The following is a 135241-nucleotide window of genomic DNA, read 5'->3' as shown; positions in this document are numbered from 1 at the left end:
AAATTTGCATTTAAAACCCTGCTAACAAGGCGTCTATAGCTAGCAGTTCTCTACTAAGGGTCTGCAATAAGCAAGCAGAAAATTGGCCTAAATGCTATCTATGTAAATAAAGTAGAACAGAGACTGATGTGGATATCAGTGTATGTAGGCTAAAAGGTTTAATTCCAAGAGTAAGATGAGTAGACTGATGCCACTCTCTTGTGTGTGTGAGATACAGCAACCAGCCAAGTTACAACCAGCAGTTAGCTTAGCTTAGCATCGTGGCTGGAAACATGTTGAGCCTTGCTTTATTCAAAATCAATAAAATCTCACAAAAGGCAAAGACGAATATGACAAATGTAAAAGTAATAGTACGAAAACATTGTTCCTGCTCTCAATCTATATGCTAAGCTAAGCTGAACATTACCTGAGTGTACGCTGCTGCCTTCAAATAGAGTCATGTTAACTGGGTTCACTACAAAGGTCCATATGAATGATGGCATTCTCAGTCTCAAATGGCGGAGGTGGGTGGTCAGTTATTAGACTGTAGTTTAGTTGTACACAATTTATATTATGAATTAGTAAAATGTTGATATTTCCATCGACCTCATGTTTTGGTTATGCCTTTACATTTCCTGACTTCGCACATCATAACCATGAGCTCACAATCTCAACTTAAAAGCACGCATTTAATATGTACAATAATGTAGACGAAAGACATTGTGAGAACACCCCTGCTAAGCGACCGTTTTTTGTCTCAACGTCACCAAGCATGACAATTGTATATTCACCTAGAATGTAATGTAGGAAATGCTGAGATATAATGTAATACAACACTTACAGTGGAACCATAACCTCTGGCATTTCTGAACATGTCAGTAAACACATCACAACTCAGGAACAGAAAATTTTCACTTTTGTGATGCTTCAAGGTGGAGCTGTTCATGTGGACATGTAAACTCACCCTATCTGATGGCACTATAAGCCAAAGAGTGGTATTGCATTTGCATTTGCTGGGATCCCACTACAGGAGGTCGATGTCCAAGCTAGGATTGGAAAGGCAAGGACAACATTCAACATGCTAAGCAATATCTGGAAGGCAAAAAAATTGTCACTTAGGACAAAGCTACAAATCTTCAACTCTAACGCAAAAAGCACTCTACTTTATGGCTCAGAAACCTGGAAAACCACCAGACCTTCATCAACCAGTGCCTCAGACGCCTCCTGAGAATATACTGGCCCAACACCATCTCCGACGCCAAGCTGTTGGCACTCACCAAACAGCACACCAAACAACACACAATAGAAATTCAAATCCGGAGGAGGAAATGGGAGCGGATAGGCCGCACACTCAGAAGAAAGAAATCATAAAACAGGCGCTGACGTGAAACCCACAGAGAAAGAGGAAGAGAGGCAGACCAAGAACCACCTGGAGAAGAATCGCAAAACAGGAGAAGAAGAAAGAAGGGCTGTCCTGGCAACATCTGGAGCAGAGGGCCCAAGACCAGAGTGAATGGAGAAGCTTCGTCGATGGCCTGTGTCTGGGTATTTAAAGGCCTAAGTAAGTGCATTGCATTGCATCCCTTATTTAATTCTACTGAAACAAATTAAAAGATCCATTTAAAAATAATCACAGCCTTTCAATTCTAATCAATATTAATGATACATAATAGCTCTTATGTGTTTAGGGCAAAACTGTCAGTCCATATCATAGTAGCCTAATGAAGAACAAACCATATTAACAATAGAATGGTATCCAAGACCTTTATCAGAGGTTTGTGTGTGTTTTAATTTTTACATTTATCATTTGTCTTCAATCAATTATTTATTTTCACTGTCTGGAAAAGGAGGATAACAATCTTTAACCCATCATCCCCGATCCCTTATTAATCATCAACACACTATGGGCATACATACATAAATACACGCATATATGTGTATTCAAAATGGTAGAATACCAAAACTGTAAATCACTGATGATGCTGCCAACTCCGCTGTAATGGGAAATGAGGAAATGTGTCCTAATACTAGATAAATGAGCTGTCATTTCAATTCCGGCAGCTCTTCCCTTTCACGGATGTGAGACGTTGAGAACTAATAAGAATCTGACACCCACACAGATGATGGCTTGTTGAATATGCATGAAGTACACATTTGGTTGGTGAGTTAAAATTTGATGAAATGTCTGTATTTCAAGTTTGTACAGAGATGTTTCTATATACATTCTTCAGATACACATGAGGAAAATCACTTTACTCACACTGTTGGCTTATTTACTAACTCAATTTGGCACAATTCTGATAGCACTAGTAGCACTCCCTCCTGTATTTTAAGGATATCAAGCATTTATTTATTTATTTATTTTGTATTTTTATAATACTTTAGTTTGGAAGCTTTGTGAGTTGAGTAGTTTTTGTCCAGTTACTTATATTTTACTGGAGTTAGTCAACATACACATAGACAACATCACTATTTTTTGTTTGTTTATGTATATATAATTAGACTAACGCACCCTTTGGGCACAGAAACCTGTTACCATTACCCTCCCATGACACCTTTACCCCAGCTCTCTCCACTGCGCTGACACCCAAATTTGGAAAGGACACATACCTGAAAATGGCAACACATATAAAATGAACAAATGTAAGGGGATTACGTTATTAGATATTTAAGTCTAATAATGGCACTTGTCGATAGGGGGCACCACTTACAGGTGAACCGGAGTTGCTCTCAGTGTTGTACGGGCAGAATATGGAAAGACTTGACGAAGAGTCTGATGAGGTGTGGTAAAACAAGGCCAGGACTAATAATAAAATTGGACATATTCTCAATGGCCGGTGAAGATTTCTACAAAAATATCATAGCCTAATGTGTGACTGTCTTGACAGTAAAAACAGGAGAAAAAATCAGCTTGAACATGAAAAAAGTTGTGTGTTCAATGTGGTGAAGAAAGATTCAAGAATAAAACTTTAAACAGACAAAAACATTGAGAGTACACTGTTAAATCTTTCACTGTAAATTTACAGTAAATTACTGGCTAATAATTGCAGTACTTTCACAGTAATTCACTGTCAATACAACGCGGTAAATTACTGGGACCTATTTACAATACATTACTGTGATATATTTACAGTAAATAACTTCAGAATTACTGTGAAAGTAATGCAACAGTGCACTCAGTCACAGAGAGGTCCTGCAGCTATTGCTTAATTTAAGATCAGCTTATCTCCAGATGGTCCAGTGTCTTGTGGCAGCAGCACGTGCTTAAGAGCTTGTTTTATGGCCTCAGAACCTGCAGGCCTGAAACAAACACTGATGAAGTGTCCTCCCCTCCTCCTCTTGGATCAGAGAAGAAATCAGAGGTTCTCCTAAACAAATATAAACGGTATCTAACAGGTATTTTGGGGAAAAACTAAATTATAAAGTAACAATTACTGTCATTAATACCCAAAAGACTGAGTAAAAGTGTGACAGGCCTTGAAATTGTGTAAATTAAATCGAAGAGAGAGTGCATTTTACATGTGTGTCTGTCCAGCCTTATAATGCACATAGTATATGTACTGAAGACTGTGTGGACACTGTGACCTTTGACCTTTAAGAAATTCCATTATCACATTACTGAAATACAGTATGATATTCATGAGAATGAGGCGGATGCGAACGGCAAATTGTAATATGTTTAATCTTGAGTCCAAGTGAACATTTGTATCAAAACTGACGACATTCTCTTAAAGCCCACCTGAGATATTGCACAAGTTGAATTCTGTCCAAAAATGTGTTTTATGAGATCACAGTGACCAGCAAAGTCTAATCCGTTTATCACCAAGCCCAAATGAATGTGTGCGCCAGACAAAGAAATGGATTTTAGGTCATGCAAGGGGAATCCAGCTCTGACTAAATCAAACCAGCATAGAAAAAGAAACTGTATCAGTGGGGTTGTGCAGAGTAACAATTTCATTTTTGCTTTTCTTTTTCTTTCTTTCTTTCTTTTTTACACGTTCAAGCACCAGGGAGATGACTTGGGCTGCATTGTCATAAAAAAGAGATGACTGATAATAAATATTACATGATAGTAAATATTTTGGTATTTCTGTTGTCGTAACATCCAATTGCTGGGCAGAACTCTTGCATTGTGTGTCTATGTAAGTGGGTAACACCTCTGCAAGATGATGTTGCCAGAGTCCACATCAGCTTCACAGATTTTTGAGTGTGTATGAAGTAGTTGCTTCTAAAACATAACAGACAACAACAATGTAAGTATTCATTTAAAGAGCATGTGGACAGCATCAAGTGGAAAAAGAAAAAAAAGTTAATACCGAGCTAGCTAGGGAATATTAGCATGCTAATATCAAAACAAACAATGTGCAGTGATCAGGCTTGACGTTATGTGGGTGCCCTGTGGTTTCTAGCAACATTATGTTGTTAGTGTGGGTTCTTTGTGGTCTTTTGTTCCAGTGTATCCCACAGATACTTGATCAATTTGGAATCTTGCAGGGGTTTCAATGTTGTGGCTGATCGGTGTAAGTCGTAATTCACATTTGCCTGTTCTGGTGATTGCAAGCACACGCCAGCAGTCTCTAGCATTATGCCCCGTGATTTGCTGACAGTGATGAGCACTTCTTGCATGAAAATGTGGTCAAAACGTGGATTAACTCATCTGTGTCTTAAGCCTCTCGCTTTTTTTTTGGTGGAAAAAAGGAGACTTTTGAAATGAAGCATTTTGGTACGTGACATAAAAATATGAAACGATAAATCGCAGCAATGAAAAAACTCCTTACGCAAAGCTTGAACCATGTTTGGGCCAAGTTTAGAGGGAATTGGAGGAATATTGAGTGTGAATTAGACACACGAACACACACACTGCTCTGCAATTAAGGATATGTATATCCAGCTTACACATTACACATTAAGATAAGATACGATAAGATATACAAAATTAAACAAAAGTCTTTGCAAAAGGCAAAGAAATTAAACGTATACTACCTTTTTCTAAACTGATTAATATGCTCAGAGTATCTAGATCACAGAGCTGTCTATTCTGCATGGGTAACACATCTTCTGGGCTGTTAGTAGTGCACAAATAATATTAATGAAAATGATCGTGGCCAACTTGTGAATGTGAATTTTAACAGTTTGAACTGCTTTAAGCTGTAGTTTGCACCACTTTTGCACCTTCATGAGGTATGCGGTGTCAAGTCAAGTGTGATGTGTTCTCCTGATTCCAGCTGGGGGCACACAGTGCAGCCTTAGAGTTCTATCAAATCATTTACTGTAATGTCTCCATGGGCAACATAACATCTGTTAATGTATTGCACACAAAATCTGTTTCCTGAAATACAAAACTGCATTGTATATGTCTATTTGTGTTTGAACTTCGTAATTAGCCAAATATGAACAGCAAAGATCCCAAAATAGAATCAAGGGGAATTCCCCTTAGCATGACTGTGTGGCCTTTGGCAGTTTTAAAACAAATGTGTTGTTTCTCTCACTTTTCAATGCTTTTCCACCCTTCTTTGCAAGCATATTAACTAACTCTTCTTGATTTCTAAACGGTGAATGGTGAATTTATCTTTTCATTTGCCATTAAAGCTATGGCAATCAAGAGCTGAAACATCAGACAGTCTTCAGGGGGAGGGAAATGTTCGTTCTTTTCCAACAAGGACTGCACATGGAAAGTAAAAAATAAATCTGGTACAAAGCAGATCTAGTCTTTGTGTGAGATTAGCGTAGTTAGTGCATGGTCCTTGAAAAACTACTCTAATTAAAGTTAGAATACAAAAAAAAGAAAAAGAAGAAGAAGTACTTAAGATAAGGTCCCTAAATAGGAAACAACCTTTCAAGCACGTTGCGGTAAAATGGTGCTTTGGGTCTCTTATTATTATACAGTTGTTGTCTTTTTCTATCAGTAATTCCAAGGGGATTTAATGTATGATAAAATGAAAGCTTACAAAGTCTAGGAAGTTCAGTGTTTCTGCTCCACTGAGAGCAGAGACACAAAATGACACATCCAGTCATGACTGGCTCTGGGGAGAAGCGACAGTTTGTAATCATGCATCATTTGTTGGTCACCTGGTGAAGGCATTTGCGTTAAAGCTTTAGTGGAGGAACCTATTTTGTTGTCAGCGGCACTTTCAAAGACCTGGGCAGTAACCTGCGGTGATGCTGTCATTTCTTGGCTGTATACAGTGCTCGCCTGCTGAAACAATTTAGTTCTCACCAGAAGAAAAATGAAAACTTGTTCATTTCCCGCTGTGTTGGTGCTGGTGGGTGGACCTACAACATAGAATTCATTCTCTGAATAATGCACCGGCATGTGTATGTTGTTTTTGTGTGGAGTAGCTACACACTATTACGGGGGTGTAGCTACTCTTCAATGCAAGGAATGCAATGCAAGTAAAGGCCAATATGTGCATGAAGAGAACTGTGGTGCAATGATTTGCTGCTATACTTTTCTAGTTTATATTGTTAATAACAGGCTTTTATAACTCTGTAAAGGTATCACAGTTAGCAACAGTTGCTTAAAATGTGTCAAAGTAGCTAAGAAGCTTGTATCAAATGTAGTTACTATCAATAAGAATGCTAACAAAAAAACAAAAAACGAAAAAAAGAACAATTGACGAGTTAATTTCTACACCCATACAATGAACACTGAACAAATTGTGGCATTCTGGTATGCAGACGCGTAGGTAAAGGAGACAGGGTGTCATGTGCCCTGGAGCGTGGTGAGAAAGCTGGGTTGTTCCTCTTTCATGCTTGTCTTTGGGTCCATCTTGGAAGGTCATGTGGGCTGTTCTTTCCCTGAATGCACTTTGTGGAGTCTTGCATATTTCAGGCCCTCAAAGCTGTTTTTTTCTGTAGTGTGACAGAACAGGGCTCAGGCAGTTGAAGGGATGAGGAGGACAGACCATGAACATATCACAGTGAGTCTGCTCAGACAGTGGTTCATAGTAAAAACCATACATGCAGTCTTCAGTCAGCAGAGGTTCTTTCACACAGCGCTTTGTAATATCGTAGAACAGCCTTCATGTATTTTTCTTCTTTTACTTCTTCGAAATGTAACAAGGATCAGTAAAGTTTTTTCCTCTATCTGCTGTGGCAAATTTAACCCTTATCTGGATGCTCCATTGCAGCTATGTGCTCTCGCATACATCTTAATATTATCTGATAAATGTTTCATGCCCCCAACAGTCCCTGTCTTTCCCTGCAGTTTGAAAAAAGGCACAACAGAGAGAAAACTAAGGCACTAGCATCACATGCAGCTAGAATGTCTGCTGCATCAAGCGGCATCAGAAACTTTAGTGTGGGTCGTAATGTTGTATTAGATTGGGAAAATATATGTGGCTGTGTGCATATCTTCAGTCAGCAGTTGACTGCATCCCAGCACTGACTGGGTTTCTTTTCGCCCCCAGAGCGGCGGTTTATATACATGAAAGCGACAGAAGGATTTCCTTCCCACCACAGTCAGGATTTATTCTTCACAGAACATACATTTTATTTAGTATACCAAATACTTAAATGACAAAAAATATTTGCTTAAAAAAGAAAGCCTGCCATAAGCAGTAACAGGCTACCAACAGGCTACTCTGTTGCAGCCGCAGCAACCAGGAGCGACCATTTCCTTAATGGCCGGAAAAAAGCTCACATTTCAAACTCCAGGTGTGATTTATAGCACAGTCAGGACGCAGATGAATCATTTTGACAGTGAGGCAGCATCATAGCCATGTAGGAGGGAATCCCAGACACCTGTTGCCTTGCTATATTGCATTGCTCTGCGTGCTTTCATGTTTCTTCAGAAGCCGGCACGCTCCAAGTTTGACAGCGCTGTTTGTCACATGGGTGTGGCTGACAGCCAGATGGAGAAGAATGGATAACAGGCATGAAACTGACCACCACGCTTGCTGAAAACTGGCAGCTGCGTTATCAGTATTAATAGGTGAAGAACAAAATGTTCGAACAAGAACCTGCCGATCACAGATGTAACAGTCACACAGATCATGAGACTATGGCTGTCCAGTACTACTTACGTAGAAGCAAAGCACACAAAAAGAACATTGTTGTGGTTGTTCTGCATATCTTTGTTGTCTTTTGTTTACTGTCACTTCAAGCTTGGAAGAGGCTGTGGACAATATTAAATTAAATTCAGATTCATTTTAGTCCAACGTCACATTGTTTTTATCATTTCTTGTGAGATTTCATGAGACAGATAAGGATAAAACTTATCACACTGATCATCTGCACTTCTGATACAATATCAATTTTGAATGACTCAATATTGCTTTTAAAAGCAAAAGAAAAAAAGTCTTTTGGGCCGATCGTGAAAAACCTCTGCACCTCCACCACTTTTTCTGTGTAAGTGCAATAAATTGGAAGTTGATCATTTTGGTTTAATATTGTTTTTTGACTCAATTTGTTCAATGAATTATCACTGTCATCTGATGTACATATGTACAGCGTGCATTTGAAGATGCATTTAAAATTTCTCAGTGAACTATGTAGAATATTACAATTTATCACAATATCATAATTTCGCAATAATGTATCGTATCGTGACTCAAATATCGTGATACGTATCATATTGTGAAGTCCTTGCCAATACCCGATCCTAATCTGCACCGTATCTGTCAGCAACATGGCAGCCATCAAGAGAGCTTCTTCTCTTTTTTTACTGAGTATGTCTCCATTTCAAGTGCGTGTCCGGAGAACTGTTGCTGTCACTGTGAACCAGCGGAGTTGCTAGAGCCATTTGTTTTAGGGATATTTTTCTTATATTAAACGGTCTTAATGCAAATGCTGACACAACGAGAGTTCCATTAAAAGCCTGATCGTTATCACAGGTGAGCTCGTGATCACAGTACTGCAGGCTGAATCATGCAAATTGTTGAGTCAAGGATGTTATTGAAATTACAATTATAGTGCAACCTGTGATTCTTAATACCGTTAACAATTTCCAGGAAGCCCAACAACATGATGATAATAATGCAAATGATAAACACGTGTTTCAGCAGAAAGCCACATGCAGTAGGAGGAAAATGTCAGGTTGATTTCTGATTTTCTTTCACCATCGATAGCGGAGCCATTTACGAAGCAGCAGGGGTTGTTTGCCCTGTCAGAAATAACCGGCTTCTCAATAGAAGATTTCAAACTTGAAGCAAATTTGCAAGAAGCTTCTGAGGCTTTAAGCTGTTCATTTTGTGAAATATGGCCACCAAAGAGCAGAATGAAACTTGATTTCCTTTCAAACTACCTTCTGACATTAGCATAGATTTTAACCGAAAAGCTGAGAAGAATATAATATACTCATGCCATGATTATATGCTGTTTATGAGGATATGCAAGACTGTTCCTTTATGATACCCTTCTAGGAGCCAGATTGATGAGAATTACATGTTGACAGATGTTGTTATGAAGACCAAAAAAATGAAACTACAATCTAATCCTCCACGCTACAAGGCCCTGCAGCTGCACACTGCAATTCATCACGGCATAGGGTCGAGATGAAGGCGTTAACCTGGCTGATCTAATATATGTGCTGTGGATTGTAGCCGTGTGAGCTGTCAAAATGTAATGATCACACCTCCCTTTTTGTTCGTATTCTTAATTTATCCAGGCAAGGTGATTTATTGCAGGCTGCCAAGGCAGCACCCTCTGGAACAAATTCCAACATCACACAAAGTTAAATGTGTTAGTTTACTTGTACCATGGTTAAAGTGATCTTAGTGACTGCTGTATGAATTCTAGTTTTCACTGTGGCTTCTTAGAGCAGAATTATACTGGATACTCAGGACAGATAGTGTAAGTAAAGAAAATACTGACAGTCACTGCTAGCACTGATCCAGTAGTACATTAAGAGGAGTATATTTCTCGCTCCTTGCAATCAAATGGTTTCCTGTTCACTGCTTGGAAAACAGCCTCTGTTGTGAGCAAGCATGTCAAATAAGACAGCAGTGTCAATTTAGGCGCAGGAGAAGGTGGCACAGCGAGGGCTGGAAAGCTTGTGGGGGTTCTCAGGAGGTCTTGCTGAGGAGTAGCGCACAGTTAATTGCTACCATTATATCCCCGGTCTTCTTCCGAGATAAAGGCCTTGTTGCTCGGGCTCTCATTATTAAACACAAGGTTGTTTGTCTCCTAATGTTGTGGGAGGACGTCGAAATAAAAGCTGAGGGTCTGATTTAATGCGGTGCTTCTTCATTTTGGGCATCAGCATAACTTAAGACAGTTAAGAAGCTTGACAGCTACAGAGAAGCTTTTTGTTGTCTGGTAATGCAGGCAAGTGGGAGAATGTAGCAATAGCTTTTCAAGATGTTGCGCCAGCCGTTTTAAGCACAAGTGAACAACTGTCATATTCACTGATCTAATTCATTTATCACAGTGGAGATGATTTACTTAACCTGCATGCTTTAGAAGATAGAGTGTTTGTTTTGCAGAGAGACTTAAAGAATAATATTTTGATGAAAGCCAAGACTTGCGGAACAAAATGAAATAATGCGAAGTGAATGCAATTAGAGGAGTGCAGGAGATGCACAGTCCTGACTTAAACGTGATGCATTCACAGCCTGTTCAAATCCATATGGAGTCTGGTAACACTCCATTGGGATTTTGTTATTTATGGGATTTATGGTACGTGTTTCCAACGATACTGAGAAGAAAAAAAATACCACTGCATGCAATTGTATAATGAACCAATCACAACTAATTTAAGAACATATCCAGGGTCATTTTTGGGTCCCATTCTTCTTCCCATCAGCATACTGTTGGCTAAGCTAGTAAGCTGGTGTCTTAGGTTGTATTCACACCAGGCTCGTTTAGTCCGCTTGAAACGGACCTTTTCTCTGGTGTGGACTCGGTTCACTTGTTTGGTCCGTAATAAATCCTGGTACGTTTCGTTTTTTTCCTGTGACTGCAATCCAAACCTTTTCTGAACCAAATGCAACATCTGAGCACCCTTTTGGATTAAACTTCCGTTTGTAACAATTCACTATACACACAAAGGGTATCTTTTCAGGACAACAGTACCTTTTAATGTAATTAATATCTTACGGAAAAACTGACCCAGACTTTGAAATACTAATACGACGCACAAAAGCTTGACACCTGTAGGCCATTCCGCATTTAATTAACAGAAATAATGTCCTTTTTTTACATTATGTAAATTCAGAATAATTCCAAATCTAATGAAAAAACTTTTCATTCAACCCACTCTTAAATGTTTAATGTTTAAATTATATTAATTTCGTTTAAGTTCACGGCCGCCAATGCCGTGAAGTTAAACGAACTTAAAATAATCCATTCACCGCAGGTGTCCAAAGGAAAAATAAGCGACAGTTTCGTCTACAAACACAAGAAAAAAACAAACAAAAATGTGCGATCGATCACTAACTCGTATACCAGGGACAAAAAAGTTACAAAAAATGTTGTGATCGGTCATCGTTGTTTCATTCATTCATTCATTTATATTTCATACCAAGAATGTGCCATGGCTCAACGTGGGCACAGAAGAGAGCACTGCCCCCTCGATATATGGTCAGAGGAGAGCATATATCAGCTGCTTGATGCACAAAAATGCAAACGAATGTGCGAGGCTGGCTTTACCCGGACTCCGACGCAGTGTCGGCTTAAAGTGAGATCCCGCCAATAATTTTTATCCAGTGATTGAGCAGCTATGGGACACACGTGGGTTTGTTTATAAGTTGGTCTGCTTATCAAAAAATGCAATGTGAATATAAACCGAACCAAGTTTTTTTTTAAAAGGTCTGGACCAAAGCAAGTGAACTACTGGACTTTCCTAGTGTGAATACGCCCTTATTGTTGGTTGGTAGCTGGTAGTTGACCGCTAGCCTGCTGGTTGGTTTTTCAGTTGGACTGCGCTTCTAAATGTGTTTTGCCTCAGTTCTTGCCACAACGGATTGTAATATCTTATCCTGTGTGATAGTGAATGCGCCACAAACATTTAGTGGTCAGCTACCAGACTAGTGCATTCTGAGTAATCTGCCTTAATGGAACATTATAGTAATTAAACAAGCAGATGATAAATGCACTCCGACCTGCTCATAATTGTTAGCAAATATTAATTTCCATTTTATTCATAATATTCAATTATATAAATGCAACGATGTCCAGTAGTGTACTGTAGTAGCGTCTTTCTATTTGGGATCATTTATGGTTGATGTACAGTACATACCAAACTTTAAACACTCCTGACGTCTACAGTATAGAGCTCCATAACGTACTAGAGGAGTATCCCCCAGAACTGTTCATCTGATCTGCTCAGGGAGCTTAAGGTTGACCTTTGATCACTATTACTTGCCATCCTACAGATCCATGTGCCATCCATCCTGTGCAGAAGCAATGACTGGGCCTGATGGCTGCTTTCACCTACAACTGATCTGGAAGAGAAATGTAGATGATTAATGCAAGTCAGATCCATTCGTTCTATACATCACACATTCACAAATTATACACCAAATACATTCACTGCTAGTCAAAAGTTTGGACACACCTTCTCATTCAGTTCAGTGAGAAGGATGTTTGACTGGTTTGTGTTTCTTCTAATGTGTCTTCTTATGGAACACTTTGTTCCATTAACGTAGTTTAAAGGATGACCCGAGATACATTTACATCATATTTCCTTACGACCAAGGAACAAGTGTATGCATTTTCTGTTTAAGCTGCCTACACTGTGTTCTGTTTAGAAAGCTGAAACTACTTCATAAATAAGTAGGCCATGCTCTAATTCATGTTAAATCCATACTAACACCATAGCAATATGTCTGCAGATAGGATTTTTCATGCAGTATTGTGTGTATGACTGATTCCATGAAACCCGAATAAACAGAAGAGCTGCCCTGTTTGACCGGTTTAATTCAGTACAGTGGCTTCATCTGCAGGATTTTCTGCAAAAATGCATTACTGAGTGTTGTTTGCTTAGAGACTCTGTTCACTCATGTGTAAGATCAGATTTTCTGAATACAACTCAAAACAAGAACCATTAAGAAATGTTTTATTGATCAGGAGGTGAAGTTAAATCATTCATGCATAGGAAAGGGAAGTGAAATGTATGTTTGCTGCGAATTTCCATAACACACACAGTGGCAGAGAGTGGTACCAGTGTGTGAAAACTGCAGTGTTGTGCTTTGATGAAATAAATTATTAAAAAGTAAATCTGGTAGATGCAGTTTGCTGGGTCACTTTTATTTTAGCACAGTAAGCACAGTAACCGACAGCAGCTTCATTTACAAAAGGTCTGTCATCCATCTTCATCACCAGGACCGTAGCGGCACAGAATTGCAGGTTCTGTTGATATTACAGCATCTCTGCATTATGCTGAGACATCAGGCAGTCACAGTGAGGTGGATATCACATCACATTTTAAATGTAGGACCAGCAGCATAAAGTATTTATGACCTTCACACAAAGCAGTGACATCAGTTCCATTATATATATTCTAATATTCTACATTTTACCACTTTACATTTAACAGTGAACATATCTATTTGTTCTTCCTGTGTAATTTTGCTGCCCCTTTTCTATCATCACCATATATCTGTCATCTGTCTTTGAATGTAGTAGAATTCAACCACATCAATTATTAAGTCATTCATTCATTTTCCGTAACCTCTTGTCCTCTGATTATGTAATTTATATAACATTTTCCTTCATCCAATTGGGAATATTGAGGTTCTCTCAAATTTCTCCAGTGCTTAAAAACCAACATGCATGAGAATACAGAGGCACATAGTAAATATCTATTTGTTCTGTAAAGCACTTTGTAAGTATGTTTTAAAAAGTGGAATTTTTTTTTGTTATTTAACCTTCATACAAAGTTCTTATTTATCTCCCTTATGCTTTCAGAGAGACACATTTAAATGACACACATACTGCAGTGAATGAATTTGCCATCAGCCATACAGTACTTATTCAGACAAACTCACCTACTCATTCAAAGGCAGGTAGTTTATTTTTATTATTTATTTAATTTTACTATTTTTGTGTATTCAAAACTATGAAGTAACTAAGATATTGAACAAAGACCTATCAGCACAAATCTAATTAGTTTTGATTGCTTAAAGCAGCCACTGCTTCCTGCTTCTCTTGGTAATCACTATCACCAATATCTTGGCCACTTTCACAAGGTTGCTTGCTGTGCATGTAGGTGCAAAATGTCACTGTAATGATAATAATTATTATCATTTCGCATTCAATATTAAGCTATTTAAAGAAGGCGCACATTCAAGTATTCATTTTCTTATTTCAAACATGTGTAACAGTAGGGTGGCCAACTGTCATAAACCTAAACATACTTGACACAAACCTGATATACCTGATAGTACCTGATATAAACATGAGATTTCACCTGAGGACTGAATAGGCTTTCTTTAAATTTGTGGGGGACAAACACACACACACACACACACACACACACACACACACACACACACTATATATACACACACACAGACTGTATATAAAATGTCTAATCAACCAAAGAATTTGCGACTCCCCCTGCAGGACCTCCGTAGACCCCCTAGGGGTCACGGCCCCCCTGTTGAAGACCTATGTTGTACAGCACTGTTACGGGTTGCACACTTTAAAGAGAATCCAACTAATAATTGTTGGGATATTTCACTCCAGGCCCTGCACGTGAGCCTCGTGGTGGCACTTGAGCAAATGTCGTGAGGTCACCGGTGACGTTCATCCTTTGGGAAACAAGAATTTCTGTGCAAACGTTGTGGGAGTCCGTCTAGTAGATGCTGAGATATTTCACAGGAGAAGCTGAAGGTGATATGTGTACAGAATACATGTAAATATGAAGTCAGCTAAGCTTAAGTCTGTCTCACTGAAGTTGCTCATTTAAGAGTTTTGATTGAACACAAGAGCTTTCATCACAGTCGTACAATCCACAAGTGACTGACTAATTACTGTATGGAAAGAGAACACTGGAGTTGACTGAACAAAACAATCAACCACACGATCACATTTATTCTAGCACGACTCCTAAAAAGTGGTCTGCCAACCTCAGGCACAGCGCACCCGTGCTTAGAGACAAAAGGCTGCAGACATCAATCAGTCTGGATCAGTGATACTCAGGTGACTCTGTGACAGGTTTCAAAGGAAACAGGAAATTAAATCATCTGAGGAAACAGTTCATGGAATGATAAACGTTGCGGGTCAAGACAGCAATTGCGGAGTAGGAGAAAAATAAAGATAAAAAATAAATTACATTCAGACTAGGAAAGAACAAGAGAGAGCAAAACAACGACAGCCACAGGAAATCACGAATTCAGTTTACATGTCAAATGTACCGCACGCATCACTGTCATACATATACTCACTTACAGGATCCCTAAAGCACAACACACCAACAAGACCGTCGCCTTGCCCCATTTGTTCCTGAATAATGAAGCGAGGCCATTTGGTTCATTAATAATTCATGCTACCACATAAAATAACCTTGGGCCAAGCCTCGGCTAAAAAGATGAAAGTACAGGAATGTCTGAAAGTTGGCTTGATTGAACATGAGAAGCATATTTAACCTGTGGTTGGATTCAGTGGCACGGTGTCTCCATTTTTCACACCAGAACCTTTCGTGAGTGTGTAATTACCAATCCAATTTAGTTTCATCACTTTTCTATGGCTCTGCTTTAAAGTTGAGCACCTTGTTCACTCCAGGAAAGCATTAGGAGCACCAATAAATGGCTTCAGACAAATCCGCCGCTTGACATCCTGCTCGTTTGAATGTGGAAAATAAAGAACGCTTGCAGAGGCGTAATTTCTAAGAAGACATTCATGGCTCCAGGTAATTGCAAAATAGATTGTATGACTGAAGTTCCTCCAAACTGAAATAAGCGTTTCTGAAAGCTCTGCTGATCCGAATAAAGACCATTTTAAAGACAATTTCTTAATCTCTCCGCATATAATTAATAATTTTTGCTTATTTGAACCCGGGCCAGTCTAAACTCGAACGTTGTTTAAGCAGTGCAGTGTCCTCACACACGGATTAACGGCAAGCTTGACTTGAACTAAATATGAGCTGAATTACCATATGCTAATTTATCCACAAAACAACACATCAAAGACATTTTAATAACAATTAATGTAGTTAATTGTGTGTTTTATTTAACCAAGTGAACATCATTATGAACAGAATGAAGGTAGAGTAGATGCTCACATAGATGGTCTTCAATAGTATCGCTGCCAAAGACACCTCTCGATAAGTGAATTGCATGTATGACTTCAATCTGTTCCTTATTCCTTGTTCATTTCACAACACAAAGACCTGGAAATCATCCCCAGAATACTAATGGAGCAAGGGAAGTGATTTGTTTGCTGGTTTGGGAAAGCCTTGCTTCAAGGCTCTTTGTGCAGGATGAATTAACACACATTGCAGACTGCCCTTTGAGACACGCAGGGACAAAATACCCGGCCATTCAGCATGGCTGAGCCTTTTTTCTTTTCTTTTTTTTTTGCAACTTCCGTTCCATGTTCCCTGTCCCTGTCCCTCACAGCCCCTTTCTAACATCACTGCTGCAGTTTGTGCGAGCAGTTATCTGGTAACAGAGGCAGTGACAAGGTGGATGACACGTCCCCAGTGGAGCTAGCGTTGGCAATGCAATTATTTAACCGCACTTAAAATAACCTTGAAGGCAAACAGCACATATTGAACACTGAAGCATTTGTCAAAAGAAATACTCACGGGCGTCAGATACAGTATTGATTTTTCTTTTCAATTTCTTACGTGTCTTTTTTTTTAGATATTTTTCATGATCTTAGTTTTCTGACGCGCTAGCTGAAGAATGAGATTACCATGTAGGGCTTTGCCCTAAATATTGCCTTCACCCCTCTAGAGACCAACTTCTAGGAGATCTGGAAGTCTGTCAAAAAGCTTACAGGGTCCCCAGGCGCTTTGACCTACTTGTTCCCTTTGCAAGGCAAACCGTAGAGACATAACGAAATATAAATATTTCACACTTGCAATGCATCCAATCAAATTCAGAGATATGTTGTTATTAAAACAAAAATAATATGCCAAGGTGCACAACTCTCTTCTCATTCTTCATTAAGATTATAATTTATGTTTAAAAAAACTGAAAAATCTGATAAGGCCGCTGTTTTGCTCAGGTAAAAGCGAATCCAATATTAAATAAATCCAGTTCCATCTGCAAACCTTCGCTAGTACTGTCTGGCAACCTTAAGGGATGTTTTGGCAATTCACTGGAACACAAGTGAAAAGCAAATGAAACATCGATTAGGCCGCTGAGATGGGGCGCGATCCATTCACGGCACTCGACTATATTAAAAAAGCTGCAGCGCTCTCATTGCTCTTCTGTTCCACTGGAGTTTGAAACACTTCCAAGAAAATTAGTGAATCCCCTCACACCCGGCCTTCCTTACGAATCCCCGTGATCGCAGCGACGGGCTTTAAAGGTCGAAATTTAAACTTGGAAATGCCACAAGTTGCACAGTTGCATCTTCTGGGATCGTGTTGAAGAAGCCACGTCTTGTTGCAGACAGACTGAAAAGATCCCTGCTTATATAAAAAAAAAAACATACTAACATTTTCATTAGCACGATTATTGATTGATTGATCGACCCTTGTTTCTCCTAACAAAAGAACACTGCACAGTATAACATCAGATAAACATCATACAGACTAAGTACTATTACTGTACTACTATAATGGATGGAATAGTAATCACTTAGACTCTTAAATAGGTTGAGATACTTCTAGCCAGTCATGTACACACCTTCACCTACTCGCTGCAGAGTGGAAAGATGAGATTGATGGCTTCGGGAGGGTTATTTCATTTCATCACTACTAGGCTGGGGTGCACATCTTATTGAAAACTACACCTCAGCTAGTAATCAATATAGTACATCTACAGTATAATACATCATAAAGCTAACTAGTGTGCACGCTCTGATTTACAACTGTTACAGTCGGCCACTTAGATTCTCGCATTGCTTTCCATTTACTGAGTTGTCGTGTGATGCTACAATCCATTATTTAGTAAAGGTTAGACTCAAGTTTGGTGGATTACCCTCAATATCTTAGCATTTCTTCTAAATGTCACACCTTTCAAAAAGAGGAAAAGCAGCGCTTAATGGTTCCCGAGGGGTGATCTTTCACTGCCGGGAGGAAAAAAAATAATTAATTGTGTCCCACATGCCCATGGTGGTTTTGTGCTTGTTTTTAGTGTCTCCTCAACAGTTCTCCCTCATGCTCACCCGTGTGAGCTGTCCATCCCTCTCAGCTACATGCCAGTAGCTTCTTATTCCAGAGAGGATGGGGGTTGGTCCTGCCCTCAGAGCAGGGACTCCTTCAGTCCCACAGACATACACTCCTAGATGTGTTGCTGCATTTCGTGTCCGCCTCTCTCTCACGCACACACACTGCTGCTAGTTGCTGGGATTGATAATAACAGCAAGAGAAGAATAAGCAGAGCATTTGTCTTCAGGGAACGCGATGGGAACTGAACAGTGGCAGCAAAAACACTAACAAGAGGGGAGAAAGAGTGACAGAGAGAGGAAGAGCGATGGGAGGGGAGTAGAACAGAAGGAGGGAGGGTTTATAGTGCCAAATAAGCTGCCCTCTCTTCTCCCACGTCTCAGTCTGTGAGCACTGGAGCAGCGCGCGAGCTCTGGTAGCGCATTCCCGACGTGTACACCTGGAAGCCCTATTCATTCACCCAGGGATGCAGCGCTCACGTATGAACGGCAGGGACGCCGTTAACTGCCTGAGTTAGTGTCTGAAATCTGTCTTGACGAGATCCTTTGAGCACGGAGGCAGAGGCAGCGGAGGAGGAGGTGACAGGCAGAGAGCTGGATGCTGAGCTGCTCAGCTCAGTCTGCAATTAAGGTCTGAACCCTTTTTTTTCTCTCCTTTGAGCTGTCACTCTTTGTGAAATATGCAGGGTCGACAGACAGGACTCGCTTTCTGACGGTTTACAGTTTCCTGTTTTCTTGTTAAACTATAATATAAAACATGCCAGATGAGTTTCCAACCTCCCCTCCAGGTAAATCTGGATCAACTACAGAGAACTTTTTGATAAAAGTCTTTCACAAAAGACTGTTAAGAGTCATAGGATTTTAGAACAGATATTTTTTAAGTTTTTTTTTTTTTTTTTTTAATAGTTTCTTTACTGATGATGAAATCTGTTCTCTTTCTGGGGAAATGAATGGTGCCATAGTATGTTTTGTACAGTCATGATGCAGCCAATCATTCTGACTGTGCTTCAGCATCCCTGAAACAGAAGTCTTTTAATTAGAATTTCTTAATTAGAATGTGCTCTAGACATTCATTTCTCAAAATAATTGAATGAAGACAGTTTAATAATGTAAGCATCTCTTTTGTCTTTTATACGAAGTCTGGGAGCAATTCGGGTAAATTAGTGTAGTTTCTAAATAGAATCTAAACAGTACAGTGTGGACTATAGTGTATCAATCATAATTATTTCAATAAGATCTACCAGTATAGCCATAGGCTAATGATATCGATTCTGCCAAGTACTAACTATAAATCAGTGTGATTTACAGCTTTACACAGTATATACAGGTTGAGGTTGTCCCACATTTGAGATTAAAAAAATGTTTTTGTTGTTGTTTTTTACCTTCAACATTGATTCACACCCAAAGAATAAAATGCTTGTTGGCTTAAAATAACAGAAGAACATTTTACATCTCTTGAAATGTTTCCTGAGTCTTGTTTCTGTCTTACACGTTGACACATGATCCTCAGGCTCTGCTGGAGTCCTAAAGATATGTTTCTTTTCCTCATAATGTGTTAATTGCAAACCTGGCACCATGTACAGGTGTTTTTACACTGCAAGCAATTTAGAACGTGAGAAATGTCTCAGTAATGAACCTGTGCTCCAGTTTTTAGATTTGTACTTTTTGGAGTTTTCCTTAACAAACTGCTCACGAGTGGTTCTTGTAAGGAAATACTGAAACGGGATGTGCTTGGAAATTTATCAGAGGGCTATTCCACTAGAGTGTTTGAACTCTCTTCCAACCATTCTGATTCTGCTCCAGTGTGTGGCTAATCTATATTCAGTATCTTGGAAGGTTATCCAAGAAAAAAAAAATCCCTGAACGTTGAACCTCTTTTGCAGGCTTGCTTTTTAAAAAATCAAATATCTGCATTTTCCACTGTACTCCTTATTCACGTTCCAAAAATAAAAGCACCTTTGAGTAAAAAAAAAAAGAAAAAAAGTTTCAGGTTGTTTTTGCCCACTTGAAAGCTGGCTCAGATCAGAGGAAAATTCTCACTTTATGCAGAGGGAATGCTGCATGAGCAGATCAATACACAGTGAGCTGCAACCCAATCCAGCACCATCATTCTATGAAGTTCCCTCTGAACTCTACTCTTTCATGCTCGATGTAATATAAGGGATGTGTAGATGATAGGAACCGAATCATTATAGCTAACACTTAGAGCGTTCTCTCTGCGTTAAGAATGACTGATAGATTTTGTATTTATGTGTATAGCTTCCAGTCCATAGAGGAGCAAGTGCTTGTGATGAGATCCTTTAACCAACTTTCACCACTTATTCATATATTCAAGAAAAATCATACCACTCTAGTTGCTTTTGGTTTAGCTTTGTCCTAGATATACCAGGACCTGGATGACTGAGAACCCTTAAAATAATTGTGTGCTATCAGGAAAAGAAGGCCCACTCAAAACTATTGTGGAAATATAAAGGTATTAAGCACAATTTTTGGATGAGGTATAAAAGTATTTGCAGTATTGATAGCAACATGGTGGTAATGACCATTAACTGGTCCACTACTTTGGTTCAAATGGAATATATTTGGTGATCTCCTTTCCCTTTGCTCCACTGTGTTTCATGTATAGCCATCATCAGATCATACAATTAGGTACCATAAACTGTACTTGCAGTTATGTGATAACTAGCAAATGTTAGCATGCTGACTGAAGTTTTTATTTTTTCGAGACTTTTGTTTGATTAAGTTTGAACAGATGTAGACAGATGAAATGGTTAAATCAACCATTAATGTGTTCATCTGCAAAGGTGGAGCTGATTTAAATACCGCCAGGTTGTTGGCAATTTCTTCTCCGGGATGAATAGTATCAAACATATATTTTTCATTATCCATTATAATTTGCAGTGTAATTTAAGTGGCCTCTGACGGGCAGTGGAAAGTAGCAGAGCCATAACATCTCTCAGAACGTCCCCAGCCAAAACTGATCCCGTGTGAATAGGACTTTATGATTGTCATTTCGAGACAACTGACATGCTGAAGTTAGCTTTTAGTACTTGCATTGTGTTCCAGACTGATTTCATTCAAATGAGTAAGGAACAAACGTCATCATTGGCGATATCAGTACGAAAGATTATTGATTGCTGATTGATGCTTCAGTTCGTGCATAATTAAGATATGAACATCTGCTCATATGCATCACCTGCCCACCTCAGCTTCATTCTCACGCCACATCTTTGCTCATTTTTGATTGAGTGAGGTGGACTACAGCATTGCCTAGATGTGGCCAGGGCAGAGCACTTGTTTATATACAAGCTAATATAACGGTCTGTGTGCTTGAGTACACATTAGATCATGATGGTGAAGGCTACAGCATTGTAGGAGTCAGTTACGAAACAAAAAGAAAATCATTGGAATGCCATCAACAGCGTCCAGGAAATAGTTTAACTACTGTGAACTGAATGTACTTTGTACGGCCTGTTATCAGTCAGTCATCATATGACTTTCATTATCGTCCCATTCCTAATTTCTCTCATATTACACTCGGCTTCACCAAATGCCAAGAAAAAATACTCATACAGTTCATCTATAAGATCCGCACTCGAAGTGAGACAGAAATTGGACCTCTGCCTGAATGTGAACAAATGTTTAGTTTCTGTTTTATTTACTTCCCTGCACTGATAGCAACGCTGTGGGTGTGGACAGGGAGTTTTCTGAGTCAAACAGCAGCCAAACCCAAAAAACTATACATCCACATTGACAGCCATTAGTCTCATACCTCATCTCATTTGTCCATATTAGACAAATGAGATATTTTCCCAAATCAGCAAAATGGCCGGAGAGCGTTTTATGACCGGAGCCTGGCCTTGGGAACTTTGACATCTGCTATTATTTGACATTTTTTTGTACTGCACTTATTTTTGCTTCAACACTCCACATAAGAATTTGTTGCTGAAGCGCAACCTCTTTTTGTAACAGGCATCTCAGTGTGTGTTTAGATTTTACAGTTGGTTGATATATATATAACATTCCATACGTAGATTACAAATATACTTTACCTATCTTTACGATACGGTGAGTGTTATAAAGACATATAAAGTATATTTGTAATCAACACAATGCGGCACAGTTTCTAATAAGAAATCTCAATGGGCTCATCATGGACCATGTGGTCGCACATAACACTGTCGGAATCAACAACACATTTTGCACTATGTGTATTTTCGCACATCCTAATGAAACATAAGTGTGGTGGTGTGAAAGTGGCGCTTTCCCAAGTTTTGAATCGTTTTATTCAAACTCCGAAGGCTTCCACACAACTCTCCTCGACCAGTTTGGTAGAGATTTGTTCAGCGATTAACTTTGAATGGGGAAGTAAGAGTGACTTCTCCGACAATGAGAAGACTGAATATCTCGATCTATTGCTTCACATCTCCAGAAGAAACTGCCTGACTTTTCCTCTAGGGCCGGTGTGATTGTGGCATTGTTGTTAAAATGGAAAATAATTTGGCGCCTATTGGACGGACTGGTACGACATCACGCACAGAAAATCCTCATAAGCAGTGACTTCAGCCGTTTGGTGTATATAATAACAATAGAAATAATAATAGGTCCTCAGGCCTTTCCCAGCAGAGGAGAGAGTTCTCGAGAGTGTTTCCTGAAATAGAGCGTAGATATTTTCCGGCCTTGTTAAGCTCATGGTCTCGCTTAAAAAGGTAAATGTTAAGAACATTGTTTTCTTCCCTAAAATCCTTAATGTATGGCCATAACTGAACCGTCTCCCTTACTGCCGTGAGTACAGTGTTGAGTTAACTGGCCTACTGCACAGGGCCAGTCGAATACATGCAGTTAGATGTCAGTGTGACGATTATAATGCACATTGTAACTAGAGTGCAATATTTCCGCTGTTGACTTTGCAATCATAACAAAATATAAAATAATGGGGGCAGTAATAACTTCTATTCAATGTGAGAACACTACAGAAAATGCTGTGCATTGTTTCATTCTGAGAGAAGCCTTCCATCTGGATTTTATTTCATGTCTCACTGAAGTGAAAAATCCAAAGCAACAAAATAATTGCTGACTGGGCTTGAGACTGAGATCGGGAAGGACAGAGAGAGACTGCAGCATGTGTTTCTTCACCTAAATGTGCCATTCTCATTCTGAGACTGGACTACTTCAAACTTACTGCACCACTTTTCAAGTCTCTTCCCCCGGGTAAAACTCTCTCAACAACAGAGAAACAAGTAAACAAGTTAATGTATGCATGTTTTGTGTGTGTGTGTGTATGTTTTTGTAATCAGGATGACGACGTGCAGCATAAAGTCGTTGTATATGACGGAAACCGCTGGCAGTTTGTGTTAGATTCGAGTCAAGGCCGTGCATGCATTTCCTTGCTTACTGATTGTATATGTGGCTGTGATTATGTACTAAGAGATAGAGATGCCTTCGTGGGGGTGCGCAGTGCTTTCAGACAGTGATTGAATTTTAAAAAGGATAATAGATGAATATGAATATATGCATTTTGCCTACAGACATAAGCTTTAAGCTTTAAGTTCTCTAATTAAATCTATAGCTTACAACTATTATTTTTTGAGTTAAAGCATAATCTACTAGAAATCAAACAAAACCACTGTTGTTGATTCGTACGTTGCACAACAACTGCACTGATCTCCCGTTTGTGGTTATTACCTAATTTCTTTGAGAAATAAAGACAAGAACATGTTATTGTCTCTTCAAGGCAAAATGACAAACTGCCTCATTAGCCGTGACTACACAGACTTGTTGTTTCTCACTTTGATCACGAGAATAATTGGATTAAGCTAATTGCATGCCCAGCAGAACGTTACACTTTGTGTATACACTGTGATTTTTGATGGATCTAATTGCCATTGCCCACTGGCCACCGACTTGACTACTACCATGGGACTGCAGCGGTTATGACATGGTCATACAAGCATCTTAACATAATTGCGGTCATATTTAGCGGATTGATTCGGCGATAAGTCATGAGTTTTGACCAACGTTGATTGCCTTAGGGGAAATAAGCGCATTAGTATTTGCTCCATCAGTAAAATTCAGTATGCAAAATGGCATGAAAATGGGAATATTCGCTGAAGGAACAGCTTGATCAAATTATTCTCAGACCAATTACTCCCTCCGAGTACATGCTGCAATTAGATCATAGTGTACTCATTATCACGCCAGACAACGTGAATAGGTGCAGACACCGTTTTGGGCATGGTGTGGTGAACGGTAAATGGTCTTGTATTTTTATAGTGCGTTCCTACCTGTTGTTACTCAAATTGCTTCAAGGTCACACTGACATATCTGCCTACGTGTTTACACACTCACACACACTCACACACCCGTACAAATGCCAGAGCCAGAGATGTATAAAGGTCAGATGCGAGAAAAGTTGCTAGTCTAACTCTAACATTTAGAAGTTGGTTGATTTTTTATTATTGTGAGATGGGACTCCTCATATGTGAAGAGAATCTGCGTGAATCCTCTCCTGGTTACTACAAATGTCACTGAGCTTGATTTGATTTAGACGTATGATCTTCCTGACTGAAACCAAAGTGCACATTTGATCTGAATTCTAATTCAGAAACCAGAATTTAAACTGTTTATGCAGTAGGTCCACCAAAGTGGTATCACATACCACTGGCTGCCGACATACCACTTAGGTATTATATTACAGCCACTGATTGTTTTGAATACAGCTCAAATGAGTATGTTTTTTGCATAGAAAATACTACAGCTGAAGATTTGTCTTGACTAAAGCTTGGAATGCACGGGGCTTCAGTGGTCCATTTATGCTTGCCAAATGAATTTGGAATATTTACTTAGAATCTTTTGGCTTGGTGTGTGAATCAGTTTCCAGTTGACACACAAGCTGATATTATGCCAGTGTATCCCTGCATGAGGAGGCCAGCAGTAAGAGCCATTAGGAACCATGACAATGAAATGTTTCTACTGCAAATAGTGGACAACAATCTAATGCCAAGAGCTGTCAAGGTTTATTATCTCTGGTAATTAATGTTCTTTCTAAGAGATATGCAACGTCATTATTGTTCTCATTTTCTTCCCTGGTCATGTGTGTTTATGTGTTTATTCAACACATTTGTGTTTACATTGCACTTCATGGGAACAGCGATGGTGGAGTCAGTTTGTCTGCTGTCAGCTAAAATCACCCACAGTGAAATAATGGTGAGACCCTGCCACTGAGAAACTACTTCCGTACATAACGATGAAGCTTTGTCATGTGTCTAACGACTCGGAGCTCATCAATGGCAAGTCTTCAGACTGAAAATCCCCAAATTTTCACTGGGATAATACAAATGAAGTCCCTCATGACTTGAAATAGCGCTCAGTTCCTTACATTTTACATTGTACAATTGATACAATACAATACAATTTTACATTGTATTGAAACCACCATCATTTCATAACTTCAAGTTGAAATTTCCCATTCATTCATTCATTTTCTGTAGCCACTTGTCCCCTAGATGTTCACGGAGGGCTGGGGTCTATCCCAGCGGTGTTTGGGCCAGAGGCGGGGAGGGGGTCCACCCTGGACAGGTTGCCACTCATAGGGCTAACACAGAGAGACAGACAACCATTCACACTCACACTTACAGACAATTTAGAATCACCAGTGAACGTAATGTCTTTGGAGGGTGAGAGGAAACCGGAGCACCCACAGAGAAATCACGCCGACACAAGGAGAACATGCAAAAGGCCCTGGTCAGCCAATGGATTTGAACCCTGAAAGTTCTTGCTCTGCTGGACATCAGTGCTAACCACCACCCCACTGCGCCGCCCAATTTCCCTCAATGACGTCCAAAAACTCAATGACTTCCAACCCAGTTTTTGTACAATGGAGCAAGGTCAATGGAAAGTATGGATGATTTAGCTTTATTTTTCCGTGCAGCACAATCTCCTCATTCATTCAATCGAAACAAAACATTCCCTCTAGATGCAATCCAGTCTATATTTACACTGCGACTAGAATATAACTTGGGAAGCAGTTCTTTGTTATCGGTATACCATGTAATTTCCATGTAATATCTAAGCAGTGGTGAGTGATCATACCAAGCAAATTGAAGCGTCAAAATCTGAGTATATTGAATTAGCAGAGTTATGTTTCATTGCGTATGAAGCTTTTCATTCAGCTTTTCAGTTCTGCAAGGAATGTTTCTTCTCTGGACATTTAGTGGATATTGGATAATGGTTAATATACCACTGTTCCAAATGCCAAATGTTATACTTCTGTCTGTCTTCTGAAGGTCCTTGATACAAATGCAAACTGTGCTGAGAGTGGGAGCATTTTTCCTGTCTGAGCTGTGAGCTGCAGTGTTGGCACAGCATATCTGGTACTCATTAACACTTTCACTGAAATGTTAGACTTCACACTGCCTGTACTTGTAAACATCTTCGCCGTCGAAAGCTGTAATTACATACACCCACGTTTAAATTATTAAACACTCACTTGAAATGCTTATTTAATAACTCGCGTATTCTAAAGGAGACCATCTTTAGCATCTATTAATTAGGTATTGCAAACAGCAATTGTGTGCAAATCCAAATTTGACTTTGTCCTGTTTTCATTTATCCACAATGTGTGGAAAATATTGCATCTCTTGCTACTACATTCACTGCAGTATTTTCCTGTTTGTCTGCCACTGCTGAGGGTACAGTGACTGCGCATAATAAGTTAAAGTTCTCAATGTCCTCCTGACAAATGTGAACATTCGGGCAATACAAGTCAATCGTCTGTAGAATGTGCATGTGCTTGAGGTGAGACTGAAGAGTTTTCATTTTCAGCGTAATGCTGTTGCGCCAGATCGTGTAGGATTTCCTAACGTCGTGATGTCGAACCATTCATCAGTCCTGCATTGCTCGATCTGCTGCTTGAAAAGGTCATCCGCAGAGCTTCCCCGTTGTTCCCTCCAACTTAACGTCATCATCATTCATGCAGACGAGTTAATGACTTGCATCCTTCTGAGAGCTGCAGCAAGCGGAGTATTCTCTTCTGCTTGATACCAGACAACCTGTTGGGGAACGGAGCATCATTTATTCTATTTACAGGATCCTCTCACTAGAGTTGGGGCTTTTTGGATGGCGCTGTCTGTCAGTCTCAACTGCTACTGGATGGCTTGCCATTGTCAGTTTTGTACAGACGTATTCCCCATGGTGATGGTGGTAATCACGTGCAGATGCTCTGACTCTGAATTGTATTGATCCTGTTCCTTAATGTGTGAAAAACACATTCACTCTTGTTAATGAGATGTCTTTATAGCTAAATGTCTGTTAAGTTTCATACATACATTCGTTTTAACCCACTTTGGAGAATATTAACCTTCAGTAGTAATACATTTCATTGGTCTTTATTTATTTTTTAATTATTCCTCATTACTTGCATAAATGTGTGCAAAATGTCAATTGCTGGTTTGGTAAGGTTGCAAAAAATGTTGCAGTTGACTCAAAGTGTAGACCGTTCAGCAAGAAAACCAAGCACAAATTATCACAATTTCCTCCACCTTCCATCTTCCTGTAACAATCATGCCACTTTCCCAAAGAGTACACTGTACCATGTTGTACTATCGTCTCCATAAACCAAGGTACCGTTATAAAATGTAACGCAAAAGAGAAATGACACCTGCAGGGAAAGAGCAGTTGCAGCAAAAATCCACTAATTATTAATATTATCAGATGCGTACTGAAAGGCCCACCGCACAGGAAACTGCAGAAGTTAGACTTTTCATTATACGCTCTATGCCAAAGCCTTCTTAAGAAACTATTAATTCAATGTGAAAGTAATGATTTGTATTTCAATTCCGCACCTACTCTACTATTTTCTTTCTTTTCCTTTTTTTTTTTGCGTTTGGCTCTCTGGCACCATGTCATTAATCAGCCATCTGTCGAATGCTGAAGAGCATTTCTCAATCCAAGAGGAATGATCAGATATCTGTTAAATCCTTCCATCGTGGGAGTGACAGTAATAAATAATGCAACTTTTTATTTATTTAGTGTTCAAACTTCTGGATCATTTCCATCAGCTTCTCTTTATTGACAAAATTCTCACAATATATATTGAGCATGACAAATTCTAAGTGCTCAGTGCAAAGGCAGAGGGCTAATACTCTTACCGCTATAATACTCTTTGGAACCTGCTAACCTCATTAGGTACATATACATTTATTTTTGAAAAAGAACACATTTCACCAATATATCCTGGTGCCATGATTACTACTCCTGAGGTGGACATTGTCAGTACTTCCGTCTCGCCCACTCATAATTATGGTCTGATTGATGGAACTTGCCGCAGCATTACACATGTGCTTATTCCTGCGGCGACAAATATCTGGGTGCTACCCCTCTATTATTTCACACTGGTGACTGATTTCAGACTGACTTCCACATTGTGGATGAAGTCATATTCACTTGTCTAAATCACAGCCACATTCAGTCAGTTCTTCTCAATTCCGATCATCGATAGTTGCCTCCAGTCCATCTAAGGAGCTCCTTAGATTAGAGAGATTTTTTTATCTTATTTTTTCAGTATTCAAGTTGTGCTCCTGTCAACAAATGAAAGCAAAATGAATAGAAACGCCCTTACTGTCTGACCAGTGGACCATGTGACTAGCTGCTTATTCCTCATACTAACAACCCCCACGTTATTCATGGATCTCACAGTTTTCCAAATCTTGCTTCATCACCAAGTAAAAACTGTGTTTGTGGGACTGTGACATTTTTTTTTTTTATGTGATTTATTCTATTGTCCTGGATCCTCCGGCCATGGCTGCCCCTCCACCCCGTCCCTTTGCCGTCAGCTTTGACAATCCCAGCCTTTGTTTTTGCAATGTGAAGCAGCATTCTTCCAGAGGGATGACCTACTCTGTCTCCACAGGGGCTGGCACTGAGGACGCAACCCTGCCCGAGGATTGGATAGCACACACCGGATGCTGTGACCGAAATCCACGAGTTGTCACCCCAACTCTGCTGCTGCTGCTGCTGCTGCTGCTGCTGCTGCTGCTCGCGTGTGTGCCAAACACACTGTCCTTCTGGAGAAAGCAAACTTGAGGGATCCGTTCGAGGTCCAGCACGATTACCACAGCAAAACAGATCAGACTCATCATTACTCTCTGTAAGTGTCCATCTCTCTCATTATTTTTATTGTTATCAGCTTTATTATTATTGTTGGATGTACTTTTAGAGTCACGCTCTTATTAAAGGGAAAATAAATTCCTTACATTCTCCAAAAAAAAAAAAAAAAGTTTGAGCAGCACCGTAAAAAGAGGGACTGAGACGACAGATAGCAATATGAAAAACTATTTCAGAGAGACTCATCCTCAGAATCCCACAGCACCTCAGTATTAGAATTCCAAACCTGCCATACATCAAGGAACCCGGCTCGAGTTTTACACCTCAAATCAGTTGAAAGGGATGAGTGCAGACACGAGAACATCAAAAACCAGACACAGTAATACGTGAGATTACCTGCAGCCGTCAGTCACACACAGGAAACCGCACAGGTCAGGATGTAGTTGTATGTGTTTATCCTCAAGTAAAAGTGATGTTTCTAATTTTATTTTACAATGAAGTGCACTACTACGCTGCAACATCCTTTTCATTGTGCGTGACTCATTCTGCCACCTGCCTGGAGGACTGGAGACTGTGCATGGAACTGCTATGTAATGAGAGTTTGCCCCGGACGGAGTGAACAGTGTGTCGGATGACTAATAGGGTTGGAGGTCGTACATAGAAGAAAAAAAAAAATGTAAATAGCGTGGTCACTGACGCCGTTTAGCCGGTCTTATCAGTCTCGTGTGCCGCACAGCACTCTCACGGCTTGTTACCCTTTAAGTCGAAGATCTTTCATCAGCCCGCCTTCGTCTGTGTCTGCCTCATAGCCCCTAGCAGCCCCTGGCATTTGACTGTCATTAACACAAACAACATTAGTATGGATTTCCCAACTGAGACTGGATTTATGTCTAATATCAAGAGGGACCTATTTATAGTTTTCACAAGCTGCGTTTTAAGACGCTTTCCTTCTTAGCGCTGATTGAGGATGGACCCATCTTCCGCTGTCCTCCTTTACACTCCAGGCTCTTTGATCCAGTCAAGGTCTTTCAGTGGTGAGCACTGGAGTGAAATCATTAGGTTGAAGTCAACACAGCTGCCTCTGTTGACTTATGGCATCGTTGTTCACATGCAAATACACGTGTAGTTACAGAACAATATACGTGTCAAGTTAATATACAGAGGCTACTTCTGTGTCATTAAAGGAATTATCCCTCATATTCTAACAGATTGTCACTTCGGAGCGTGTAAAAAAAAAAAAAATAACACCATTAGCAAGTTTCTAGCTGAGCTGAAGAATAAAATCAGCTTCACCATTATGGTTATATGTCAGCATTGCAGTGTGTGTGTGTGCACCGACTCATCCATCTCCTGCAAAGGTCTTTAACAAGTGGCAGGACCCCTTTGTTTATAGATGTGTACGGACGCCGGTAACACGCCAAGTGGAGTCTAAAAACCAATCACCTGCCAGAGCTTTCTTTGGCCCTAAAAAACCTGCAAAACAGGTTCCATAGTTAGCATGACCTCTGTTATGGTCTCTTCTCCTTCTCTATATGTCTAGAGCTCTTATGTTTTTTTTTTTTTTTTTTTAGTGTGCAATACATTTTAGTCATACATTATACCATGTAATTTACCAGTAACACAACTAGTCACTTTATGCCTTTAACGCTTATATCCTGAGGGTGACAAAAACTTTTTTTGCTTAAATCTGTTAATTAAAAAAAAAAAAACAGCTAAATATAAAAAAAAACAAAAAAAAATGTTTAACCCTTTAAAAGCCAATTTAAAAGATGAAGTCACTGATATGGTGAAAATAAACACAAAATGATCTAAATTGGATATGCATCATTGATTTTTATTTATTATTTATTATTTATTTTTATGCAGCATGAGATTTTCATTAAAACATCTGCTGTTTGTTGCTGTTTGTTGCTGTTTTTGCCGCGTTGACTCCCATTATAACCACATTTTCTGAATGTGCAGACATGACGCTAAAAACAATGCTGTTTTCAACCACAAACAGTACAGAAGGGAGTTTTTTTGAACAGTCCTCCAGAGTTAATTACATTATTCCTTTAACGTTAACTTCATGAGTACCATATTCTGAATATCCACTAAACATTTCTAAAATGAATCATCTGTAAGCTAGCTCCATCCGTTCCTATGTATTCATTATTCATCGCTCATGTATCATCCATCAGCTATACCTTGTACTCATGTTTGTGTCATGTTTAGATGCTGCATGTATGCTCATCTTCATCTGCTAATCAGATGTACTGTATGTATGGCAGATGCATGTATCATCTTGTTCCTCCCGGTGCTCTGTTCTCCTCTTCTCTTCTCTCCTTTTTTCTGTCTCTACCTGGTTGGCCCCAAGCAGATGGGTCCCCACATGTGAGCTGGGTTCTGCTCAAGGTTTCTTCCTGTTAAAAGGAAGTTTTGCTCTTGGGGTTTAAGGCTCTGAGTTCTGTAAAACAACTCAAGATAATCTGTATTTTTATGGATGCTGTTTGTTTTTTTAAGGCTAATTATTTACATTGATTTCTTTACTTTGAGTCTCAGTGCAGGGAAACGGGAACAAATGGTAGGAAAAGGTGCAACATACACCAAAGGTCCTCTTGCAGGAAGAAACCACAGACGCCATTGGACCACGTTTAAGCATCACTTTAATTGCAAACCTGTTTTTCTTCAGCTAATTCACAAAATGAGTTACACAAGAGAGAATTTGCTCTAGATACAGTTTGCAGTGTCTGAGACAAGGCTAATAGGGTTGAAGATTGAACATAAACATTAAAATTTATAAACGTTTCATTTTAGGGCGTCCTGTTATGCAAGTAGTGGGTGGGACCATGACCAGCAGGCTCACACATTTTAAACTTGATGCATTTGAATTTGCACTTTTTGCAGTGGCGCTTAATGGCACACGAAAACGGATCCAGTATGACTTTGTCTTGTAGTTCTGTCATACCTGTGAGTCTTAGGGCAGAGGATTGTTGTATTGTTAAAAATGTGCATGTTTTAAAGGGAATTGTTTCAAATCTGGTTTGTAAAGTAAGCTGTCATCTTAAAATTCTGATCGGTCGCTTGGATTAATTTCTGGTTTCCATGTGGAAGCGACGTGGCCAGTCGCAGAGTTGCCAGATGTGATGATGCAGTATATCAATTGTAATTTAATCATCGGTGGAGTCATAATAAATCTACAATTTTCTAATCACAACTCAGAGAGTCTAGAATAGAACAGAAAAATACTTCATTCACTCATTCCCTGGGGGGAAATTCGAGCGTCCAGTAGCTGGCACACAAACGTGCACAGACATCAACGTAACAGCAAAATCAACACAAGTAATGGCAGCAGTAAGAGCAGTGCGAATGGAAGATAAGATCATATGAGACTGTATTAACATGCATATCTGAGCAAAAGAGCAATGCCAAACATTGTCCAAGTAGTGGTGGGAAGGGAACATTTAAACAGCGGCATTGTACAGTGTGGTGGCTGTGGGGACAAAGGACCCGCTGAACCGCTGCAGCATAGTGAGAGTCTAGGGACAAAACTGCAAATCACACGTGTTTGGATGTTACCCAGAGGAGAAAGTCACTGATGCCAAGCAGACATTCAGACAGCTGGTAGCAGTACAGGATATATCTGACTGTGAGAATCTGTGACTCAGTGGGCATGCACCATCAGGGCAGCAGGTTTGATTGATGGGGATCAATGAGTTTCAGCGCAGCCAGATATGTGTCGTGGAGGCAGCCTAGTGATAGTCTTAGTTTCAACATTCATTACCTCCTCCCGCATGCCTCCATTTGTCTGTTTGTTTGACTATTAGACGGCAGGAAATTTCATCAGGGACTCAGCAGGCTGATGTGCTTTAGATGGTATTTGCTTGAAAGAAAAAAGAAACAATAGCTGGTTCTGGATATTGCTGTTAACTCCTGAAATGTGAAATGTATTCACTGTTCATATACAGTAGGCCGTGCATGTTTCAGCATACAATATTAACATATTTAGCAAATGTTTTAGTTGCTGAGGATTGAAACCTAATTTCTTTCCTTCTCCAAAAAGCAAAGCAAAACACAACTAAGGACTTTCTGGGTCAATACAAACTTGTTTCATAATGAAATCCAAATGGAGTGTGACAAGGCCAGGCTGAGAATGTAGCCTGGTTGTGGCTACAGCTGCATGTCTAATGAACACTTAAAGTTTCTCAGTTTAGTTTCTCAGAGACTCAACTGAAGATCTTTTACATTGGTATTACATGTTACAGGTATTACACTGTGTATATTAAGAAAATGCTACTTTTTCCATTTCATATATCGTTTCGTATCTATTTCTGCCGCAACTGTTTTCAGCCATGGCGCTCGTCATTCAGCTCCAAATGGAGATGCAAAACATTGAGGAGGTGTAGTCGCTGCTTATCAACCTGATGCGCAGAGATAATTAGCTCATTTGTATCAGTGACGTGCTGTTCAAACATGACCCTATTAAACCTGCCCTGATGTGTTAATTAGCTAGCACAACCTTTGATCTCAAACTGGGGTTGATCCTTTTTAATCAAGGATTAATTATGTCTAAAGACTTGTGATTAACCAGCAGCGAATCTGTCTTATGAAAAGAGGCCTGGAGGGAAGGGAAACCAGACACTGTGGCTGAGTGAGTGTCATCTGTGGGGTAAATTGGAGGCTGCCGGGTTTGTGTGGAAAACAGCTGACTAAGAGGACGAGTACAGTTAAGCATGTACATGTGCACACACATGCAGTATATCTCTGTGCTATCAGCATTTCTGTTTGCGACATTTTTCATCCACGTAAGCTTGCACATCCAGCATTAAACCCAAACCAGGTTGTAAATTGCCTGAAACCCAATTCTGTTGAACCTGTATGACTCCTGGTGATGATTAGCACCAGAAGCACTGAAATAATGACTTCATGTTGATGAAACTATTGTCTTGCTTGCTTTCATGTTGAATGTATAATATATGCTGCACATAATTTAATCTTAAGGGTCCAGATCATAGACTTCAAGCAACCTCAAATATGGATGACTCACGGCCAGAGTGCAACTTCAACACAATGCCACCAGAAAACAGATATAGGCATGACTTGTGATATCTCACATGCTGTCAAACTGATTTTAACCCTTCATGTGATTTCTCTCTGTAGAGATAAACAACTGAAGAAAAACACTGGTGTATGCAGTCTGCACACAGAGCGGAGCAGCGTCAGTCATTGGAATGGCCATGTGTATTTGCTGTAAACATAGGTAAGATAAGGCAATCATGCAAGGATGCCATCATGAATTTAAGCCCATGGTTTAAATGTTCCTGGACTCAGCATCCAGATAGTTTGGCCAGCTTCTTGCATACTGGGTTTGTACAGTATATTTCTCTGTCAATAACAACTGTGCATGTGCAGTATATCCACTAATTCATTTGTTTGTTCTTTGCCCTGATCCTGGTCACTGTTAAATTGAATGTTAAATGGCAAAGAAACTGTTAATCAAACTGAAATAAACAATTTCTCTAAACATAAAGCATGGATTGGATTTCCAGTTTACATTAACTGGTGAACAGGGGAAATTAGGAATAAAGGCATGTCTACTCTTGTAACAGATAAACCTCTCTACCACTGACGTACATAATGGCCACTATTTGAAAATGTACTGCATACAAGCCTAAAGACCCTACAGGCATGGTTCATCTTAGTTGTGCTTTTAGGTTTAACTGAACTTAAAAAAAAAAATAAAAATAATAACATTAATAAATTCATGCTTTCTGTGTCTGTGGCCACAGCTTCCAGAGAGGAAATGGCCTGACCCTTTTATCCACAGCGTAGCCCTGTTCAAATTATTAGCTCAGTTGTTCTCTGTACTATACCAGTATGCTTTCAGTCGAGATAAAGAAGAAAGCTTCGGGCAGTTTTTGACCTATATTCTGTTGTGCAGAAGCCCCAGCAGGCTGAGACTGCTACTTAACAAAATGCCTCCTTCCTTGTTGTTGGTGCCTTGTAGCTACATTATGTTAGTGCTCATTCAGGGGCCACCTTGTATGAATAAGGGCCGGTAAAAGGGCCAGTAAATGTAGAGATTCAGTAAATTCACAGTGAGTTGGCTGCTCTTTCACACTCAAAATAACTATAAAATTTATAATTGTATAACTCAGAAAGCAGTGAATGTTTTCCTTAAAATGACCACTCTCAATGGAGTCTGGTAAAAGGCATTTGAACCAAAAATACACAAGTCAGTGAAGTAATAGTAACAAATGTAAAATCAGTTAGCTTACAATGTAAAGAAAGTACAAAAAGTGAAATGAAAACAGAAATATAAGCCAAATACCATTAAAAAAAAAGATTTCCAAATGATATACACTTAAGGCTCAGACACTGATGATTGTGCACCATGTCATGTGTCATTGCCTTGCAGGTAGTGACATGACTGAGGTCTGACCCTGGAGATGCCGAAGAGACGAGACATCGTCGCCATTGTATTGATCGTGTTGCCTTGGACACTGCTCATCACTGTTTGGCACCAGAGCGCCATCACCCCACTGCTTGCTACTCAAAAGGGTAAAAAAAAATTGAGAACCTGCGTTCGTGTTTTGAAATGTATAAAATATTTAGTTTCACTTGCGCCTGTTCACTTATAGCAGCATAGCATTGAATCAAAGAAAGTCCTCACTATCGTGTGTGGTACATTACAAGATTCCATCAGTACACAGAAGCAGACTGTAATGCTTTTATCTCTTGGATAGATCACAGACGTGATGGTCACTCCAACTCCAGGAACGCCTTTGCTCTCAAGGACTCCTGCTCCCTTCAGAACCGGGACATTGTGGAGGTGGTGCGGACAGAGTACGTGTACAGCCGGCCCCCGCCTTGGTCCGACATCTTGCCCACTATCCACGTCATCACACCCACCTACAGCCGCCCGGTGCAGAAGGCAGAGCTGACTCGCCTGGCCAACACGTTGCTCCACGTGACCAACCTGCACTGGATCCTGGTGGAGGACTCCCAGAGGAGGACCACCCTGGTTGGCCGCCTCCTCCAGGACACAGGGCTCAACTATACTCACCTCAACGTGGAGACACCAAGAAACTATAAGGTGCGCGGAGACACACGTGACCCCAGAATACCGCGGGGCACCATACAGAGGAACCTGGCTCTGCGATGGTTACGGGAGACCTTCAACGTAAACAACAGCCAGCCTGGGATTGTCTACTTTGCAGATGATGACAACACATACAGTCTGGAGCTGTTTGAGGAGGTGAGGAAATATATTTCAAATCAAAAACAAATGTTCCTCATCCTGTCTCCTGCCAACATTTGCTCAAAACTTTTTGTGTCAAAAGCAGAACACTCTGAGTGCCAGAGATAGTGATTTCATTAAACATTATTTAAGCCGTAGGTCCACCATACTTCTAGTTGCTGTAGGTTACTCTGTCCCTGTCACTACAATTGCTCTCCTACTCAGCTCTGGCAATCATTGTTGTTGCATTGCTATTGGTGCACCATCAATGATGTCCCCACAGACACCATATGTAGGGGTGTAAATACACAGCAACTGACATTCATATGTAATAGATAAAGAGTTTGTTTTTAAATTGATTTTCATCACAGTTTCTGATTTCAATTTGCAGATGCGTTCTACGAAAAAAGTGTCTGTGTGGCCAGTGGCCTTTGTGGGTGGCCTACGGTATGAGTCACCCAAAGTAAACACCTTGGGCAAGGTGTATGGCTGGAAGACTGTTTTCGACCCACATCGACCCTTTGCCATAGACATGGCTGGGTTCGCAGTGAACCTGCGTCTGATTCTGTCCAAACCACAGGCTTATTTCAAGTTACGTGGAGTGAAGGGAGGATATCAGGAGAGCAGCTTATTAAAGGAACTAGTCACCCTCGGTGACTTGGAGCCTAAAGCTGCAAACTGCACTAAGGTAAGCTAATTGTTGTAAACCCCTGATGAATCTGCAGTAAAACAAGCTGCAACTATGAGTTCTGGTTGTGTGAGTAGTTGAGTGTTTTGTCACAACAGTTTATTCTTAAGGCCAGGAAACTGCCAGATCACAGCCAACCCCTAGCTCATTTAAAATGCACCGTTACCCTGTTCTCCCTCCAGACACTGTGTGACAGAAATGATGTTGCACATTATTGCTGCGTAGCATCTTGAGCCAAAAAGTCTCTATTAGCATCTCATCTTTCTGACTGTGTTTCTGCTCATCCACGTCTTTCTCCTTATCCCTAGGTATTAGTATGGCATACACGGACGGAGAAGCCTGTGCTGGTAAATGAGGGCAAGAAAGGATTTACAGATGCTAATGTAGAGATATGACAAACTTCATCTGACACAGGTAATGGCAGAGATTTAGGAATGCAAATGACTGCATTTCCACACAGTGATTACTTTGACGGATGGTCCAAAGGGGAAGCATCTTATTAGTTCTTCATGTTCAGCTTGTACCAGATGAGTTTCTTGCCAAAAGCTTATGTGTAGCTCTCTTTGCATATTCTGTCTTTGTATGAACGTTAAGACACAAGCATGTGCACACACAGGTCAAGTAGGTATCTTTAACAGCCAAACTTCTTAGACCAAAGGGCATTTTAAAAAAGGCAACTAGACATGTAGAGTTTTGAGAAGACCCTTCGCCGCATGTCTAAGTAGCTTCCGACAACCTTCACAGACGTTTGTGCTAGTCTGTTTGGACCATAGCTTTGTTTCTGTGGGTAGTTGTACAATGTGTGTCCAGTTATTGTATGTATTTTACCCTTAAGGGACGTCACAAGGTGTCTCAGATGTCACAGCTTAATCCCTTTTCTGAGCTCTCTTGGTGAGTGTCCCGCTTCCAAAGCATATTTGTGTCTCCCAGGGGATTTTTTTCAGCCTCTCTTTGGGTGGTAAAAAAAAATAGGGCCATAGTCTACTACGTCATCACCTCTGCAAGAAGTTGTGCCGTAAAGCAGAAACTCTTTTCTGTAAGCAACTTTCCTCTTTCCACTGGGTAATCCTTGTTGAAGAAGGAACTTTTTTCCTTTCAAATTAAATCCTGACTTTAGCTTTGGCACTCCATTACTTCATCTCTCCCACCCATTGTTCTACTTCCTCCTCTACACCCACCAGATCGTTCATATCTGTGGCGATATTGTTTAACCAGAGATTGATGAATTCTATAAAGTTTGCAGGATCATTTTTCATTTCCGGAAAAATGTCTTGTAACATTGTTTGGCGCTATCTCAGCATGGCATAGAAGCTAGCTTGCAGGGTGTCCCAGGCTTAATGTTTATCAGCGTTGTCATTGTCTGCATCTTTTTCCTCTGTTTGTCTTTCATTTCATTTCATCTCCAGTCTCAGGGATAATTTGCTGCTTTTCATTGCTTTCTCCTCAGTGTATGTGTTTTGACTTTAAAATGCAGGAGGCCACACTCCACTCTCCCAGTCATTATGGTGTATGGTGGAAATCCTTTATGCTGCAGTTTTGTTTTCATTATCGCAAGTCTTTTTAGCCAAGCTAACATGCCGTTTTCACAGTACTGTTGGCACTAACCATGGTAATGGTGGTAAGGGGATTATTTATTCAGGCCATAATGTGACATTATTACACACTTTTGTAATCTACACCAGCTGTTTTTGAATGTAAATGTGACCATTTGTGACTGGGGGGCCTGTAACTCAGTAGGTAAGAGGGTGTACCAGTGAACCAGTTCCCCTGATATATTGAACATATGCTGAAATATCCTTCGCAAACCGCTGAAGCCAGAGTTCCTCCTAGTGCTTGGTGCACCGGTGTGTATGTGTGTGTGCTTGTGTGAACAAATGGGTGGCTGTGAAAAGTACCAATAGCTAGAAATGCACAATATAAATATAAGCCCATTAGTGGGATCAACAGACCAATGTGGTGAAAGTCAGAAAAATTAGTTCCTAGTTGTGATTATGGCTGATGATAGTTAATATGAACTTAATATGACATAGTGCCAAGTTGGAGACTCACAAATATGATGTAATTATCCAAATTGCAATTAGGCACACGGCCTATACCATGTGTGTTGACTCTCGTGTGTTTGTTTATCCTTATTAAGTGTAAACTTGTTGTTTCAGGGAAGGAATTTCTCTACATTATTCTACCTGGATTCAAACCAACCTCAGAACTCTGAAAAGCAACGGCTATGGCCAAAAATATAACCACAGCAGAATAGCTGTGCTTCCTCACAGCTTAATCCCTGACCATCCCAGGAGGCAGCATGAAGCCAAGTGCCAGCCACAGGGCATCAAAGCACAAACTGCACACAAAAACAAGGCGACCCCGTTCCGCTCGGAGTGCCGGCCGACACCGGCAGGAGTTGCCAAAAGGAGCTTACCCGCTCAGGTCTCCTCGGAGAGTTGAGACAAAGGATGATACGCTTAAACTTCAGGAAGAGATGGAAAAGCGAGCAATAAAGAGTCCTCTCAGCACAGACAACACCAGCCAACCGTCCAATCAGCATTAAATAGGGCCCTTTTGTTCTGAGGCTAGCTGGCTGTCGGGTACAGGGCTGCACAGAGGAATAAAAGAAGTCCTTGTTTGAAGTGAGTCAGCACTGACTGACAGATCGCAGTGATGGGATCTGAGCCCTCCCCACTCGTACTGTACAACACTGAGCTATTTAGATAGCACCCTGAACCCAGCACTAATTAGGAGCCGTGTTACTCCTCAACACAAATTCTGACGTGTTCAACACTCTCACAGATACAAATGTACTGGAGCAGTGATTTATTACAGTGCAACAGCAATGTTCTTGTAGACTCATATACAACAAGTTCCAGTTTAGCTTAAAACACTACTGTTACAGTCCACAAATATTAAAGGGAGGATTCAGTATTGCGGACTGTCACTTTCACCGGCTGCTTGATAAACTAAGCTACAGCTAGAAGATTGCACTGGAGGAACTTAGCAGTTATTTATTGTTTCAAAGGAACCGGCACCATTCACTTGGTAGTTGCAAACTGTATTTGTGAGAGTCAATGGAATATGAAGCCATTACTCTAAAAGTGGGATGATGTGTATCCTTTCAGAAGCTGTATTACACATTCTAATTATCCCCACCATGGATGGATGGCTGGCAAGTGATCAGTAGCACCCCCTTTAAAAGCAAATATTCTCTCACACTCTGGCTTTAACAGTTTGGTTTGTTATGAGTGGGACAGGTATTTGAGATCTTAAACATTCACTCTGAGATAGGGGTCTTATGTTGCTACAATGCTGCTTGGGTTTCATTTGAAAGCTGTTCACATAACTTCTGCCACAACTCATGTTGTCCCATGAAACTGTTTTCTGTTTTCTTTTTTTTCTTTTTTTTTACAGGCCTTTTTACAGGAGATAATTTCAATTACTGCTACGTGACACATTCTCCAGAATATTCACACAAGCAATACAACAGTAACAATAAGTTATAACTGCCATCCCCAAAACAAAAATCATTTTTCTTCTTGGGAATTCACGGGTAAGAAGATATGCCTGGAAATTCTGTTCCATGTGTGATTATTCAATGTAATTTAAGGTACTGTATGTACATAGATATAAAATGTTCCCATACAATCACGACTCGGCCTTTGATTGACAGTTGATGTATGTGTATGTGGAGTATGTACCAGATATAGAATATGTTGTATTAGGTCATATCAGACAATGGCAATGGTTACACCAATACCAGTTTGACCTGAAAAGCACTTTTTACACAACAAAATAATTCTCATGCAGGTGGTGGTGGTGGTCACTGGATGTCTACTGCCATGCCAAGATCAGGTGTATCTTCAAAGTAGACCTTGTAGTCTCCCTCCTGCTCCTCAAACACAATTACCTTTTTTAGAGAAGAAATGGAAACAGTTAAGCAAGAAAGACTTGATTCTGAGTTTTCACAAGCAGAATAAAGACTTGGGATATAGACTGTCAACACAAGGAAGCAGCTAACCTGGGCCATATCTGGCAAAATCAACTGATTAACAGGTCAATTTTGCTTAAACTGTACAAATGTTAGGCAAAGCTAAGTCCTGCACAGTCTGACGTAATGGGAAACATGCTTATTTGGTCATATCTTCAAACTATTTGACTAAGGCTGGGTTTTTCCACAGCTGTACCTGGTTGATTCCACTATTGAGAAAGGGACCAGGGAGGTATAACGTCTGCTGAGGGCCAATAGACCAGTAGCGGCCCAGATTCAGACCATTGATGAACACAGCACCTTTCTCCCAGCCCTGTGGACACATTAAATGTATAAATAAGAGTATGTACACAAACTTACTGACTAAATCATGCAGATAAGCAGACATTTGATCCTCTTTGAAACAGTACCATGCAAAATTAGTCTAAAGATGTTTAAAAATTGATGAATATATAGAATCCCCTCGTGATATTTGATGTGGATGTAAATCTGCCAGTCATTACACCGCTCCATTTCTAAGAGTTTAGCCCTTCGGAAGATTTGCTTGTATGGGTAAAATCATAATCCATAAAGAAATGTATAAAGTATAAAGTCAACTTTAGAACGAATGGTCTCAATTTATATTCAAGAGCTGTTTGGTATAATCCAGAATTCATAGCTAGATCGATGACTGTAAGGCCTAATCATCATCATGATTGCACAGACATGTCTTCTCTTACTGTGGCAACAAACAAATCTGTCTCTGATTAATTTGTCCAGGACACATTATTCTAAAAGGTCTGGTCCAGTCTTTACCTCTGTGTTCTTGGCAAATTGTGTGTTTTGCTTTATGTTTTTTTTTTTTACCCCAGCAGACCTTCAAAGCAGGTCAGATTTGTGCTACATCTTTCTGATTGTAGTTCCAGCTCTTCAATAGAGTTGTCTGACATCTTTTTGCATCATACCGTCTGCTGTTGGGATAAATCTTTTGTGGTGGTCAGACAATTTGACAGGAGTTGAAATCAATAATGATTTGTTTCAGATACTTTGGAGATATTTTTACATCCTGAGCCAGACTCTTTGGTGTCCACAGCTTTTTAATGAAGGTTTTAGAGAGCTTTTAAATCTTGGTAAAAATGACACCACACACTTGAATAGCAAAGAGAAGAGTGGAGTATGACGGCAGAGGTTTAAGATAAGAGAGGCTCCATAAGACAGTTGTTTGTGCTAATTTCATGGATTTCAATTTGGGATGCATGTAGGTGTGTACTTATAATTCTATGTGATTTGACCGTTTTCCATTTACTTATTGTTAAAATATCAACCAAATGTCAATTGTATGTGTAGCCACTATTTCATACAGGATCAAATGCTTGTTTGTACAATTGTGCTGGAAGAAGTCAGAAATTTCTAGAGGTTCAGTTTTTTCCATTACATTTCATTCATGAAACTGTATGTTTCATTATACTTACTGGCAGCTTCACAAACGTGTCACTCGGATACCCATAAGCAAACAGCCTCCCCATGTAAAATCCAGGGAAACTGGGAGTTTCCGTGAGAGTTTTCCAGGGTGCCTGATAAAGACTGAAATAAGGCTGCTTCAAACACACTGTTACAGACAGTTGAAAGTGATATGCGACATAGTGGATTCAATAAAGTGTACATACCTATCAATAAAGCTGGGTTTCATATCCAGGCTGTATATTGTAAAATCCCGCAAGGGGATATTGTTTAATAAAATGTCTCCCACTAGTCCTGCAAGAACACAAAACAAAATTGACTTGTGCACTAACCACAGAGTGCTTGCATGATTTAATGTCAGGCATTGCACTGAACTGCAAGTTTCCCTGTCGATCACCTTTATGTTGTTTGTCAAGGTCCCTTCCCTGGTGAACTCGTCCACAGTTCTCCACCAATAAACTCAAGGTACGCCGTCCCTGTGGGGATCGATCACTTTTATGTCCTTTTAAGGCCTCAACTGCCAACACCTCAGCAGCCATCACAACCAATAAAGCATTTTCTGTCATAGCTCAGCTTAGTGCCATACCTTACCATCAGGAACTGCCAGCTCCAGGCTGCGGCGCTTGAAAAGGCCAATGTAACTTCTGTCTACGAACACCTGTGGTGATGAAAAACACCGTCAAATAACTGCATTATAGTGCAAAACACATTCAACTTGCCTCAAATTCAATATCCCAGCGGTTTAAGCTCCAATGATGTTCCTTAGACAAAGATATTTTTTGAAAAGAAATTGCATACAAACACAAACAATGACAAGGACCCAGGTGTATGGCAAACCCCCGTCTTTCTCTTTGTCACTTGGGTTCTTATGTGCATAATACAAACATATAAATATAATGTGGTAATTAGTGAGTTTTGAAGTTGGACATTTCTCTTCAAAACTCGGCGAGTTGCTTCAGTTACAGTTTTTATGCCAAGTTAAGCTTGTCTCCTAAGAGTGGTATCAGTCTTCTCACTTTCAGCATAGTCCCCTAATTGTCTTTTCTGGTGAGATCACACCTTCATGTACAGCATAGGTCTTCAACAGGGGGTTCACGACCCCTCGGGGGTCCGCAGAGGTAAATCTTTGGTTTATTAGACATTTTTGATATATATATATATATATTTTAGTTTCCCCCACAAAGCCAAATTTCTTTAAATACACATTAACATGAATCCAACATATTTAAGTTAAGGAAAAGGAAGGGATATCTAAATAGTGAATGCAAAATGATAGTAATAATGTATGTTTATAAATAGCACTAGGCTGAGTTTAATATATAACACATATAGTAGGTAGGGCGTCCCTAATTAATCTCTCCATCAGTTTGGGGTCCTTGGCCTGAAAGACGTTGAAGACTCCTGATGAACAGCAAAAAAACAACTCACCAGAGCACGGTCTCGGACATTGTCGCAGGACTTTAACAATCCCCCACTAGTGATGGTAGTCTCATAGAGAATGTATCCATAGGACTGCCCATTTTTGTTGTTCACAGGTAAGTTCTCCATGTTGATTGGCTTGGCTGACTTAAACGGCTGTAGAGAAAGTATAAACAATCTTCTGAAAAGCAAGAGTATTTCATCACAGGTATATATGATAATCGTACTGAAAGCATACTCCTTCAGTGAAGCTCAAAGCATCCCACAAAGACAGGTGCTGGTACATGATAGCTGGTTCATAAGCCTCCCTATAATGCAGGGCTGGCATGTCAGGAACACTTTCTCCTGCTGCACAGAGAGACACCAAAGTTAATTAGACACAGAGGTCAGTCACAGAATCTATTCATATACTATATTCATATGTTTAACTTACTGCTGTATCGAGAAAATAAATCCCTAAGAAGATGGTACTTTGGAGTGTATTCCCCAGCTTCAGACAAGGGAGCGTCATAATCTGCGGAGCATCACACACTGTGGTTAATTGTCAAGTGCTGCCACCTGCTGGGCTGTTCTTTAAAAAACAAATCACACGGTGTTTTCCAGCACTTACATGCCAGTGGTCCATCATTCAAACCAAATCTTTTTGAATTTTCATTAAAGTCACCGTCACACAAAACAGAGGAACCAACCATAGCTGGGGACTAAAGCTCTGTAGGAGGGATCAGCCAGGGCTCCACTCATAAAGCCAAAACTGGATCCCCCATGGAACATGTACAGGTTGACGGACATGCCTCTCCTCAGAATTTCCCTCACGGTGGACACCATATCTGACAAGAAGTTAAACATTTTCATAAAATGGAAATGTTAGAGTGCCTGGACATTACTGCGACAGGGAAATCATGAACCTGGTATTTTTGGTTTAGATGCAAACTTAGATACTGGCTTTTTAGACCCATGTGTACTACACCAGCTTACTGATGCCTGTTTACTTTTACCACTAATGTCACTTTACAGTGCGGTGAACACATGCTTTAGATGTTTTTTGCATGAGGAACGCAGCTACATGGCAACAATGAAAATGCAAATGCAAGGTCGGGGTTGTTGTTAATTTGAATGTGTCACTTTGCCATCAGGCAAATACAGTAGGCTGACCAAGGGTCAGAAATGTTATAATAATGATAAGCAATGTTTATGGATTCAGCTACTCACATTCAATCAAGAAATACTGGGTAAAAGTACAACCTTTTCAGGAAGAAGGCATTGAAGCTACACTCTAAAATATATTAAAATACCATGCATTCAGGTGAATCAACTAAACATTTCTATTTCATTTTGTGTAAATTGACAAGAGCTGACAAACATCAGCATGGAATTCGGGCCCATCTTATAGGCTACATGTGACTACATGTCACATGTAGCCTACATAGTACATGTAGTTGCTATTTTGACTCAGGTAAAAAGAAAAATACTTAAACAACTGCTGTTCTCTGTGCTAACTTAGTAAAGCGTAAAAGGAGAGTAAGTCTGTCTGTGCTGATTAAATATGTAATTAGACAGATAATTTATCTAAAACTGGTTTTCTTATTAATTGGATGACAAGTGAAAGTGAAGTCAAATTTTACCTCACTGGCGGCAGGTAAATCTATCTTTCTAAACTGAGATAAATGAAAATGAAATTAGTGCAGGGTTATTAAATAGATTTGTTCTGCAAAACATTCATCAAATCCACATACGCCAGGTTTCTTCAAGTAAAGCTTTTCTGAGGTAAATGTATTTGAGGCGTCATGTCTTTGGGATCTTTGGGACATGTGACTCTTATTTTCATTATTTTCTGAATCCAGCAGTTTTCAGTGACAAAAAAATTTAAATAACCAGAAGATTAACAAATAATGAAAATGAATTATCGCTTGCAGGCCCATATACTTTATATATACTTCACTTCAACAACCTATTTTTCATTATATTTCCACCAATGTAAGAATTTTTGTAAAAGATCTAAGTACTTGCTCTACCGTCTCAGTCTAGAATGAATTTCAGACTTTCCCTTGAGCCAACACTGCATCCAGGGACAATGAAGGTTAATTAAAAATAGCATGTGAGCATAAACTGAAGGTTTATGAGGTTTCAATGAATGAATCTATAAGCCACTCACAACAAAGAGAAACCTTCTTACCCTCTGGGGGCAGCAAATGATGAAGGTCCCCCCACACATCATACCCCCCAGTCCAGTAGTCCATCACTATTGCAGGGCTGTTGGGCTGAAAACCAGTGCAGAAATGGTTGCATTTTAGTTGCAGTGCTACTGAACTGTCTTACATAGGCCGAGTCAGATTCGTGCATGGATATTTTCTACGTGTTCATGCAGAGAAAGCCAAAGAATCTTGGAAACCATCTGTGACTTGAACTCACTTCATTAAAACAAAACAATTAATTTGGAAATTCTTCCGCTGGCCTTTCTAGTCAGGAGGTTTTGTTACTACACCTGCACTAAACAAATGTGTATGCAGGAAGGTAAGACACACACCTGGATGGCATGCAAATCCTGAATGCCTCTCTGATTCAGCTTCTGCAGCTTCACTGACCTGATGGCTACAAGACAGGAGATCACAGGTTAAAGTGTAAATATGTGTATGAGTGGGTGTGTGCACTGATATAATGCTGTACCTCCAGTGACGCCCCCTGACTTTAACGTGTTGAGGTTGTCTGCTGTGAGCAGGAGCTCGCTGATCCCTCTGGACTGTAAAGCCTTTCAAAAGAAGTGTCACAACAGAAGAAGTGAAAACCACAGGGCCTATTCGTTACATCCGTATCTGTTCGTGCACATCTGCCAGCCTTTACCTCTTTAATGAACACCATGTAGCCTTGATCCTTTGCAAAAGATCCATACTCATTTTCAACCTGCACCGCGATGATAGGACCTCCTTTCTTGAACTGAAATACACGAGAAAGAATAATAATTTTACTATAAGGAATGAAGTTGGAATGAACTGGAGTGTGTCTACTGTCCAGCTTTGCTGATGAAAAGGGACCTGCAGCGGGACAACTTTTGGTATCAGTTTGTCAAAAAAAGTGTTGACGGCCTCAGCGAAGCCCGGGTGAGTTGTCCTCAGTCTCATGCTGCCATCGCGGAGGAGCCAGCTGCAGAGAGACAGAGGACAAGATGCTTAGTTATGGCTGAAGGCAAAGAGCTTCAAGAACAATGGTTTAAAGTGTGTTATGTACGTTCCCTCACAGCAAATTGCGACTTGTTATCACTGACTGCTCTCAACAAAAAAAGCCACTTTTGTCTTTCAGATAATATTTTTTTCTTTGTGCTGTTGGGTTAAATTCACATTCACACTTGATTTCATTTCCTCAGAACAAGCATTGCACACTGGGGCTAAACCCACTTCCTTCAGAAAACCAGCACTTATAATGTTGCTCTATGCATCAGTTGCAGCGCTACCTTGGCAGGCCTCCTAAGTCCAGCTCAGAAGAAATGTAGGGCCCTGGGCGTAAAATCACCCACAGTCCTAAATCTGCTGCGAGATTGATGTAGGCTCTGAAACCCAAATGCAAACACAAAGTTCAGAGTCATGGTGAGGTCCCATATCTCATTGTTGGAGTAGTGTGAAGAGCGCCTGGCAACGACAGCGGCAGGCTGAGGCGTCAGATCCCTCGTCACTTATCGCCGCTGTGTGGTTAATTGCTCGATAAGTTGCTGTTGTTGTAGAGATGCCGCTGTTGTCAGGTGGGACTATGCCTCTCGTTTCTCCCCAGAGAACTGGGGCTTATTTGATGAGAAGGAAAGGAGAGCAGTCCCAACACACCACAGAGCAGGTAATGATGTTACAACAGCTAGAGACGTGGAGCAAATGGGGGGTTTTGAATCTTATTAAGCTGACATTTTTAAGTTGAATTTGATTTAATGTTTTGCACGCAGGTTTAATGAGACTCCTTACTCTAAATCCAGTTGTGTGTGGAAGTTAAAAACCCCTCTCTCAGGCTGGTGCAGGTTCCACGGCACATATCTGCAAAGACACGCGATGCGCTCAGTCAATATTCAAACGAGTGATCGGGCTCGCGACAGAAAACCAAACCGTAGCCGTCCTACGTAGTGAGGGTGTTGATGCCACAGGCCTTCATCTTCATCAGGCGGTCCCTCCAGTAGGCCCTGGGCACTCGGAAATAGTGTATGGATCCCCCAAGGATGCGAAAGGGCTCTCCCGCCAGGGTGAACTGGGACGTGTTAGAGCTCAGGCCCAGCTTCCTGCTCATCCTCCGTCCCCTTGGCCCTGGCACGCTGGAAGAGACGCGGACTGTTTGTGTCACATTCACATAATTGGGCACACAGGCCATTGTGCTGGAACTGACCACATGACATGACTGAAAGGAATTTCTAGACATCTTGATTGGCAAACTCCACCACAGAGGAGCAGGAACATATCATTAGATAGATGCAGGGTAGAATGTTATGCATGAAAACTTGTTAATAGGTTTATATTTCTCTATATTATGGCGTACTTTAAATTATTCACTGGGGTGCATTACATTTTATCAACTATAGTGAGTGACATATTACTATACAATATATAGCACAGTGTGTCTATGCATAAACCTGCAGTGAGGTAGTCTATTAAGCACAAGCAGCCTCTAATCAGCTCTAACTGAAACACTTTCAACAACATAGTGAGAACTCGTCTTACCTAAGATATCTGTACACGACGAAGACAGCGATGCAGACGCATATGAAAGCATATTTCCTTTTGTGCACATTTCTTATCCTCAGGACAACCATCTGTGGTGCGTAAATTCCCTTCTAGTAACATAGGAAGCGGCCGGATTGAGCCCACAGCAGCATCTGAGAGCAGCATGATCCTGGCCTGAAGGACGCGCCGCCTCGTGGGTGTGACCCCGTGAGAGCCATGGAAACTACCGCAACTCATTAGCAGGTCCGTGTGTCCGTGTTATTGTATACTTCACAACAAAACAAAAACAAAAAAACTTTGCCTTATCTTCAAAAGTAGTATACATATGTTGTAAATGTCATATAAACCCATGCAAATGTACAAATTTAGTAAAAATAAATAAATAAATAAATAAATACTAACAGCTCTAAAGTATTTAAATATTATTCAAATTAAAACAAAACTCAAACACGAGAAAAGACAACAGCACCATTGTCGCCTCAATAACATGTACATAAAATTAAATTTGCGTTTCAAGTCAATATTTATCTCCTTTAAACACTAAATTGAACATATTTTTATTCCCTTTCGTCCTTCAATTGTGAGGACTACATTTCCCATGTTCCCTTAGAAGCCCGAGCTTGCGCAATATGTTTTCCACGGCCCTGGCTACTGGCAGTGGTGTTTGTTGTTGTCACGTTAAAGGGACGAAGGGGAGAATTCACGAAGTTAATATAACACCGAGTCTGTCGCATGAGGTAAGGAAGGTAGGGCGGTGAACCGAGGGCTGTGTCTCCGGCTTCTCCTCTCTTGCTGAAGCTCTGTCTGGACGAAAGGCACTACAGTGAAATGAGTTGCTGAGCATTAACAGTTAGCTAGCAACACAGACAGACAGGCAGACAAGCTAGCAGAGCATTTATCAGACCACCGAAAGTCAAAGATAATGAGGCCGGGGGCCTCGTGCTGTCTGCGCGAGACGGTTCTTCATGTATTTTATTTTTAGGACTTTTCAGTGGGTCAGAGAGAGAGAGAGACAGCTAACTCTGAATGTGCGCTACCACCTATTTGAGCTAGCACACTGAGTCAGCTTAGTCCAGCAACATCACCAGGAGGCATTAGCTGGAGAAATGTTTCACTCTGCTCCTGTCACAGAGATAGTTTGAAAACGAGACAGGAGACAGTGCCGCTGTGTGACGTTACATGGCTGCAAAATCCGTGGGTTTGTTAGCAACCAGTACAGTAGCCGTGTTTAGTGCACAGACCTGCGATTTGCTAGCTGTTGACGTAAGATCCAGTTTGACTCCGTGTTTATGAACTTGTGGACTAGTTTGTTATTTTCTTAAAGATTTAAGGTTCTAAATAACAACGCAACAGTGCTTCCTTGACACAGGAAGGACTCGTTAATGAAACAATTCAAACCTTTTTTATATATATATATATAGAGAGAGAGAGAGAGAGAGAGAGAGAAAAGTGATCCATCGTTTCCTCAAATGTAGTTGATGTTTTTTTAGAGGGGATGCCTTTTAAATCAGTTACATCATATGTGAATCAGCGCAAAATGGCTTCGAAATATCACGTACACTGGAAACTCTTTATTTCTATTATTGGGCAGTTGTGCTTTTTGCAGTGTGTATAATGACTTCTATGATTCATTAATGTAAAATGCTAGCCATGTGTTACTGAAAGGTTGGATTACTGATTCTAAATCCAGACAGAGCCTGCTGCATGGAGGACTGATTTTGTAAAGAAGTGAGAGCACTGAAGGTTGTTAGCCTGGACATGACTGGAGCTGACGAACATGTGAAAACTGAGCAAACAAAGCTCAAAACAGAATGTGCCTTTAAGCTATTGCAACTCCCAGTGTACCAAACAGAGTCTTGTGCTTTGCAGATCTGCGTTTCAGGTTTGTCGTACATTGCTAGAAATTAGCCTACCCATTAGCTCCTGTCCTCACTCCCATTTCCTTGGTTTTGGCAGGTTACTGGGTGAGCCCCTCCCTGCCATGAGAGCGGACCACCAGGTCACCAGCCCCCCCTCCTTCTGCAGTTGATGGATCTGCAGCTGGTCCAGAGATGACAGACAGCGTCAGGGCCTTCCTCCGCAATGTTGCGACGGTCAGCAGACACGACGCACTGCACTCACACATGAGCTGGGACATGGCGCGCAAATATGTAGTGTGTGCAAAGTGACACAGAAATGCATTCAAAACACGGGGCCCATACAGTTTTATTTTTGAAATGTCAGAAAGACGATCTGTCGGCTTGACAGAATACAAGAGTAAAATTTACACTTGACACACTGGCCCACAAATAGTAATGTACGTAGTATGATCCAGAAATATCTGAGTCACATATAGTCAATGTTATGTCGAGAAATTAAAGACAACTACAAAATGACCGCATCATAAATCCCTCTAATAATCCTAAAGTAGACGGGACCCTAATTCAGCATGTAATGGAGAATGGTTTCACTGTGTCCATTGGGATTATCTGTGTATTTTGAAAAACCTCACTCAAATGCCATGAAGACCCAGGGGTGTTTGTGATTTTTTTGTTCAGGACAAATGAAGATGGATAAAATTCAGTATCTGTTCATTATCTTCAGCTTTATGTATCATCAGCAACATGACTTGACTGTTGATCAACAGTAAAGTCTGGAATAATTTCAGAAGTCGCTTTTGTCGTAGTATCCACCATGTGTTTCTACTATTGATACTTTAAATTTTGCCTTTATCTGTTATTTTTCTCTATTATCAGTTTCTCATGTATCATATAGTCTTACTTGTATAACGTTTGTATGTTACCATGTTTGCTTTATCCAGACGCATGTATACTTTCCTCTTCTCATCTCCTCTCTTGTCTTCCACTGTTTTTCTGTCTCTAGCTGGCTTTCCTCAAACAGAAATTAGCTCACGGTTTCTTCATCTTAAATGGGAAAGTTTCCATTCCAAGGCTGCCTTAGTGTTTGCTCTGGGGGTTTAATGCTCTTAATTATGTCCTGATACAGTTTAGATTGTTATTGATGCTATTTAAGTACAATTGAGCTCAACCAAATTGAACAAAAACTTCTGACACTAAAACTCCGTTGCAGAGTTGATTTTTCACAAGTTAGGAACAGTCATCTTTATCATAGCGTATATATAATATAGCATATTCACTCTCCGTTTGTTCACTAGGGGATCAAGGACTCCATATTGGGGATTGGAACAATCTCCAAGCTGGATGCCCGCATCCAGCAGAAAAGGGAAGAGCAGCGGAGGAGAAGGGCCAGTGGGGCCCTGGCACAGAGACGGGCACAGAGTGAAGAACGCAAACCGGACAAGTAAGCCGCGATGAAAGATGATGAAAGATGTGTACTTTGGTTGCACAGCTATTAAATGTCTTACATACAGTAACCAGAGTCAGATGTGTATATGAGTATTTTGGGAGCCTCTAATCTTCTCTAGTCAAGAGCGCAAAGGGCATTTTTGTCTGGAGGCATCATTGCAGTTTATAGGATTCAAGGGAGCAACAGCTTTCCTAAAAGCTCCTGACATGACCCTTTTAGGTAGAACCACCTGTCTACGGCTTCTGTGCAGCAATTGCTCCAATCAAATGGTTACATTTACCTCAGCGTTGATGCATGCCATGTGTCATGGTGCGTAGACCTGCCACATGCTGCTATGATACCTTTGAGTAAACCCTGCCCTTCCAGATACCTTCAGTCTGCAAACAGAGGAATGTAACCGCTTCCAACAGTTTGTCTGACTCTGGTGAAGTAAGAAAAGTTAAACTTGGAAAAGGTGAAATGAAGGTCTTCCATTAATATTCAGCAGTGATGGGCATTGCCGTTATTGATATTCTCTTTCAGTGACCCCAAAGTAGCCAGCAGGATCTTTCAGTGCTGTGCCTGGAATGGAGGAGTGTTCTGGGTAAGCTGTTAAACCACCCCTTCCCTCATACAGTATTGAAGGTTCTTAGTTTCCACAGTGATGCTGCTTCTGGTCGGAGGTTTTATACCTAACAAGAAAACAACTCTGCTGGACCTACGCTGTGTTGTCTTGGTGGCCTCCGTCCGTAATCCTTTGATTGAACTGTCTCCAGTGCCCAAAAATCTGAAGATATCCCCAATGTTGTGTTCCAAGACATTTAATAAAAACTAACCGCAGCGTTTCATTGTCTCTCTCCAGCTCAGTCTGTTTCTCTTCTACCGGGTGTTTATCCCTCTGCTGCAGACACTCACAGCCAAAATCATTGGTATGTATAGTTAGTTAAACCGGGGCAGGTTCTCTGGTTTGCGATAGCATGCAGTCAGTCAACGAAACTGTTTTTGCTCCAGGTGACCCCTCCCTCCATGGCAGCGTGTGGTCCTGGTTAGAGTTCATCCTAACCTCAGTCTTCAGCGCGCTCTGGGTTCTACCTTTGTTTGTCCTCAGCAAGATAGTCAATGCCATCTGGTTCCAGGTTAGACCCTGCTTTGTTGTCCTAGATCTCCCTGCCCAGTCTGCAGTATCCACAAAATGATTAAGACGGAGTCTTCTTCAGGAGGTGACATGATGCCACTGGCTTTTGCTACTGGAATATCATTTTTACAGTAATAAGTGATAATACAATACACTTGTTGTTGTTATTGTTTGTTCTTGTTGTTTCTGCCTTAGAGGATAAGGAAGTAATAGGCCTGAAATATTTCCCAATACAGAAGCAGCAGTCAGTGTAAAGTCAAGCTTTATCTCTTGTCATTGCATATTGATTATCCCAGAGCAAAAGGGAACAGTGTTGCAAGTGTCTATAAAGTAGCTCGTCTACAATGACACAGATCTCATTGTGTTTTTGTCTGCTGCAGGATATAGCTGACCTTGCATTTGAAGTGTCTGGCTGTAAAGCGCAGCCGTTCCCCAGCGTCAGTAAGATCATTGCAGACATGCTCTTCAACCTCCTCCTCCAGGCACTCTTCCTCATCCAGGTACATTGTGACACACTGATACCTACTTCATATTTTTCAAATAAACATAGCTGTGTGTTTCTCTGTTTATCAGTAAAGCAAAATCACACTGTCATGCTTCCTTAAAGGAGGGGATTCTGTCTGATTCTCCTCCGAGTCATTGCGGAGGATGTTTGAGTTGAATAGTAACAGTAAAGGTTGTGGCTCAGATTCAGCAAACATGTTCAAATTGTGTCCTGATTCAGAACGACATTTGTCACAAGACCGTATCCATCAATTCATTCTATTATGTTTTGAAATCTTTCCACATACTGGTAATAAAGTGCTGCCATAACAGAATTATTCTCTACACAAATAGTACAAAGTTTATTCTCTATAATGTAAGGCAGATTACATAAAAAGGCAGAATATACTCCCTCCGTAGCTCAACGTGTTATCTGACTCACTTAATGTCAGAATGAGTCTGGATTTGGATTCAATTGTGGGGCGTGTTTCAACTGACACACAGAAGAAATACCTCTGCACACCACTAGATGCCATGTAGCTGTAAAGAAAGTCAACTCCCCTGCACTCAAACATATGTGGATATGTGCATGAGTACGTTGCTGTTACTCTTCTGTCCATTACCGCACAAAACCCGCCGACACTATTTGATCGGCCTCAGCGGTCGGTTCCCAGCAGAGGGGTTCCAGACCAGCTTTCTGCCACAAAAATGCATGGGCGTGTTCCTCTGTGCATTCGTGGTTTAGATTAAAATATGTTTGTGCATTTTCATTCTACTCCAGGGTATGATTGTTAGCCTGTTCCCCATCGATGCCATTGGACAAATGGTCAGCCTCCTCCATATGTCTCTGCTCTACTCCCTGTATTGCTTTGAGTATCGCTGGTTCAACCATGGTGAGGTGCTTTCATCATTTTCTACATGCATTCATTGAATCGTCTGCATGGAGTGTGAAGCTCACTCTTTCTGTTCGTTGAAGGCATTGAGATGCACCAGCGGCTGTCCAATATCGAGAGGAACTGGCCATATTACTTTGGCTTTGGCTTACCTATGGCTTTGCTGACCGCCCTGCCCTCCTCTTACATCATCAGGTAAACACACCTAATTCTTCATTAATAACTGACTCAAGTGCGGTTGTTATGTGCTATTGTCATTAGTTGTTGCTTATGATCTGCTGCTTTTTTAGCTCCATTCAGTATGTTAATAAGATGATAACAGACAACAGAAAATAACTAAAAATCTAATGTTTGTATATGAAAATGAATTTTTGTTCACACCCATATGAAGGGTTGGGCACTGAGAACCGGTTCCCAACATCCGGTTCCGGAGCCGTTACGAAGATGTTTGAATTTCTATTCTTTTTTTTTTTTTTTTTTTTTCAGTTCCTAAATGCCTGCACTAGTTTGTTTCCAGGGTTTGTTTTCCTGCCGTGCTCCATTTGTTTCCAGGGTTTGTATTACTCCGCCCTGTGTGCTCCACTAGTAAGAAGAACATCACTACTCTGAACATTGAGAGCAAAAAACCAGGCTCGAAAGTCTGGCTTCATTTTAATTTGAAAAAAGGACGGATTGGCACAGTGCAACACCTGTGACAGACTTAATACTGCCAAAGGAGGATGCACAGCAAACATGACAAAACACCTTCGCCTGCATGGTATAATAATCAACCGGTCCGTTCTTTAGGTTATCAACAAACTGCAATGTTATCGGCAATGTACGCGATGACGTATGAGAGAGGAAAAAGCAGGCATGCAGCTCTCACAGCGGGAGGTCCGACCCCTGACTTTTGCCGATGTGAAAGCACCAAAGGCAAGTCGAGCCGGGTCGACCCGCTGTGAGAGCGCTTCCATTTTTTTAGACTGCTGCAAACTTGTAGTGTGATTTCAGCACGTTTCAGTTTTACAGTTACAGCTAGGGATCCTCCCTTGTAATTGAATATACCCTAGTTACAGTACAGCAACCAAATCAAACTGTATTCTATCAAGTTAACTGGCAATGTGAATAAATAAAAATGGCCTGTGTAAAGGCTTTTTCAAATGAAAAAAAATTCTTGTGAAATATTTGTGACCTGTTGATCTACACCTCAAAGAATCGGAATCGAGAAACGTCCACAACAGGAATCGTTAAAATCCAAACGATGCCCAACCCTCATTTGTTCATATTGTGTCAGCATCCTCAGATCTCAAGTCCTAACTGAACACAATTATGAAATATGTTCAAATCTGTAAATGCAGATACTCATAGAAGATAGCATGCAGCATTTGAAAAGGGGAAATCAGACATCCTATTCTGTGTGGGCTGGTTTTACCTATAAGTTGACCTTTGTCTTTCTTTTCTACATAGTGGCTGCTTGTTCTCCATCCTCTTCCCGCTATTCATCATCAGCGCTAATGAGGCAAAGACACCAACAAAGCTGTAGTAAGTGTCAAATAAAGGCAGCCTTGTGGAGAACGTAAGTCTCTTTTATCGTACTGATTGCTGCACTTGTAGTCACTGACCACCTTTCCACTCTTCCAGCCACTTCCAGCTGCGTCTCTTCTCTCTGGTTGTGCTGATCAGCAACAAGCTTTTCCACAAGACTGTCCACCTGCAGTCTTCACTGACGGGCTCCGCCTCAACAGAGAGGCTGTCCTCGCCCCACACATCGCCGACCCGTCAGAGACTGCTGCCCACCCAGTGATGGATCCACGCGAAGGAGACGAGTGCGACCGATGACTGACTCGTGGAAAAAGTCCACAAGATGAAGATGAGATGCGGTTAAGGACAACGAGTTTACGTGTTTTTATCTGATCTCTGTCCCTTTTGTTATTAAATTTGCAGCAACTACCAGACACATTTTTAGTGTGACACAAAAAATCGACTGCCCTGTGCCTCACACTAAAACCACCTTGTATTCTCTGCTCTAGTTATCTTTAGTGTTTTTTTTCTTTCTTTTTTGTATAATGTGCCATTTGAATTACTCTCCTTTAATAAATGACAGCACAAGAGATCATGTTAGTTTTAAAATGTTTAAGCAAACTTGTGACTAAAGAAGGTTTTTGTAACATTGGAGGGCCTAGTTTGCTTTCAGAAGCAAAGCACAGCGGTGTTTACCTACAGTATGTGTTTTCTCGATGTTGCGAGTCACATTCCTTCATCACAGATTGAATGCTTTCTTGCACTTAGAAATGTCCCTCTTTCATATTCTGGTGTGGTAGCAGTTCCAGGAACAACCTTGTACAGTTACGAAGGGAGGCTTTTTAAAACCTGGAACCGTCTTCTTTTCAGTAGAATTTATCCATCAGTTCAGCAGCTGCTATCAAGGTTTGGTGACCTTTCGTCATGGAAACCAAATAACAAAGTCACTCCGAATCTCTTGGCTCAAGTGTTGCTCGGCGTCTCATCCCATATTAAAAACTCTCTACTGTCTGATATTGCAATTCACAAGGTGACACCAGGAAAGGAAAAGCTGCTGACGTCCTTTCAGTGTGTGTGAAGTTAGTAGGTGATAAGTGAGATGACACTGCCAAACCGCACTACATTGCTAAGCTTTGTAACCAAGGAAGGAGCCCTATAATTAAAACCTTTACATCTTAACAAAGTAGTGACCGGCCTTGACTTCCTTGCTCTAGGTCTCCCCCCAGAGAGCTGAAGAGAATATAACTGGTCCCTAGAGCTCACTGGCTGTTTAGTTTTTGTGCTGTAAAACGATGTTGATGCCTCCCGAATGTTCAGTCAGAGGCCCGCCGCCACCACGCCACAGACCACAGATCTTTCACTCGCTCAGACCTCGAGGCTGTGGGGAGAGAGGGGCTGTGATTTTAAAAATGGTGTGCAGTTGTTGTATGAAGAGCATAGTGTTTGTGCAGACTGATATTTGTGAGTGAGGTTTTGTAAAAGTAATACGTCTAATTTCAATAAATTGGTCAGTATTCGATACGTGATCTCTGTGTTCAGGGTTTTTCCGCAAGGCGTATTAGAATAAGCAGTTTAAAGGATCAGAATAAAGATGGAGAACTCCGAGACAGTGGGAAAATGCAACAAACATGAATGACATTTTTAACTAGACAGGAAAGTGAACGTCTTTCAGTGTAACATCAGCAGGTATGACAGCGACAGGGCTAGAAAGCACAAAAAAGTTAGAAAACACGTTTTTGCAAAATAACAGGAAAAAAAACAGATTAAATAAAGTCAAATATCTTGAAATAAGAAAGTATAGACATGGGTATTTCTGTTGATTGATGTTATTTCTGGAGAAAGCCTTAAGATCTGCACCCAAGGAGATATGATGTGATGTATCTACTACACAACCTACTATACTTGCCTTTTACGTTTCAGAATGGATATACTAACATGTAATGATACATATTGTTTATTATTCTCACGGGTGTTTCAACAATTGACTGTTACTATTTAGTTTTTGTCTTGTCTTTGGTGTTAAGTAGTGACAACTTATGAAATGTGTAGAAATGGATTTGAAGCCACCAGGGGGAGACACGTTTCCTATACCCACTAAGGACACGTCACTACACCACAGCGGCAAGGCAGTGAACACACTTTGAGTGATAGACAAACAACCAATCAGATTCGTGCAAGGTCACCGTGGACTAACGCTGAGCCAATAAACGCGCAGCATAGCTCGGCTGGGGCGGGGTTAGGTTAAGGTGAAGTTTGTGTGTGAAAAGTGTATGAGTAGCAGGAGCGGAGCGGGTGAGTCTTACTACACATTGTAATAATGCTATTTACTCATTTTAGGACTAACAGTTTTCATTGTCGCATACTGTCCTGCTGCTGTATATAAATGACTCCTTGGTAATTTTAAAACAAACCAGCATAAAGCTACGTAACTCGGGTTTTCATTAAACAGCGGCTAGCAGGTTAGCCTCGCTAGCTTCTCACTCTTTAAAGTGAATGGAAGCAGCATCAGTGGTAGCCGGCCTGGGGTCTAGCTTTAAGATGCTGTTCAGTTTAAATCCGTACATGCATTTATATGTGCACACGATGCGTTTTCATGACGAGTTAACATTTAGTAGCTGCTGCTCGTTTCTCTACTTTGACATGTTGGGTAGCTGTCAGCACTGCTCAGTGTCTCTGATGGCGGTGCTGCCATTAAAGTTAGCGTTTATTAGAGATGAGTGGAGCTTTATGGTTTAACACCCCGCTTTGCACGATACTTTTTTTTTTAATGGAAACGAGGAAGAGAACGAGAATAAATCCTTGTACACAGTTTGTAGAGCGGCAGCTTCCTGGTTCCTGACGCCACATCTTAGTGCGTGGCCTTATCTGGTTGGGCTGGACATGGCAGTTTACTCCTAACACTTAAAGACAGTGGTGTTAAACTCATTGTAGTTTGGGGACCACATACAGCCCAATTTCGTCGGAAGTGGGTCAGACCAGCAACATAACAGCATAATAACCTATAAATAACGACAACTCCAGACTTTTTCCATATGTTGTAGTGCAAAGAAAAAAAGGTAAATTAGGTCAGTGTTTACATTTTAATAAACTATTCTTTAAAAAAAATTACATTTCTTAAGAAAAATAAGTGCAACTTGGGCTCATTACCGTCTGCTGTTTAGTCCTGGGTCTGAAGTGTCGTGTTCTGTCCACTTCTTTTTCTAAAACAGTGGACAAATTAGGAATAGCAGCAATTTTCATTCAAAGATTTCAGTGCATGATGGTGCCAGATCAGACTGTATAGTGGGCCACTTTTGGCCCGCAGGCCACAAGTTTGACACCTGTGTAATACTAACTTTGTCTGAAGTATGTTTAATTTGTTCTTTATTTTTCAGGAAAACTTTTTATTTTGCAAGACCTATTTTTTTTTTTGAAAATGTATATTAGTTGGTGTCTGGCTGAAATGCTCCTGCACAGTAGTCTTACAGTGTCTGTCTTCCTCCCACCAGGTAGTACGGTGAGCTGTCCCTAACCTCGCCAAAATGACCAAGCTGGGCTTCCTGCGTTTGTCCTATGAGAAGCAGGACACGCTGCTGAAGCTGCTCATCCTGTCCATGGCCGCTGTCCTCTGTGAGTCTTCTGCTCTCTGTGCACAGCCTTAAGCTAGAAAACCAACGCAGTGTACTGACCCGTGTGCTTCTCCCTCTCAGCGTTCTCCACCAGACTTTTTTCCGTGTTGAGGTTTGAAAGTGTCATCCATGAGTTTGACCCGTAAGTGCTTCTTATTGTGTGATTATTTTAATACATGTCCCTTCTTAAATCGCGGTCTCACCTTCACTTTTATTTAATCTTCAGGTACTTCAACTACCGTACCACCCGCTTCCTGGCAGAAGAAGGGTTTTATAAGTTTCATAATTGGTTTGATGACCGGGCATGGTATCCTCTGGGGAGGATCATTGGTGGTACCATTTATCCAGGTAGGACTCTGACCTTACATTTTTTTTTGTACTGTTCTCTAGTCATTTCTTGACCACAAAAGTAAAGCAGTTAGTGTTGCATAAAGTTCAGAAAACTGATATTTGTGATTAACTCTTCTCTTTCACCAGGATTGATGATCACGTCCGCCGTCCTGTACCACGTCCTGCATTTTTTCCACATCACCATCGACATCCGTAACGTCTGTGTTTTCCTGGCTCCCTTGTTCTCCTCCTTCACCGCCATCGTCACCTACCACTTCACCAAGGAGCTGAAGGTAAAACACAAAATCCTATTTAAGGATCCCACTAGCATGAGAAAAAGGCATTTGCTCCAGAAAAATACAATATTCTTTGTTGGAAGTCATGCATACGCTCACCTGTGATTTTGTGGTGCTGTTAAAGTGTAATTCACCACACAGAGAGATGTTTCAGTCATTTAGCTTATCCACATTGATATGACAGAAACCACAGCCAGTAGCAGTACAGTTCAACAGCACCTTAAATGACTAAACAAGTGAATCAACTCATAGTGATGATTTACCACAGGACTGCATTTGTTTTAACAAACTGCCTGCTGAGTGTGTGTACATTTACCACTAGAAATGCTTTTGTTTCTTTAGGATGCAGGTGCTGGGCTCCTGGCTGCTGCCATGATTGCCGTGGTCCCTGGCTACATCTCTCGATCTGTTGCTGGCTCCTATGATAACGAGGGTGAGTTGTTAGTTGTAGCTTTAGTTGAGGCTTTACATCTGGTGTGGATTACAATGCAATTTATAGAAAATATCACCAAAATCGTTAATCAAATCCGTCTGCGCTGCCCTCCTCAGGTATTGCGATCTTCTGCATGCTGTTGACCTATTACATGTGGATCAAAGCTGTCAAGACAGGATCAGTGTACTGGTCGTCCATGTGTGCACTGGCCTATTTCTACATGGTAAGGACATCTGAGACTCTGCATGTGGCACTGAATGAGTTCGGAGCTTACGGAGGTCATGATGACATATTTTTGTGGACTTAGGTTTCCTCCTGGGGTGGTTACGTGTTCCTGATCAACCTCATCCCCCTCCACGTCCTCGTCCTGATGCTCACTGGCCGGTTCTCTCACCGCATATACGTGGCTTACTGCACAGTCTACTGTCTGGGCACCATCCTCTCCATGCAGATCTCTTTTGTCGGTTTCCAGGTAAGGTGAAATGTACTGACTTGAGCCTTCTGCTTTCTGGAAATGTGTACCTCAAGATAAAGAAAAGCTGATCGTCCTATGTTAGGGAGGAGAGCTAAGATTTAGTTCTGTAACACACCTCTCTGCCTCTTTTTCCCTCGTGAACCAGCCGGTGCAGTCATCCGAGCACATGGCAGCCTTCGGTATGTTCGGCTTGTGTCAGATCCATGCCTTTGTGGACTACCTTCGCAGCAAACTCAATGCCCAGCAATTTGAGGTGCTCTTCAAGAGTGTCATCTCTCTGGTGGGCTTCATCTTGCTGTCTGTGGGCACCGTTCTCATGCTGACAGGTAAGAGCTTTGACAAGGTACTCCAGTAGAAACGCTGGCAAAGGTCAATGTAATGGATAGGAACAAAAAACACACTTTCACTTATTCCTTAGGTAAAATCTCTCCGTGGACCGGTCGTTTCTACTCCCTGCTGGACCCCTCCTACGCCAAGAACAACATCCCCATCATCGCCTCTGTCTCTGAGCACCAGCCCACAACCTGGTCTTCATACTACTTTGACCTCCAGCTGCTGGTCTTCATGTTCCCAGGCAAGTACACACTAAGAAAAAGAACAACAAAGCATTTAAAATTAGTTTTTGTTAACGGTTTCCTTTCCTTCTTTACAGTTGGTCTTTACTACTGTTTTAACAACCTGTCAGATGCCAGGATCTTCATCATCATGTACGGAGTCACCAGCATGTACTTCTCTGCTGTCATGGTATGTTCTGTATATGATCACATTTTCTTTTTTTATATGAAGATTCATTTTTTTCCCCACTGAGTGTGAGTGTTTCAGAGGACTCCCCGGAGAGCCAGTTGTTTATTTGCCTAACGGTTTATTCAGTCTCAGTACTGTAATAGAAGATGTCATGTGGCGTTAGATGTCAATGAAGCAAATTAAAAGTCCCGTATTTTGGATTTTTTGTCACATTGGCCTTTTCACTGCCTCCCCTCAGGTGCGTCTGATGTTGGTCCTGGCCCCCGTCATGTGCATCCTGTCAGGCATAGGTGTGTCCCAGGTCCTGACCACTTACATGAAGAATCTGGATGTGAGTCGGCCAGACAAGAAGAGCAAGAAGCAGCAGGACTCCACCTACCCCATCAAGAATGAGGTGGGTGTCTGACGGACTGGTCGAGTGGGCTGTGTCACCCTGATTGAGTTTTGTAGTCCACACGTGCATTGTAACGTGAAATCATTTAGTCAGGCCAAAGAACCACGCTAACTTAGAGTTTCCAGGGGTGGAGCTTTATTGACTCTGTGTTACAGAGTCACTGTTTACTCAACTTAGTACCTTTTGCAGATTAAGTTACTCGCAAAACCAAAATTAATGGATCAGCAAATCAGTCTGGTAACATCAGTCCTCTGACACCTGGCGGATTTATCTTGAGGATTACTAGCCCAAGGATTAAACTACAAAACTGTTTTTAAGTCGTCAAAATGTTGTAAAATGTCAAGAACATGTATTAATCTAATGATGTTGTCTAGTATTATGTCATTCACAAGCTGTTTTAATTTGTTCTGTTACTTTGGACATTTAAAGACCTCCGATAGGATTTTATCATAGACCTAGAAGTAAAGAATTAAAAAATGAAGATCCTATGTATTGTGTGTACCTACTAGGTTGCCAGTGGGATGATTCTGGTCATGGCCTTCTTCCTCATCACGTACACTTTCCACTCCACCTGGGTGACCAGCGAAGCCTACTCCTCTCCTTCCATTGTCCTGTCAGCCCGCGGAGGTGACGGCAGCCGTATCATCTTTGACGACTTCAGAGAGGCCTACTACTGGCTCCGTCACAACACTCCTGAGGTCAGTCATCCCTGCAGCAACGAAGAATTAGTCGCACATTAAACTTGAGACGTGGAGGTGGTTGTTATGAGTTGTACACAGTCAGGACTGTTGGGCTTAATTGTCCAGTCTCATTCTGGGTTCCTCCCATTCCTCCCAGGATGCCAAAGTGATGTCGTGGTGGGATTACGGCTATCAGATAACGGCCATGGCTAATCGAACCATTCTAGTGGACAACAACACGTGGAACAACACACACATCTCCAGGGTTGGACAGGTGAGCGGGGTTAACTCCAGTGATATTTCTAGTTCTGTGCAGTGTTGTACAGTATGTAACGCTGCTGTGTTGTCTGCCCTGTAGGCTATGGCATCCACAGAGGAGAAGGCCTATGAGATAATGAGGGAGCTGGATGTCAGTTATGTCCTGGTCATCTTTGGAGGACTGACAGGCTATTCCTCAGATGGTATGTCTCAAATTACTTTAAGATTAGTTACTGTGTATTAAATTGTAATGCAGGCTTCATTAAAATTTGGTGTAGGGTTTCACTGAGTTTGAAAATATTTGGTTCACTCATGCATCACAAATATGCATGGTTCAAATATGAAATGTTATGTAATTTTTTTCTTTATGAGCACCTGTATAATCAGTGCATCTCCTTGCGTGACAGACATCAACAAGTTCTTGTGGATGGTCCGTATTGGAGGAAGCACGGACACAGGCAAACACATCAAGGAGCACGACTACTACACTCCCACCGGAGAATTCAGAGTGGACCGCGAAGGCTCACCCGTCCTGCTCAACTGCCTCATGTACAAGATGTGCTACTACCGCTTCGGACAGGTCTACACAGAGGCCAGTGAGTAACTCCACAGCTCAGCTACTGATCACTTATTTACCTTGCAGTCGGAGACGTGTTGGAAAGAACTGTTTGAAAACCCACGACGAGTAACGGTGAACGCTGCACGTGAGATTTTGTCCCGTAACTCTGATGCTCTTCTCTGCAGAGCGCCCACCTGGCTATGACAGAGTGAGGAACGCTGAGATTGGCAACAAAGACTTTGAACTGGATGTGCTGGAGGAGGCCTACACAACAGAGCACTGGCTAGTTAGGATATACAAGGTAAGACTGCCAACTTTATTTGATCTGATCTGTTTGTTGATCAGGTTTAGACCTTCTGAAATTTCATACACAAAATAAACATAAATAACATTTCTCTACAACCTGAAATGGAATCATGTTGAGAAGATATAATATCCCAATATATTTATTAATTGACATGTATGTGAATGTATTATACGCATGTACAAGCATCAGACTAAAGAAAGCCTGTTCTTAAGAGATAATTGGGGTTTGCTCACAGTCTAATCTAAGTCTTATCATTTTTCTTTTTTTTTTTTAAACAATGTCTTGTGTTCCATCTCTTAGGTGAAAGATCTGGACAATCGAGGTCTTTCAAGGACATAAAATCCTCAGACAGCAGAGAAAATGGCATTTAAAGCTCACAGCACTGAACGCCTTCCCCTGTGGTCTGCGTGGTCTGGGTGGGGAAAAGTACTTTTTATACTTTTTGTTTTGGGGAAGAAAATTGCATCAAAGAGATTTTGTTTTTGTGGATAATCATTTTCTTTTCTTTCTTTTTTTTTTTTTTATTTTGTTATAATGAAATGTCTCATCTGAGATCAGAGGGAGCTGGTGTCAAAACGTCCAGTCTGATGTCAGGAAGCATACTTTGCCAAGAAAGCAGTGTTCATCCATGAGCACTTTGAATTTTTACAATGTGGTCAATTAAAGTGGGATTAAACGTGATGAATTTGTTGTCAGTTTCTATTTCTTAAGATGTGAAAAACAAGTCAAAAATATTTTGACTCTGGGTGAGGCCCACAGCTTGTTACAGAACCAAATGTCAGTGGCTGTTTTCCTGCTTGTGGTGGCACCAGACTTTGATTTACTCAGCTAGCTAAGACTGCTTAACTTTAATTTGTTCCTGGATTCAAACATTAGCCATGAATATGAATGAATGAAAATATATATATAACATAAATAATATCCATTTAAGAATTGCTTTAAGATAACGCAGCCTTTTATTTAGTGCATGTGACAATACAGGTCAGCTTTATATTAAAACAAGTTAAATGAAACAGTTACAGAAAACACAGGTCAGATAACAGCCAACTGCACACATGCAGTCACATTAGTTAAATATTGTAGCAGTATAAAGTGTCCATTAGCTTTAGTCTTATATTTGCATCAAAGACATGAATGGGTTCCCCACTGGAGATCAATGAAAGGTTAACTTTTTTTTTTTGTACAACATCACAAATATACAGCAGTCCTCACAGCCTGGGTTTGTCAGGCAGATCCTCCAGAAGTGCCGTGTTTTTTCTGTAGATGTAAGCGTTGGGATCATCGTCCAGTGTAACCAGCTCGGCCAGCGACGACACACAGGGATCGTGGTCGGTGAGCATGGTCGGCAGGCAGGACGACTTGCGCTGGATGCGGCAGGAGCGGCGCACTGGCGTCAGAAACTTGAGATCTTTGATGTTGCTCTTTCTTCTGGATCCACTTGCGCAGACCTCACCTTCGATTGTTTTTTTTACACTGCACATGACATTTCAAGAAAAAAAAAATCATGAGAAATTCTAGATACTCAGTGGTTAATAATTAAATCAAGAATGACTGAGAGCTGATGTCCTCACCTTTGCAGGTATGGAGTGGTCTTCACACTGTATTTGATCACTGAGGCATCTTTTATCTGTGGCGTCGTCTCCATCACACATTCATCGTCACTTTCTTCTTCCTCAGGCTCCACTTTCTGGTCATCACCCCACTCTGCTTCATCCTTCACTTCCTCAGTCTTTGGCTCCTCAACAACCTCCTCAGGAACTTCATTATTCAGCTCCTCCTTTTCACATGCTTTACTGCCCTCCATTTCAACGTCATTACACTCATCTGTCACCTGTGCGAGTTCTTATGGAGACAAAAAGTTGTGTGAACAGGAGCAATGGTATAGTTACTATATTTTAAGACCTAATAATATTAAATACTCAAAAAACAGTGGACAGGTGCAGTAACTTACCATCTCTGCATTCAGATAATGTCGACATGGCCTCCAACGCCTCACACAGGTTCACAACAATCTGTCAAAAGAAAGAAGAAAATGGTATATCATTGCGTAGATTAATATTTTAGCACAAAACACAACAGGAACCCAGCCCATCTCCTTACATCATCCACTTTCTCTTGTGGCTCAAAGGACAGATCTGCATCAGAGTTTTCAAGCAGGTCCAGGGTGGTGTTCATGATCACTGGAGTTTGGCCATGCGCAGGCGGCTCTGCCTCCTTCATATCTGCACACTGAGCGGCCGAGTCCAGCTCGTGTCCTTCCAGACCGGCTTCAGGTTGGCAGTGTGCAGCAAGCTGAACCTCAGTCTGAGGCTCAGGCTCAGGCTCAGCTTGAGGCTCAGGCTCAGACTGAGGCTTGACATCAGCTGCAGGTTTTGCACCAGCTTTGGTTTTTGCGGGGGCTGCTGCCGCTGCCATGGCGGGTCGTTTGAAAGTCTTGCCCTTGGAAGCCATCCACTCTGCCAATTTTGCCCTGCAGAGGGAACAGGAAACATTTTTGAAAATTTCTGATGTACAGTGACACCAAGGCGAACTTTGCACGTCTAAAGTGTATGTCAGATAAACGTTACCTTCTCTCCTCTGCGGTCTCCACGTTGAATCTGTACTGACTCAGGGTGCTTGAGGCAGGAGGCTTGTTGACCTTCTTGTCCGTCACTGGAACCTTTGGCTTGGAGTTCAGGGTCCCACGTACCTTAGTGGGAGCTACAGTAGCGTTCCTGGTGCCTGTTAGTGTTGCTGGGACAGTTCTCGTGGGAGGGCAGTATCTAGCAGGAGGGCGGCTGGTGGTCGGGGGCTTGGACACCGGAGCAGATCTATCAACAACTGACTTGGACCTCGCCGCCACCGGCCTCTGTGTGCTATGCCCAGGCATGTCAGTAACTGATTTGGACCTTGGTTTTGCCACATTTCCAGCTTGCTTTTCTGTTTTGGGCGCTGACGGTTTGAGATCCGCTGAACACAAACTGCTACTGGACTTCCAAATAGAGCCGATCTTTGACTGGATAATCTTGCCTTTGTACATACCGGGAGCAGCCTTCAGCGAGGACACCGCAACTGGCGGCTTTGGAGCCTCTGCAGCTATTTTAGCGTGCCTCACAGCCTGTTCTGAGAGGAAGGCCTGTGTGTGCGTTTGTTTTTGTTTAACACCAGCAGCAGCTGCCCTCCCTTGCCGCTGCAGAGGTTTTATGTTTTTCAGAGCCACGGCAGATGTTGACCTTGTGTCAGCCTGTTGCTTCGGTTTGGCTTTGAGATCATTTTTTGGCAGGGTCTCCTCTTTCTTGTTGCCTTTCAGTTGGAAGGGGACAACAGTCGTCTTCTGTCCTTTGATAAAGGACTTGGTTCCATGAGGAGGCTGGGTGTTTTCCTTGTTTCCCTGTTAATGTTAAAACAGTTTGACTATGAGGTAGGATGAACCTGAGCTGAAGACTCTCTAAATGTAACCGTGCATTTAGCACATCAAAACATATATTCCATTTGATGTTGACAAACGTTAACTTACTTTTTTATTGGTGTGGTTTCGCCTTGAAACTGCAACACTGTCCATTGTGTAGCTCGGAAATCAGTCAACGCAGTGGAGATTTCTGGAAGGTTAACGGGAAACAAATACAAAACAACGAGTCAAGTGAACAACTATTGCAACATGTGTAGATACACATACGTTAGACAAGCCGTCATTCCGTTCTACCCACATTGTGTTAAAGTAACGTCACCAATAAATCGTGACTTACCTTGTTGTGGTTTAGCTTGCAATGGTAACAGAGAAACCTCTTCAATCGCCCACAGCACCGGAGTAAAAAAAAGAAAAGGTTGTGTGTTTTTTTGAGGAAAATGAGTCGGTTTGACTTGGCGCTGCTGCACTTCTATTGGTCCCGCAAGTGTCGCGAGAAGTAGTGACCAATAGGATGTCTCCCAATTCAGAGCGAGAGTTGAAGAAGACTGCCTTTTTTATTCTCTCATCGCACTTTTCACTCCTTCTGTTTGAATGTTTGAACGCAAATAGAATTCCTCTAATACCGGTTCATGCTGACAGCTACACGCCCAATGCGTTTTGAAAGAAGCGCGTTGTGCAAGTGAAGCAGCGGTCACTCCCAGTGGTTTGTCGGGAGACATGGTATATTAGCAACACGTGGCTATACTGTACAAGCCACTGACACCAACAGACTGAATAAACTGGTCATGCTTAACATTCAATTAATTGTATTCTTATAACCAACGTATATATAGTTTTTATGTTTGTTTGTCTTCCTATTTTATTTTTATTGCTTATTTTAGTTTTTTTTTTTGTATATGTGTGGTATGCTGACTGCCTGTTCATTGCTGCTGCAAAGGTGAAATTTACCAGTATGTTATTAGTAAGGTATCTAATACGGCGTCTATAGGTTAGACATAAGTGGATAAAAGCAAATGCATTAAAATAAATATGACACTCAATTATTAAGTGAATCTATTTTGAAATATCAACGCGACGAAAAAAAAACATTACATCATATTCTGCATATGCCCCAACATGTTTTCAAAGGACTTTGAAAAGACCGCTGAGGATTATGGGTGACAAACGAAAGGCGCGCTCATTTGAAGGACGCCTGACGAGAAGCAATTTTACCTTCAAAATAAAATTACCAGTCATAATTATGTGGCGTGAGTCAAAGTACAATAAACATCCTAATTCCAAAATTATTAAAGAATGTTATTACAAACGCAATTTAAGCATGTTTAATAATAATCAGACTGGGTAATACTTGCCAATACGTGAGACATTGTGCAAAGTTGCAGTTTATTGTTGACGGAGACTAGTAAACTTAGTTTCCAGTCGGTTCAAGGCTTCCCTGAATAATTAACAACTTTTATTAATCATCTTTGCTTATGATTTTGGTAACTTTCTAGTGGAACTCTTAACGACAGATTGGTGACAACAGGATAAACACTGATTCAGTCATCAACGATTTTTGATAAGGTTGCACATACTGGTATCAAAAAGTACAGTGAAACATAAGGATAAGGATAAGTACCTCCAAATTATATTTTGGACAATATTTGTCTACGAATATATATATATATATTATATATAAGTGGTATAAAATTGATCGTTCAAAAAATGTAATTGGATAGTTTTGACATAAGCAAGTTCTTTTTTAACAACAATTTTCAATTTCTCAACAATGTGTTTTGATGCACGTATGTAAATGTATTTTGTTTTGAAAGTACCAGTCGGAAGTTATTTTGTTGTTCTGTACCTGTGCAGCTAGCGTTAGTAGTTTCCTCTGCTATCTCCTAAAGATTTCGCTGCAGAAACCTGGTCTATGATTTAAAAGCAAGAACTAAAATGCAAAATCACTGTGCTGTGCCGGGTTGTCCCGGTGGAAAATCTGACCCTCAGCCTCTTTTCCGGTTTCCGTGTGATCCAGAAAGGTAACTAATGCTAGCATGCTAAAGAAATCAAGAAACTGTAGCCAGCAAGTGACAGGGTTCGTTATCAAGTTACAGGTGCAGATAGGACGAGGCTTGCATGTTTCACAGCTCCCTGTGGCGTTAATATGTTTGGTTTAGCAATCAACTTCCGGTCACGAATAAACGTTGCGTCGCTCGTGTCAATATTTTAGTCAAGTCAATGCTGCAAACCTGTCATCTAACTTAACTACACTGAAAAAGAATAGTAGTTTCAATAATATAAATGGCCAACGTCGAATTGCTTCCTTTTTCCTAAACAAGACAAATCCATCACCTTGACTATATTATTCTCAGCTTTTGAAATATGTCAGTGTATCTGTTTTGTGAATCATAAAGTCCATCCATCTGAATAGATATGTTGTTCTTTTGTTCCATCATGCTATTTTGTTGTAAAGAGATAATGTGGCACTACACTAGTGGGGGTGTGTGTCAGTGAGCCAGTTATTTCAGAGTATAATTTATTTAGCATGCTTTTGATCGTTTTGCATTTTCATGGAGTATGCTAAAGCTGATTTTAAGTTGACCTCTAAACTCCGGTTTGTTTTTTCTTTCAAGGTCCAAGAAATGGGTTGAAAACTGCCAGAGGCCAGATCTTATAGAGAAATCACCAACCCAGCTGTACAGATACTACAGACTCTGTGGAAAGCATTTTGAATCATCTTTGATTGATAATGTAAGTGGTGAATTTGTACAAAAATGTCAAAGGACAAAGTGACCCCAGGAATTTTCAGTCTTTATATTATATGTGATGCCGTTTTTAACCTAAGTCTAAATGTTGTGGCTATACACAGCACAATATATAGCCTTAGTTCTATTATGTATTGGATCATCATACGTGCTTTGGTTACAGGTTTCTCAGACTGTAGTGCTGAAGGATGGTGCCATACCCACAATCTTTGATGTGCCAAGCCAACCTCAAAACAAACAGATGAAACGCAGTCAAGACACGGTGGGTAAAAGATATCGAATTCGAGTACATTTTTAATATTAAGCGCTTCACCCTTTTCCGCACAAGAAAATATGCTGATATATTCAGATTTATTACACAAACGGCCCATATACAGTAGGACAGAGTACTGCATCAGGTAGTGCCATGTTGGCCCTGGATTCTCCAACAGCCTTGCCTTTTTCCTCAGTTACAAGACCTCAATCATATGCTTATGTGTTGTAATAATCATGAGGTAGTATCTCATAATTCTGAGTTGAGGTTTCTTTTTTTATCTTTTGTGAATGCGATGTATAAAATCACTAGTTCGGAAGTCAGACGAACTTCCCCGCACACAAAGTTTTTCTGGTGGATTATTCTCCAGCAAAGATGTCCCGGGCCCCATATCGTGCCTTATATTGAAATCCAAATGGAGTGTTACCAGAGACATTCTGGAAGCTGTTTGTAGTGCTACTGAATTGTATTGTGTTATACCGATTTTGACAATCCCATTATAATCAGTGGGCTAGGCTAAATACCAGAAACACTTTAGTGTTCAGTTCAGTCCACAGCAGTTGAATCACCACCTTTCTGACGCTGTTTCGACATAAACTTAAAACAGTCATAAAGGCGATTTTAGTATGGGACACTTGTTTTAGCATGCATTTGTTTTCAATTATGTGCACTGGGCGTGGGTCTAGATAGATTATAATGCATTAAAACCTGTGTGATAATTTTGTTATTTTGGTGTAGTAATTTTAAATGTATCTGTTTATTTTTGCAGAGCAAAGAAAATGAAACGGAGAGTAAGGGGAGGAAAAGTAAGTAGTAATACCAACACACATTATTATTATTTGTCAGTGAAAAAAAGAACACCGCAGTCATGTGTGTGACGAGGTGAATGCTTCACTGACTTTCTGTCTTGCATGTCTGTTTGCCTTACAGAAACCAAAAAATCTCAAGCTGAGACAGCTAAAAAAGATGCCCAGACAGTACCAGAGGAAGACGAGTACAAGGAGTATGTCAGGTCATTACTTGAAGTCCTCCTACTGTTGGGAGAGCAAAGCATTCCTCCTACAGGGCCCACTGATAATAAAGAGGGGGACCTTAGTTCGAGCAACATTCAAGCTTTGCTAGATTATCGCATAGCGTGTGGAGATGAGGTCCTAAAAAAGAGGCATGATGTGAATAAGGAGTGCTGCACTTTAGAACAGCTCAATCAGCTCATTGATGTGTGCGAGAAGTACATCCGCAGTCGGCTGGTGGACGAAGTGAAAGAGAACGGCTTTTATTCTTTACTCACTGATAACCCTGTGAAGTTCTCTGGGGAATGGTACCTCCCCGTATGTCTTCGTTATGTGGACCAGTCCAACTGCCAGCAGGAAAAGTTTGTAGGATTTTTGAACTTTGAAGGAGATGGAGAAGCCCTGGCAGAGAGACTGCTAACTGAAATGACGGACAAATGGGGTTTGACTCTGGAACAGTGTAGAGGTCAAGCCCACTCCTGCTCTGGGACACACTTAAGTCAAATAAAAGCATTTTCTGCCAAACTGGTTGAGAAGTATCCAAAGGCAGTGCTTTCGCTGAGATCTACTCATACCTTGAATGTGTCACTGGCCAGTGGTATGGCTTTGTCGGGTGTTCAGCTCGTCATGTCCACCTTTAAGAAGATTGAGACATTCTTCAGTCAGTCCCCTCTAGTGCAGCTAGAGTTGGAGCACGCCATTTCAATATACTTCCCAGACAAAGAGGAGAGAGCCAATGAGCTGAAGGAGATCTGTCGAACCAGCTGGACCAGAAGACATGATGCATTTGAGGTGGCGTTGGAAATTCTGGAGGCACTGCTCCTCTGTGTGGACAGCATGCATGACAACGAAGACATGAGGTGGAACGATCAGGTCACACATGACGCCTTGGAGATTTCAAAGGCGCTAACTGATTTTGAGTTCATCATGGCGTTGGTTGTGCTTAAAAATACTATGACACTTACTCAAGCCTTTGGCATAAATATACAAGGGAGTGCAGCAGATGTGCATTTCGCTGCAATGAGCTTCAAAGCTGTCTTGCAGTCCCTGAAGGAAGTGTCTGACAACATCGATGTGTATCATGAGTTCTGGAACGACGAGGCAGTTAATCTGGCCGCCAGCATGGATATCCCAATCAAAGTTCCTCGGCCGTTCCTGAGGAAGGTTCAGGCAGAATCTGGAGCCATTCGACCAGAGAGTTACTACAAGGAGCACCTTTCTGTTCCTGTGGTGAACCACATCATCAGAGAAATGAATGAGCTCTTCTCTGAGGACCACCTGAAGATTTTGAGATGCCTGACACTGGTTCCCGCCGTCATAGAGCAGCAGAAGTCCACAGAACCCGAAGAAGAGAGCGTGCAGGTATTTAATGATGACATCCCTAATGCAGCAACGCTGTCCGCCGAGCTGCACTGTTGGTGGGTTAAATGGAGCAAAAAGGGCAAAGGAGAGAGTTTTCCCTCCAGCCTCCGCGAGACACTGCAGCTGGCCGACGTGAAGTTCTTCCCAAACATGCTCGCGGTCCTCAGGCTGATGAGCATCCTCCCCACCCTGGCCCTGGAGGACAGCTCCAGTGTGGCACATAAGCGCTTCAGGATGTACATGAACAATGTGCCTGACCGATTCAAATCAAAAAGCCTCGCCCTTTTGAATATGAACTACGATGTTGAGTTTGATCTTGATGCAATGGTCGAGAGCTACATGAAGACATACCCTGACGGGATGGAGGTGTCCTAGTCAGTTGTTGAGCCTCTAGACCTCAGATTAAAGCAGCATCTTTTCTAGACTGATTTGTTTTCATGTGATAAAATGTAGAAAAAAAGAAGTGGGACACACTTTAGTCCTGGCGTTGCTACTATGCTATAACCCCCTCAACACCCTGAGAGCTTAGTTTTGCAGTTTTGCTATCTTCTACTGTTCCAAACTGTTCAGTTTACACTTTTTATGTAGCTAGTGGGCATTTAATAAGCACTCAAAGGGATCAAATCTGTGTCTGCCTGTATCAATAAATGTATAGGATCTACACTTTATGGTCCTTATTCTACATTTGTGAGTATTTTATGCTTTTCTTGACACTGTTTTGAACAAAGGCTTATCCAGAAGTGATGCGGTTATGGCAGCATCTAGCATTGGTTTCACAGTTACAGATTTTTTCTTTTGCTTGTGGCTGGTAGCTCCGCCCCTGATAGTATCTTCCACTATCTTGCAATTTGCGGATTATTTTTATGAATGGAACGTATACTTGAATGAAGAGCTGAGTCACCGTCTTCCTGGAGACTCGCATTTCTGCTGTAGTGTTTGGTGTTAATGTGTAATCTGATATGTTTGGAGACGAGCACCAGAGTTGTTCACGTGCTCCCCTTCTCCACCATTCATTCTTTTCTCCAAAATAAATAAATAAATCTTTCAAGTGAATTTATTTTGTAACTTGTGCTTAAATGGGAGATGTTATCATATGTTGTTGTTCCTCCTCAAATCACACAGTGCATGTTGACTGCCCTGAATTTTTATAAATGAGTTTCTGTAATTTGGATGTATTTTATTTGTTTTGGACAATAAAACCATAAAATGATTCAGATGGTGATTTCTTTCTTTAATTAGGCCAGGCACAGCAGGAGAAAGCAGCAATTAGATTAAAAGAAACAAAGATGTCTGCTGTGCATCATTGGGTGGTCCTTATTCCACAGCCTGAGCAAGATAGCATTGCAGTGTTCTGCATGTTTTTCACTGATCAACCATGTATTTAAAGAACACATTTCATCTCCTGAAAATATCAATACAAACAAAAATACTGAGGATGTGTTTCTAGATAAGGAAATTATATTTGGAAATAACATCTTTAATTACAAAACTTTCCATTTCTATATTGTAGATTCCAGGCTGTGTATAAAGTCTATGGTCCCAGTCAGTGTTATTTTCTGCCAAGACACATAGTAGCCATAATTTAACAGACACAAAATGAAATGTGATAATGTATTTGGAAACCCATGACAAAGAAAGCCTGTCGGATCAGGAAGATTTCAATTCTTTAAGGGACCTTTACGGCAGAATTTTTGTACAGCGAAGACCGCTGAAATGAACCAAATCTGTCCTACAGTGGTAAGGAAATGGAGCTGCAAATCCAAATCAGAGAGTATGGAATCAAAACAAGAGAAGTACTGCACTTCTGATTAATGCATCTGTAATACCTGGTAGGACATAAGCACATGGACATTTTTAACAAAACTTGTTGTAATGTATGTTATATTTTAAGGAATCACATCTTGAATGGAAAGGAAGTGATGCTGCTTGTTCAAAAGGGATGTTTGCTACAGCCCACGGAAATATCAGTATTCCAAGATTGAGACTTTTTCGCTATTGTAGCAGTGGAAAAAAATCAGCAACAAAAAGATGCCATTCCCTGCTTCACGAAAGCAGACAGTGTATTATTTTATTGTTGTAAGCACAGGTGTCAAACATATGGCTGGATCAAAAGATGGTCTAATCTGGCCCTCAGCATGAATTTTTCAAATGTGAAACTTACAGAGCAGGCTGCAATTTTTCACTGTTGTCCCTGATTTGTTCACTGTTGTAGTCAGAGAAGTGGACAGAAGACAACACTGAGACCAAGAACACACAGCACAGGTGATGAGCCCAAATTGCACTTTATTTTTCTTAAGAAATTAAACTTTTTTGAAGGATAGTTTATCAAATGTAAACATTCTCCTAATGTACTTGATCTTCTTTGCACTAAAAGTAATGGGGGGAAAATCTGGAGTTGTCGTTACTTGTAGCTTGTAATCAAATTGGGCTGCATATGGCCGCCGAACTAAACCGAGTTCGACATTCCTGGTATAAAGGATGGGCGTCATCTTGACCGTGAACCTCTTTGTCCAGGCCCGGCGGGGACATCCTGCCCTCTGCTGATCAACCTCACGCACTGCACGGTCTAGTTCCTGGTTGATGGGATAACACGCTTTCGGCGACTCTTAGCTCAGCACGCAGCATCAACTTTTTAAAGAATGGAAATAGTGGGTTCGTAGGTCGCCAGAGAGTCATTACGCGAGGGTAACATTGAAACTCCGCTGTGCCGGTTGCAAGTTCTGTTCAAAGCATGACTCTGTAGATTCTCCTGCAGGTTTGCTCACAGTAGGCTTGCAACCAGCGCTAGCTAAGCTAGCTAACTTGCTTCGCTAGCTACACTGCGGATCCAAAATGACTGACTGCTGCGCCGCGGCGAATTGTGACTACCAGCAGCCGGAGTCCGAAAACACCACTCCGCTTTTCAGCTTCCCTTTGGACCCGCAGCGGTAAGACCCGTGCTCATTTCATTGAGACGCGTGCTGCGAACGAGCCGCTGAGCACGCAAAACGAACACGTTAGCGCCACGGTGTTAGCGCTGGCGCTAGCTCACCGTCATGTTAGCTAATAGTGACACAACTCTGTGGAAAATGGCGCAGACTTACTGCGTTAGTGTTGAAAGAAAAGTCCGTGTGAAATAAACTCGCTTCGCCCTACCGGGCTCGGAGACGGACGCTGGTGTGTGATATTGGCCCTGTTTGTGTAGCTACGCGTCGAGCCATTCCACACGCTGAAATAAAGCAGAGTTAAAAAACTTTTTTTATAGTGCTGTAATTTAAATCGCCATCCGTACGCGACACCTACCGTCCCAGCACCGTGGTAGCTGGAGGACCGGCGTTAGCTCAGTGAAAACATCTCGTTTTACTGCTGTTTGGCCTCAATGTGGCCATTTCTTTTTATAGTTAGTCATTCTGCAGTGCAGCTCATTGTGAACTGCATCATTTCATCGTGATATTTAAGTTGCGCCGTTTTAACAGGGGGCCACTGATATGAATTATCAGCAGTCTGACACTTTCATTTGCCCTGACTGATAATAATCTTTACGAGGGCGTTTTTTGCTTTAAACGCGGGTTTAGTGGGATTATTGCAGGGGCTGTAACTGTACTCATACCTGCTTGTGTGCCTACGTTAAACTGGCAACCATGTGGTGGTGTGTTTGCGTTTGAGGAAGTAATTCTGATTTGATTGTGGGCAAATACATCCCGTCTGTGCGCCAGTAAGCATCACAGAGAGAGGAGGAGATTTAGAGAAAAAAAAAAAGAAAAAAAGAGATGCGACTCAGTGCGACAATTGTGTAAAATGTCAAAAGCATTGGTCAGAAATCCTTTGCAACTTTGTTCTTGCCTTATTTCTATATCGCCACTCCTGAGGTAGTACTGTGTTGCAGAGGGTATCAGTGGGTGCGCCACATCCTTGCATTTGTCTTAGACCAGACTCCTTTTAGCATCACAACACCATGGATGTGCAGTAAACAAAAAAGGTCTCTCAGAGACAGAGCTGTGTGTGTGTTCAGTATGTTTTGCAACTACCTGTAACGTTTGGACCAGTGGAACATCAGGGTGTCTGCAGACCTTTCACCGATCAGGCATAACATTGTGACCACAACTGTAATATTGTCTAGGTCTCCTTTGTGCCTCCAAAACAGTTGTGACTCATCAGAGAATGAACTTGGGCCTTCTGAGGGTGTTCTGTGGTGTCTGGTAACAGGATGTTGTTAGTGGGGGCCTTTAGGTTCTCTGGGTTGAGGGGAGGGGTCCTTTGGATCATCACACAGATACTTGATCAGTTTAGGATCTAAGTGAATTTGGAGTCTATGTCAACATCTCATCTTGTGCTGTTTTTCATGTTTTTTTGAGTTGTTCCTAAACCATTTGTGTGTGTGTGTGTGTGTGTGTGTGTGTGTGTGTGTGTGTGTGTGTGTGTGTGTGTCAGGCTGCATCCTATTCGGGATGGCTGCTGCCATCAAGGAGTGTCATTGCTATGGGGTGGGGGTGTCTGGTCTGGTCTGGTCTGGTCTGGTCTAGGTGGGTGGTACATGTCTAAGTAACATCCACACGAATGCCAGGTCCAAAAGTCTCCCAGCAGAACATTATATTGTCACAAGATCATCAATCAGTACGTTTACATCCACATGAAGGAAAAAAACGAAATTGTTGAATTAATCCAACTTTAACTGGACAACATAACCACATGTTAAAACTGTATGCTAAATCGGACTAAAATTGGAGTTCTCCTTATCCAACTAAGACACCCAGATAATGCGATTGGAAATTGTTTTTTTCTCCGGCATGTGTACACAGTTTAATTACTCAACGCGTGTGCACATGCTCCACAAAAGCAGTGCAGTTGTATGAACCCAGAACAAAAACATCCAAGAAAGCCAGTCGCAGAAGAAGAAGGTAAACAGAGGGGGTAGAAGAACCACCTGAGGGATAGCGCGCATCTAATCTGCACCATAAGTAGCGCGCACATTATGTACAAGATTAAAAAGCTGTACAATTATCCATCTTGTTGTTTGAAATGCCAGTCTGCCACATGAATGACACCAGTTGTTTATTATATGATGTAAAAGGCCAACTGTAGTAAACTGCTGAAAAGACACATACCGCCACCTAGTTTGGAGGAGGAGGATGCGTTCCTGTCAGTTATTCTCGTTGCATGTAAACTGGGACATGGACTGCATTCAGAAAGTCGAATTTTGAGCATAGCTTGATTAAGATGTGCATATAAACGCCCTCCATATTGTTTACTTCTCCTCTCAGTGGTTTTAATGTTGTGGCAGATTGGTGTACACTCTTTTTATCATGATATTGTATACTCTTTTCCATTGATTGGTTGGACATACTCTAGCTGCACAAGATTTATTGGCTTCATTTCCCCAATCGTTTAATATTAAGTATGAGCTGATTCGAATCCTCATTAGATTTCTTATTGAGAGTATTTATTCCTCCTGGTGTTTCATAAAGGAGTTTCTCTGTATATTGTCCCAGATTGTGTATAAATGCACCTATACAATAATTTCATAAATTTCACAATCAATATATGGCAAGCCTATATGCGCAAGATTTATGTTTTATTTGGCAACATTAGAGCCTTCTTTTGTTGTGCAAACTAAATAACAGTAATGAAATTAAAAATGTATTTTCTCTTACAAAGAAATACCAGACTAAATATTTTTTATAAATAGCGGTGCATAGTTTGACTTAGACATTCACACTGAAACCTCAAATAAAAAAAAAATCCCTGTTCTGCTTTGTAAAACCAGACCTGCATTCTAAATCTACATAGCAGAAATTTCTTTTTAGTTCTGTAAAACTCTTCCAGTCAGCTGACTGGTTGAGTCACTATGGTTTTGGTTTCCGGATCAGGATGGGCTACTTTCTAAATCTGATCACATCATTTTAAATGATCTTGATCTCCAGATGCAGATCGATGCATGTCTATTTACAATGAACACTGTAAAAACATTAAATGAACTTTAATGGCTGTTAGTTGAGTCAGCATTTGGTGTTTTAGCTGTTTTAACCACCATGTTTTCACTTGTGAAACCAAACATTGATGCTTTTTTTCTGTGTTTCAGCTGCAAACAATGGCTGAGCAACTGTCGTCGTCAAGATCTGGCATCAGAACCTCCTGAACAGTTGCATAAACTGTACCGACTTTGTGCAAAGCACTTTGAGTCCTCTATGATCTCTCACGAGGTAAGAAACGAATCTATGATACCGAATACAATGCAGGTAATAATAGCATGAAGTGTCATTTTGCATTATGTCATTATTTTAGCACAGCCGCTTTTCTAACTTCAAGTAACAAAGGCCACTTGTTGCACTGTTTGAACCTTTGCCTAGATGTCCTGTATTACCTGTTTGTTTGGTACACTTCACCTGTTGAATTTAATTTTGTACAACAGCCAGATAGTAATTCTTCATCTTTGAAGCTCATAGTGTTTCATATGGAGATGTTAATATTTATTTTAGATGAACTCAAACAGACCCAATATGAGCTATATAAACACCACCCTAAGTCTTTCTAAGTGTCAGGTAAACTATTAAAGCTGTGTATGCAAGTTTATTGTCAAAAGAAAACGTATGGTCCTTATATTGGTTTAATATTAGGGCTGGGGTATCCTGCATCAGTTACAAATCACAAGGTTGATGCAGGACATGGTGTGTATTTAAAAAAAATAATAATAATAAAATAAAAAAAATGTTGCATTATTGAGGGATATGTATATGTACATTATATACTGAAGTATAAAAACTCCTTCTATGTTTTTCAGAGCGCCTCCAGTTGTGTTTTAAAAGAAGATGCTGTTCCAACAATATTTGACTTCACACCTGTCAACAATCAGTCGGCCTTCAACAGGAAACGCGCTGGCGATCCTGTAAGTATCTCATTTAGTGTTCAAAATGACACTTATTTTTCAACAAACTTTAAAACGCTACAAATGCAAATCTGTAATTATCCCTTCCATCTGCCTAGTCTGAAGAGGAAGCTACTGTTGTGAAGAAAACAAAAGGTAACAGTAACTGGGCTGATTCATCCTTGAAAAATACCTTTTATTTAATATACTTGTGCTTTAGTTGATGTTTATATGTTTTGGTCCGTGTTGTAAATGTTGATTCATCTATACATTTAAAAAAAAATAAAAATACCATCTCAACATTTGAATCAGCATTCTCTTTTTCATCTCAGCAGAAGTCACAGAGGAGACGAATGAAGCCTCTGGAGAGAACAGTGCAGCCATTGAACAGCACAAAGAGAATCTAACCCCGGAAGATGTAGCCAGCTCCAGAGCAAAAGAGACTCTGAAAGTCTATTTTAAGGAAATCCTTGCACTGACTGGATTCAGCATCAATGGCGCAAACCTCAATGCTGATGAGTCAATCGGAGGGGCAAGAGGCCGTCAGGCTCTCAATCGTGTATGTCTGGAGAAAATTGACAAAAAAGAAATCCTGCAGTTCAGTGAAGACCTAATGCGAGAGGAAATCCAGAACAGCCTCAGGCAGGCCCGATTCTTCTCCATTCTGCTTCAGGATGTGACGAGCATAGAAGGCAAGGACCAGATCCCAGTGTTCATCAGGTCTGTCACAGTAGCTGGGTTTCCACAAAAGCACCTCATTGGGTTCTTGCCATGTGACATGGATGCAGAAAATTTGTTTTACATGCTCCTCTCTGAGCTGCGAAATAAATGGGGGCTGAGGATGGAACATTGCAGAGGACTCACTTATCTGGTTACAGGGAATATGTGTCAGAAAATGCGAGATCTTACCTGCAGGATTCTGCAGGAGTTTCCACAAGTAGTTCTGTCACCAAGTGACCCATATGCCTTCAACATATGGATCATTCGCTGCATGCCTGTTTCCTCCATCCAAAAGGCTGCAGACACTGTAGAGGAGGTGGCCTTGTTACTCAGGAGAACACCAGAGCTTTGCAAACGCTTAGAAGGTAAGATCCAGATGGCGTATGGGCACGTGAAAGGGGAAGTGGACAGGATCAAGACAGCCATCAGTGGGAATTGGGAATATGGCACTGATGCCTTCCAGACCATGCTAGATATTCTGGAGCCATTCCTGAACTGCATCAACGAGACCATTTCGAAAGTAGATGAAGAGACTGCTGAACAGATGGCCAAGCTCAAGCCAGTTTTGAAGAATTTCAATTTTATCATCACACTTGTTGTTCTGAAGAACACCCTCTGTTGTGTGAGCATACTTAACTCAAGTCTCAGGGGAATAATTAGCATCAGCAGTACCTTGCAGTACACAATTTCAAATGCCTTAAAGCTGGTAAGCAAATACCAACAGGAGCTTGCAATATTCCACAGGAAGTGGTTTTCAGATGCAGTTGGCCGTGCAAAAAAGCTCGGAGTGGAGGTCAGTAAACCAGAGATGCATCAAGAAGACACAACTGAGACCCCACTGGAGGACTTTTACAGGGAAACTTTGAGCCGCCCCATCTTGCAGTATCTTGTTGCAGAGGTGAAGAGAGTGTTCAGCACAGAGATGGTGAGGATTCTCCGATGGCTCTCACTAGTGCCATCGTACATGGCCGACCACAATTTCAGCATTCGGCGGGATAAAGTGGCAGATGCCAACTTGAACAACCTTGCTCGGCCTGACACATTCTACGAAGAGCTTGGTTGTTGGGAAGTAAAGTGGAGGCATGCAAGCAAGCGCAGAATCTTACCCACCACAGTGTTTGCTACACTCAAGATTCCAGATATTGGCTTTTACCCAAACGTGCAGAGCTTGCTGAGGGTGTTGGGCACTGTTCCATGCGTAAATGCAGAGGCAGATGTGTATGGCCAATACCACATGGTACTGGAGCGGTGCCACTCTTACCTAAGAGCCACACCAGTGGACCAAAGACAGTGCAGCATGGCATATGTGTATGTGAATCAGGATGTGCACTTCAGCGTCGAGCAAATGGTGGAGTCATATGTTCAGAAGCATCCAGACATACTTAAGCTGCTGCAAATGGTGAGTAGACTTTTATAAACAGAATAATGTAAACCCCGTAGATCACTGTTTGTCCTGAAATCACAAGATTGTGTGGCTGTTTGTGTTACAGGATGATGACAAAAAAGAGAAGCCTCCACAAGGTGAGATGATTTGGAAGTTATTTATCACAAATTCAAGGTTCTGTTTAATCATAATCCACATCACTTCCCTAACACATATATTGTTTAATTGCATATTGGAATTTTAAAGAAAATGCTGTTGCTTACACAAAGATGAATATCATGCCCAATAATGGCTGCATTAAGAAGAAGTTTTGTTGTTATATCATTCATGGCAATAACTATTTTATATTATAATCTTCAGTGACCAAAACTTGGTGTTTACCATTGTTTTTAACTGAGATCTCATTACAGTGGCAGTCCATGGAAACCATGCTGAAAAGGACACTGAAGAAGAACTGCAGCTCATAAACCTAGAGATGGATGCCGATAGGCTTGTGGAGATGAAGTGTGCGGAGACGGATAGAGAATCTCTTAAATCTGCTTTGCAGGCTGCGGTAACCTCTGCATACAGCAGTCGGAGCCGGCTGCATCGTGCTGCTCAGGATGGTGAGGTTGAATATGTGACCAAGTCTGAAATGAAAGAAGTTCTCACAGTATGCGAAAACGCTGTGAGGGAGGGAATTCTTTTGGAAGTAGGGAGTTCTTTCTTTTCCTTGTTCATCGACCGTGTTGTGAAGCTGGGAGAGGACGATTATCTTCCACTCTTCCTTAGGTTTGTGGACAGTTTTGATGTCATGAGACTGGAGTTGATGGGATTTCTTGAGGCAGACCTTGACTGTGATCTCATGGTACAGCGTCTTCTGGAAATAGTAACAGTGGAATGGCATCTTGATTTGAATAACTGCAGAGGTCAAGCATACTTGGGCTCTGGTGACGTTTCCTACAAGCTGAAAGCCTTTGCCTGTAAAGTCCAGGAGAAGCATCCTCTTGCTATAAGCACACACTGCTCATCCTACTCTTTCAACACATGGTGGTCAAAGTCCATCCCAGTGCCTGCTGTTAAAAGAGCCCTAGATACCTTTGAAGATGTGTTGATGTTTTTCGGTAGCAGTGTCGCTTTAGAAAAACAGCTCGACCACGTAATAGCTTATGGTCTGAGAGAGAGCTATGAAAAAGTCCAGGAGTTACAAGGGAAGTTCTGTACACTTTGGCAAGAGAAACACGATTCTTATGAGGTATTTGTGCAGATGCTGGAGCCCTTGGTTGAATGTCTGGAGAAAGTCAAGAACAACCCACAGAGATGGAAAGCCTTTGTGTCTGAACAAGCAGGAGCGCTTCTCCACAAGGTCATGGAATTTGATTTCATCATTGCCATGGTTGTCTTGAAGAATGCATCCTCTTTCACCAGAGAACTGAGTGCAGGTATCCAGAAAGACCAGTTCAGTGCTGCTTCTCAGCTTTGCCAAATCAGTGGGATTGTGGCCACTCTGAACAGAGTAAAAACAAACATGAAAGTGTTTCACCAGAACTGGTTTGATGAGGCCTGTGCTATAGCACAGAGCCTGCGAGTCCAGATTGAAGTGCCTGAAAACTCATTGCCAAGGGATGGCATGATGAAGCCAGTTGGTTATTACAAAGATGGCTTAAGTGTGCCCCTAGTAGACAACCTAATCAATACTGTGAAAGATCACTTTTCAGAAGACCACAAAGAAGCTCTCAACTTTCTCTCCCTGGTCCCATGCTCGGTTACAGTCAGTTACATGTTTGAGAGCTTGAAGTCAAAGCCTCCTCTCTACACCAGTGATCTCCCTGATGCAGACAACTTCCTCACAGAACTGTGCTGTTGGAGAGTAACTTGGAAGACCAAAGTGGCATCTGTGACTGTTCCAAGCTCCATTTTTCACACATTGCGTCTGCCACTTATGCAGTACTTTGGGAACATCAACACACTGCTGAGGATTATGTCTGTGCTACCCAGCACAGCACTGGAGGATTGTGGAGTTGTGATGCGCCACAAGAAGTTCCAAGACTACTTGAGAAACACAAATCCCAAAGACAGGTCCCCATGCTTGGCAATGCTGCAGGTGGGCACGGACTTCAATAGAGACCTTGACCGCATGGTGACCCAGTGTTTGAAGTTCACTCCACAAGCCTTAGAAGGGATCTGTCTGGTATGTGCTTATATTCTTTCGTAAAAATACACTACTCTACATTTGTATGTTCTTCATATTTCATTCATATACTTTCATTCATGTGTAATGTTATTTTATGTATGAGCATCACAGTCATTATTGTATATCTTTGTATTGTTGCAGGACAAGGAATCCAAGAGTTTCATCAAGAATTCTGAAACTAATATGGAAGGTATGGTTGTTCAGATTTGTTGTATAAAGGCTGATAGTCAGCTATAGTTATGTTATAATCCAAACTTTTTTGGTCTGTTTTTCTTCCTTATGTCTTTAGTTGATGGTCTCAAGGAGGAAGCCGAGGATCTCAAAATGGAACACTCTCCGGATAAGATGGAGATCCAAGACGTGAAACCAGCAGATGAGAATGGGCACTCAGGAGATAATCTACAAAGTCTGATGACAGTTTTCAGACTGGCTGCACTTTTGGGGAAAAGAGATTGCACTCTCTTTGACCTCCCAGAAGAAGACCGAGAGCTTTTTCTCCAGGAGCTCAGCATGTGCCACTGGTTTGGAAATGAAAGCAAAAACACATCTTCTATAAGTGATGATGAAATGGTTAACCTCCTCATAAATGGAATCAGAGAGGTCATATTGAAGGAAATCCAGGAATCTCCATTCTTCTCACTCATCACAGACAAACCTGTTAAAATTGCAGACAAGACCCACCTACCTGTTTTTGTCAGGTATGTCAGAGAATCTGCCCCAAAAGTTGAGCTCATGGGTTTCCTACCATTTGATGAGAACTGTCATGTTGATAGACAAGCAAGTAACCTTGCAAAGATTCTCACTGAAAATTGGGGCTTACCAATGTCTCAGTGTCGAGGACAAGCATTCATGCACTTGGGCTCAGGTTATCAAAGCCTGAAGAAAATGTCGTTGGATTTCCTCAATAGCTATCCTCTCTGTGTCGTGACACCTAGTGAGTCTTGCGGCCTTGCCCATTGGTTGGCGGGAAGTGTGCCTTGTCCATCAGTAGCTAAAATGCTGGATATCACAGAAGATCTGCTGCTCTTCTTTGATGATTCTCCTTGTCTAGAGGGACAGTTGGCACAGGCCGTTGATGGACTTTTGAACATGCCAAGAGAGGCCCTTGAGGAAATCCCAGAAACATGCTGCTCAAGATGGAAAAAGAGAGAGGACTTCTTTGACATACTTGCAGACACATTCGAGGGAATCCTTAGCTGCCTGGATGCCGTTAGCTCTAGTGCAACAGGTGCCAAGTCAATGCATGCACAAGTTCTCTCTAGCGCTTTGAGAAATATGGATTTCATTGTCACCCTTGTGATTTTGAAGAATGCCTGTGCTCCTCTTCGTAACTGTAGCACTGTCTTCCGTTGTGGAAACCCTGCTGACATTCTCTGTGAAGTGGACAAAATCCCAGCGATCATAGAGACTCTTAACAAAATGCTACAAAATGTAAGCTCTGTGCACTCCACTTGGTTTGAGCAGGCCTTCCAGCTTGCAACCAAGGTTGCCCCAGAACAAGTGTGCTTCTCCGAGGAAGCTAACAACTATGAATCTCCCGAGATATATTACAGAGAAAATCTCAGCATTCCCCTCCTCCAAAGTCTTATTGAGGAAATGAAATACAGTTTCTCAGACAGTCACTTAAAGGCCCTATCGGTCCTGTCATTGCTGCCCTCCTGTAATCCACAACCCATACTGTCGGAGTGTACAGACAAGCCTTTCAGCCTCTACCTTACAGATCTTCCTGAGCCCGAAGCGGCCGAGCAGGAAATCAACACCTGGGCTGCTGTGTGGAGAGACAAGTACCAAGATGTTGCTCCTCCCTCATCCATCGCGGAAACCCTAGTCCATCCTGAGTCGAAGAGTCACCCAACTGTCACTTTACTACTTAGACTAGTTGCTGTCCTGCCTAGTGTCAGTATAGAATGTGACCTGATGAAGACTACTCTGAATTTAATGAGGGATCTGTTCAAAAATACTGTGTGCAAAGGCAACAGAATGGACCATGTGATGCTCCTTTCCCACTGCACGACACTACAGAGACTGCCAGAAGTTATTGAGAAGTGTATGGAAGCGGATCCAGAGAGTAGGCCATGTCTGTCCCAGGTAAATTTAATACATCAGCCCATCATCATCACTGTCAGTTACTGTATTTGTAGTCTGTTGATAAGCATTATTGTCTAGTCTATGGTGTGTAAGTGATACTGTGTGTATGTATTTCAGGTGATGGGAAGTCTACAAAGACTGAAGTTGGACAGAAGTAAGTGCATTTATGTCAACTTAAGCGAAATGTTTAAATCAGGGTTGCCCATACTTTTTTGGATTTGCAAGCTACTTTTATAATGACCAAGCAAATTTTTTAAAATGGCATGCGTATTTGCCACCCCTGATTAAAGTGCATCTAGGCCAGCATGGCATATTAATTTATTATTTACTTATTTCATTGAAACCAGGAGGCGTTGAAGAAACACCATCAGCACCATCCGAATCGAACTGCTCCAGTGTAGCAGAGAAACCCACTGATGGAGAGTCTATATCAGCAGATAATGAAGTCATACTGCAGGTTGTTCCAGGACCGAGAACAGCTGTGTCTTTCTATGAGCCTCAACTACGTGAACAAATCCTCAAGGAACTCTGGGACTCTCAGTTCTTCACAATTATAACTGAGCAAACAGTTGAAATTGATGGTGAGCTCTATGTGCCGTTGGGCATCAGGTACTTAAACAAAGAGGATGTCCAGTGTGAGGAAACACTGGCTTTCATCCCCTTCAGTGAAGACCCAGTTGTTCTTGCAGATGCTATTGAAACTGCCCTATCTGAAAAGTGGGGGCTCAACATGGAGTTCTGTCGAGGGCAGGCCTTGCTGAGTGTTGGTGAAGTTGGAGCACAGATGAGGGTCGTCAGTTTAGCTATAGCAAAGAAATATCCACAAGCTGTGAGAACTGTCAGCTCTGCTTTGTCTCTCAACGTATGGTTGGCTAAATCTTCTACCACTATAGAAGTTGCTGATGGCGCAGTCCTCATAGGTAAACTATTACACTGGCTCACAGAGGATGTAGAACGCCAGAACAAACTGGAAGACATGATCATTCACGTGTTCCAGCACGATGAAGGAAAAGGCAACGAGTTAAGGGACAAGCTTATCAAGAACTGGGAGAAGAGCCATGACATGCATGAAGTGGTGATAGAGATTTTAGAAGCGGTCATGCTCTGCTTGAATGAGCTGAAAGGGGAGGGAAGTACTTCAAATCAGCACCAAGCATTGCAGTTCTTTGATTCCATCAGAAACTTTGAGTTCCTTCTATCAACAGTGGTGCAGAAGAACGTGTTGAGTGTGACTAAAAAGCTAAGTCAGTCTCTCCAGGGCAAACCTTTAGATATGTTGCTTGCTGTGAATCACTTGCCTGATGTCAAAGCATCTCTCAGTAACTTGAAGAGCGACATCGACTCCCATCACAAGGCCTGGTTTGAGGAGGCTGTTGCCCTGGCTTCTAAACTCCACGTTAAAATGTTGCATTCAGTGCTTCTAGAGCCGTTGAGTGAGTTTTACAAAGAATCAGTTAGCATGAAAGTAGTAGAGCACTCAATAGCAGAAATTGATGACCTCTTTACAGAAAAAGTATTGGATACATTGAGGTGTCTGGAGGTTGTGCCTTACGCAATGTCCAAAGTAGAAACCAGCATTCTTAGTGGTCTTGTGTTCCGCCTGTACAAGGAGGACTTGCCAGATCAGGCCTCCCTTCACTCTGAGATGAAGCTGTGGAAGGAGAAATGGTTGGATCCTCTTGCAGGCTATCTTCCAACTACTGTGCTTGATACACTAAAGACATCACAGATTAGAAGTTTTAGTAACATTGAGACTCTCCTCAGACTTCAGGTCATCTTGCCATTTTCAAGGAAGGAGAGCAATTTCAGGCAGGGAAAAAGAAGCTTACAGGAGTTTGCTCAACAGGAAAAGAGATCCCTCACTGAGCTACATCCTCTGTAAGAGCTGCAGGTCTTCCGTAATGGCTAGCAGATTGGAGCGGTGTGTTTGCCAGTCAGCGCAATGCCACTGTCATACTGAAGAACTAATGTAGTCAACCCTTACTGAGGACCCAAATTCTGAACTCAATATTTCTCTGTACATAAATTATCTAAATTCTTTGAGATTTAATTTGGTTGTTATCCTGCAAAGCCCTGCTTTGTTTTGTTTGGTTTTTTATTCTGTAGTTTGTACAGTTGTACTGCCCAATGGGACCAATGTCTTGGGAAAACAAATAGCAATGCTCCAATGACGGTTATCAATGCTTGTGTGCCTTGATGCAAAACTAGTAATTCACCCCATCTATCATGATAACACAGATGTTTAAAATGTCCCATTGGCTTTTGAAACGACTCTATTTTTGTCATTATCCAAAATGACCAGACTGACTCTTGTATCATTATCATGAATTGATTCTAATTATGAAATTGCACCCTTACCTTTCCTGGGCACAAATATCTTCTGATAATTTCCCATATTTCCTGTCTCTTTGCAGGAATGACTTTGCTGTAAACGTATCTTTGAAAGAATGTTTCCGTAATAGGAAAACCTTCATATATATTTGTCAGAAAAGTAATAAAATGCTCCAAAAAGATGTTTTGACTTTGAGATTTTTGACTTTTTCAACCCTGTGTCGTGATGTGTATGTAGTTATATCTGTAAGTCAACACAAGGTGGCGCAGCAAGACTGTAAATTGCATTTAAAGAAAGCACTAGAAACCAGACAAATGATGCTCCAAACTGGTGCATACACACACACAGACATATGAAAATGGAATTCCTTAGTTCTGAATGAATACTTTTTAATGGTGGGATTTATGGTAATGGTAGTTATTGGGTAGTAGGACTTTTTCATTTTACATTTACAGCCTCTCAAGTTGGCAAATTAAACTTAACAGCTATAGAAGTCAAGTGTGAGGAAGTTAAAAAAAAAAGGCAGTTTGTCAAACACTGATTATGGCTATATATCATTTCTGACATGCTCTCTGCTATAAATATGTGAATTCTGAAGGCAATGAGCCACCGTGAATGACTGCAGATAGCACGTCATGATGCACTGAATCTTGCTTCATCTGCTTGTTGATCAACAAGGATGTGGTTGTAGAGGGAAGTTTATTAAGGTCACACAACCACTAAATCTTGAGATACCAGGTAATTTTTTATTTTTTTTTTTTTTCAAAACAATTACTGTTTGTCCTTGAGTAAAATGTAAGGCTACTGCAAGGCTGGGTATGTGAGAAAGACCGAGTTGACTGGTATTTGCCAATTATGCAAATCATTGCTTTTGAGCTCCATTGTTGCCATTGTGGTTTGGTTAATATGTAATTTCTGAGAAAAAAGGTGTATTCAGGTCTGTATAGGACATTGTCTGCCTTTCTGTCAATTATTTGCCATGAATTCCAATCTGGAGGGGAAGAATTTCAATAAAGCTACTGTACTGGCAATTTGAGAGACACTGTTTTAGTTTATTTGAGCTTAGGTCAATACTTCATGTCATTTTTAAATGATAGAAGGGCTATTCTGAATGTCATATATATTTAAAATCAATCTCTACAAATGCTCAATTTTTATTTATTGAACAACTGCTTTGTGATACTGACAATGCCCCCCTATTAATTTAATTTGGATTACTAAAGGTGCTTAATGGCTGAGAAAATTCAGTTCACGTGAATTTTGTTAGTTGACACTTTTAATACTGAGTGCACAGTTTAAAGAGGCGTGTTCTTCCTGTGAGTTGTAAGAGCAGATACTTCCCTGACAAAGCCCTGATTGTCGGTGCTCAGCTCAGTGTGAAAGGAGCATCACCGCGTCCCCCCTCGGCTGCTGAGCCAACAGGCCTATGTAGGATGTGGGCTCCCCGTAGCCATCCAGGAGCACACCAGCGTCATCTCATAATACCTCCGTCCTGCCAGGAGCAATACACCTCCTGCAAGCTGCGTTTTATTTATTTACACTTTGGATGTACACGTGGATGTTGTTACAGTTTAAATCCCAGTGTGTTTGAGCATGAAGAACACATCCTCCATCTCTAAGCAAAACAAGATATTGCCATAATTGACCCGTGCACCAGGTTTCCTGCTGGAAGTCAAGGTTCTGCACTGATGTAAGACCCGTGGCACTCTGTAATCATGTCCATACACAGCCAGGATTTAACTACACTCTGGAGGGGAGGACAGAGGGCTTAAGTGGATTTTATTTCAAGGTTCCCTTTCAGGGAAAACTGGCAGCACACACCAGAATTCAGCTCTTCCTAATATAAGCTTTTGGTTTGAGTTATTCAGATGTCATCTTGTTGATTGTACTCTTAAAGAACACTTCATTTTTTTTACGTGCCATTGTAAAAGTGTAGGATTTAAACTAATATGTGAAGGATTGTCTCAGTGCTGTTTGCCCGGTACTGAGGTGTATAAGAGATTATCTGATTACAAAGAGGACAAAAAGAAATTATTTTGACGATCGCTCATAACCGTTACATGATTCAGTCAGGGTCACGCCAGAGCGGAGGGTTACACTGCTTGGAATTTCAGATGCTTTTGTAATCCTCAAAGAAGTAGGCCTTAATCATTTACAAGGATGGCCTGGTGCTCTCTTGCCTCCATCAGCCACAATCTAAAGGGGTATATTCATAAGAACCAGATGTATGTGCACAATTTATCTATTGTACTCTTTAGAGGGCTGCAGCCAGCCTGTGATTCTTCTGTCACTCTTCAGCTTTATTTTCATCAGGAGGTTCGGGCGCAGAGACGTCTGCAGATGAACAATGCGTCCCAGACTGCCGAGGTAATTACCCCACCCACACGGTTCACCTCAACTCCCTCTGCCCTCAACACATCTTACTCCTCTTCAGCGACACCAGCAACACCTCGACATGGCGTCATACAGTGTGATAAAGGACCCGTGTGAGAAAGGGCCGCCGCCCTTGACACCTGAAGAAATGCCTCTTTTTAAAGGGGAAATAAACTCATGATTAAAATGCACACATGTTCATTTTTAGGAGACGCGTAGCTCTGTTTTAATTCGCGGGACAACTGAGCAGCTACAGGAGTCAGCCTGTAGTGGTGATGTCAGGAGACGCATTCTGCAGCTGCTCCACAGACAGTAAATAATAATAATAAAAAAAAAAAAATCCCAGGACATCTCGAGGGATTATAGACGTGTCCTTTAATTCACATTCTACAGTCAAGAATAACTCACTTGGACGACAGCAAGGGGCAAAAAAACTTTTTGTGTGTGAAATCATATTCTTGGGTGGAAATAACTCGTGTTATCTAATTCACTGTCATGTACCAAAAAATATATTTCATTTTCCCCTTTAAAGTGAGCTCATGACTGGACTCATTTAACTCCGATTTACGGTTCTCTGGTGATATGAGGATTTCAGCGTGTCTAATTAGTCGCGTTACTGGAATCCACTCCTCTCTTGGCTCGTTAACTTATAATGCTAGTGACTTTTACGCCCTTGGCTTAAACCGGAGCAGCCATGGTGAGATTTTCAGTAATGAAAGTGTGGCGCTGATGAATTGCCGGTCGGTGTATTTGCCTCATGCTTCATGAATGCACAGTCGGTTTGGTGGAGTGCAAGTCTGAGCGCTCGTGGAGGGGCCGCATGACGTGTTCACAAGAAGTGCCACCCATCTGTCACTTGAAAGGGCCCTGTCCTCAAAGCACAATGGAAACAGGGGTTGTAAACAAATGGTATAGAAAAGACATGGGTCCAGTGTTGTCGTGTGGGGCGCAGATTGGACGGAGCTTGTTGTTTCTGTGGCAATCCCCACTGTGAGCTGCTTTCACAGGGGGGACACCAGGAGGTGATGGGATTTTCACCTGGCCGACGTGAAGCTGTCACTGTCCCTCTGCGCGTCTCATCTGACCCTTTTCACCCTTCAGAGGATGCTGTTCGCGATGCGTAATGTTCTTGTTATTTTTTAATAATCGGCTGGCAGAGGAACCCGTGCCATTCTGTGTTTGGTTGGAGATAAGAGGCGAGACGTAGCGTTACGGGTACGCTTTGCTGATTGCTTCCATTTGACAGTGCCCTTTTATGTTTTTTTCTTTATTGCATTTATGATGGCTGTTAATGAGACCCTGGTTTTAATCTTGATTGGAAAATTATTCATGGTTAAAAGGGTCGAACTGATAATAGAGAACAGGCAGACACAAATGTACCTCATCAGAGGCTTAAACCTCAATTAGTTTATCATTGCGGTTTGCATATTTCTCCTATTTTATCAAACAAAAAGAGACAAAAAAAAATAAAAATAAAACAAAGCACAGCAGCAATCTCATTAATTGTTTTTCCAGTGCTGGTCTGGAAGATTTATTAGTAAAACTTAACTAGTGTCTTTTTTTTTCATCTCTTTTAAATCATCTTGAAATATTTAAAACCGTACAGGGACATTTTTAAATTAACGCTAAGCTTTTCTCTTTAGCAGACCGAGAAACACATACTTCCACTGCACTGTTCGTCTGTTCATCGAGCCCAGTTTACTGTTTTATGCCTGCAGTAGCATGGGAGTAGTTTCCAAGGGCATAATAGTAACTCTGCACCCATTCAGGCTCTGATCCTCCTGGGTGAAAGTTGAGTGTCCTTATTCCCCTCCCCCAGTGAGCCTCGGGATTCGCGATATTGGCTTGATCCTCTTGAGATTCGGAGGACAATGGCTCGGTGCTGTGAGACTTGCTCCTCACCAAACATTAACACTGTATTCAGGCACCGTGGGGCCAACTTCATTCCCCATTCACTGTGCACAGAAAACTCTTTTTAGGCAAGAACACCATAAGAATTGCAGTATACACACTTTGCAAATGCATATTTTTTTCGGACAATTATACATAAAATTTTCTGGTTGTGTTCGCTTGCTTTGAAAAATGTTACCGGGTTTTAAGGATACCTGAAATTAATTATTCAGGCCTGACTCACTTAAAAATGTCAAACCATATCTGTGTTAAAACGGGCATGTTTTGGAAATTTTTTAACCAACAGTGGTGGCGAAAAATTTAAATCTGACTGTAACACCGTCTCTACAAAGCTGGTTTTGACCCTAGGTGCGAGTTGTCTGTTATAACACAGCTTTGATTCTGCTGTTATGTGACATGAGTTATTTCGTTATCATGAACTTCTGTGGCTCTCCTACATCCCACACACAAGGTGTCCTCCCCCTTCTTGTGTTGCTTGGAAGGCGAGATGTGAAGATCAAGGGGCTGCGTGTCGAGCTCAGGAATGGAGAGCCTGTGTGCAAAAAGTCTGTCTGTAGACGAGCCCGGTCCCGCTGGAAGCTCCTCGACTCCCACACATGCTCCGACCCCGGTGCCCATTCACAGTTGACTGCCATGTAAAACACATAGAGTCTCTCTGGAAGCGGGGTCACAGCCGGGCGTACTGTAAATAAGGTACATACATGCGGAGCTATCATGCGACGGAGCCTGTCTGGCAAACGGATTTGGATTCAGGGTCGAGGTGTTCACTGAGGAAGGGGCCTTGTTGTGGTCTGAGTCTGCCCCAGAGACGGCATGACAACACCTGGCCTGCTGTTCCCAGCGGAGGAGCCGGCAGCGCACGAGGCCGGCCGTGTTAGCTATACCAGTTGTAAGGTCAAGGTCTGGACAACAGCTCAGCGTTGCTTTTGCCTGAGCGCTGGAGGTACAACAGATTCTCAGGGAAACTATACATTAATTTCCCACAGCTGGCCCCGCAACGTATCACTTACAGTGCGGTTAATATTTAAGGAAATAGCCAGTGCAGGAAAACTCGGTGTAACTCTAGGAAGCCTTAATATGATTTTTTCTTCTTTAAAAGAACACATGTTGGATAGCATTAGTGTGTGCGTATTTATACAACAATATCCTGTCACACTGCATTCTAGGATATTTACGTATATACGCCGAAACTATTGTGTGGCACTAATACGTAAAAGATGTTTTAGTTTTGTAGAATTCAGAGCGTCGCTTACCTAATAACTGATTATTATCTGTACTTTTAGAGGGAAACCATACTTCATTTCAGGCTCTGTCTCTGCTATTTACTTTGAAATTCTTTTACAAATATTTTCGACAAAGGATATTTCCCTTAAAATCACAGACTGAGCAAGCGGAGATTTTATTTTGCTTGGAGCAAACTCGAACAAATTCAGATCACGCAGCATCGCCTGAATGTGAAAACAGAGATTTTCGGTAATTATAGTAGAGTGTTTCTACGCGTCAAATATTTTTACTGTTGGATTTCAGTGCTTGGAGCAATAATGCCACTTTATGATCATTTGTCCGTGCCTCGTGTTAATCTTAATAATATGTAAAATACATTATAAAGCATAAACTGTATTAATTGAATTGCAGCAGCAAAGAGATTGTGTTTGAATTTTTGTTAGAGTACCCCCCCCCCAAAAAAAAGTAAAATAAAATAAAATAAAAATAAAATAAAATACTTGTTTAATGTTAGAGCCAGACTTCCAGAATTAATGGAGATATGATAGTTCCCATTAAGTCTGACGAGGCACCACATAGCACATTAAGGAATCTAACTACATTTTACGAGGGTTATAATAATACCACGAAAACTATAAAAGTGCCATTAAAATAAGGTCAGCGTATGAACTACTCATCATCACAGACTCACTGTAAGTCACTACAGCTCCCTGTGGAAACATTGTGGGTGTATTTTCAGTGGGATATCGATTCAGAAACATTATTTCCGTGCAGCAGAGCTCAGGTCCCGATGCAGCCTGCTTTCTTATGCTAATACCGGTCTGACATCAGCAGTGAGATCAAAGCAGGGCCGGGGTATTTTAGGGGCGAGTCTGCCCCCACTCAGGCTCACTCTCTCCTCTGCTCCAGCCTCTCTCTCTGTCCCACACACACTCGCACTGACCGCTCTCATTACGCACCATGCGTACCTGTCTGGAGCTACTCTACCACCCCGTGCTGGATTTTACCAATGCATCAGGCTGATATCGACACAGACAGCTCGCTGAAAGGATATTCCGACCCAACGCAGATTTTTCTTCTTCTCACTGAGCGGAGAAAGCCGACCGCCGCTGCTTAAGGTGAGGTGAAGCTCTTCTGACTGGAGGAAGAAGTCCTGCGTGCTGCTGGCTGAGGGTGGAATGCGTAAAGGGTTAGCGTAAAAGTTGAGTTTAGAGAAGTTGTTTGCTTTGCTCGCAGAGCGGGATATGGTGATAGATTTTAACCAATAATACATTAAGACAAGGTAAATCATGGGAATAGCCCACGTTATTCAAGTTTTGTGTCCGCAGGGTCTACAATGTCACAACCTGCTTCTTAACACTTTTTGTCTTATCACTTTTTTCTCCTCCACTTTTTTTCCCCCTCATATTAAAGTGATGGAATATAATATGTGATCATGACACTTAATTTGTGAATCTCCACCAATTAGATCCAAATGATCAGGAGATACGATTAATGGGCTACTTCTGGGTGTGCGCTGTTTTCCTTATCTCGACTGTGTGTGTGTGTGTGGGAGGGGGGATCCGTGCTCATCTTTTAGGGTGGGAAACATGAGCTCCCCTTTAGGCCATTTTGCCAAATTTAAACTAAAATCAGACCGCGCAAAAGTACTCAGGAAATGCTTTTTTTATTTAATCATAAATGAGAGGCTGGACCCGTGTACTAATTTAAGCTGCAACTGTTGCGCTCAACCGGCCGGTGAGTTTCAGTGGGCTCATTTGAATAATGAATGCCAGCGAGTTCACACAGTTTCGAGGTGGCCCGGGCCAATCAGCGGTGAGCAGTGGTGCCGTCTCTTCAAACGGAGCCCATTAGCAGCTACCTGCAGCGTTAACGCGCTCGCTTTAAGCTCCCTTCAAAGAGCCTCCTTATCTGCAGCTCCCAGCGCTATCTGATAATGCTTCTGATGCGCTGCCCCGTCCCCTGACCGCAGATTACCTCCCTGATCTACACCCTTGTTCTGCTAAATTCCCAAATTCTTTCCATTTTTCCCCTCCCAAACCGAATTAGGCACATCAAAAATGTCAAAGACACTGTTAGATGGCGCACTAATCCATTGAAAATAGGCCCTCTTTGTCTGGTTCGCTCTGCCTCAAAGTTTCCCTAAAACTGTCTGAAACTCAAGTAATCCGAGCAATGAAATTCGAAATGTAAGTAGGGGAAATCTATCACCGTGTGTGACTACAAAACAAAATAAAGTCGCTCTAAAATCACTAACTTGGTCGTGCCTTCTGACAGTGAGCATGCTTACAATTACATAATTAGCCTCTTCATATACAAGAGACTGTTTTGTCTTTAAAGTTTCACTGCGGCTAATTTAGTTTCTGCCGTGTTTCTTCTGTGTAAAATGAAACTGCAGTGCCGTGGATGTTCTGAATGTCTGCCAGCGACCTGTGTTGAGGCTGTTTCCTAAGAAGCATGAGTTGGCTTAATATTTCTGTTATTTAACAGGGAACTAAACTAAAATCTGCAGCATTCCTTGGATGCTCTTTCAAGTTCATCTGATCTGTCTTTAAATGATGTTTTTGGAGATCTGAACGCAGGAGGGTTTGGAAGCTCAAATAACTTTCACAATGTGCCTCGCACAGCGTTCAGCTCAACAAAAATGCTGAAAATGTTCTACGCTGAGGCAGCGCTAACTCATTCATATTTTTTTCTGTGATTTATTACAGGATTTTGAATAGCGGGCCGTGCCATGAGATTTGACCTTCGCGTCTGAGCCAACAAGTCCAACAGTCGTTTGTGTTTGCGTCCTGTGTGAACCGGAGCCACGGTCCGACCATGAGGAGCAGCTCTCGTGTCCTGCCTCTTGGTGTGCTCACGGCTCTGCTGCTGTCTCAGTTCTGCTCTGGCATCAAATGGCTGTAAGTATTCTCAGGAGCGCCGCCGCCGTCTCATGCTTTAAGTCGTCTGCCATCTTTACGTCGATTTGCATTTCGAACAATGTCGGAACAGATGACGTCATTGGGATACCTGATATAACGTGGCTTTTTGCTGCATTTTTATGAAGCGGTGGACCCATGGCAGCTTTGAAATGCGCCCCGACGTTCCTTAAACTGCTCCTGATCGCGAAGGAGACTGTGTCTTCTGTACATGTGCATCTGAAGAGCAGGGCAGCAGATTAGCTGGCAGTTCGTCAGCATGTAAATAGAATCCTCTTTCTTTTATTAATTTCGATGTGGCCAAAAAAACGGAGACTGCGTGTTCTAAGATTGCAGATCAAATTTACCTCCTGCTGTATGACAATGGGAAGAACAGAAAATAAAATCCGGATGACGAGGCGTCATGGTGGCGGGGACAGCGCCAGTGACGTCACCGCTTTCTCTGTGTAGTCTAGTTAGGCCTAGGATCATAAAAATAGTACGCCGTACGAGCAAGCTGTGATTCAGGGATGTCTGTTGTTATAGATGTTGGTTGCTTGTGTTGAATACCACACTGTTTTTATGGTATGGGAGCAACCGGTGATTTTCACGATAAGTTGGGAAAGTCCATAAAATTCCCAGGTGGCTGTATTTTGAATTTGTGTATGTTTCAGTTGAATGTTTGGTATTCGCATAAACGGTTGCAGGTTTTCTTCATGTCACATTCTGTTTTTAAGCGCTTCATGTGTGATGACTGTGAAAACCCTTCTGCATTAGCTTTAGCAAAACTATCCGCGGTGTATTATCAGGATGAGAGGTTGTAATACTCACAGCGGGAACACCTCAGCAGATGTGCCCATGAGAGCGTGGATGGCATGTGCTAAATCTAAGTCTTGATAATGTTCAGCAATGCAATGCAAAACAGATGGGGCTGTAAACACCTGTGAGTGCTGGGTTACTACAAGCACTGTGGAGTCACAGCTTATCATTGGGCACCGAATGGTGGCCCCTCAGCCCTTAATGCAAAACAGGCCAAGGTGCAGGCGGCGCTGCCTTTTCTCACGAACTCTCAGCAGAGTGCAAGACACACAAAGCAGAGATCAGAGCTGACCTGCCCAGCTTGTGGTTCCTCTATTAAGTTAATCCCCAATAAGTTCAAATTGTTTAACTCAAATGTGTGCACGCTTTAATAGTCTGTAAACAGAGGAGTCATGTCAAACTAAGGCCACAGAGGACAACACTTCCTGTGGTGGAAAATCCAAATGGCAAGGGATCCACGCAGTTTTTTCATCTTACTGTGGAGCTGAATTTACTGTTTTTTTTTTTATATATTTTTTGGCAAACCGGAGGCCTCCTCTGCACTTCAACAAAAGAAACAATCCGTGCCAAGAGCGTGTCACTTGTATTTTATGAATCTGCCGCAGACTTACGTTTGGGATTTTCACCGTGATAAGATAGTTCACTGTAGCAGCGCTTTCCAAAATATTTCCCATTCTGCAATATTATCTGTCTGATTTTTCAATTGTTTGTTTAAAGCCACTGTGCCTCTTTGCAGGTTTGAAAGGCGCGTACACAAGGAACTCAAATTGCTAACACACCACTACAAATAAACCTCACAGCGTGCTTTGTTATTCCCATAAATGTGATAATTTCAGTCATAAAACGGAAAACATGTGATTAAGCAATCAGCCCATTTGTTGGGCCATCACCACCACAATTAGGACAGTATGTACTGATAATGCATACTGACCAACAGCGTATTTCTCTGTCTTTTTCCTCTTTTTTGCAGAGCACTGTCACACGCTCCTACATCTTTACACATCAATCAGACCCAGCACTGCAAGCTGCTGCCTGGCATGGTGTCGTCCCAAGCTCAGCTGTGCCGGAGCAATCTGGAGCTCATGCAAACTATTATCCAAGCTGCCCGCGAAGTCAAGAAAACATGTCAGAAGACCTTCGCTGATATGCGCTGGAACTGCTCCTCCATCGACATCCCCGTTAATGCGCCAAAGTATCGTCCGGACCTCGACCGAGGTGTGATCATAAATAGTTTGTGATTACAATGCACACACTTGTTTTAAAAAACTAAAATTGCTCCCAAGTTTTGTTTACCCACAAGAGTGTGATGTTTATGGCCACACTTGACATTCGGTCAACATCCAAAACCGAGGTCATAAGTGCTGCGTTTACTGGTGTTCAGTTCACAGTAAATGGTGGAATGATGGTGTCTGTGCTCGGATGTCATAATTCATTTCGTAACAAATGTTGACATGATAGCTATCTAAAGAACTCAGTTATAAAATTATGACCCGTTCAAAGGAGTTTTCTGGTTTTAAGTTGACATGTTGCCTCATCTTTCCACTCTTTGCTGCCAGCCAAGTTATTCCATCATTTTTTCCTGACGAGCCTTCACCAGGGACTTAGGTTTATTTGAAATACCTTCCCCCCAAACATATGTGCATTTGCTATGATATAATAATTGGTTTGTTATTTCTGAAATCCACAGTATTTTCAGACTGCACGCTTGTTTGCACTGCCGCTGGCTTTGCTGTTTCTATTGCCAAAATGACCTTGAATCAGCCAGGGACAGTTGCTAGGTTGTGAGTGGGGATTGGGTTGGGGGGGCAGCGGTCTCCAAAAAGGACACGGCTGCCATTTGCCAAATGAACAGTCTGCCCTGAACAGGAAATGGCTCATCTCTGTCCAGGGATTGCTTTGATCTATCCAGCCCACGGTCATACATGATTTCTTTCCTTACTTCCAATTGCTCCCTGGCCTTAAACATATGTGCTTTCGGTGTACGCACATCACCACCAATTACATCAGCGTTCACTCTACGTTGGACTGATGTCTGATAGATACATTTCATGCACTCAGTTTCTTCTTTCACCGAGATAGTAGAAAAGCACGGAGGGAAATAGAGAAGAACAGTGGAGCAGCAGAAAAGTTGATTATGCAGCAGATGTGATTTGAAACATGTATGTGGATATTTGGGCTTCTTTAGGTTTTATTTTATTCGCTGTAATAATTTTTCATCATTGGAATTCAGTTTAACCAGCACTGGCTAATGCCAAACCACTGCTGTTAGCACTTTAGCATGTTTTACAGCATGACAGCACAGTGGTAGCTTGTCTAAAAATTAAAATTTGTAGCCCATGATACAGTTCACAAAACATACAAACTCTGTACTAGCACTATCATTTAAGAGTTTATTAGAACCTAAAATTAGAAATCACTTAATTGAATTAGTTGTTTGTAATAATATTTTTTCAAGCAAAGCCACTACACATGAGATAGTTCCAGATTCTGCATTATGAGATTTCTACTTTTATTTGTCTTGTGTCATAAAACTGGATATTTTGGGGAAAAGGGGCATTGGGAAGTTTTCAGGGAGATTATCTATATATATTATATCTATTTAATAACTATAAGAGACCAAATAATGAATCAAGAAAAAATCTGCTAAAAACAGCTATTCACCACCACATGCCATTTATGGTTCAGTTTTAACCTCTGTGTCTGTATTGTTACTTTATAGGACCAGTGGGGAAATAATCTCTTTTATTTCTTTTTAACTTGCAGTATATAACAGGGTTTTCCCTCTCTATTGTCCTCAGGAACAAGGGAGGCTGCATTTGTCTATGCCTTGTCTGCAGCAACCATCAGCCACACCATAGCACGAGCGTGTACTACTGGGGATTTACGGCTGTGCTCATGTGGCCCCATTCCAGCGCAGATCCCAGAGCCGGGCTATCGCTGGGGCGGCTGTGCTGACAACCTGCACTATGGTCTGATGATGGGCTCCAAGTTCTCTGATGCTCCCATGAAGATGAAGCGCTCAGGTTCGAATGCCAATAAACTGATGCACCTACACAACAGTGAAGTTGGGAGACAGGTATGCAGTATGGACACTTTTTCTTTGTCTCAAATCAGGATGGAAAATACTCCCATATGCAGTAGGTTAACAATCATGTCTTCATGTCTAGGTGCTGAAAGAGGCACTGGTGATGAAGTGTAAATGCCATGGTGTGTCTGGATCCTGCTCCATAAGGACCTGCTGGAGAGGTCTGCAAGACCTGAGAGAAATTGCCATGGACCTGAAAACCAAGTACCTGTCTGCCACCAAAGTTGTTCACCGGCCCATGGGGACACGCAAGCAGCTGGTACCCAAAGATATTGACATCAGGCCGGTGAGGGAGAACGAGCTGGTCTACCTGCAGAGCTCCCCAGACTTCTGCACCAGGAATGAAAAGCAGGGCTCTATTGGCACACAGGACAGGTAAGAATACGAGATCACGACAATATGTCTGTTAGCTTGCCTCACGGGAGGCATTTTTTTAGTAATGGTAGTCTCTCTGTTGTTTGGAGTTAGATTTATTAGCATGACTCACATCAGCACCAGACCTATGCAGCTGACAAAGAGGAAATGACCAATCCTGAATGTGCGCTCATCCAGGATGTTGACTCAAGTGAAGTGCTGGCCTGCCTGGTGGCAGCGTTTACTTTACAGACTGGCTGATAACAACCGGTGGCCCCTGAGAGTTCCTCGTCTGTGGCCTGTCTGAGCATGTGCCACTGAAAAGGCCGCTGTGACTGGAGTCCTTGTCATGCTATCTCAAACAATTACTAATGCAGTTATTCTTAGGACTGAGTGCACTTAAGCTGATCTTGATTTGAGAAGGCCACACAAACAGGGAAATAGTTAATCGTCCACCGCAGATAAAAGTTTATTTACTCCATTCCAGTCATTCCATTCAGTCTTTTAGTTCAGATGGTGGCAGGAAGGAGCCCATATGACGTTTGGCTCATGCTGAGGTCTAGCTAAAAATTATCAGAGAAATATTGCACATGTTGTAAGCTTATTGAATTTCCCAGATGTGGATGACTGCGGTGCAGAGAACAGCGGGTTGTATGTCTTTGTTGCATGGTACATAGCATTTTTAAGGATGACAGGCAGGATTGCTCAAGGTACCAAGTAAACATAAATAATCATAAAATATGATAAATATGATATGATATGATAAAAATCTGTTATCATATCAGTTGCATGATCATCTGTCAGCGTCTTTAACAGACACAATCTATTTTACATGAATACAGTTATGTAGCTCTGTGCACCTGAGCGTGCTGCAACTGCACCAGAATACCGTCATGGTTCTGAAAGCCATGAGGCACATGAGGTTCTTATAAATATCATCCATCATATGACTGTCATATCATGCATCCCTCGGCCTTCCGCCACTCTACAGATAAGCAGAAGACGTGCTTCACGTCAAGAACACTCACTGTGCCCTGTGCATCCTACGCAGCCTGATAATGCAGCAGTCACACAGTCTGCGCTTCTGCCAGAGCACAAGGCACCCATTAATGTCACTGCGCGTTTGTGTGGCACTTAAGTTTCATGAGTAACCGTGAGCGCATGTATGAAGGTATTGATCGTTCCCATATGTGTCTTGAGACAAAGAGAGATTCTCTGCCTTCGCAAGTCACAAATCTTGATGATCACACCTCCACTAACCTGTCTCTTGTCTGTTTTTCTCATCTCTAATACTGCAGTAGCAATGCAAGCAAGCTTTTCGGACCAACATGTGCATCCAGGACAGAGGAAATTAATTTTAGCAGCAGTTCATAATGAAAAATCCCATTCACTTTGCTCCAATTGCAGCCTAGAATTGACATAACAAGAGCTTGCGCTTAACAACCCATAACTTTGGCGTGGTTCTGACTATTTGCCAGCTCCCACCGATGTAATAAACCTGTCTTACACTCTCAATGACTCTTGTCCCTCCTCCTCCTTCTCCTTCACTCCCACTGAAGCCATCAGGTCGGTAGCTCTCTCACTCTACTGGTCATTAACACTTTACCATCATAAAACACAGCAATTATGTGGAGAGCAGGAGCTAAAGAGCGGGAGGGTAGCGTATTCAGTGTGATTTATGGCAGGGCAATTCTCTGCTCATTCAGGATGCCCCTGGCTTCTAAAATGAGAAGCTCAAAAGCATCCAGCACCCAAAGAAAGACAAAAAGAACGTGGAGTTCAAGAAATGTTTGGGAGAAGGAGTGCACAAAAGGTTAAAGCACACTGTTCGGTCAAGCCCTTTTAAAGGACTATTGCAGACTCTTGACAGGCTTCGAGATTGTGCAGAGTGTTTTAGAATGAAGCTGTAAACTTAATTGTCTTTGGCAGGAAAGCAAAAAGGGAAACATGTTAGCTTTCATAGCTGGTTGTTCAGTCCAAAAATGTGCCTCCTTTCCTCGAGCTTGGCGAAAGAATTGTATTGTTGCAAGACAAAATAGAATGAAACACTAAATTACTATCTTCTGTATTTTTCAGACAGTGCAACAAAACTTCCCTCGGCAGCGACAGTTGTGACCTGATGTGCTGCGGCCGTGGCTACAACCCATACACGGAGAGGCTGGTGGAGCGCTGCCACTGCAAGTACCACTGGTGCTGCTACGTAACCTGCAAGAAGTGTGAGCGAACCGTGGAGAAATATGTCTGCAAATGAGTCCGAGCCCCTACTGGCCCCGCAACTTTGTACCTGGCCACCTGAGGCTACAGATTAACCAAAGCACTACAATACAGAGAAGCTTACTTTTGTTTTAAGCTTTAGCATGCATATCTCAACGAGCAGTGGCCTATTCTTGTGTCAGTACCATTTTTGTATCAAATTTCCAAACATCCAATTGAGCTTCTAAGATTTTTTGCTTCACAATTGTGGATGTGGAGAATGTGGCGACACTGCCAGTCAGTTCGTGTGAAGACCGCCGTCCTCCTGGGTATTTTATTTTTCTTGTTAATGATTATAAATCCTCCCCATCAGGGTTACTGAAAGTCTATTTTATTGTATCTCTAATAAAAAGAAATAATGTTGGATTTTATGCTGGAGGAGAGAGACTGTCTTCTCTCCTCACTAGACAAAGACTTTTGTTTGGCTTCATTCTGCGGAAATCGAGGGATTATCACGGATCCACCCTTTTTTAGGTACTATTAAAACTTTTTTTTTTCCTCTTCGGCAATGGACAACGGAGGAAACAGGAGCGCAAAGGGAACTTCAAATAATTTTCAATCATGGAACTTTTTTGTGGTTGATGTCTCGGACTCTCGACATGTGTCCTGTGTGGATCGTGACATGGCTGCATCCCCGTGGACAGAGAGAGGACATTTAAGGACTTTGTGAAATTGTGCATTATCTCCTTTTGTCTGACATGCAGACAGATCAAAATATATTCTATTTTTCAGAGCATATGAGCTGAACTCATGGATTTTGTAAACCACTTTTGTGTGGATGTACATACTGCTATTTTGTATACTGAAATAAAGAAAGGAAAGTATTTATAAAATAATTAAATGATCTTTACCATCATCTTTACGTGGACATTGCATGTGTTTCTCCTTTTCTGAGAGCAACGTCTTTGGTGAAGTTATAGCCTCGCTCAGGAGTCCGAATTTTGGCAAGGAGAAATCTACACCCTCCCATCTATTTTCAAACTAAACCAGGTTTTGTGTTAAGTCCCTTCAAATCCAGTTGTGATAAAACACAGTTTAAAAGCAACTAACGGCAGAATGTGACGGTAATGAGATGAGCACAGTCAGTAATGAGTAGCACAATCCAACCTGACAACCTATTGGAGTCTTTGAATTACCTAAACCCTGGGAAAAATGTTTGTTTAAACAACCCACTTCCTCACAAAGGCCATTGCAAGGGGATGTTTGTCACTCCTTCAACACTCATCTGTCTGAAACCCAGACCTCCAATGGACAAACAAAATTTAAAAAATAACAAATCTAATTTCTTTTGAACATATAGCCAAACTGCTGCCATGTTAACGGGAACAGAGCAGGCGCTGTGTACGGCTGAGATATTACCCTCTGACCAGCCTTGTGTTGATTAAAGTGGTTCTCATGATTTTACACTGACAGAAATAGCTGTGGAAGATGTAGAACCCATGCTGTGAGCTCACATGATACGCTGCAGCGCCAGCCTACACAAGCAGCACACTCACTCGAGTTGTAACACTTCTTGACCCCAGCCTGTGGACGTACATAGAAACTGCCCTGTGTACTTTGGAAAAACAAGGCAGCTGTGGGAAATGTTATCACTCGTCATTTAGATTTCACCGGCCATTTCATAATGCTGGGCCTGTTTCACAACCGTCCCTTTCATTTAATTTAATTTGCGGCAACAAACATACAGTGGGTTAGGAAGAGTTAATTAAGTCGCATCTATTTCAGGTGAACAGGAGAAATGTGACTCCAGATCAAAAGCCAAGACTCTGTATACACAGACATATTTGATGTCCCAACAGAGGAGTCTAAAAGCTGCCAGCAGCCAGCGAGGACAGACAGACAACACACTGTGGTCTTTCGGTTTGGGGGCAGGGAGTATCCGTTGTGTGCAGGTGTGCGGGGGTCTATTCAGTCTGCACACAGGCCTGTCCATCGACAGCCTCAAGGACTCTTCAGTCACTGGCATTCCTCAGCCTGGCATTTGGAGAGAATAGGTTATGAGTCCACCCACTGCTGTCTGTCACTGAGTTCACTGTTACGCAAATGGACAGGCTCACATGATGACTGAGGACGTGCCTGCTGTCCTCCTGTGGATGACAGTGCTTAAATATGTATATATCTTCAAATTTGATAAATGTCTGTCATTTATCATTTAAGAAATTATCAAATACAATAATTACTGATGTTACGGTATGTTTTTTTTTTTTTTTTTTTTTTTTAAATCATGTCAAATATTGTCCTCAATGGTTGAAGCACTTTTGACTGAAGAGTTGATAGTGAAGGTATGAGCTGAAATGCTGACCCTGGAAAGTCACTGAATTTTCTTTATACACAGTTGCGTTTAAGTAAATGTTTGAAGTCGGAAGTTGAGAAATTCTCCTGGAATTATTCACTCACCAAAACCATATGAAATAATCACAACTAAAACCTAAGCATGACATGACACAGTATTTTTTATCACATCTCTAGAGATTAGATAGGCTTTAAGTCTGACCTGCTTTAGTGTGGAAACGCTAGACCTGACCAACTGACCCTCTGAGTAACTATTGTTATCATTAAGCCGTGCAGATATTCAGCTGACCTTCCAATAACCCTGAAATATCTTGCTTGGACATAGTCTGTGTAATAATACACGTCATGTAAGGCCCGGGTGTGCTGCTACTACTATGATAATCTGTTGTTGTTATTCCGCTCCACAATATTGCATTTTTTTCTTTGTCAACACAAAGTTTGTGACGGAGCTTAAGAGTGACTGTGTGAGTAACCTGTACATAAATAGGTTGCCAGGTTGGCCCGAATTTGGTTAAAACCCACTTTAGAGCAAGCCGTCATCGCGGCTGTTAAAAACCTTTGTGCCTGAAACTATAAGCAAAAGTAAAACAAAAAAAGAGTAAAGACAAAAACGGAACTAATTGCTGCTGAACTTTATGTTTCTTTTCTTTCTTTCTGTCTTTGTCATCTAAGTATCTCACCGTGGTTGGTGTGACCCCTCGCTCGGTGGGAATTGCCCGGTAATAGAGAAGGGAAAGAGGACTTTAATGGAGAGCAGTGAAAATATCAGGGGTTAATGTCAGCCCGGACAATACAGCGCCAATTGCCTTTGTGCAGCATGCAGTCTAGATAACTAGCTGTGAATGAGGGAGACAAAGAGTTCGGCTGGAGTGGTAAAGGCTTTCAGATGTACTGACCCATACTGTAAATTGACTTTTGTGGACCCCTCCCCCACTCTCAGCCCCGAGCCTTTAAATAGGAATCCAGCAGTATGTGCTGTTAAAGGCCATTTTTTGTTTGTGTGTGTGTGTGTGTGTCCTAAGGCATGTTGCTGGGAGATAGTAGATCATGCAAGGCATGCACCTTTCTAGGTGAAGACAAAGCAGTGGATGGTTGTCGAACAGACAGCGACACCACAAGGAGTTTGTGTTCAGTCTAAAACTAACCCCACAGAACCTTTAAGCACAAATGAAGACTGTGATTCTGGGGATATAATATTAACGTTTAGTCTGTTTTATTCTATATCATGAAAAGTACACACATAAACATCTTGTTTTTGCTGAATGCCATTTACTGCCCTGACATGTGCCTGTCTATTTACTCTTGTACAGATGTTATACTTCAGAGGAGAAATCCTGGAGCAGATGTCATATAAATGTCAAAAATTAAAACCATTTTTAATAATGTATTTTTATCTTTTTCACACACGTAACTAAGTCAAGTACATAAAGCCAACTCAGTTTCCAAAGCTGAACTCTTGAATTATTTGCAAAACATCTGCCCCTTCCAAATGTGAAGAAGCATGTCAGTTTACATAAGCTAAATGGCGAGCCACAAGCAACAAATTTTGTTCCAGGTAAATTTATACCTCAATACTCTCAACATCGGGATTATGAATCAGCGCTTACCTTCAAGGCAGAGCTTCAGTATAAGCTACTAAAGGCAGGAGAAGGCAAAAAGCCGTGGAGAATAAAAAGAGAAAAGACTGAAATAATGTGAATAAAAGAAGCTGCCAGCTAAGTATGCTGGGAAAGGTAAACACTGGCCCATATAATCACAGTAAATCTGTCCAGAGGGCCAATGGAGCAGGCTGTGCCCTCAGTCCGGGAGTCAACAAACTCAGAGAAAAAAACAGCCAACTAACTAGCATTACTGAGGTTAAACAGTGTAGTAGCACGGCTTCATTCACTTGAAAATCAGTGAGACACTCCCATGTTTACCCAGTGTCTGGTTTAAACCACTGTCTGAGTTCAACTATAGAAACTTCATTATAAAGTTCAGGGAAATAGTGCAGGAGGACGAATGGAAAGACAACTTCAGTCACAGTTTTCTGTTTAAAGGATTTCTACTTTATTTGTATGTGTCCTGTGAAGTTCACTGTATCTGGAGAATATGACTGAGAGGAAAAACCCATCACTTAGCCAGCGGCATTGAGATCAGCCATGAAAACGTGATAAATACACACGCGCTGACCATCAGGTAAGGCGTCAGGCTTATTGCTTTAGCAAGACATTTCATTCCCCACCATAAAATATTTTTACCGTGGTAATATTGTAATCTAGTAGCTGTCAAGCCAAAGTGACTGATATCACATAAACACATCAAAGGAACCAAGCAGAAACAAAACAAAATGCTGTGATATTAAGGAAACTATAAGAACAAAGAGGTGATGTTAGGCAAGAATTAGTTTTATTCGTAATAAGATTAGTATGCTTTCCCCTCAACTGACGTCAATTGTTCCACTTTTTGTTTGTTTCTAGATGTTTGCCAGATTTACAGTGTAATTTTATGCCCAACTGATGTTCATTGTTAGTTCATTTATTCTAGTTTTGATATGTGTGTGATCTGAGGCAGACGTTTTACGAGTATGTTGTTAAATAAGACAAAAAATGTCCCACTGCATATTGATTTGTGGATCAGTGTGAAGCACAGCACAGCATGAGCTCTTCTTTGATTCAGTATCCAGTTTTGTAAAATAAATGCACAAGCGGATATTGTTGGAAGGGACTTTGTTAGTCACATATAGTGATAAACTGAAAACAGATGTGGGTCTTGTTTATTTCAAACAAATATCCCACTCTCATTGTGACTAAGGTTAAATGTAAGAATCATTCTTGAGGTTTTTATTGCCGAAATATTTTATTAACTGAACACTGGACCACAAGAACGAGTTAATGACTAAGTGTAAAACCTGTACCTCCACTTCCTTCACCAGCCACAGTTGTTGAGTGAGTTAAATGCCGCTGTTCTCTCAGGTTGTCCAAACAAATTGCTCAGGCATAAAACTGAGACACTTCTTCTCTTGCTGCAGCTCAAGTGCATCACAGTAATGCAAAAAGAAAAAAATAGATGCAATACACACACACATACTTATTTCAGTTTCTCCACCATTAGTAACACAAGGGTAATTCTGACTGGTAGCCAAATTACTCTCTCACTTTAATTGCTTCCATATTTCCCAGTCTGAATGAGGTAATACCTCATGAGGCAAGAGACTGGGTGGGAAGGGCAGCCAGCAAAGCCATTATGTGTGATTAGCACTGTTTGCAGCACTGACTTGATTTGTGAATTGTCTGATTGGTGACAAGGCGTGTGGGAAAAAGCATAATTTTTTTCTTTTCTTAAGAATCCTGACCTGGAAACTATGTGCCACCATCAATCATCAATAACCAGCTACTGAAGCAGGTGCTGAAATCTTAGTTACTTCTGGTGCTTATGTTCTATTTCAAGACCAATAAGAGGCCACTATAACTAAGAATTCAGTAAAATTAAAGCAGTAACACTATTTGTAACATAGTGAGATAATCTCCTGCACTCAAGAGATAAAAATACCACCACTCCTTCACTCCTTCACTGGTCCTTCAGAAGCTCACTGTCCTAAATTCATGAACGTGTAATGTCAAGGCAACAGCATTTATGAGAGGGAGAGAACAATGACTTAGAAAGTAGTGTAAGTGGGTTTGTTAGTGGGTTAACAAACCGTTGCCACAGCTGCTGCTGCAAAACCAACATTAGGAGAATGAGGCGAGATGTTTTTTCATTTAACTGCTGTTGGTTGGCTGGAATAGTGTTACTGTATGTGGATCAATCCGAAACACTTAGTTTCACCCATTCACTGCGGATTAGAAAGACTTCCACCTTAATTGTGCTTAAATCACAATTTTAGCTGTAGATCAGTTAATTTTTCTCTAGATGTTGCCTTAATTGCAGATGAACATAAACAATCAACATACAGTATTCCATAAGTAATGTATTGCAGAAAGATGTTAAAACAATAAATGGCAGATTATTCTTTCTAGGTATATCTGTTATGAAGGTATTGTCTTCAACAGGTTAATTTCTGAGATTTAAGAACACGCAGTGTCTCATTACTAACAGAAATAACTCCAAAAACTATGTAAATAACACCAAAGCTGTAAATAGCCACAATTATCCAATATCCCCTAAGAAATCTGCAACGAAATGTCCTCAGTAATAAGGAGTATTTCACTCACTGCCAAGAAAAAGTCTTTGTGACACTAATTTTTGTTCAAAGATTGGTAATTACCCTTGATTTCTTCTTAGCTTCATTTCTTATTATGCTAGCTCTGAAGAAAAACTACGGCGCAGAAGCCATTCCGCTGTGCTGTCTGTGACCTAGAGACCACAGCCACAGGTCCATATTATACCTGCAGCCTGACGCCAGCCTGATTTACAGGCCTCTTTAAGACCTGGACCAGGCTCAACCCTTGGCTGGGTTGTTAAGCAGTGACGTAGCCAAGAAGGAAGCAGGCACTGCTGCAATACTCAGCTTCGCCTCCTTCATGTCCAGATACACCCTGGCTAGTAACTTGTACACTGATCGTGTGTGGTCATACCATCTCAAATCAAAACATACAGTTTGTAGGATCACATTAAACCTGAACAAAGTACTTTACAAAAGCCTGTGTGGCCCTGCGTGCACCAAGAATCCAATCACACAAACCACATTAATGGTTCACAACCCGATTCTGCCTGCACTGGACACATATGTCAACTGAGAACATAATTACGCTGAAATACTAGTCAGATCAGTTTAATTTCAGGTCAACACACAACAAAGAAGGTAGAGTAGATGGATTTAAATCTATTTTAATCTAACAGAGAACTATTACAAAGACAGATTCGTAAAAACGAAATGGTAATAAATGTTCCAGGTCGAGCACAGCATGGATGTCAGCTTATTGTTTCATAACTGTCATCACAAAACCTTGCGGAAATTATGTATATGTTTTTTTGTTGCATTGACTGGGGAGGGGAACGCTGACAGTCAGTTTTGTTAAGGCACATGATAAAGTGAGCTGGCTGCAACCCACATCAAATACGACCTGAATACTCTCATCATGACATACTGTAACTAACCAGATCTAAATACCTGTATTACATGGTGCAATTCTTATTGCTTCGTTGTTGTTCAGTTGTGTTTTGTTCAGTTCATGTTCACACGCTGCCTGTATTTTACAGACTATAGAGTAAAAGTCTCTAAAACAGAAAATACTTCAAATGAAGCAAATGCTTTATGTACTGAGAGCGAGAAAGTGAGGGAAGACTAATCTTTATTTGAAGAGGAAAAACCAGAGGGCCATTACAAGGAGCAAGTAGGTGTGAAGGGTTAAAGCAATTAGCACACATCTCTGTCACATCCTCCTGGGGAGCACATTTCAGATGTTCTACCAGACCCGCTCGCTCCTCATTTCTCCTGCTGCCCCCTTTGTGGCCCTGCTGTGGGCTGCACATTTCCAACTCTTTCTAAATAGTCGAATCCTAATATTTACTTCTCGCTTTCAAGCCCAGGCAGGGCTGGGTGCACTCTGTCGGTGCAGGAGAGTGGAGGTGGCAGGAACCGATGCCCTCATTAATTCTACAGAGAGAAACAAACATTTGTCCTCTCAGGGCCTTGTGTGACTTTGTGGAGGGGCGCAGCTGTAGATGGACAGGAGCAGCACTGTTTGTAGGGTCCGTGTTTGTATTCTAAGGTTGTGTGTGCGTGCATTCACGAGAGATGTGTGTGACCCAAGTTTGCCTTTTAACAAACAATAGAACTCAGTGCGGCTAATTCTGGGACCAGTAGCAGACTTTGTATTGTATTGTTTTGAGAAAATAATTTGTCAGTAAAGGTTTAGTAAAGCATGTAATGTTTAAGAATGTATATCTGTAGCTACGCTGTGTTTCCTTGTGTTCTTTTCTTGCTGCTGTTATTATGACTGTAGATGCGTCTCATATAACAACATACAACAATGCCATTAATTAGTCATTTTACTTAGTCCACAGTGAAGCCACATTTGTTTGTCCTGTGTCTGTACTAAAGTCTCATAAACCACTGTAGGCCATACAACAACTATCTTCTGTATAGAAGACTTCAAAGAAGTCTGATTATCAATAGCAGAGGTTTGGGTTTGTGATGGTCCAGCTTGTCATAAATGTTTGTCATGTGTTTTGTGTGTTATACAAAGTCCCCTACCTCCTCCCATCAGACCGTTTAAATTTGGCAAATTGAGATGAAGACAGATGACAGATTGTTTCCTCTTTTTTTCCATTCCCAGCTTCTTTCTCTTTCTCGCTCTCCTTCTCAGTAGAAAACGGATTATTGCCAAAGAGGTTGGATAACAGCACATTCCTACACGAATTTGTTCCCTGAGGTATTTGCATCACAATCTTCACTCAACAAAACACTACTATTCACAGCTGTGGCGGTTCAGCAGCCATGATTGCTGTGGCAGGCACTTGGCTTATCACAAAACATTTTTGATGTCAGCTTTTTATGTCACGACAGACACCAAGAGAAGACAAATGTATACGTTTGAATTATTTTAGCAACTAAAGGCCAATAGAATGGGATTTGTTTTTATGAAACAGGCAAAGCAGCATGTTTCACGAGCATTTATAAACCATTTTCATGAGTACAACAAGGATCTTCGCGAATATCCTTCGACCTCTGAGAAAGAACTTCAGACAGGGAAAGTTTTCCAGAACTGAGATCACTTACTTCGAATATACACTGAATAAATCTTTAAAACCTCTCCATCAGTGGGCTTCTTGTCATCTATGTAACTGTCAAGCTAGATCACCCTCATTCCTAAAGTCCGTTTGACAGAAAGACCACAGAGCACTTCACAGTGATGGACGGCTTCCTCAGTACAGAGATCCTCACTCTTCTCCTCATCCTGCCAACTGGGATTAGCACTACAGCCTCGGCTGTTGGCCCCAAATCCCTTTTCAAAATCCTCCACTAACCTCGGTTCCCCATCACTGTCCTCCAATTACTGACCCTCCACCCACCCACCCACTCCCGACCCCACATCGGCCTCCAGCATTCCTTGCTGCATCACATGGTCCTCAAGCTCAGCCAGTAGAGCCCAGGCCAAGAGACTGGAGTACCAGCGCAGTGCCAACATTCCAGCCTGGCGGGCGTTTTGTTGGAGGGATTTCCTGTGGGCTTTCATACCAGCATGGTACAATTACTGCTGCTCAACAATCACTGGCTGTGACAGGTGGATGCAAGGCCAGGGGTGAACCACCAATCTGGCTCTGGGATGGAGGTGTCACTTTAAGCTGAGTGCTCAACGGGAGGCCATCTCTACTGGCATTCAGTTTGTAAATTACTGAGTTTAACTGAAAAAACAAACAAACAAACAAATAAGGAAGGAGGAAGAAATTAGGGACTTTAAAGCCCCCAGAATATTTTCTTTTACTTCTTATTATCAGTTTGATAGTCTGAAGTTGTGCTGCACTTTACCACACAAGGGCCATATTAGGTTTAAACTAGATCATGTTTAGCACAGATTAAATCAACCCAGCTCCACAATGAGGTGCAGCTGTGTGTCCGGCTCTATTTTGGCTGGGGTACTTCAGGAGGCTTTGATAAAGGCTGTGGAATGAATCTCCGAATCATTCATCCACGGCATGTTTCACAGATATACAGACAATTTTAATCGGCGTGTTTATATTCATAACCTTGGCATTAGGTGTTTGTTGGCGTGAGAGGCGTTTCAACGAACGGAAATGATTAAAATGCTGTATGCTTACATAGTTTTTTTTTTTCTGTCACACACACATGTGCATACACTTTGAATCGGCTGGTTTCTATTGAGGTGAAGGTCAGAGCGCAGATACCACTTAAATGGCTTTAATAGAGGCTGATTAACACTGGAGGACTGGAGATCATTTGGAATGCCTGAGACCGGCTAAAAACCCCGCTCTCATTTCATGCATCCATTTGGTCTCAGCTCTCTGTTATGTCACCCTCCTCAAGCTGAACAAGAACAGTAACGTTTTTATTGATCCTGAATTCCCCTCATTTACTCTTTGAGCTCTTGCTGTGTCAGTATGCATTTGTTAAAATTAGTAAAATTAGATTGAAACATCTGGGCCTGAAACCCTGGCAAAGGAAATCATTCTTCCTTAACTGCAAGTCAGTGATTTTTGTCTAAGATAAATAGATTCCGAGAAGAAGAAGAAGGTCGAAATCTTCTTTGGGCTATATTTCTGGAAAGTGCCAAGACCTCAATTGCTCTCAGATTTGTCCTCAGTTTCTGCCAAACAAGACCAGCGTTAGTGAGGCACCTTAACTGTGGCGGCACTGAGACAAGAGAAGTTAATTATTCGCAATGACATTTGTAGTCGTGAACTAAACTGTTGGTTGGAGGGTGTAGCGGAAGGAATTATCTGTCTGCACCACCACTTGTCAGAGAATAGAGATGTTTTGGCCTTGAAGCTGAGAGGGGCACATGAGATGGTCCCCACATGAAAGGCCCTGTCTGGTTTCTTGCTTTAATCACTGCTGGCCTTGGCTGGGAGGAACTGTTTCATGTCTACTTGGAATCTCAAGCAGCATCTTTGTTTGTTTTCTGCTTTTGTTATGATAGATGATAGTCAGTTCGCTTGCAGCTGCTTTTGGTTCTGCCCGCTCTTCAAATCTGACGAAGCTCATATGAGAATGTTGAAACAATACGTTGAGGGATATACCAGAAAAATGACAGACCTTTTATGTTATTGTAGTGGCATTGAAATTTTAATGCCTGAACCAAGGGAACCAAGATGCTGCACGACTTGACATTTACATGTTTGTCTAACTGTAAGTCACAGCCCTTCTGCCAGAATCAATTACAAGCTCCAGGTCTTCGGCTTCTGCTAATAAAAGCTCAATGATTCAGAAAACACCTTGGTCCTACATAGAGTGATGTGCATCGAACTAGTACACTCCTTCTCCACATGCCTGAGCAATGTGTCTGAGCAGCCATCGCCAGTACATCTGATTAATGAGCATCTATATAATAATCTCCCTTGGCTGACCATTTACAGCCCAGAGGTCAGGGGTAAATAACAAATTATGGTGTGAAAAGTTAACATTATGCTGCAGGCCAATTGCGAAACTGAGAGGTGTTTCAGAGGAATTAATGTTTTGACATATGATTTCTTTAAATGGTGGTTTTCTTTATTTTTTTCCCCCCGATCTTTCCACTCTACACGTGTCTGTCTGAGTGTTTCTCTGTGCCTCTTTGTGCTCTGGCCTTTTCTTTCCCTGAACGCTCTACTGACCTTGCACTTTTCTTGTTTCCCTCAGCACTGGGTTGCAGCAGCTGGTCTGGCGGCACTGGCCTCTGACTTGCCGCCATGGGGCCATGATCATTTCCTGTGAGCCCCTCTGCCCTTTCTCTTGCTGACAGTGGCTCTAATCCCTCTGCACTCTGCCTGACTGCTGCCTGCCAACAATGGGAAACATCACTTTAAAAATGGAAATTATTACCTGCTGAATGCCATTTTTCCTGCTTCCTGCTTTTGTTTCTCTAAGAATGAAATCAAAACCTTGCAAAAAGACAGTTATTTCTGGTCAGAGTTCAGTAAAATAAAATGAGTTGCAGTGAAATTATTAAGTAAATAAACATAGCAAGTGTAATTTGGATGTGATCGAAATGTCTAAACAATATCACAGTTAGTTTCAGTCGACTTTAAAATACACAGAAGCTGATAAAAAACCAAAACAAAATAAAACAAACAAAACAAAGAAAAAAAACAGAAGAATGTCTGTTAGAGAGATACTTGGAGATATTACAATGAGGGTTGAGATGGTATGTGATTCTCATAGTATGTCTAATAATGTTACTAAAACATCTACAACTGTTTATGTCATGAGAGAAATGTAATATATCCTTCACTCTAAAATTAGATTTAATTTGCTATGGTACAGCTACAAAATGAGGAATTTAAATGGAAAACATCTAATGATATTAAATGTTATTACAAAATAAAATATTCTTTTTTTCTAACAAAAACAGTTTATAAGTTGTTAAAACGAACTTGGTCAACATTAAAATGGTGCATACATGTGATATAATTATAATTCAATAACAGACTATATTCCATGGCATTATGTCGCTTTTGATAGCAGTGCGTTTTATAATGTAAATCTAGATATGTAAACGTACCCTATCACTGGAAAACACATACATTAGCATTGTCTCAAATAATGACGATAATAATCAATAGGCAATACAACAGGCATGTGTACGAAATAATAACATAAATACTGTTTATTTTCTAACAAATTCTGTAGTTGCAGGGAAAACATTATTCGTCATATTTAAAAGATTATAAAAGAAAATTATGAGGAAAATATCGCTGATATTAGGCTCCATGAATGCACGTGCTTACCCTGCGATCCTGCTGCTTGCGCGCGCACTCGTCTGTCACGCGCGCATCTCTATGACATAATTATCTTTTACTGCTAGAGTGAGAAATCGACACCTGTGGAGGACAAAAATATAATACATGCTGTGCGTCTTAATCACACGTGAGCTGCCATTTACAACACAACCAGCCACTTAAAATCTTTAAACTCGATGTTGTTCACAGATATTACAATTAACTGTTACACAGTTAATAATAAAGCGGACATAAATGGCTAGCTTCTTCTTCTACTTACCGGAAATGTTAGCTTTGCCGCAGCAGAATTAAGCAAATAGTTATTTTTAGGCTACTGGGTCTTCAGAACTATACTTAGACTTTAAAAAAAAAAAAAATTAAAAAAATACTCTAATAACATTCACGCTTTTCTCATCCAGCTTTTACTGCTGCGTAGAGAGAATAAACGAACCAGTTCATCCTGAAGAAAAAAAACAGCGGCTGGTCCGCCAGAAATGTTTAAGTCCACGTGCCATCCGCACAGCCAGAAAAAAAAAAAAAAAAAAAAAAAAAAAATCAATCAGCTGCACCTGGTGCAGTCTCCCAGGTAACCGGTTCAGACAGAGGCTGGTTACAACCATCTACATTTAATTTACTGAAAACAGTAGACACATTTCATTCAAAAACACAACATGTCAAATCATATTTTAGAATATAAATACGGACGGATCCTAAGTACACAGTAACCGCTTATGTTCAGCTCTTGATTGAGCAGGAATGCGATCATTTAAAAATCACATGGCGCTCACAATCCATCTGCAATTGCATGTATTTAGATGAACAACCGGGACAATTCGTAACAGAAGCCATTTCTTTCATGTCGCCTTTACCCTGTGATATTAAACAAGCAACAAATTGAGACGTTGTTGCTGGCCGTAATCTGAGCGCTTTTGTGGTTACTTGGTTCCCCACATGCCCCGTGGAAATAACTCTGCACTTCTGGGAGCAGCATACAGTAAATCTATAGTTGAAATGCATATATGTACTACACGTAGAGAAGATGCTTGAAAGACATCTGGCTGTAGCCTCAGTGTGTTTGAGGCAAGGACATAGTCTACACAAACATGTCCTCTCGGTTCAGGTGTATTGAGATCTTACACATGTGTTTGTAATAATCACAGTGGCAGACATTCGGAGAAATAAATTACACAGTCTTGCTCGAGCCTGTGTGATGCCAAACTGAACTAGGTCTCCACGCTGCAACATGGTTATTTTTATTACTTATTTTCATTTAAAATAGTTCATTAAATTGTGGAGCACAGAGTCTCTCAAAAGCCGCAAGTGTGGGAAAAAAAGCTGCTTCCTTTCAACACCAAGTACAAGCCCCCATCAGACATGAAACTATTTTACGCATAAAGCCACTTCCTCACTGGATTGTTGGAAAATTGCTCTTCTAGTCTCCCTTGCTTACTGCATGAAATAATAGGAGGCATTTTTAGCAGCTGCTTAGAAGAGCTTAAACATATTACATATAGTGGTAAAGGCTTATTCACTTTGCATGGAGGATATACAGAGACTCCCAGGCTTACTGCATGGTTTTATGAAAAGTATTAAAAGCATGCACTACTTACTTAAAAGACCTGCTCTGCTTATTTAAGGTACCAGAAGTTCTGAAAAGGATATTTAGATGCACAGAGGGTAAAATAAGTATCGAACACATCACAATTTGTCATAGTAAACATATTTCTAAAGGTGCTATTGGCATGAAATTTTCACCGGGTGTTGGTAACAACCCAAGTAACACATACATAGAAACCAAAACAAATAAGTTCAGAAAATAAGTTATGTGCAATAATCACCCTTGGTGATGTGTTCAGTACTTATTTTACCCGCTGTACTTTTTGTTCATTAAACGTCATCCTAATTGAAAAATAGAGAAAAACATTCACTTTTCTGGTACATGAAAGAATGAAAGAGAAACACTCCCAACATTCAGAATGGTTACTTTTTTATTTACAGCATGAAATAAACGCAATAAATGTAATCACTCCAATCAGAACAGACTGAATCAAATTTATCGGACTAACAAATACCAAACTAACCCCAGCCTTATTAGATTAGATTGGTTTATTATTTATGGTCATTGCAAATAGTGCAACTACATGTATAATAAAGCTAAGTTTCACAGAAGCTTTTATTTCAACTTTGTAACTTCATGGGCAAAAGTGTGTTTTACTTTTTGTTTAATTTATTTTTTATGTAATTTTTTATATATATATATATAATTTAGTTTTATTGTTTTAATCACATGGATATTTATACCATTGCATTCAATGCTGATATGATATGATATGATATGATATGATATGATATGATATGATATGATATGATATGATATGATATGATATGATATGATGATACGTTTGCCTAATATTCACTGGAGGTTCCAGCATCACACGCCTGTAATTTGGACATTTGGTCTGCAGTTGGCTTCCACACTGAGCGAACACCTGCATCTCTTAAAGTGAAATTTTAAGCAAACACAGCGAAACATTACATCTTCAGTACATTCATGTGAAGACAGCCTTTTGATGTATATATATATATATATATTTAAAAAAATCTGCACATGCATCATTCTGCGCATCAGTTATGGAACAACAAGTAGAACACATTTTTAGCAGAAAGGGATTTTTTAAATGATTTCGAGAAGATTTCTTAACCAAATCCAGAGCCTAACACAGAAGCACATGAGCAGTGATTACGGCACATTAAAATCAGGAGATTATAAGATTTGGAACTAAGCATATGCACGAACATGACTGGAACAAAGATGCGTTTTGTTTCAGGCCTGTAATTTGCAGACGTGCTTTTCTCTGATTTCTTCAGCTGGGACATAAACCTTCAGTGAGAGCCTGAAACCGTTGCTGCTGAGTGGCGTCTCTCTCTCTCTCTCTCTGGACTCAGCGTTGGCGCTTCAGCTGAATGGAAACTGCCGTGAATAATGAGAAGTGGATGTTGAGACACTTCTCACTGACAGGCAGCCATTCGAGAAGATGTGTTTGTTTGCTCGAAAGAGGCAACAATGAAAATTCGGTCATCAACTCAGATAAACGCTGTTAGCAGTCTCCGATAGCAGCCACAGCTGTATACAGAGACCCAGTGAATTCTTTGATGTTTCTGATACGGTCATAAATATTTACACTTCAATTAAAACCATATTTCATTTCTCACAAAAGCTGTTTGTGAGCCATTATATATTCAAGGCATGCAATCTCTTGACTCTCACCCCGTATTTGTAATGACAGCTAGACACAGCAGAGAAGAAAGATGGATCAAATATTTACTATCTCCATTGTTCTCTTAGTGGCCGCTCCTCTTTCACATGTGGAAGTATCCAATATATGTAAACAGATTCATCTGAAGAATCAATAACAAATGAGATTTGGCAGGTTTTATAGCTATTTTGCCTGCACTGGGGTTTTTTCTGTCATAATAGGGCACAGAGCGCTGTCGTTTTCCATGAAAATTATGCAGATCAAGGTACTGTTGCAGAGCTGAAGTAAACATCCACGGGCTCACTACAGGACAGCCTGCAAAAAACAAATATTATTATAATTCATTCTGGTAAAGGAAAAACTCCCCTCGAGTTTTCTTTCCCAAAGTGCTTCCAAAAGGAAGCGTTAATTACAAAGTTGTGGCATGTTGTCTCCCAAACCGTGTGGCTGATTAGGACACATCGCCGGCATTCCGCCATGAACACACATCTTTTATCTCCCCGGCAACAGAAACAAACAAAGCGATGCTTTAAAATTACATCTCCCGACAGAGAAGTCACATTTTTATGTAATCACACACCGCGCATACATTGTGATTACAAACTTTTGTACCTGAAAGGAATTGTTTGATTTTTAACAGCAGTGCAAAATCAGAGGAAGGACGAAATAGCACCTTCACAGAGACTTGTTTTACAGCTTTAGTTAAATTCCGATCCCACATGTAACATATAATTTCTCTCTCTGTGACCTCTGGCTCTCACGGTTCACATACAATAAATCTGGTGGAGAATATATAATAACCTGTGACTTTTTATAGGGATTTTCAGTCAGGCATTATTAAATTCGGAATTAAGCGTCGGTAAACCTGAAAAGACTGTGCAGCACATACGAACTCACCAAGCGTGAGCTACAATAGTCAGCAAGAAGGAGTATTGCTGTGTACTGACTGGTGCCTTTTGAATCATGCGGCTTTGTAATTTGAAACAATCTGGTAAATTCTGTCCATATGTGGGCGAGTGAGTAGTTGATTGACATCGTCTGCGCAAACTTTAGCTGGAACATTTAGTTGATTTTTAAACGGCAAACTAATACTGACTGATAGATACACAGATTTTTTCAGTTACAAGATCCCGACTTGACTTGTTGTCCTCGTGGTGCTGTTAAACTGCATGCCATTTCTCAGGCACACGTTGTTAGATAAAATGATAGCAACACGACCGTCTTTACGCTGCAAAGCAAAGTCTGTGGAAATATTTCCAGCAGCGCTTAAAAATAACCGTACTGTTGAAGTTAGGTGTCTCAAATAAACTGACGAAACTGTGTGTATTATTTACACGTGCTGTTTATATATGTACCAGTAAGTTTGTTATCCAAAAAACAAGAAAAACAAGCTGAAACAAAGGCGACTTGAACATGGAGTGTGTCTTGAAGATTCATTTTCATTCAAGTAGCTTCTTCAGATCGAGGTGACTGATGGGGATTTGGGATTTAAACAGGGAGATCTGTTGGTGTCGCCCTCCTCAAACTCATATTACTAGGATCTGATACATACCTGGAGTTGAATCCGTATTGATGCATAGACTCCAGCCTCAAAGGGAGCTGAGGTTGCTATTGTCTTACATCTTGATCCATTTGAGCATTGCCAACTGTTTTCAATGTTTTGTGTGTTTGTGACTTTGTGGGTTATATAAGCATCATGTTGGGATGTTATTGGTGTCAGGGCATTATTACTTGAATATGTAGAAAGAGTGGCCAAGGCACTGACTCAGCTCAATCACTCTCGCAATTTGATTGGGATTATGTCACAATCACATAGCGACAGGCCTTTTTCACAGATAAATAATGAGTACATTCATTGATCACGATAATGGTCGCAGCACCACAAATGACTGCGGTACGGAATTAATTATAATACATATTACAAGGCTGAAACTGGAGATGAAACGAACCGTAATGTCTGTAGCGGCCGCAGTGTTTGCCTTTCTGAATATCACTCAGCTCTACTAAACTTTGCAGAACTCTGCGAGCCGCCTAATAAATCCACATGCTCCCTCTCTCTCTCCCTCCAATCTTCCCTCCACTCCACATAACAAAGAGCATGACTAGAAAGCAGCCGTGGGGTGTTTAGTTTCTCTTGAAACCCCAAACCGGAGCATTGATGAGGACCTGAGATGTAGCGCTCGCTAGGGAACAAAGACTTTTTATTGGAGTCCGTCCCTGCAGGGAGTTTCTGGCCTTTAAGGAGCCTGAGCTGCCTGAGCTGTCCCTGTCGCGCCCTGTTGTGGCGGGATTACAGGGTGAGGGCCCATTTGCCCTACTGGAGGGAGCTGCAGAGGTCAGGCAGGAACACGACGATGGCCCCTGCCCCCCGCTGCATTCCTCGGCAACACAGAGGCGATCGGTATTTCAAAAGCATCGCTGCCTGCACATACAGTAGGAGAGGAGTGACTCCTTGACGAGATGCAAGCTGCCATTCCTGAAAACGCTGGACGCTGTTTTCAAACTTTAAAACTACAAATGAGCCCTCGTTGTTAGCTGTGTTGAATGTGCCTGAACAGTACAGTGTGGGAAAAGTCACATGAAGTAATGTGTAACACCAGTTACAACAGTGGTTTGTTTTTGAGATATTGTAGAGAAAAAAAACATCTCTACAATATTATTTAATCACTACATCACTTGGACCTTCGCAGCATCCCATCAGATGTCACAGTGCACGATACGGTATGTTGCGGAATAGATGTCTTTTTCTCTGAAGACATTTGCCCACGCTGCTTTAAAATAGCACTAATTTACTTTCACTCTCGCGCTAAAGCCTTTCCATCTGTTACATCGCTTATTAGCAATGAAGAGCCTCGTGAGTCAGAACACCCAGGACTGACACGTAGGGATGATTTGTTTAGCTTGCTGTGATCAGAGGAGAGGGTCACATACCGGCGATCCTTCACTCACCAAACAGATACGCCGGAGCTGTAAGCATCTGCCAGAGGACTGAATCCAACAGGTGTTAAACCACATCAGACAGAAAGCTCAAACAATTCGGTGATCTCTAATCTGCGTGTGTGTGTTTGTGTTATTCTCATGAAGCACAGCCCAAAGCTGTGTGCTCGCCAAGCGGGAAAGCCAAAATCCATTCAGTCCAACTTGGACCCGGTCTGCGCGTCTGTGTTTCAAAGTTATTGTTCAGCTCTGTTATCTGCACCAGATTAGACCTATATCCCCCGCTTTTGTAATCTTCTTCCCCTGCTTTTATTTTCCTCTCCGTCTCCATGTCTGATATGCTTGAAGGTACAGAGAAAGACCGGGAAAAATGAGGAGTTGCCGGCCAAGAGAGACCACTGGAATCTATCTCGCATAAACTGCGGGAGTTTTTACAAAGCACTTTACAGATCCCTTGTGAAGGAATAACACAGAAAGCGAAGCATAAACTCGAATCATAAAATCCAACACGGTTACGTACGACGGAGCGCTTTCCCATCGCTGCGAAGTTACGCTTCCTTGCTTGGCTTGCGCTGCCCGCGATGCCGCGTCCGACATTCCCTGTCCAAGTGTGACCCTCCCCTGGAGCTGTTGTGACATGATCCTCCTGATAGGTGAGGCTGGGAGGTCAGGGCTCTGCTGCGGTGTGCTGTGTTGCATGTCATTCAGCGTCGCTGCTGCGTGGAGAGCTGATGGCATCAGACCCGCTGCCTCAGGCTCAGTCTGGGACTAAACTGTGCACAGACACAAGCTGTCAGTGTTTTCAAAGCAAACATACAGGTACCTAATTGTACACTCCAAATGATGTGTCATAAATCACATAAACAGGGAGATTGTTGCTCTGTAGTAGCTGATGTAGCGCTGTGTCAGAGCCTATATGATTTGAACAGACTCCAGTCTGACTGGCATCATGTGCCTCTGAACAACGGTGAAATCGTGAAAGTGTTGACAGTGTCATTGTGTTGTTGCCATGTTGTGTCAAGTATTGCCCGAGAATTTGTTTTTTAATGTGAATTAAAAAGCTTGTTGAACACAGAGAAAGAAGACAGCATTATGGCATATCTCTGCCAAGATTATTGTGATAATAAATCTAAATAAAACATTTGCAGCTAATAATAAATCTCATGATGTTAAGGATAAACTTTCACTATCTATAAATTTATGGTTTGGTATTTAAACAAAGACTAATTATCGCAGATCAACAAATAAAGTGAAGCTTGCAGGCACATCACTACTTCACCCGAAAAGAGGCTTTGGATCGAAGTTAGTACAGTTAGCAGTTGAAATATCGCAGCAACTCTAAAAGATATAATATCTAAAGCAAAGTTATGACAAAGGCAACAGGATTTGTTCGAGCTCTCTTGTAGATGTTTCACCACTCATCCAAGCGGCTTCTTGAGTTGAATGTTTTAGACCTGAATGATTGAGTCTCCAAAGACCTATAAACCAAAGTGGTGAGCAGAGCTATCCTTAAATATTTCTGGATACACATCTGGATCCGTTCATATAACGCTTAACAACAAATAGAACACAGGTTACAAGTTTCATTGTAATCAGTGAGTATTTTTTGATATATTCCTATTTCAGAGGTGCATCTAGCCGGCTTGGGGTCCCAGTCTAGTAGGGGGGCCCCCCTACAGGACTCGTTAAAAAATGTGTTTAATTTTAAATGACAGTAGGAGACCTCCCCATGGGACCACATCCTGACACAACTCTGAATATTCAATTCCATTAACTATCAGGTGCATGACTCTTTAGTTAAGTGATAACTGATAGTCAGCCTTAGCTAATAAAAAGACATCTGAATAAAATAACCAGCATCACATTGTTAAATTTGTTCTTTCTTTTACATAAGTACATTTGTCTAGCAGAGCAGTGTGTCTACCTCCACTGTACATGGCCAAGCCCAGTAGATGTTTTTGTTTAGGACTCCAGTAGACTCTGGAATTGCTGCTGCACTAATAGAGAGGGGAAAAGAGAGACAAAACTCACATCTACACTTTTTTTCCCCCTCCCAGCTTGCATCTTTGAAGAGAGTGAGTTCTGTAAGATTTAACTGAGTGCATCATGTACGATGAAAATCTATAGCCACATTCTTGAATGCATGACAAGTGACCTCAGAAAGAAAATTACTATAATAATAACAATAATAATAATAATAATAATAATAATAGTAATAATAATAATAATAATAATAAATATCTCATCTTCTACTACCAATAATCCTCACTAGGGTTGCTGGAGCTTATCTCAGGCGAGAGGTGGGGTACACCAGTACCCCCAGTCTATCGCTATAATAAATACGTAATTAAATAAAAATAAATCAGTTAAAAACCCTTACAAACTAAATAAGTGAAGCTACTTACCTCCTCTCACAGTTCACAGCTACGTCACTGAAGGGATTTAACTACAGGGTGTTTTTCTCTGAATCTGTCTATTTTTGTTGAAATTATCATTTTAATATCCTCTGTCTGCTTATGTATTTTGCTCAGGGGGACAGTGCCTGTTCTGATTATTGGCTTTACAGAGTAAAATAATTCACCTTGTCAAGATTGAGTTTCCCCATCTTAACCCCACAGTATCACTGCATCAGACTGTGGTATTTCCTCCCCACTTTGTCAAAGCCTAAAGCCTGACACTTTTGTTTTCTTTCTGCTGCTCTTTTGTTTCTCCGTACCAGTCATGTGTGTCGGGTCCTGAGCGGAGCTGGGTACCTGGGGAACTTGAATAGAAGACTCCCTGTGCTCGGACACACTGTGAGAATGTGCCTGATGAAGACCTTTGGCCGTTGAGGGACTTTGGTTTCGGGTCAGACCGTGGACACATGCTGCCAGGAGCTGAATGGCACCACACCCTCCTCAAGAGACACGAGGTCAGGGGGCAGCTGGCCTTCTGACATCGCTCCTTGACCTCTGGAGTACCTTGTGTCTTCTTTGTACCTTGGCCATCAGGGCCACGTGACTGAGGAGAGCGGAGAATATGTCAAAGGTGTCAATTACAGACATATACATAGATGAGCAGATGACAACGAGTCAACCATCTTCTATGGTCTGCAACTTTGTTCCAGTGGCTGTGACCCTCAGCAGGGCTGGCCTGGCTTGGGCTGGTTCTTTCTTTGAAGCCTCGGGGGACTGGCCTGTAAGTTAGGCTTTATTGCAGGGAAATGGATGGGTCAGGTACCTGCTGTGGCCTGTCGTTAGCCCCAAGACAGTCCTATCAGCTTAGGCTCAATCTGGGCTCTCCGCTACTGTGGATTACATTTGCAGCCACTCCAGTGCCCCACGCTGCATCAAACGACCCCTGCTGTTGGTGGGCAGAGTCCAGAGCAGCATCTCCACAATGGATCCCAACGAGGCGAAGCGAGAGAGCTGCATGAGATAATGTGGTTCCATTCAGGAGGTGTTTGTAAGCTCTCAACAAGACATGCCCCCTTATGTGTTATTCATCCCTGCTCTTCACCAGGACTTTACAGGAAACAGATTAACAGCAGTAATAGGGGCTTTGATTTGATGTTCTGCAACAGTGGGCAAGGCAAAGCACTCTAACTGCTTTTCATTGTGTACTTTGAAGATGACTTGTGTGGAAAAACACTGAAATGTACAACACATAAATGTCAGAAATCCAATGCTCTGACTCAAGCATGCTGTCACAGAAGTCTATCCTGTATCACTGCAATCTTTATAAAGGAACAGAAAGCTGATTTTGAAGAGTCGGAAATCAATTTCTGTGCTAAAACGGCTAAAGATCTGAGCTGTGTTGATTTTGTTGTCCCACAATGCAACGCACAACTGAAATAAAGCTGATACTCACAGCTGGAAAACATTTAAACAAACTGTGGACACTGTTGAGACCGTTCCAGGAACATCTCAGAAAAAAAAAAACACAATACAATTTGCATTGTATTTTTTCTCTTTGCTGTGTTTCCAGGGTTTCTCAAGGGTAGACCAAGTTGAATTTGTATGAAAAACAAAATTTACTTATTAATTTATTTGCCCATGTTTTTTTGACCTTATTCTTATTTCTGGTATACAACTTCCAAAACCAAAAACTACGGTACACTTTGACAATAACACCTACTTTTGTAGTTAGTAAAAATTGTGCAATTGTGCAAGTTTCACCCAAAATGGTTGCAGGCACATAGCAAACATGCAGCTTTTCTGTGGCCTTCAATCTGACATTTCTGTTTTTCTCACGCAAATGCTTTGTTTCTGACATCTTCTTTTGGGGCTTGTAAGATCTAAAAAAAAAAAAAAAAAAAAAAAGCGCAATCTGTTAATAATTTCCAGAACGAAATAAAGAACCTACTAATAAAATAAAATCAGAATCCCAAGAACTCAAGCTCAAGGATGCGTGAAACTGTGGTGCCTGCTCTGATGCAGAGCATCCAATTTCAAAACATTTTTCAAACACTTGTGTCCTTGCAGACTTTTAACAGCTCCAAAATTCCCATTTGATGTCAGTCCCAGGGAACAAAGACAATAGACAGAATAATAAATGTCTTGTGCTGCATTCGTTCTGGTTAATTTTCTATGCATAAACACCTCTCCACTCATCATAACATGTGCCCGCCTACTCTGGTGTGACCCTCTGGACAGGCGACCCACAGCTCAGACCAAAAGACTGGAAGAGACTCTTTCTCAACAGTTGTTCCTGTTTATTTGAAGAGGTTTTATCTGGTTCACATTTCCATTTTGTCTTTTTCCATGTGTTGTTGGAAGTGGTTTAATTTGCATATAATGCTGAGATGCTTTTCTCTGACAAACTGAATAACTGAATAAAATACGACCTGTCAGAGTGACTGGCGTTGGCTAATAGCCATCAGAACTGAGAGCTACTGTGTTTATCTGACCAACCAAAGCTGCTGAAAACAACATCCAGACACAAAACCTAAATGTGCAAGATAGAAAACAGCAGAACTCAAACAGAGACAAATAAGACGCTGTACTTACTGAAACATTAGGACCAAAAAGTCCTTAATTGCCTTTAGCAGTTACTTGTGACTTTTTAAATTTGCACGTTGCCTCAGTACAGATGTTCACCTCATATTAACAAAAGGCCGAATGTTTTATCAGATTTTCAGGAATGTTGACCCATGAATGAAATTTATAGCTCAACCACATAGAATGAAAACAATCCCAGAATCTTGCACTCATTTACCGGTACTCAGCCTGCCAGCTCCACATTGGCCCCAAGTGAATGCACGAGCTGTCAGTGAAGTGATGGATAGCTGTTTAAACGAGATCTTCCATAATTAGTGCAATCCAGCCCACAAGAGAATTACTATGAAACACAATTCACACTCAGCTGAAATTCAATAACCTCATTTGGTTGGAGTTTGCACGTTATAAACAGCTGTCAATCACTTGTGCAACAAAAGGCATTTGAGGTAGACTGTTCTAAACATTTTTAGCTCATCTCACTCTGAAATAAGCAGAAAGATTGTGCAAGCACTGACTGTTTGACTACACGGGAACATGCACTTCATTTTAGTTAATTTGTGGTTCAGGCTGCTTCAAACAATGTATAATTTCCTATCGTGATCGTGATTATTTCCACTGTAGAGAACAGAAGATTCAGAAGATCAGATAGAATGAAAGTCTTCTGTTAAGCAAGATATGGTAACACAGACACTCTTTCTTTCAGCAAGCTCTTTATTGCAGCTCATAAGCTCTGTTTTCTGCACAAACAACAAAATCCAAAAAGTGCTCATATTGAAACAAAACGTATTCTCAATAAATTGTTTTACGATTTTTAAGAAAATCGTATTTAAGAATTGAGATAAAGACTGAAATGTTGTCATCTATCAAGTGAAAGTGAGCATCACAGTTAGTCATGGTTCAAAGGCAAACCTCCTATACTATCTTCCATAACCTCCTCATAAAACAGCTTGCCTCCATTTGTATCTCCTGTCATGATTGGTTTAAATCATATCTGTCCCATCCAGTTTGTCCTCAGTCTTTGTCCTTAGTCACCAGAGGAGTCCCCCAGGGCTCCATTCGGGATCCCTTATTATTCCTTCCTTTACCTTGCTCCTCTTGGCAATATTAAATGAAACTGAAATGAAATCTTGGTTCTCCTGCAACTTTTTACAAATGAACAGCAATAAAACAAAAGACCTTCTTTGTTATCTGTCCTCTTGTCCAAAGTTCAGAGTTCAATACTTCATTAAATATTGAAGTATGTATTGAAATACTGAATAATTCCATTGTATTTTCTTCAAAGTCACTCAGTCAACATACATCCATCTCCGCAACATTAATCAGCTCTGGCCATCCCTTACACAGAATACCATTGCCATTCTTGTCCATACTTCTGCCCTCGGAAAATCTCCATAAAGTCCAAATGGTTGAAAACCCAGTCTGCATCATCACCAAACCATCCTTTGTAGACCACATCAATCCAGTCTTTCAAAAGGTCTACTGGCTTTCTATTCTGCAATGAGTACAAGATTGCATAACTTATCATGACTCTTGTATATTCTTGTTTAACTGAGTCTTCAAAGCCAAGCTCCAGGATATTTGTATGATTATCTCATTCCGTTTTATCTGCTGTCCCTTTATTTCACTTCTATACATTGTTTAATTTCCTTTTATTTTTATTATATTGCCTGTTTTATTTTTATGATCTTTTACTTATTGTAATTTGTAAGGTGACTTTGAGTGCTTTGAAAGGCGCTCATGTAAAAAAAATAAAATGCATTATTATTATTAAGTTGAACCAAGACAGTTATCACTTTTATGGTCCGCCCTTCTCTTCTAAATATGTTTAGCTTCCCTAGAGGTTTGTTTAAAATCTGCCTGATTGTCTTGTGTTTCTTAATTTCTCATAAATTGTTAACTCTAGAATAATTTAATGTAATGTCTGGAGTTGATGTGCCCTCCAGGAATACTGATATTGGATACTTTCATCCATAAAAACATAGACAAGAGTAGCAGACATGGACGATGGCTATTAAATGCTTTGGACTGGCAGGCTCCATCCTGATGTACTATTCTTGGTCTGATGAAGGCATCTGAAATGCATCTGTGCTTTCCCCTACTTTGACAACTGGTGGTGTTTATGTACCACATCGGGTTTAATTTAGTTATGTTCTCAGAGTTCAAAAAGTATTTGGTGAATACAAAATAATGGCCAAAAACTACAAACAAATCATTCTTAAACTAGCTGGAATGACAGACGACTGTGTAGAATCCAGTTCTACTTCTAGTGGATTACCGTGTTATTTCTTTCTAGCAAAAAAACAGCAGAAAACCCTGACCTTCGTGGTGAATTAAACTATCAGCGAGTGAGATGGCACAAGGATGATATTGTGCAGGTGTTTCATCTTCTCCGCCCCTGAGTATGAATCATCCCACCACACACATATGCAACCAGACGCACAGTATGACTGAGTCGTGTTACTCTTTCGCTAAATGCCCCCACTGTCTTGCTCTGGAAGGACTGAGGCAGCGTGGCCGAGGACTAAAATAAAACTCAACTCTTTCTCCCCTGACCACAGGTGAAACCACAGGCTTTTTTACACGCTGTATAAATGTTTTGACACTGGGAGGCCAACAGTCCTTCTCTTCTTATGCTTATTAAAAATCGTAATCTTCCGTCACTAAATATGTATAATGATGAGCATCTTGAGGCAAAAAGGACGGAATTATTTGTTTATTTGACTCTGAGCGCTGAAAGCGCAGCGGAAAGCCCTGTCAGAGCTCAGAAGCTATTGAAATGGAGGTTGGAGATTCAAAATATACTGACCTCATATTTGACTAGTGCTGACCATAAGCAGGCATAAAAATCATGGCCTGAACTAAGTCAACAAACGGATATCTGGGTTTATTTGTGTCTTACTACGCGGTGCACTCAGCGCTGATACCATTACTTGTTTATGGATTTAACAACCTCAAAGTCATCACTTACTTTTTTCTTTTTTTTTAAAAAAGAAATGATTGACAGACATAATGGAGAAAAATAAGATGGATATAACCATGAGGTGATTTGTACTGGTGAAATGTTGCCTGAACTCAGATATACTTTGGCCCCTGGATGCCCTGAGGGCAACTTCCTCCTTTGATGTCCCACACACCTTCTATTTGCCTTGGTGGGTGGGAAAAACAAAACCAGAACGGACCCAGGAGTGGTTTGGAGCAATAACAGTAAGACGCTGTTAGAGTTCAGATTTCATGGGCGCTTTGTAGCAGTTATTTTATGAAGCATACCTTTCAAATTACAGGATTTGCTTGATCATGCTGCCTGCCACAAATTTCTGCTAAATATTCAAAACAAGCCAGTCCTTCATCAGTGTATAGATATATGCCTCGATATATTTAACTTAGACTATTAGCTGCGCATTCAGATTTAAAGTCAGCCCTTAATGTATTTATTTTATTTTAATCAGTTCAGGAAAAGTGGCAATGTGATAGATAGTGACAGAATTAAATTCTGGTGAATATGTTGCTTTTTTTTTTCAACACTTCAATAAAGAAATATCTTCATAATCCAAATGTCTTATACCTCACACCAGTTGAACCCTGCCTGTTTTTCTGGTTACAATCTGTCAGACGATGGTCATTTATGGCGCCACTGACCTGCGTGTCGGATAATTAATAACAGTCTGATTCATCCTTGTCCAAATGTACTTGGCCTGCTCGGAAGGAGGATATTGCACAGCCCAGCGAGTAAATCTCCTATGATTTATAGTTCCCTGACGCAGCTTGCAGCTTGCAGCTTGCAGCTTGCAGCTCTGTAATGCTGTGTGGACAGAGGCAGTAGCAGTGCATGGAATTACCTCATTACTGTTCTGACATTTTACCTATTGTACGAAAGAAAAAAAAAACACATAGCATGGTAGAGCGTCTTATATTCATACTACATTTCCGTGTTATTTTACCTGGTCATAAAACAGTGAAGATTTTCGTGTGTCTATTACTGGGCACTGTATTATCTGGGCTTCAAAGAAACTACTCCCCCTACGACCCAGCTATTAAGGGCGTCTACATCTATTTAGAGGTAATAGGGAGGACTAGGCTTAAAAAATATGCCATAGCACTTTGGGAGAGACCTGCCCAGTATAATTGATTACACTGAACATTGTACGAAGTTTGGTATAGGACACAATCTGCATGACATCACCAAAAGGATTTATGAAGGCCTGATTTGAAGCTCAGTGTGAGTATCATGGAACGTCACTATCTTGCGTGTTATTTACTCACGCAGGATAGCGAAACTGCTGCCTATTTACTAAAGGCTGCCGTTTGGGTAAAACATAATAGTGCTGGCGAAGTTTGCAAACTGTGTGAGCAACTGTGACCATGTACGATAGATTTCGTTGTAGAGTAACGTATTTTACTTACTTTACTTCTAGCCACCGTAACCTCTCTACGCAGTAACAGAATGAATAACACGCATCTTCTGGGAAGATTCTCAGATATGCAGGTCATGGTATAACTAAAATCAAAGCCAAAAACAAGTGCAACCTGTCTGGGTCAAATTCAAACATGTCCAGTTGCCTTTTGCTTTAGCTTTGTTTTTACATATGATACACATTACCTACAGCTATTTTTTTTTTCAATGTTACGATATAACCTTCTAAACTCCAGACAGTGTGTTTATCATTTCCACGTCCTCCTTAACCGTGGCACCACCATCATTGACCACAGGTGCTGAAGACGGTCCCTCAGTGATATTTGGACATTTGGCAGTATCTGCAGATGTACCTGTTCTACGGACTTGTCAGACAGACTGAGAAAAGGCTGTGTCAGTCCAGAAGACACGCTAGCTCACTGCCAGATGGCCAGTTCATCCAGGAATGGACGCGTTCCTGCACAATAAGTCGGGAAATCATGATGGATGCCCCCGGAAAAACCTTTGTTTGCTTTTTGTGCTTTTTTTTCCCCCCATACAAATACTGTAGAAACATGTCCACAGATGGAGAGTAGAGTGTGTGACTAACTGATTGTAGACAGAAGTGCTAATGAACAGTATATTACTACAACTTTCACTACTGTTGATGAGGGGATCATTTAAATGAATAATGAGAAGATTCATTCAGATTTATACAGTATATGTGAAGCTAGCAAACACATGATTGTTTTTTTGTTGTTAGTTTTCTATTTTCTCAACTATTACCTGTGTCTTGTGGGTTTTTCTGGATTGTCCTTTGTTTTCTTGCCTCGCCTTCAACATCAAAACTCCTTCTTCTTCTTTTTAGTCCTGCATTTGGGGCCTCCTGCTTTTGGAACTGAAAACTATTAAAAACACTGGATGAAATGAAAAGTGAAAAGGTTTTCTTGACTCTGGCCAAAAGTAGAAAAATCAGCACCTCTGAAGGCCAAAAATCCCATTACATCTCATTTGCATTTCCTTCCTCAATGCCAAATGCTTCTTTATCTTCAAACGATTCCTTCCTCAAGAGGGCTCACATTTTTTAATAAACAGTCACTCAGTATGTACAAGTAAGTGTGTTAACCATTGATGCCACCAATCTTTGTATTCATTCACTTTGTATTCATCTATGTGACAGTATCTAATGACCACAGAGACATCCATTCACGTCCATTTGTTTTTTTCTGCTGTCATTTTTAGACGTTTTGTGTTTGTTTCTGCTGTGAAGGGAAGATAAAGGTGTCGCTCCTAAATGTTTGTACAGGAAGTCCAATAACTGCAGGGACATTAGGACAGATTTCACCGCCCTCCTGAGGAGATCCACAAACGTTCCTCATAAGTCCCTCTCTGACTAAAGAACAGCTGGTCTGGTCTGTCTCAGCCACTGCTGCTAGTCACATCCAGACATGACCTGTTCTCTTTCCTGCTGCTGGTTCCCCAAACGCCATGGCAGGCGTTAGGTGATACCTCTTTCTGCTGGAGAGGGGCCTACAACGTACAAATGGTAGGAAAAAAAAATGTCTGAGAACAGCTTCAGAGGGACCATAGTAAGTCGAGATGCTAAGGAGTGTAAAATACTTTCTCTCAGGTAGTCTAGAGAGCCATTTTGCACGTTGTAAAAGCAGTTTTTTACTTTCACAGGCCTACACTTGGGTATATTAGGTAGAGGGACTAAAAAGGGCTGATGCTCGTAACTCTTAAAACTATTGCTAGACCACTTTTTAAAGCCCACAAAGTGTCAGTAAAATTAATAAAATCATTAAAATCAAAAAAAGTAAACAAATGACGAGCCAAATGCATGATTTAAAATCAGACTTACGGACCCTGCAATATGAATATTACATTTTTATCGCTACAAATCTGTCTTTTGTATTTTTCCAGAGAACCGTTTTGAAATTTTTAAACAAAAACACATGACGTTGTTACTGATGTGTTATCTAAGGACATAGTTGGGGTGAGCCAGCCTGACGGTCACACTGTACATTTAAGTATTCTCGTGGTTTATCCGGCTCTGTCCAACGGATCTGCTGGATATTAAATGAAGTTGGCCAACGTGAGCCTGCCAAGTTACATGAGGGTTCATGTTAAACGCTTACAGTTCATTTGATATAGTCTGGGGCGGCTGACAAAGAAAGTCCTCTCTAAATATTTCGTCTACTGCTAAGCTGTCTGCTAAGATCATTGTCATGGCCTAATGGTATAGTGTTTGCAAGATAAAGTCAACAACTTTAAGTGTGGAATATTGCAGCGCACTAGGTGACAGGTGTTGTTCAAAATGTTTGTTCCTAGCAGTATTCCTGGATGTTAGCCTATAACGCTCTACAACTTGCTGGCTTCCATTAGCGACACGCTGTTGGCTCGCGTTGCGGAGAGACAGAAAGATCCATACGCTGCAAAACAGGCTACCAATCTGACATGTTAATGTGTTAGCATCTCTGTTCGATCGCTCTTCTTTTTCTTCAGGATTGGCTTTCTGTTTGGGGCCAATTACTCCAACTTGTCAGTGTGTAGAACAGAGTTGTTTTACAGAGTTTGAGCCGAAGGTTAACATGAGAGGTGAAGGAGTAAATGGAAAAAGAAGTAATAAAAAAGAAGGAAACTAATTTGCATATGTGTAGATATACACAAAGGACTTCTTTGTGGGAACAGAGATGGGATTCAAGGGTAAAACCAATGGCAAGAGAAGAAGTGTAAAATTCATCCCCGACTAAGCCAGGTTGTTTCTACAGGCTGGACGTTCCAGAGCCTTGACTGTAAAGAAACAAAGTAAATGAGAGGGGTGATTAATCAGTAAGATCAAAACTAAAACAAACCGGGGGCCAGTGTAAAGAGACTAAAACAGGGCTGATTTGATCGCAGAGCTCTGTACAACCAGGAGTTCATCAACAAGATCATTGGTGAGTAAAAGAAGTTGTTACCATACTCACGGTGTGATGTTATGAAAGGCATCGCAATGCCACATGTTCCTGTGAAATATTTAACAAAGCACGGTTGCACAAGTCTTGCTGTAGGTTGCTCAGAATGTGATCGTGCTTTCTTGACTTGAGCAGAGCTGGAGCAGTTGACGTGAAACGCCTTGTGAGTCCTCTGCACAAAGACACAGTGAGTCAACTCAATACATCGAAGCAGAGCCCTTCATGTCAAAAAAACAGACACATGTCAAACCTTGAACTAATATCACCACAGGTACTGGTTTTTCAGTAAAAAGGCCACAATTTCTATATAAAGTACATATTTTAAAAAAAATGATAATCCAGCATCTTATGTACTGAAATTAATATCTTTATAACAGCCTTAACCTGTCCACAGCTCCAAAAACACATATGGTACCAATAGCCTTTATTTTGGCGGTTCCAGCTACAATCAGAGTTGGCTGTGTTTCTAAGCGAGGGAAATCAGATCAGACGCGGCCAAAAATGTTCCTAGAATATTCAGGAAGGTTTCCAAGACATTCTGTGTTCGCAAATCTCTGGAATTACAGCGCAAATCTGACGCTGACGAAAGCTGACTGAGTGGGAATTTATGAAATTCTTAGACAAAATTTAAACTGTGGGTGGCGAGCAAATGGTCTAGAATGACGTTGACCAGAAGCACTTGGATACTTTTGTCCACAAATTCTGCTGCTCAGAAACGCGTCCAAACACTGACTTAACGGCT

The 135241-nt window shown here is 41.2% G+C and overlaps 8 protein-coding genes across 9 annotated transcripts; 6 read left to right on the top strand and 2 right to left on the bottom strand.

Moving 5' to 3' along the window:
* The first annotated feature begins 18489 nt into the window (after positions 1-18489).
* Positions 18490-40770, top strand: b3gat1b (beta-1,3-glucuronyltransferase 1 (glucuronosyltransferase P) b). Its single transcript, XM_047607877.1, has 8 exons — positions 18490-18832; positions 29111-29347; positions 34444-34543; positions 35702-35844; positions 36030-36541; positions 36915-37211; positions 37520-37625; positions 39368-40770. The coding sequence occupies exons 4-7, from the start codon at positions 35733-35735 to the stop codon at positions 37604-37606; spliced, it is 1008 nt and encodes a 335-aa protein (XP_047463833.1). The 5' UTR covers positions 18490-18832; positions 29111-29347; positions 34444-34543; positions 35702-35732; the 3' UTR covers positions 37607-37625; positions 39368-40770.
* Positions 40771-40901: 131 nt separating this feature from the next.
* Positions 40902-48874, bottom strand: LOC125021722 (beta-galactosidase-1-like protein 2). Its single transcript, XM_047607876.1, has 19 exons — positions 48732-48874; positions 48140-48328; positions 47988-48056; positions 47492-47587; positions 47076-47184; positions 46885-46977; positions 46711-46792; positions 46571-46635; positions 46220-46304; positions 44736-44873; positions 44480-44560; positions 44285-44394; positions 44056-44202; positions 43214-43285; positions 43025-43103; positions 42834-42921; positions 42639-42750; positions 41384-41500; positions 40902-41106 (listed from the first exon to the last, which is right to left on the bottom strand). The coding sequence occupies exons 1-19, from the start codon at positions 48821-48823 to the stop codon at positions 41020-41022; spliced, it is 1911 nt and encodes a 636-aa protein (XP_047463832.1). The 5' UTR covers positions 48824-48874; the 3' UTR covers positions 40902-41019.
* A 479-nt stretch (positions 48875-49353) lies between these two features.
* ei24 (EI24 autophagy associated transmembrane protein) lies at positions 49354-57549 on the top strand. Its single transcript, XM_047606305.1, has 11 exons — positions 49354-49471; positions 50691-50827; positions 51889-52034; positions 52563-52623; positions 52882-52948; positions 53031-53155; positions 53535-53654; positions 54419-54530; positions 54614-54725; positions 55977-56051; positions 56151-57549. The coding sequence occupies exons 2-11, from the start codon at positions 50786-50788 to the stop codon at positions 56311-56313; spliced, it is 1023 nt and encodes a 340-aa protein (XP_047462261.1). The 5' UTR covers positions 49354-49471; positions 50691-50785; the 3' UTR covers positions 56314-57549.
* A 688-nt stretch (positions 57550-58237) lies between these two features.
* On the top strand, positions 58238-64795 carry stt3a (STT3 oligosaccharyltransferase complex catalytic subunit A). The gene is made up of 18 exons (XM_047606303.1): positions 58238-58322; positions 59519-59639; positions 59720-59780; positions 59865-59986; positions 60116-60261; positions 60607-60697; positions 60814-60920; positions 61005-61169; positions 61318-61498; positions 61591-61746; positions 61825-61916; positions 62155-62310; positions 62820-63008; positions 63148-63264; positions 63349-63451; positions 63656-63844; positions 63993-64108; positions 64415-64795. Exons 2-18 carry the CDS (start codon positions 59552-59554, stop codon positions 64451-64453), a joined length of 2118 nt encoding a protein of 705 aa, XP_047462259.1. The 5' UTR covers positions 58238-58322; positions 59519-59551; the 3' UTR covers positions 64454-64795.
* Positions 64796-65051: 256 nt separating this feature from the next.
* Positions 65052-68063, bottom strand: si:ch211-266i6.3 (cytoskeleton-associated protein 2). Its single transcript, XM_047606304.1, has 7 exons — positions 67840-68063; positions 67611-67692; positions 66682-67484; positions 66215-66584; positions 66066-66126; positions 65686-65956; positions 65052-65587 (listed from the first exon to the last, which is right to left on the bottom strand). Exons 2-7 carry the CDS (start codon positions 67653-67655, stop codon positions 65323-65325), a joined length of 1815 nt encoding a protein of 604 aa, XP_047462260.1. The 5' UTR covers positions 67656-67692; positions 67840-68063; the 3' UTR covers positions 65052-65322.
* Positions 68064-69331: 1268 nt separating this feature from the next.
* thap12a (THAP domain containing 12a) lies at positions 69332-74082 on the top strand. The gene is made up of 5 exons (XM_047608044.1): positions 69332-69520; positions 70115-70232; positions 70410-70508; positions 71269-71305; positions 71430-74082. Exons 1-5 carry the CDS (start codon positions 69435-69437, stop codon positions 73244-73246), a joined length of 2157 nt encoding a protein of 718 aa, XP_047464000.1. The 5' UTR covers positions 69332-69434; the 3' UTR covers positions 73247-74082.
* Positions 74083-75307: 1225 nt separating this feature from the next.
* On the top strand, positions 75308-88590 carry si:dkey-250d21.1. Of its 2 annotated transcripts, none has more exons than XM_047606643.1 (11): positions 75308-75798; positions 78930-79050; positions 79629-79733; positions 79832-79868; positions 80045-81831; positions 81923-81953; positions 82227-83986; positions 84131-84179; positions 84279-86077; positions 86195-86231; positions 86425-88590. In XM_047606643.1, the coding sequence occupies exons 1-11, from the start codon at positions 75704-75706 to the stop codon at positions 87957-87959; spliced, it is 7356 nt and encodes a 2451-aa protein (XP_047462599.1). In that variant the 5' UTR covers positions 75308-75703; the 3' UTR covers positions 87960-88590. The 2 variants fall into 2 exon arrangements, with proteins under 2 accessions (XP_047462599.1, XP_047462600.1); XM_047606644.1 differs by having other exon boundaries at positions 75309-75798; positions 80048-81831.
* Positions 88591-94798: 6208 nt separating this feature from the next.
* Positions 94799-104184, top strand: wnt11 (wingless-type MMTV integration site family, member 11). Its single transcript, XM_047606120.1, has 6 exons — positions 94799-95035; positions 96629-96820; positions 98607-98851; positions 100435-100712; positions 100804-101096; positions 103152-104184. The coding sequence occupies exons 2-6, from the start codon at positions 96738-96740 to the stop codon at positions 103324-103326; spliced, it is 1074 nt and encodes a 357-aa protein (XP_047462076.1). The 5' UTR covers positions 94799-95035; positions 96629-96737; the 3' UTR covers positions 103327-104184.
* The last annotated feature ends 31057 nt before the right edge of the window (positions 104185-135241 follow it).

This window comes from Mugil cephalus, chromosome 15 (assembly GCF_022458985.1).
Source record: "Mugil cephalus isolate CIBA_MC_2020 chromosome 15, CIBA_Mcephalus_1.1, whole genome shotgun sequence".
NCBI classification, from domain to species: Eukaryota; Metazoa; Chordata; class Actinopteri; order Mugiliformes; family Mugilidae; genus Mugil; species Mugil cephalus.
This window is presented reverse-complemented; position numbering and strand designations above follow the sequence as displayed.

Excerpts from the sequence above, each read along its gene's own strand:
- b3gat1b (XM_047607877.1), top strand. The coding sequence starts at position 35,733 with ATGCCGAAGAGACGAGACATCGTCGCCATTGTATTGATCGTGTTGCCT. Across the intron at positions 35,845-36,029 it reads ACTGCTTGCTACTCAAAAGG|ATCACAGACGTGATGGTCAC; the intron begins GTAAAAAAAAAT and ends TCTCTTGGATAG. Across the intron at positions 36,542-36,914 it reads GTCTGGAGCTGTTTGAGGAG|ATGCGTTCTACGAAAAAAGT; the intron begins GTGAGGAAATAT and ends TTCAATTTGCAG.
- LOC125021722 (XM_047607876.1), bottom strand. The coding sequence starts at position 48,823 with ATGGTTGTCCTGAGGATAAGAAATGTGCACAAAAGGAAATATGCTTTC. Across the intron at positions 44,874-46,219 it reads TCATTTGCTGCCCCCAGAGG|ATATGGTGTCCACCGTGAGG; the intron begins GTAAGAAGGTTT and ends ACTTCTTGTCAG. Across the intron at positions 44,561-44,735 it reads AGCTTTAGTCCCCAGCTATG|ATTATGACGCTCCCTTGTCT; the intron begins GTTGGTTCCTCT and ends GATGCTCCGCAG.
- ei24 (XM_047606305.1), top strand. The coding sequence starts at position 50,786 with ATGACAGACAGCGTCAGGGCCTTCCTCCGCAATGTTGCGACG. Across the intron at positions 52,624-52,881 it reads GGAATGGAGGAGTGTTCTGG|CTCAGTCTGTTTCTCTTCTA; the intron begins GTAAGCTGTTAA and ends GTCTCTCTCCAG. Across the intron at positions 53,655-54,418 it reads AGGCACTCTTCCTCATCCAG|GGTATGATTGTTAGCCTGTT; the intron begins GTACATTGTGAC and ends ATTCTACTCCAG.
- stt3a (XM_047606303.1), top strand. The coding sequence starts at position 59,552 with ATGACCAAGCTGGGCTTCCTGCGTTTGTCCTATGAGAAGCAGGACACG. Across the intron at positions 60,262-60,606 it reads ACTTCACCAAGGAGCTGAAG|GATGCAGGTGCTGGGCTCCT; the intron begins GTAAAACACAAA and ends TTGTTTCTTTAG. Across the intron at positions 63,845-63,992 it reads ACAGGTCTACACAGAGGCCA|AGCGCCCACCTGGCTATGAC; the intron begins GTGAGTAACTCC and ends TCTTCTCTGCAG.
- si:ch211-266i6.3 (XM_047606304.1), bottom strand. The coding sequence starts at position 67,655 with ATGGACAGTGTTGCAGTTTCAAGGCGAAACCACACCAATAAAAAA. Across the intron at positions 67,485-67,610 it reads GAAACCACACCAATAAAAAA|GGAAACAAGGAAAACACCCA; the intron begins GTAAGTTAACGT and ends TAACATTAACAG. Across the intron at positions 65,588-65,685 it reads ACCACTCCATACCTGCAAAG|TGTAAAAAAAACAATCGAAG; the intron begins GTGAGGACATCA and ends TGTCATGTGCAG.
- thap12a (XM_047608044.1), top strand. The coding sequence starts at position 69,435 with ATGCAAAATCACTGTGCTGTGCCGGGTTGTCCCGGTGGAAAATCTGAC. Across the intron at positions 70,509-71,268 it reads TGAAACGCAGTCAAGACACG|AGCAAAGAAAATGAAACGGA; the intron begins GTGGGTAAAAGA and ends TTATTTTTGCAG. Across the intron at positions 71,306-71,429 it reads GGAGAGTAAGGGGAGGAAAA|AAACCAAAAAATCTCAAGCT; the intron begins GTAAGTAGTAAT and ends TTTGCCTTACAG.
- si:dkey-250d21.1 (XM_047606643.1), top strand. The coding sequence starts at position 75,704 with ATGACTGACTGCTGCGCCGCGGCGAATTGTGACTACCAGCAGCCGGAG. Across the intron at positions 75,799-78,929 it reads TTCCCTTTGGACCCGCAGCG|CTGCAAACAATGGCTGAGCA; the intron begins GTAAGACCCGTG and ends TCTGTGTTTCAG. Across the intron at positions 81,954-82,226 it reads AAAAGAGAAGCCTCCACAAG|TGGCAGTCCATGGAAACCAT; the intron begins GTGAGATGATTT and ends ATCTCATTACAG.
- wnt11 (XM_047606120.1), top strand. The coding sequence starts at position 96,738 with ATGAGGAGCAGCTCTCGTGTCCTGCCTCTTGGTGTGCTCACGGCTCTG. Across the intron at positions 98,852-100,434 it reads TCGTCCGGACCTCGACCGAG|GAACAAGGGAGGCTGCATTT; the intron begins GTGTGATCATAA and ends TATTGTCCTCAG. Across the intron at positions 101,097-103,151 it reads TCTATTGGCACACAGGACAG|ACAGTGCAACAAAACTTCCC; the intron begins GTAAGAATACGA and ends TGTATTTTTCAG.